Source organism: Ammospiza nelsoni, chromosome 24, assembly GCF_027579445.1.
Source record: "Ammospiza nelsoni isolate bAmmNel1 chromosome 24, bAmmNel1.pri, whole genome shotgun sequence".
Taxonomy (NCBI): domain Eukaryota; kingdom Metazoa; phylum Chordata; class Aves; order Passeriformes; family Passerellidae; genus Ammospiza; species Ammospiza nelsoni.
This window is the reverse complement of record NC_080656.1, coordinates 1,273,613-1,416,019: the sequence shown is the minus strand read 5'-3', so window position 1 is coordinate 1,416,019 and position 142,407 is coordinate 1,273,613. Positions and strand designations below refer to the sequence as shown.

The following is a 142,407-nucleotide window of genomic DNA, read 5'->3' as shown; positions in this document are numbered from 1 at the left end:
CCCCAAGCTCCATCTCTGCACCTAAGTGTTGGGAGACCATGGAATCACAGAATGCTGTGATGGTTTGGGTTGGAAGGGACCTCAAAGCTCAGCCAGTCCCACACCTGCCATGTCAGGGACACCTTCCACTGTCCTGGGTTGCTCCAAGCCCTGTCCTGGACACTGCCAGGGATGGGGCAGCCACAGTTGCTCTGGGAATTCCATCCCATCCCCTCCTCACCCTTACAGGGAAGAATTCCTTCCCAAAATCCCATCTACCCCTGTTCTCTGTCCATGGGCACCCATTCTCTGTCCTGTCCCCACCACTTTATGAGGTGGCCCAAGGAACCACGAGAGTTTGGGGGCTCCTGAGCCACCCCAGAGCATCTCAGGGCCTTGGAGCTGCAGGTTCTGGGCAGGGCCAGAGCTGCTGTGCCTGTGCACAGAAACATCCTGGAGTGATCCCAGATTTCCCCCTGTTGCCTTTTGGGGGTCTCAGCTTTGCCCCTCTCTCAATGTGAGGGGATGGGAGGCAGGACTGTGTGCTCTCAGCCCCATTATCTGCTCTTTAAACAATGTTAACCCTCCAAAAATAAATCCTCTGGAAGAGCTTGGTTTTGTTCAGTTCCTCACCTGGCAGCGCTCCTAAAACATCCAGGAGTTTTCACGGAGCTCTTTAGGATAAGATTTGACACTTCCATCACTCTCTCCTTCCATCCCAAAGTGCTTTTCCAACCTGAGATCACTGCTTCAGTCAAACTGTCCATGGAAGAGTGGTGATTTTCCCTAAAATCCAAATCCTTCATCATCCTGGGAGCCCTGCTCATCCTCCATCCCCATGGAAGCAGTGAGGGCTCAGCACACTGCTCATCCATGAGGGGATTATTGGGATGATGCCACTGCAGAGGGAGCACTGGGAAGTGGTCCTGCTTTGGGGAAAAGTGGTGGCCTTTGGGAAAAAAAAATTACAAATACATGTACAGACTATAGAGGACACTGAATTTGGCTCCAGTCCTCTGCTGGTGCTGGTGCTAACACCCAAGGCAGGACAAACACCTTCTAGATTAATTCCTACCCAGCTGTGCCTTCAGAACCACTTTGGATCCCGACAGAGTGATGCTGTCCAGGCTTTGGGAACAGTTTTAAGGGTGAAGGAGCTCCCAACCCTCAGAGTGCCCCAGCACACAATGCAGGAACAGGCTGAGGGCAGCACAGCATCTCCCTCACCACCTCCAGAGGACAAATTTACCCTGCACTGGGATTTTCCATCTGTCTGCCCTTGGCCAGACCCCAAACCGTCTTCCTGCCATACTGTGGGGAAGATGGAGATACTCACCCCATTCTAACAGGGTTAACTCTCCCTGTTTATTGCTAAACTGATAACAAACACCTGGGATAAATAAAATCCACCCCTGAACCCACAGCTAAACCCAGCAGTGGTGTGAAATACCCAGAACAGAGCTGGGGCACAGCAGCCACACCACAAGGGTTCAGTGCCAAAGGCCCCATTCAGAGGTTGTTGCCCTTGGACTTGATCCTTCCAGGCAGGAATTTAACATGCTGCTTTCCTTTAAATTGCCACAAAGAGGTGATGGGCCCCCAAATCCTTGTTCTTCTCAGTATTGCACTCCAGGAAGGTTTTGGGGAGGGAGGTGTGGGAGAAGATGCTTTTGGCCCCAGCAGACCAGGAGCTTGTGCTGATGTGGAGGATGCTCTGGAGCTTGCCTTTCCAGGAAGGCTCCAGAGGAGCATCCATGCAAATTGAGACAGGATTGCCAGGAAAAATGAAGCAAATTTGGAAAAAATTAGCCAGGAGCTTGTTACAGGAGCTCTCCTCCCTCTTCCAGACATGCAGGTGTTGCCTGGCCCTGGAAGATGTCAGGAGTGTGGCAGTGAGGTGTGGCTGATGTTAAACAGGACAGGACTGGTGGGTTTGATTGGAAAATGCAAATGGATTGAGATGGAGATGAGGGTGTGTGCCTGGGGGGGAGCAGGACAGGGTGGGCAGGCCCTGGCACAGAGAAGCTGTGGCTGCCTCATCCCTGGAAATGTCCAAGGCCAGGTTGGATGGGGCTTGGAGCAACCTGGGACAGCAGAAGGTGTCTCTGCCCATGGCAGGGACATGGAATGAGATGGGCATTAAGGATCCTTCAAATCCAAGCCATTCTGGGATTCTGTGGCTTTATTCCTCCATTACTGAGACCAGCAATCTCCCTGCTCCCCAAAATCTGCACCTACCTCGTCAGGTCAGGTGCTGGAAGGGGGAGCAGGGTCTTGCAAGGGTGGCCAGAGCTGGAAAGATGCTGGAGAAGGATGGATGGCATTTGGAGAAGGATGGCAGATGGAGACGGAGGGCACTTGGAGAAGGATGGGATGATGCAGAAGGATGGAACGATGGAGAAGGATGGAATGATGGAGAAGGATGGAATGATGGAGGAGGATGGAATGATGGAGAAAAAAGGCACTTGAAGAAGATGGAATGATGGAAAAGGATGGAATGATGGAGAGGGATGGAATGATGCAGAAGGATGGGATGATGGAGAAGGATGGGATGATGGAGAAGGATGAGATGATGCCGAAGGATGGGATGATAGAGTGGATGGGATGATGCAGAAGGATGCCACATAGAGAAGGATGGCGCAATGCAGAAGGATGGAATGATGGAGAGCGATGGCATCTCCCCTCTAATGAGGCTGGCAGGGAATGTGCAGTGCTGGATCTGCCTGGGCTGGAGATAAAGGGGCAGTAATTACCTGATTACTGCCTAATGAAGGACAATTGAAATGGATAAGCCGTGCTTAGTGCTCAGAAAAACCCAGGGAGTTTCTAGGGAGACCAAACTGCCAAGATTTCAGCTGAAAGGGGGAAAGGGAGGCTGCAGCTCCTTGCCAAGCCAGGCCAGGGAGGACGATCCCATTTCTGACTCACGATCCCCAAATCTGACCCATCCCGGAGCCATCCCACGGGATGAGCTCATCCCGCAGGCCCAGCTAAAGCACAGCAACAGCTTCGTGCAGCATGCTCAGAGCAGAGGGAAGACAAATGGCATTTGCTGCCCAGACCCCCGGTGGCTCCTTCTCCCCCGCGGCTCGGGGCGGTTTCCAGCCGCCGCCACTTCCAGCACATCTCGCGGGGCCTGGGCAGAGCTGGAAAATGATGTTTAATGTGTCTGCCTGGGCAGGAGGTGATTAATTTGTCTGGGAGCATGAAGTGCTGGTCACGTTTGTGGCCATGGAGTTGCTTTCATCCCAGGAGGTGCAGGAGAAGCTCTGAACACCCAGGAGTTGGGGCAGTTATTTATTTGCTTTATTGAATAAATATATTTAATTTTAAAGCCTTGGCTGACCTCCTGCATGAATGGGTGCCCTGTTGGGAGAACTCATCCCACCCAAAGCAGGGCAGCCAGGGATGCGGTGGGAACGCCGTGCCAAGGGGAAGGGCAGGGGCACATCCTGGCACAACAAGAAACACCGGGATGGGGGAAGGCCTGCGGAGATTATTCCCCAGCACAGCTGGGTTATTTCTGCCGCCGCCAGATAAAAGGCTGGAAGTTTATCCAGGCCGGGCGCAGCAGGGATTGGTTTCCTGCAGACAGGTGAAACGCTGAGCACGGGCTGACCCGAGAGCAGAGGCCCTGGGGGATGTCCCAGCCCTGCTCGGAGCCGCTGCAGCCCCCGGAGCCCCGCACGGGCAGACGGGAGGGGTTGATAACAGCCCCGGAAAGGCATCACAGACACCCGGGCGGGCTCTGCCTCTCGTCACAGCTCCCTGCCAAGGAGGCTCCTGCACCTTGTCAGCCTCCGGGTAATGGGAACCAGCTGCCTGTGGGGGATGGAGAGCGGGAGAAGGGACCGCTCGTAATTCCTGCTGCTCGTCCAGGGCTGCGGCGGGAGGGAGCCATGGGGATGGGATGGATGGGATGGGATGGGATGGGATGGGATGGGATGGGATGGGATGGGGATGGAAGAGGATGGAATGGGATGGGGATGAGGTGGTGATGGGGAGGGGATGGGAATGGAATGGGGATGGAATGGATGGGGATGGGGATGAAAATGGGAATGGGAATGGGAATGGGAATGGAATGGGGTAGGAATGGGGATAGAATGGGGATTGGAATGGGGATGGGGGATGGGGAGGAGGCCCCCAAAGAACCTGTCAGTGTGGATGCAGAGGATGCAGAGGATAGAGGATGCAGTCGATGCTGAGGATGCAGGGGATGCCGAGGATGCTGAGGATGCTGAGGATGCTCAGCCCCCAGACCAGCTCTTGGGACCAGCTTACCTGTGGGTGCAGCTGACACTGCACTGAACTGTTTTTCCAGCTCATGGGGGTTTCCCATTCCCCAGGGTGGGTGTGATGTTCCTGCCTGCCTTCCCCTGTCCCAGAGGAAATGTTTGTACAGAGGGAAATCCATAAGCCAGAGCTGCGCTCAAGGCTAAAGCTCATGCCCAAGAGACAAGCTGATATTTTATCCCAAATATCCATTTCACCCCCCAAACTGCAGCAGAACTCAAATCACTGCTCTGCACCAAGAACAGAGCTCCCAGGAGAAGTGGTTCCATGGAGAGGATTGTTCTGGTTGTGTGACAGCATCCTCTTTCCCTTTGGAGAGCTCCTGCTCCAACACCTCGAACTCTCCTCGTTCCTTGCAGCACTTTCACCCTCTGTAGCTGGGAATTGGAGCAGAGGGAGGATTTACACCCTTGTCCAGGCTGGGCTCTGGGAAGAGCAGCATCTCCAAGGAACCAGCTCCATAATTGGGTTAGCCACACTCATTTTCAGGAACAGGTTGCTGTTAACGAGTTTTAATTAAAACCATCTTCACAGTGTCAGCAAGTTGAAACCAAGGGCAGTGTTTCATATCCACAGTAATTTTCCCAGCCGGATCACAGGCAGGGTGTCTGCCAGCATCCCAGTTTTGGGGGCAAAAAAAGTCAAATTTGCCAACCCAAGTGGCTGGAGCTCTGCTTGGACCCCACACACAAAGCCCAAGGGCAGCTCAGCCTCTTCCAGCACTGTGGATGCTTCTCTCTCCCCCATCTCCCAGACTTTCTCCATGCTAATTTTAGCAATCAGCCCCTCCAGAAATTTTCTCTGGAGCTTAATCCCACTTGTGGAGGGGGAAAGGAAGAGTTTTCATGCAGTGGAATTACTCTCTGCTCTTTTCTTGCCATGAAATTCAGGTTTTGGCCCTTTGGAACCCCTGGAAGAGATTTTCCCCTGCTTTTTCCCAACCCTGGCTCTGTCCAGAGATTTCACAGCTCGTTGCAGCCACACTTTGAGTCCATCCTGAGTGCTTTAAAGGCTCTTCTGAGCTCTCTCCAGCTTTCAGTGCTCAGGGAGATGGGATCAGGGAGGGACACGGGATCAGGGCGCTTGTGGATGTGCTGCTGCAGTGAGGTGGGATCCAGGTTGGGTTTGGGCTCCTGAAATCCCAGGATGCAGCTCAGGATCCAGGAGTGCAGCCCTGGAACAGCTGCCTGCCTTTTGCAGCTCTGCCTGTTGGATCAGATTCCTGGGCTGATGAAAAAGGGATTTAACTCACCAAGAGACAAAATTCCACTTCAACCCATCAGTGGAAAATGAACACTGAATTCCAGGGGCTGCTTGGATCTATTTCCCTACTCAACCCCCAATACAAGAAGATCTAAAACTTTGTGCTTCTCATCACAGAAATGCAATATTTTCTCTTCTTTTCCCTCCCAAACCAAATCTGTGGCTGCTCTTGGCTTTTTCTCTCCCTCTTGTGCCAGGCCTGGAAAGGATTTCCAGGATTTCCAGGGAGGACGTGGGATGGTGCCTTTGCCACGTCAAGTCTCAGCTCCACACTGAGGATGGGATGAGCCCAAAGGGCTGTTGGGACTTGGGGCAGGAATTAAAGGCGTGCCTTTAATGTGGGATTGTCCCAAAGAATTCCAAATGCACAAATCCTGCATGGACACGAGAACCACTCACCCCTCACAGAGCCCAAGCACTGGAGAAAAGCTGAATACTTTGGGAATCCCATCTTTGCCTTTCTAACCTGGACTAAAAAGACTTGTCTTGCTGTTAAATAAAGGGAAACTTCTGCTGGAGGGAGAATTTTGAACCTGGCAGTCCCAGAGCGGGTGCAGGGTGGGTTTGGGCTGAGATCCCAGGGTCTACCAGCACTGCTGGGTGATGCAGGAGCGATGGGACACAGCTGGTGGAGGGGCAGGAGCAGCAGGGCTGGGGGATCCTCCTGGGGCATCCCAGAGCATCCCAGCAGGCGGGATCCTGACCCAAAGTCCTCTTACACCCAGGACCCCAGTGTAAAAGCTGAATGAGAGATGCGGGACTCCAGGCAGCTCTTGCAAATGCAGTTTATTACATCCAAGATGTTACAGCAGCCCAGGGTCATGGGCGACAGACCCTGTGCCCACAGCTGCCAGCTCCAGCTGCAGACAAACCTAGAGACCTGCATCCCTCCTTCAAGCTCTTACTAATGGTGCCCCACGTTGGGTGCCACTGTAAGAGCCTAAATGAGAGATGCGGGACTCCAGGCAGCTCTTCAAAATGCAGTTTATTGTATCCAAAATGCATTTATTGTATCCAAAATGCAGTTTATTGTATCCAAAATGCAGTTTATTCCATCCAAAACGTTACAGCAGTCCAGGCTGGTGGGTGACAGAGCTGTGCCCAAAGCTGTCAGCTCCAGCTGCAGGCAGGCCTGGAGACCCTTTGGTTTTGATTACAATGCATTCTATTCTTTTCTTGGTTACATTGCATTATATACTTTGCTGAGCATCTTAATACAGTAGAACCAATCTGTACCTAAATTCTTATCTATAGCCTATCACAGCTATGATAATTACATATTCATGTTACTGTTCTCCAATCATTAAAAGTTAGTACATTACAGTTTAAGCTAGAAGTTGCTTTTCAGTTTTCTTGCAGTGGAAAATTCTGAGACCTTTTTTCTACTTGCAACATTTGCTGACTTGTTTGCCTGTGCTCTCTTTCTGCTTGGTAAAAACATCTTGCTTGGGGTGGGTTTATCCTTTGCTCTAAGCCATAAAAACGCCTTCTAACTAACACACCCTTTGCCTCCTTGGTTATCCAGTGAGACTGGCTCAGCAATTCTTTTCTTCTATATCAAAACCTGCTTCCACCTCTATTCCTTCTTCAGATTTTACATTCAAAAATCTTTCTGCTAAGCACACATACCTGTGAGACTTTCTTGTCAAACTTTCATCCTTCCCAACACCCGGGGAGATAAAGGGATTAAATCCGACCATGTGCAGAAAGAGAGCAGAGATGCCCCAGGGTCAGGGGATAAAATTTGGGATTGAGCCTCCAGCGGGGCAGGGTTTGCTGCATTTCTCTGCAGGGATGCCCAGAACCGTGTCTGGGAGGCAGAGCTCACTGCAGCAGGAAAGCAGAGTTAATCCATTCCCTTCCCCAGCCCCAGCTCGTGGCAGTTTGACAGATCCCAGGGCTCCTTCCCGTGTTCTGCCCAACCCTCACTCGGCTCCTGCAGCAGGAGAGGGACACGGGCACAGCATCCCCCTCCTGCCTCTGCCAGCCTCAGGTTCCACAGGGAAAAATACCAGGAGAGGTCCTGGCTCCCTCAGTCCTGGGGAGAATTTGGGGATTTCTTTGGCTGGAATAGGAGGCAGTGCCCATGAGAACCCCACACCTCTGTTCAGACTCATGGGAAAGGATTTTGGGGTCGGTTTTGGGACTTTTCCAGGAATGCCAGGTCTCCATCTCTCTGGCTCCTACAGAACCCCCTTCCCATCCCATAAAGCACAGCAAAATTCCCTCTTTTTCCATCTGAGCTCAGAAAAAGCAGAGAAAATGGGGTGGATGTGGCATTGCAATGGGTGATCCCTGCTTACAGCACAGATTTCATAGACATTTGTGGGAAAAGCTGCTTTCCTTGGGGGAGGATGAGAGGCCAATCTGGCCTGTAGTGAAAATCCAGGGATAAAATACTTTATCCAGAGATTTTTGCTGACATTTCTCCCTGCAGAGTGTCCTAGGCAGACAAAAAGACCAATCCCAAAGTCCTTTTCTTTTGTCTCTGTGGGACTGGGACTCTGCTGTTCCCTTTCCAGCCCAGCCTTGGAGAAGAATAACCCCATTGAGTGGGCCAAGTTAATCAGGTGAGCTCCTGACACACCTCATTTATCTTCCTGAGCCCAGGAGACCCAAAAAATGGGATTAAAAGCAGTGATAAACAAAAGATCCCAGACGGCCAAGAGATTTGTGGATTTTCCCCTGATCTGAACTCTGGGCCCAACATTTGGTTTTTATTTGGGAATAATAGGAAGTGACAGAATTGGGCTTTTTCTGCCTCACTTTGTGATAAAAATATCCTGGAGGAGGTGGGAGGAAGGTCTGGGAAGGGGATGGACAGTGGGATTATTTAATTAATTAATTAAATTTCCTTTTTTTGGGGAGTTAGTAGAGGGTCTCCCCCACCTTGTTATTGCAGAGGGATGGCAGCTCCCATCTCCCCTCCCCTGGTGTTTCCCTGTCTCCCTGTCCAGAGGGGAAGAAGAGCTCATTCTTGGGTTATGGAGAGTGCAGGACTTGGGATGAAAACACTCCCAAAACATTCCCAGCCTCCAGAGCCACCCCCATCCATCACCCTGGATCTGGCCCCAAACATTCAGGAGCCCTCTCTGCACCCTCTGATGCCTTGCAGAGCCCCAGCAAATCCCCTTCCTCCCCTGCAATCCCTCAGCCTGCCCTGCTGTCCCTTGGATCCAACAGAAATCACATTTCCCATGGAAAAACTCCTCTCATGAACATTTCCAGCTCCCAGCTCTGTATTCAGGGAATTTTGGGTGCTACAGAGCTGCTGCTTCCACTGGGCATCAGGGGCTCCATGTTTGCAGGATGTGCCAGCACATAGAAATGCATCCCTGGTGGAACCCTGGATGCTGAGAATTTCAGACTTTCTGTGCTGACAGGCACTGACCCCCAGGAGAACACTGCATTGACCTGAGGCTGTGGAGAAGCTTCCAGAATGGAATGATAGCACTGGGATTGTGGGTGTGGGGTTTGGATAGAAGTGTGTGATACCACAGGGTGGAAAAGTTAGAGTTTAAGGGTTTAGAATATAGTCATATATATAAGGCAAGATGGAGGTTTTAGAGCAGAGGCTGGTCCTTCTTCTCCATCACCACCACCTCCTCCTCCTCTTCTTTTTCTCCTTCTCCTTCTCCTTCTCCTTCTCCTTCTCCTTCTCCTTCTCCTTCTCCTTCTCCTTCTCCTTCTCCTTCTCCTTCTCCTTCTCCTTCTCCTTCTCCTTCTCCTTCTCCTTCTCCTTCTCCTTCTCCTTCCTCTTCTTCTTTCTTCTTTCTTCTTTCTCCTTTCTCCTTTCTCCTTTCTTCTCCTTCTTCTCCATGGGTTTGGGTGGTTTTGTGCAATTAGATTAAAAAGTCCCTATTGTGGGCACAGGTGGTTGGTTATTGTGTTAAAAGTGAAAATCATTTAGGTGTCATTTTTTAATTGGACAGTTTAGCCCTAAAAAGGCCTCATAGAGAGAGAGAGACAGGGCTCCATTTTTAGTTTGTTAGAGTGAAGTGCTGTAGAACTCAGGGTTTGTGAGACTGTAACATGGATAAAAACTAATGAACATCTGAGACCCAACAAGAAATTACATCTCACACATTTAATCCTGACCATGGCAAAAAAGAAAATGAAGCCCAACACATCACTAAACATTTCTGGGTACAAATGGAAGTTCCTTCCTAGGATTTATAAGAAATGGACACAGGAGAGGTCCAAAGTCCTGGAAATCAAAATTTTTCCAGCAGTTTTCTCCTTTCACATTTGCTCTTTCTGCCCTGGATGAATTATGTTCCTTCATTTGGAATTTCCCAAGAGGAGCACAGAAATCCATCACCAGCCTCTGAAAAATCATCAGTGATCTCTTCAGTTCTGAACTTTTAGGGAAAACTGAGGTTTTTCTGAAAGATTTTAAAGGTTTCATTAAAATAAATGCAAAAGCCATCTTTTTATGTCACTTCTAAGAGCTGCAGCCTTGCTCCTCATTCTTGGGGCTCCTAAATCAGGATCATTAGCAAACTCTGGATCTAAGGGATGCATCTTTACAGGAGGGTGGTTGGGTTGTTCGAATTTAATAGAAAACAATCCTGGAAGGGAGAAGGGAAAGTAATCCAAACACACAGGATGGTGGAAATGGCCCCTTTTTTACTGCTTAGGATGCCCTAAAAGCAGCGAGGGCTGGCTGTGCAGGTGTTCAAGAGGGAATGTTCTGATCTGGACATAAAATTCAAGGGAAAATTCAGCCACCTCCTGATTTTAAGGAGTTATCCAAAGGGAATTTAGTTTCTTACAGAATTTGTCTGCAGGTTGGTGGAGCTGAGCAAGAACAATAGAGGTGCTTCCCAAAAACCAGTGTTCCGCAGCAGATTCCAGTGCACTGGGATTTAACCTCTTGGCTCACCTGGAAACACGTTCCTGGGACCCTGTGGTCCAGGAGAGCCAGAGTTTCCCTGTCCCTAAGGCCCTGCATCATTTGGGGTTGGGGTTTCCCACACTGAGCATCCCAGAGGGATGCAGCAGGGACAGAAGGAGGGCCCTGACCCCAAAAGGAAGAAGCAGCTCTGTCCCTGTTGCCCCTGGAGGGGAGGGAGGAATAGGGTGGGATCTGGGGGTGTCCCTGCCCCCAAACCCCTGGGGATGGGGGTGTGGGGCATTACTGCAGGTATCACAGCCCCCTGCAAATCTGGGGTGGGGAAGGGCTGGATTTGGGAAGCACCTCTTAGCTGGGATTCCAATCTAAGCAAAGCCCCTCGGGCTTCATTCCAGTGATGCTGGAAGCTGGGATGAGCTCTAAAAGCTGATGGAATTTTCTCCATATCTGTTCTCACCCATGTCAGGTCCCCTAAGCTCTTCCTGTGTTTCCCACTCTTCACATTTCTCCCAAAAAGCTCCAAATCCCGATTTTAGAGGTGAATCTGCACTTCTTTTCCTTTTACTTGAGGAGGTTTCCAGACCTTGTTCCATCCCAAAATCCTCACCTCGGGCACCTCAGGGGCTTGGAAAATCTCTGCCCATCCCCAGAGGATGCACAGAGAGAATTAGGAGCTTTGAGATGCTCCCCAAACCCCAAAAAGAGGGGTGGGATGAGCTTGACTCAGTGAACATGGAAAGTGGAGCAGGAAAAGTGCAGGAAAACCATCCAGGGCATTGTGTTTTCCATGGCTCAGCATCTCCTGTGCAGTGTTTAAGAGAATAATGAGGAATAAAGAGAATAAAGAGGAAATAATGCCATGGAGATGATAGGAGGCACACAGTCACACACGTTGCTTTCCTGGGGAAACTGAGGCCTGGAGGAACCCTGCCTGGAGCCCTGCCTGGAACCCTTCTGGAACACTTCCTGGAGACCTTTCTGGAACCCTTTCTGGCTGGCCTGGGAATGTGCAATGGCTGTGAAGGGGATGAGAACCTTTGATCCCGGTCTCCGTCCTGGCAGGTGAGGAACACTGCTTGAGTTATGGGATGTCCCTCATGCTGCAGCCACGAACAAAGCTGGGTCCCTGGCATGGGGATGTGCTCCAGGCCCTTTCCATGCCTCTCCTTCCCCTCTGGCCTCCCCAGGATTTGCTTTCTTCCCCTCAGGCCTGGAGCAGGGATGTAATCCCAGGTCCTCCATGCACAGCATTCCCACAGTTTGGCAGTTTTTCATCATTTTTCCCCTCCTTTATCCCACAATCCATATGGAGGGAAGAGCAATGTGTTTGGAGATTAAAACCCACCCAAACTCTCCCACCAAGCCAAGGGAAACCCTTTTTGGGTTATTTGATGTGGCTCAGCACAGAGCAGCCACCTCCCATCCCTGGTATTACCCAGGCAGCTGGGTCATTTAACACTGCAATTTGTAAATCTTCTGGTTTTTGCTAAGCCAAATCAAAATACTCTTTCTTTAAAGGTGTATAAATCACTGTAAAATCTTGGCCTGCCATGGTCAACAGCCTCTCTCTGGCCCTGATCTGAGCCAGCATCTCCATGGCCATGAATATTGTTTTTGGAGACATGTAAGGCAATAAGATCCATTCTATTATCAGCAAAAGATCTCTTTTGGAGCTTGCAGGAGCTTCCTCTCTTTTAAAATCCAAATTAAAAAGGAGCTTGAAAGCAGCTGGGAGAATCCCCCTCTTTTCCTGAGCAGAGCATCTCTGTGGCTGCAGCTCCATCCCAGGAAGCAGCTGTGCCTGTGGGAGCCCTGTCCCGCCGGTCCCGGCTGTGTTATTGTGAGTGTCACGTTACAAATCCCCTTTCCATGCCCAGATCCCGGCGGGAAAATAAACGATCGAGGTCAGGACCCTGCCAATAAACAGGAGCCAGCCCCGGCTGCAGTGGGGCCGAAGGGATTTGCTGGCCTGGCCCCGCAGGTCCTGGCTCTGAGGTGGTCATTGTCCATCCCCATCCTGCAGGACACACAAATCCCCTGGGAGAAGCAGCCCTGGGAGGGGCTGGAGTCACTCACAACCCCTGCAGGTCGATCTATAATCGATCATCTTGCAGAGACAAAGGGGAATTGTTGGATTTTCTCCAGAAATAATGTCTTTGGCAAAGCCCTTCCTTTTCCAGGGAATATTCCTTGGTGAATATTTGTAGGTATGGACCACACTCGGGGGGGTGAAAATTCCTTCAGTCAGAATAAAGCACAGCAGGAAACTCCAGGCTGGAGCTGTGGATCCATTCCTGACACTCCCCATTTGGAATTTGAGTTTTGGCATCTGCTGAGGCAAAGGGAATGTTGAGGGCATCCCAGTGGGAGCCAGGGATTTTGAGCAGTAGCAGGGAAAGGGTTAACATGTATATTCCCACAGGAGAATCCCATCCCATCCCCATCCCATCCCAGTCACAGGAGCCTATGAGGGAATTATCAGGAGCGGTGTCACCTTCAAGTGCCTCTTCTCCCCACCTTCCCCAGCCCTGGATGCCCCTCCTGAGGATTTTTCTCCCTGATTAAGGATGTTCCCTGTGAATTTGTGGATTTGTTTTGCTGTGCAGGGTGGGAAAAGGCCAGAAAAGCAAAAATCCCCCCAGAGGGCACCAAAACTGAAGCTCTCCTATTTCCATGTCCCTTTCCCACAGCTCCCTCCAGCACCTTCAGCCCTTCCATGGTTTGGAATGAGGGCCCTGGGTAAATATTTGCAGAATAAGGGAGAATTACAAAAAAATAATTTGTTCACCATAAAGACAGAAATAAAAAATAAACCACAGATATTAGAAAGACAATATGGTTCAAAGCATTGGGGTTTCCATGGGATGAGGGGGGAGCCCTGGCACAGGTTGGGTGCATCCCTGGAAGTGTCCCAGGCCAGGCTGGGTGGGGCTTGGAGCAACCTGTGACAGTGGGATTCTGCCCTGCCATAGGCAGTGTGGAACACAATGAGCTTAGGTCCCTTTGCAGCCCTGAGCACTCTGGGAGGCCATTGATGCCTTGGGAAGGCTGCCCTAGAACAGGGCAGGATGGAGTTACAGAATAAAGCAGGGATTTATTAAAAGGATCTCCTCCATGGATGCACCTTGGGCAGCACAAGAGCCCAGCCAGGGCTGCACCCAAGATGAACCAAAACGGCCCCAAAATGCACGGCCGGGCACGGGGTCTCTCCCTGGGATCAGTTCTGCTCCATTTGCACCTTGCAGTTCATTGTCCCATTCCAGCTTTAGCCCAGGCAGTCCCACCCTGCTTGTTTTTCTCTCTCCAGCCCACGGGGTTTGTGCTCCTGGGCTGAGATTTGGATCATTTGTCCTTGGTCCCCAGCTGGAGCAGGAATTGTTTTGTCTCCCTGCTCTGTGCACAGAGCTCACCATCCCCTCCTATGAAGCCCAGACCCACACACTAAAGCAGCACAGAATGTGAAATATAGAAAATCTAAACCTAAGACATCACCAGAATTCCATGGTTCCAGGAGATTTCAGAGCTTCCCCCTCACTCAGGTGCAGCTCCCACCTCAGACCCACCATGGGAGGAGGGCAGGGAAGGAGGGGAGGGTTCAGTGCCCAGCTCCAGCAGATTTTGGGTGGTGCCCCTGAATCCCCCAGGCCCAAAGAGCTGTTGGTGCCCTGGGACTGAAACTGGGACCTGCCACCCCAAAAGCACCTGGAGGGAGCTGGTAACAGGGAAAATTAGAGAAACAGAGAAAAAGAGAAAAAAGGGGCAAGGAAGGGCTCAGCTGCATGAAGCTGCTCAGGTCAAGGAGCATCTGGAGCTGGTTTTAGGTCCAGATTTTTAACAAACTTTTAACAAAGTCTCGTTAAACCCAGACTTGCATCACTGCAAACTGAAACTTTGCTGCACCTTCAGGAGTCAATAAAGGACCACATTTTGTGTTATATTCATATCATATTTCATATCTCCAGCAGCCAATAAAGGACACAAATTTCATATCATATTTATATCATATTTTGCATCTTCAGGAGTCAATAAAGGACTGACATTTCAGATCATATTTTTTATCTTCAAGAGTCAATAAAGGACCCATATATTTATATCATACTCATATCATATTTTTTGTCTTCAAGAGTCAATAAAGGTCCCACATTTCCTACCATATTTGTACCATATTTTTATTCTCAGGAGCCAACAAACGCCCCACATTTCATGTCATATTTGTATCACATTTTGTATCTTCAGGAGCCAGTAAAGGCCCCATATTTTAGATCATATTTGTATCATGTATTATATCTTCAGGAGCCAATAAAGGCCTCATATTTTATATCATATTTGTATCATATTTTGTATCTTCAGGGGTCAATAAAGACCCTGTATTTCATATCATATTTGTAGCATATTGATATTTTTAATAAATGATATTTCTAATAAATTCTATTTTGCATCTTCAGGAGTCAGTAAGGCCCCTCATTTTGAATCATATTTTGTATATTCAGGAGCCAAGAGAGGCCCAACATTTTGTGTCATATTTGTATCATGTTTCACATCTTCAGGAGCCAACAAAGGCCCCATATTTTGGGCCATATTTGGCTTCATTTTCAGAGAGGCCCGGGAGGTTTTGGGTGACACCCAGACGCGTGAGCAGCTCCAAACCTCTCTCTCTGTTGCACCTCTCCAAAAAGCAAACACTGCAGATGCAGAGGAGAGATTTCTCTGGGTCCTGCTGAGCTCTGAGCGTTGCCAGGGGCACCAAAACCCGAGCAAACAGCGGTGACATTGGTGACACCGGTTTGGGGTGGGTGACAAGAGCTCCCCTCTCACCTCTGCTGCAGGTCAGCTCAGTGACAGCTCCTGCTTTAAAGGCACAGAGGTGGTTTCTTTGAGTTTTTGGGGTTTGGTTTGCAGCTGCTTTGCCCAGGAGCTGAGTGAAACTCTCGAGATCAAGATAAAGGTTGCGTGGCAACCGAGCACCTGATGGGTGAAATATGCCACAAATGCAATCTGAAACGTGGGGCCTTTATTGGCTTCTGAAGATACAAAATATGATCTGAAATGTTGGTCATTATTGGCTCCTGAAGATACAAAATATGATCCAAAATGTGGAGCCTTTATTGACTGCTGAAGGTGAAAAATATGATCCAAGATACAGGGCCTTTATTGACTGCTGAATATACAAAATATGATACAAGTATGATCTGAAATGTCAGTCCTTTATTGACTCCTGAAGATGCAAAATATGATATAAATATGATATGAGATTTGTGTCCTTTATTGGCTGCTGGAGATATGAAATATGATATGAATATAACACAAAATGTGGGTCCTCTGTTGACTCCTGAAGATGCAGCAAAGTTTCAGTTTGCAGTGATGCAAGTCTGGGATTAACCAGACTTTGTCTGTTAAAAGTTTGCTCCAATCTGGACCTAAAACCAGCTCCAGATGCTCCTTGACCTGAGCAGCTTTGTGCTGCTAACCCTTTTCCTTCCCCTCTTTTTCTCTTTTCCTCCCATCCCAGGAGCTGGGACCACAGCAGTCAGTACAGGGGGAGGGGTTGGATTTGGGCTCCTGCTCCTGTTAAAGGTAGAAAAAATATTGTATTTGTGGGGTGCCCCAATGAAGGAAGGAATGATGAACCTGACTCCATGTTCTCAGAAGGCTAATTTATTACTTCATGATACTATATTATATTAAAGAATTCTGTACTAAACCATACTAAAGAATACAGAAAGGATACTTACACAAAGCTAAAAAGATAATAATGAAAACTTGTGACTCTTTCTTGAGTCCAGACACAGCTTGGCAATGAGTGAAAACAACTCACAGCAGAATCCAATGAAACAATCACCTGTGGTTAAACAATCTCCAAACACATTCCACATGTGAGCACAGCACAGGAGAAGCAAATGAGATAAGAATTGTTTTCCTTTTCTCTGAGGCTTCTCAGCTTCCCAGGAGAAAAATCCTGGGAGAAGGGATTTTTTCAGAGAATGTGAATGTCACTGAGAAACCTGGGCTGGTGCTCCTGCTCCAGCTCCTGAGGGTGGAGAAACCTCTGGCACGGAGGTTTAATTGATGAGATGGATGAGAAATTGATGAGATGGATGAGAAATTGATGATTGATGAGCTTCAAGTCCTTCCTCCAGGTCTGCTCCTTGATGAACTCTAATGGTTGGACTTGATGACCTTTGAGGCCTTTTCCAACACAAAGGATTCTGTGATTCCATGATCTTCCCATAAAAACCAGCAGATTGCTGCAAATCCACTGGAAGGGGCTGAGGTTGGAGATGAAAACTGCAAAACTCCTGGCTGAGAGTCTCAAATAAACTTTAATCTGGAGGATTTTGCTCTTTGCAGCTCAAAGCATGAATTGCATCATTTCTTTAGAGGAGGGTGGCAAAGAAAATCCCTGCTTGGAAAAATAGGGAAACTGCAGCACAGCACAGGACTTGAAAAATCCTGGCGAGATCAAATATTCCACATTTCTTGGAGGATTTTTGGAGCACATTTCTTGGTGGAATAAACCAGGGGCTGGTGATAAACCAGTAAGAAAATAATCCTGTGTCCAGGGAAACTTGGACTGCTGGATCAGGGGAGGGAATTGTGCTGGAAAGGTCAAGTTCAGCCCTAAAAATCATCCCCTTGTTTGGACAGATTCCCCCTTTTCTGGAGGCAAAGGAGATTTTCCCATGGAAAGTGTGTTTTGCTCATTAAGAGGAGAGGCTCTTCTGCCTGTTCAAATATCCAGATAAATGCTGGATAAATAAATCCTAAAGGATCTGTTTAATAAATGATATTTTTAGGCATCCTCAGCAGGTCCCTTCTGCCCCTCGGTGGAATTGAGATGATGGCCGGGAGCAGCAGGAGTTCCAGAGGAAAATAAATTCTCCCCCTCCTTCCCACTCCTTTTCCCTCCCAATCCAGGTGCTTCTTTAGGAACCTCCAGGATCAGAAATACTCAAATTTCCCAGATTTATTTTAAAGGGAAAGCTGGGAAGTGACATCCACCCCCTGTGATGATTTGTGCTTCCTGAAATCCCAATTTTCCCAAGATTTGTTCATTTTTATTGTGATCAGCCACAAATCCTTTCCCTCCACAAGGAAATGTTTTCATGGTCTTGGAAGGAGATTTTTGGCCCCAAATACCAGCACATCAGCAAAGAGCCCCCATCCCTCTCTCCTGTTTTCCAAGCAGGGAAGGGCTGGAGCATCCCAGGCTCGAGGATTTTACCTGATCCTCTCTTTGCCCATTTTCACCCAGAAAAGTGATTTATTAATGAGGCCTGGTGGAATCATTTCCCCTCCTCACGCTCCTGTAAAACCCCACAGGCTCCAAACGAACAGAATTGCTGCATTTGATCCCCATTTTCCCCCTCACTCCATCCCCCCGTTCCAAATTTCCTCTTCCCCACCTCATAAAAGGATTTTCTCCCCAAGAAATGCTGTTCCTGCTTTGCTGATGAGGTCAGGACCTTTCTTTTTTCGTTTTTTTTTTTTCCTTTTTTAATCCATTTTATTACCCCCGGGGAGGGAGGTTTTCCATCTGGGAGCTGTGTAATGCAATCCAAAAATAACAGCACGGCTGCTCCCTCCTGTGCCCCAGAGCCCTGGGAAGGGACCACCAGCATCTGAAATGATGGGGAGCTGGGGAAAACCCTGCCCAAATCCTCATTTATATAAATTAATTTATATTAAAATATAATATAGTCTGTATATTCTGTATATTGTGTTTAATAGTCTTTATATGTACTGTATATATTAAATAATTTAAATAATATACAATATAATGTATCAATATTATGAAATAATATTGAATAATTGTAAATTTTCTTTAATACAGGAGACCTTTATATATTTATTATATATATATTTCTTCCCCTCTGGAATGATGGAGAGATGGGAAAACCCTGCCCAAATCCTAATCTATATAAATATAGTCTGTGTATTATATATATTATGCTTATTAGTCATTAATATATTGTATATATTAAATAATTTAAATAATAGAAAATATAATGCATAGATATTATTTATGTATTGTATATCTTAAGTAATTTAAATAATAGAAAATATAATGTATAAATTTTTTTAAAATATGAAATAATTGTGAATTTTCTTTAATAGGGAGATCTTTATATAGTAACATTCCTCTGGAATGATGGAGAAATGGGAAAAACCCTGTCCAAATCCTAATTTATATAAATATACTCTGTATATTCTGTATATGATGTTTAATAATCATTATATATATTGTATATATTAAATACTTTAAACAATATATAATAAAATGTATAAATAATATAATTATATTTATATATTATAGATTATAAAATATTTAATTATTCTAATATTACTATAATATTGTAATTTCATTATATTATTATTATTATATTAAATAACTATTCATTTTATAATACAATTTTATATATTGATAATGATAAAGTTGTTATTATAATATTAAATAATTTTTAATTTTGTTTAATAGGGAGACCTTGATATAGATATCATCCCTCTGGAATGATGGAGAGATGGGGAAAACCCTGCCCGAATCCTAATTTATAGAATTATAGTCTGTATATTCTGTATATTGTGTTTAATAGTCTTTATATGTATGGTAAATATTAAATAACTTAAATAATAGAATAGATCGATATTATTATAAATAATGTTTATATATTATTAAAACATTATTGTAATAATTATAAATATATATTACTATTTTAATATTATTAATAGCAATTATTATTAATAATAACTGTGTTATATAATAATTGTGACAGTCATAACATATAATTTAATAATTATATTTTATATTGTAAGAAATAAACATTATAATATTATTAATCTATTATTATGTTTCTTTATTATAATACAATAGTATTAGAAAATAATATTAGATAACTGTAAATTTTCTTTAATAGGGAGACTTTTATATAGTTATCATCCCTCTGGAATGATGGAGAGATGGGGAAAACCCTGTCCAAATCCTAATTTATAGAAACATAGTCTGTATATTCTATCTATTATGTTTAATAGTCTTTAAACATATTGTATATATTAAATAATTTAAACAATATACAGTATAATGTATAAATATTATAAAATAATACTAAATAATTGTAAATTTTCTTTAATAAAGGAGACCTTTATATATATTTATATCTTCCCTCTGGAATGATGGAGAGATGGGGAAAACCATGCCCAAATCCTTATTTATATAAATATATTCTGCATATTATTTACATTATGTTGAACAGTCATTATTTGTGTTGTATATATTAAATTCCATAATAATATATAATGTAATGTATAAATATTATAAAATAATATTAAATAATTGTGAATTTTCTTTAACAAAGGAGACCTTTATATAAATATCATCCCTCCGGAGTGATGGAGAGATGGGGAAAAGCCTGCCCAAATCCTGATTTATATAAATATAGTATTTATATTGAGTATATTATGTTTAATAGTAATTATATGCATTGTATATATGAAATAATTGAAATAATATAAAACAGAAATATTATGATGTTTATATTTATTATTACATTATTATAATGAATAAATATCTATTAAATCTAATGTTATAATATAATATACATCATATCTATATTGTATATTATAATAAATAATTATCATACTATTAACATATTATATTTCTATATTAGGAATAATAGAATATTATTAGATACAAATATTTTATAGTTGTAAATTTTCTTTAATAAATGAGACCTTTATATGTATATATCATCCCTCTGGAATGATGCATGTATAATTGTATAAATATTATAAAATAATATTTAATAATGTAAATTTTCTTTAATAAAGGAGACCAGAACTTTTTGGGAAGTCCCTCTGAGGATGGACTGTGGATGTCCATGGGAGTTATTCCCTTGGATACCCAACAATGTATTTTTGGTGTCTATCCCTGCATCCTCTTCTGCCCTGCCCTCCCCAGGGCTGTGGAGAAGGCAGAGGGGACCAGGCACAGAGAGACACCCCAAATCCTTACATCCCACTGGAAATGCTGCCTCTGCTCTGCAGCCCCTGGGATCAGCTCTTTGAGTGGGAAATGGATTTGTAGGGAATTCTCCAAGCCTGACAGGAGGCTCACACAGTGTGCATCTGCATGTACACTTCAGAGAAACACAACCATGAAAGGTGCACTGCAGTGGGAGCCACGAGGGGTGGTTTCAGACTGACGAGGTCTCTGGTGTTGGGATGACCCTGAGGTGTTGGAAAGTCTCATTTTCCCAGCCCTGAGACCAAAGAAGACAGAATTTCTTGGCTCTCATTCTCAACGTTGTTTATTTGCTCTCATCTATAACATTCTCTCTCTGACCTGCTGAGATGTGTCCAGCACGTCAGTTCATGACACACTGACTGTCCTCAGGGTGGTGTTATCTTTTTATACTAAGAACTACCTGTACTTTATTTACAATAATTTTCCAATACCTATCACCTATGTTAGACAGTCTGTCTCTACTCTAAACCAACACAAAAGAGCCACCATCACAGCAGAAGTGTTGTCATCTTATCGCAGGGGGTTCCATGCCGTTGTCTCCTTATCACAAAGGTTTCACACCTTCTCAGTGTTTCTCACGGGCAGTTCTCAGAGCACTGACTCTTTCTTCTTCACAAAGTAACCAACTGACTCCAGTTCCCTTCTCAACCTGCCACCCCACTCTTTTATAGCACTCTTGTTCTCATTGCTTACAGCTGTGGCCTGTTAAAGTCAGGCCTATTCCTAATCTTTGATAATTGGCCCAGCTGCAACTCCTATGGGGTAAGATTACTTTCTACACTATCTTTATTTTCTTATATTCTATCCCCCTACACAGAAGATGGAGGCTACGAAGAAAAAAGAGAAAGACAGAACATGCCCAGATTCCTCCATCTTACCTCTTGAACCCCCATTCTAAAACCCCAAAATTCTACATTTTCACCCTGTGACAAATTCACTATCATTCTACTCAAACTCTTGTGGCTTGTAACTCCTCACACAAAGTTAGTAATTGTTTCCATGGGTTCAAATCAAAGGCACAGGTGTTTTTGACTCTGTGCCAAGGTCTCTGAGCCCCCTGCCAAGGTCTCAAGTTCTCCAGGGCAGCCAGAGGAATGTCCTGGGTTCCAACATTGGATGTTTGGCTTTAAGGCACTTACAGCATGGTGTGGTTAAAACTGATAAGCTAAAAAACCACATACAGTGTATTGCAATTAAGAAATATTTGGCTTCTGATTGTGATAGCATGAATTATAACATCTGTATTGTCTCACCCTTCTCATGAGACTGAAAATGGAATAAAAATTTTAAAAACACCTCTCAGTTGCCCCACCTCTGGGTCAGAAAAGGTCTTAATCTGACAATTTTTGGGGAAAATGCCATCCTTAACAAAACTGGGTGTTTCCTATGAAAAACTGGGATAGGATATAATGGCCAGAGTGGCAGACAGGGAATAATTTATTATCTATTTGCATCTCAGTTTTATATAGATATTTAATCTCTATCATATATTTTATATATCTCATAGATTTAATCTCTATCATATATTTTTTATATCTCATATATTTCGTCTCTATCATATATTTAACTCCAAAATCCCCAAGGAAGGCATTTTCCAAGTCACCTTTCCCCATTCTCCCCTTTGTTAAACCAGTTGCAGCTTCCAGGCAGGAAATAAAACTCAAATATTTTGCCCCTTGCAGCTGAACTCAACCTTTATTTATTTTTTAAACATGGCTTGGAAAGAAACTCATAAATCCCTCATCCCTCCGAGCTTCTGAAGCTCCTGGGAACATAATTTTCCTTTGAAGTGGAAAGTGGGAAAAGTAAAGGTTGGGAAAAGAGGTTGGTCCTGCATAGCCCAGTTTCCCCTCCCCCTTCAGGGTTTCCAAAGGGTTTCTTTTCAATTTTAAAATGAGTTTCACTCCCTGGTTTTGCTTCAAAAAGTGCAGGAGAAAGATCCGAACCCATTGGATTCACAGCTCTTCCCACACATGTGCTTTAAGAAAAGAAGGGAAAAGGAGACATTTGGCCTTTTCCTCCTTATTTGAGGGAAGATTGCAGGCAAAGTGTTCCAGCTGGGATTTTTGGTGTTATTTTGAGAAGCAGAGCTGACCCTCAGCACAACCAGCACCACTAGAGGGCCCAGAAAGTGCTTTAGTGATGCTGGTGCTTTCCTTGTGTTTATCATAATATCCAGTGCCTTAAAATTGCTTGTGCATCACTGGATCCCTTCCAAAATATTATAATTTAAAATAAATAAATAAAATAAAGTCCCAGCAGTTATTTGGGAGGGTTTTTATATAGAGGCTCCTCCAAGACTCCTGCAACAGCAATCTCTCACATTTCAGCCCCTGTTTGCAGCTGCCAATATCATTATTGTATTTATAATCCATATTTTGGGCACATTTGTACCTGTTTGAAGTTATTTGGGATCAATACAACTTTCATGGATGTCATTCCCATTCCCAGGCTGGAATTCAGCTCACAGTGACTCTCCTGCCGTGGATAACTCCCAGGACCTCCTGGAACTGGGGCTGAGCAGTGACAATCAGTTCTCCTGGGATTTTTAAACTCTTTTTCCATGAAATGAGGAAGGGAACAGTTTTTCTGCCATTCTTCTCTTGGATATTTGGGGTTCAGCTCAGCAAACAGGGAGGGGAAGGTCCCCGGGAGTGGGCTGGGGGTGTTCCAGGCCTAGGAATACATTCTGAACCCAAACCTTCCCACATCCTCAACTCTTAAATATCCCCCAGAACAAGACAAGGCTCCTCCAGCCTGGGATCTCAGCCCCACAGCCCTGTGCTAGGATTAGGGGCTGCCTTGAGCCCTTCCCAACCCACCCAGAGGGGGGATCAGGGAGGCTGGAATCACCCAGGGTTGGAGCTGGGATGTCAGAGATGTTATCCCAGCCTTTATCTGCCATTCCCCATTGGTATCTGTGTCTCCAGCAGCCTCCACCCTTCCAAATCCTCCCTGAGCACTCCCAGGGGACAGCACTAAGAGCTCCTGGGGACACCATGAGGGACTGGAGATGGGAAATGGGATATTGGTGGGAGCAGTGATGGGGGAGGGCCAATCCAGAGAGCAGAGCAGCCCCCAGCCCCACTCCTGACCTCAATTTGGGCACTCCCAGGGCCAAACTCATGAGGATCTCGGTGATGCTCCCAGCAGAGCTCCGACCATGTCACACCCAGGGGTTAAAGAGCCCTCCCAGCAGGAGTGCGAGTCCCAGGGGACGCTGTCATTCCTGGAGTGCCTCTCCAGAGTGGGAAATCCACTCACACACAGGAATTCCCATTCCCAAAGTGCCTCTCTGGGCTGGGAAATCCACGCAGGAATTCCCAGAGTGTCTCTCCAGAATGGAAATACACACACACACAGAAATTCCCATTCCCAAATCGTCTCTCCAAAGTGGGAAATCTGTGCACCCAAAGGAATTCCCATTCCTAGAGTGCCTCTCAGGAGTGGGAAATCCATGCAGGAATTCCCATTCCCAGAGTGCCTCTCAGGAGTGGGAAATCCATGCAGGAATTGCCATTCCCAAAGTGTCTCTCCAGAGTGAGAAATCTGTGCATCCACAGGAATTCCCATTCCCAAAGTGCCTTTCTGGAGTGGGAAATCCATGCAGGAATTCCCAGAGTGCCTCTCCAGAGTGGGAAATCCACACAGGAATTCCCATTCCCAGAATGCCTCTCTGGGTTGGGAAATCCATGCAGGAATTCCCAGAGTGCCTCTCCGGAATGGAAATCCATGCACACATAGAAATTCTCATTCCCAAAGTGTCTCTCCAGAGTAGGAAATCCATGCACCCGCAGGAATTCCCATTCCCAGAGTGCCTCCCTAGGCTGGGAAATCACACAGGAATTCCCAGAGTGCCTTTCTGGGCTGGGAAATCCACACATACACAGGAATTCCCATTCCCAGAGTGCCTCTCCAGGGTGGGAGATCCATGCAGGAATTCCCAGAGAAATCCATGCAGGAATTCCCATTCCCAGAGTGCCTCTCCAGGGTGGGAGATCCACATAGGAATTCCCAGAGAAATCCATGCAGGAATTCCCATTCCCAGAGTGCCTTTCTGGAGTGGGAAATCTGTGCACCCACAGGAGTTGCCATTCCCAAAGTGTCTTTCCAGGATGGAAAATCCACGCATACGCAGGAATTGCCATTCCCAAAGTGTCTCCAGAGTGGGAAATCTGTGCACCTACAGGAATTCCCATTCCCAAAGTTTCTCCCAGAGTGGGAAATCCAAATTCCCAGAGACATTTATGCAGGAATTTCTATTCCCAGAGTGCTCTCTGGGCTGGGAAATCTATGCACCCGCAGGAATTCCCATTCTCAGATGCCTTTCTGGAGTGGGAAATCTGTGCACCCACAAGAATTGCCATTTCCAGAGTGGGAAATCTGTGCACCCACAAGAATTGCCATTCCCAGAGTGGGAAATCCATGCACCCTCAGGAATTGCCATTCCCGGCATGCCTGGAGCAGCTCCTGAGCCATCCCGGTGCCGAAGCGCGGGGCCGGGCGCAGGAAGGGCCGGGCTCCCTGCAGAGCCATCCCGAGCCCCGGGACGTTTCCTGCCATTCTTGCTGGCCCTGACCCGCCTTTGGTTATCGAGGTGCCGCCGCTGACCCTCCCCAGCCCGGCTGCAGCATCCCCACTCCGGCTTTATCTCCGCGGGGTTTCGCTTCCTCTGACGTCTGTGGAGCAGTGGGAGCAGAAGAGGCACCGGGGCAGCATCGCAGCCTCCCGTGTGCTCGGGAACAGGCACAGAAAATCCCATGGGATGCTGAATGCTGCTGCCTCCTCTCAGCTTGGCAAGAGCAAATCCATTGTCCACATCATCCATGGCAGCTCCCAAATCCCTCTATTGATCTTGCATTGGTGTAAGGTCCTGAGGATCTTGGGATGGTTTGGGCTGGAAGGGACCTCAAAGCTCAGCCAGTTCCACCCCCTGCCATGGCAGGGACACCTTCCCCTCTCCCAGGGTGCTCCAAGCCCTGTCCAGCCTGGCCTTGGGCACTCCCAGGGTGGGGATCTTGGATAAATTCAGGTTGTCCCTGTGAAGTGCTGGGAGGCTCAGGGTGTCTTCATGCACACACTTTCCGCCAAGCTCTACTCGCTCTTTTGCCCTATTGGTTGTAACTTCAGGGCCATAACTTGCTTCAATCCCCCCTCCTTGCTCTTCACAGATACAAGTGGTTGGTTGAATACTCCTCCCTAACTTCATTATTTCAGCATACCGACCTTCTACACTTGTTTTTTTTTTGGTTTTTTTTTTTTTTGACGTCTCTTCAATAAGCCCTTCAAGTGCGTAGCAGGTGATATCTTCCTCTTGACATGTCCATCACATGACTGCTGAGCATTATGAATCCCCTAACACCCAGAATGTCATAGTTTCTGGGGACACCTTCCCCTCTCCCAGGGTGCTCCAAGCCTCATCCAACCTGGCCTTGGGCACTGCCGAGTGGGGATCCTGGGTAAATTCAGGGTGTCCTTGTGAAGTGCTGGGAAGCTCAGGGTGGAGCAGAGGTGTGTCTCTTCCTGCCCAGCCTGCCAGGAAGTTCAGAGTTAAACCTTGGTGGCGTTACAGATGGATAATGAGATGATCGGCTCTCACAATTAAGGAATAACTATTGTGTAAATATTAAGAAAAGCTTTAGTGATGTACAGTTATGTTATTGTGGTTTAGATGTCCTCTGTTCTCCCCACAGTTCCCTTTCCCCCTGTATTGTTGCCATCACACAGCCTGGGCTGTCCAGGACAGGTACAAAGAAGCTGCACAGGTGTCCTTTACCTGGGGCAGGTGGGAATGGAAAAGCTTGGGGGTGCTTAGGGGGTGGGCACGGCAACACCTGAGCTCCAATCCAGTTACAAAGTCTGCAGTGATAAATGGCAAAGAAGAGCTGACTGACAGACTTTGGGAAGGGCCAGGGCTGGCTGATGCAGCCCCAGGGGTATAAAAGACTGAGCATCCATCCTGAAGATGAACCGGCCACATGGTTCATGGTGCACGAGGGGCAGTTCCCAGCACTGCAGCTTTTTCCTTATGTACTCCTTTGTTGTATTTTTGTTAAGGTTTAATAAACCTCTTAAAATTTTCAGAGTGAGCAGTTGTCTCTCACAGTGGGAATTTAAACCCAGTCAGGCACTGGCTCCCCTGAGCCCCTTCCACAACCAGCCAGCATCCATGGGGGGATTTGCCCTTTTTGGGGAATGGGAACCCCAAATCTGTCTGCAATTGCCAAACCCAAAACCAAACGGCAGCTCCCACTGAATTACCACCCCTGCAGAGAGCCCAGTCTTTAACAGTCCTTTCCAACCCAAACAATTCCATTACTCCCCGACTTTGTGGGGGTTCACAGGTGCTTTGGGAGCCCCACCACCCCCAGCCCCATCACCCTGCAGGGAGGGAGCGGCTGCACCCCAGGCCCCGGGGCTGAGCTGCGGCACCGCCCGCCGGGCCGGCCTTGGCCCCGCTCGTCCCCTGCAGCCTTTTCCACCGTCTCGCTGCTGCCCATTGTTCCCGCAGCCCGGCCCTGACCCCGGGTATTTATAATCCCCCTTTCCGGGCCGGCATTGTGTGCTCGGCCCGGGATGAGCCGGGCTCCGCTCCCGCTTCCGCGCCTTCCTGTTTACACCAGGCCAGAGCCGGGCCGGGCCCTCCCCAGCACCTCCACAGCTCCGCTTCTCCTTCCAGCAGGGACGGGGTGATGGCTTTGCTCCCCAAAACACCCGGGGAAATGGGGATAAATCACCCCCTGTGCACTGCAGCAGGACCAGGCTGGGGACTGGCCACCCTTCTGCCCACCCTGCTGCTCACACCCTACTCAGAGCAAGCCCTGGGGTTGCTTTGCCTCCTTTTTGCAAGGAGGTTCCTTGGGATGGACCCAGCGATGCCATAAAGCCCCTGGAGTTTGGGTGGCACTCGTGCACCGGGGTCGGGGCAGGAACAGGCGAGAGGCAGGATGGTAGAAAAGGCAAAGAAGGCTTTATTCAGAAAAACCACGCTGTTTTTATATAGTGGTATGATAGATTCTATTCTATTGGCTAACAGAAACATCCTTCTCATGCAGCACTGTCCTTGAGAGGAACAGAAAAATAAAGTAGAAAAACAGCACCTGCAAATTGTTTATAGTCAACAACTTATCACATCTTTCCAGCTCTCTATAACTTCTCACAAACACTTGCCATTTCTCTCTCTCTGTCCCATGGCATCCACATTTGGGAATAGCTGGGTTAACCCAGGATGAACTCTAAGACACCCTATTGCTATTGCACCTTCAGCTTCAAACCCTGGAGAGTTTGCCCTGGGGCTGCTCAGGCAATAAAATCTGGGCTGTCTCAAGTTCTTCTACACTGAAACACTGTGACCCCAAAACAATGTCCAGGTTCAGATTTGGACCCAAATGGATTTTTTTTCTCCTAGAACAGGCAGTGTTGTACCTCAACAGGCATGGCCATGCTTTGACACAGACAAGCCTTGGATGTGTTTTGCATTTTAAAAAGTGGAAAAAAAATCTCCATTCTGTGCTGATCCTGTGTGTGGAACTGTTCATTCCAGCAGCAGAGACCTTTTTCCCAGATAGATTTTATTGTTGGGGGAGGTAAATCAGCGCTGGCAAGGGGCAGACCTGGGGCTGCCAAGAGCCCGTGGTGACCTCTGTGACAGAGCTGGGCCACAACAGGATGGGCTGTGGGCTCCTCTGCTGCAGAGCTGGAGCTCAGGCTGACAAAAAAGAGATCAGTGTTTAATGGGAAAAGGTGTGGCAAGAAAATCAGGCCTGACCTGGTTCCAGTTGCTCCTGCTCGGACAGGATGAGCATGAGGGATCCCCAGGCCTTACCACGGTGCTGACCCAGCACAGGGAGAGCCAAGGCAGAGGGAAAAGGTGTTTTTCTTGTGCTAGAAAGAGGAAAAATTGCAAAAAGGAGGCAAAGCAACACCAGGGCTTGCTCTGAATAGGATGTGACCAACAGGGTGGCCAGTCCCCAGCCTGGTCCCTCTGCACTGCACAGGGGATGATTTATCCCCGTTTCCCCAGGAGTTTTGGGGAGCAGAGCCATCATTAACCCCACAGCTGTCAGAGGTTACTCCATGGCCAAACCCCAGCCTGTACCACCCCTGGGCAGCCCCTGGAGGCCAGAAGGGTCCCTGCCCCAGGAGTGGAACAAAGGCCAGCCCCAAACACAGCCAGGGCAGCGTTAATGTGCCCTGGCAGAGCCGGGTGGAGCCAGCGCTGCAGGAAACCCTCGCTGCAGCCACTCATCCATCCAGCCTGGAGAAATCATTATCTGCACTCCCGTCCCCTCAGCCCGGCTGGGGACGTCACTGGTGGCCGCCATCCATCCCTGGAGGAGCTCCAGGCGTGTTTCCCCTCAGACAAACAATGGCCCTGACTCACAGAGCGCAGGCTTTGGGGGGGTTTTTGGGGGGGTTTTCCTGCTCCCAGCCCATCCAGGGAGAATTCCCCCCCAAATCCCACCTGCAGCCCTGGCAGATGTGCAGAGCCCACGGCTGTCACTGCACATTTATCCGTTATCAGCCCCTGACAGGCCAGCCAAACAGAATTCCAGATGTTTCCTACCCCGGAGCCCAGCCCAAGGTTTTGGGGTTTTTCAGTGTTGTTTTGGGTTGTTCAGTGTTTGCTTGGTTTGCCGGGCACTGGGACATCTGGAGATGTCCCCAATGTTTGCCTGCAAACATTGATTTATTTTTTTCCCCAAAATAGGAAAAAAATTATAATTTCCATGCAGCTCCTGTTATCCAATATTTAATACAAAAATAAAATCCTGGGATTTGTCCTGGGATTGCTCAGGCAATAAAATCTGGGCTATCTCAATTTCTTCTATGTCCCTGAAACACTTTGTGACCCCAGAACAACATCCAGGCTCAGATTTGGGCCCCAAACGGATTTTTGGGAAAAAAATTTATTATTTCCATGCAGGTCCTGTTGGCCAGTATTTAATACCAAAATAAAATCCTGGGGTTTGTTCTGGGACTGCTCAGGCAATAAAATTTGGACTATCTCAAGTTCTTCTATGTCCCTCAAGCACTTTGTGAACCTAAAACATCGTCCAGGCTCAGATTTGGGGCCCAAATGAATTTTTGGAAAAAAAATTAAAATTTCCATGCAGCTACTGTTAGCCAGTACTTAATATAAAAATAAAATGTGCTGTCTAATTTGTTAGGTCATTGGCATCATTATTTATGGGGAGAGGGATGGATAATAAGAATAATCCCACATACAGGAGGCAGTGGGATCACACCAGCCTTCATGTAAGGATCTGAATTCCCTTTGCTGGGAATGGCAGCAGGGTAGAAGCCCAGCTGAAGGCTGGGGCAGGCACTCCACAGGTTTCCCTGATCCCTGGGAGGGATGGGATCAAACAGCTCCTGGAATGGTTTTGGGTGCGTTGGTTTTGGCAGAATGAGAACTCCTAAGTAAAACAAATATTTAAAAAAAACAAAAAAAAACCAACAGATTTTATTTTTTAATTTCTAATTTTATTTTAACTCTGAAGCAAAATATTTTCCATGGGAAGCCCCTGTCTGGCTGTCAGTGTCTGTGCAGTGGAGCTGATGGACCCAACCCAAGCATCCCACCCACAGCCTGTGCCAGCCTGGGCTGCAGCTCCTCGGGGCTGGGGCTCTGCCCTCCTCTGCCAGACCTGCTCCAGGCACTGCGAACTGAGCACAAATCCTGTCAGAACCCAGGACATTCCTCTGGCTGCCCTGGGTGACTCCAGACCCTGGCAGGGGCTCAGAGACCTTGGCACAGAGTCAGAAACACCTGTGCCTTGGATTTTAGCCCATGGAAACAATTACCAACTTTGTGTGAAGAGTTACAAGCCACAAGAGTGTGAGTAGAATGATAGTTAAGTTGTCACAGTATGAAAAAGGGGATTTAGAATGGGAGTTCAAGAGGCAAGATGGAGGAATCTGGGTGTTTCTTCTTCTTCTTCTTTATTTCTTCTTCTTCTTCTTCTTCTTCTTCTTCTCCTCCTCCTTCTTTCTTCTTTCTTCTTCACCTTCTTCTCCCTGGGTTTGAGTGGTTTTGTGTAATTGGACAGAAAAGTCCACATTGCAGGCATCGGTGGTTGGTTATTGGGTTGAAAGTGAGAATAATTTAGGTGCCATTTCTTAATTAGATAGTTTAGTCTTAAAAGACCCTGTGGAGAAAGACAGTGAGCCATTTTGTGCCTTGTTAGTGAAGAACTGCAGAGCTCACTGCTGTGAGACTGTGACATTGATAAGGAATAACAAACACCTGAGTCTGAACACAAAATATCATCTCGAGCGTTTCAATCTCGACCTTGACTGAGGAAGGAGGAAGCCAAAAACCAACACTTTTCCACCCAGGAAAAGTGAATACCTGTACAGCACAATGGATGCATCTCATTAATACAAATTTTAATAGATCTCCTGCTTTTTAGAGCTTAATCCTCACAAGAGGGGGCCAGCAGGGGGGGTCTGCACTGGGAGCCATCAGAAATCCAGCACAAAGCTCTTTTTAGGGAACAGTCATGGAGAGAAGGGGGTTTTGGGTTATTTCCCAGTGTTTCCTTGTGTTTTCCACTCTGGTGGATATACAGATCTCCATGATTTTTCCCTGGTGCTGTTATTCCCTTTCCATCTATGCACTGAGCAGAAAAGGGTGGGGAAGGACCAAAATCAATCAGAGCCATTGGCAGGGAGGGGACAGGAGCTGCCAGCATTGATACACCATAAATAATAGCCAGAGGAGCTTTGGAAAAGGAAAAAAATCCAGAGGAAATCCAGAATAAAGCAGGAGAGAGCTGGGATAAAGCCTGGTGGGTTCAACATCCTCGGCAGTCCTCGGGGCAGGAGCAGGGGCTCTCTGTGCTGAGCCCAGACACAAAGAACAGGATAATTTGGGAAGTGCAGGATGGATTTCCTCCCCAGGACCCTTTGGATTGTCTCACCAGTGCATTACATCCTCTAAAGCTTATAAATCAATTAACTCAGGCCTGCTTAGCTAATTAGAGCTGCTTACACTTGCAGCTAATAAAGTATTTGTCATTTCTAAGGCACGTGGGAGTTTTTCTTCAGCTTAACCCAATCACCCTGACAATTCCTGCAGCTGAAGACATTCCCAGAAGCACTTTTTGCCAGAGGTAAGAAAGATGTGATTAGGTAAGATGACAAAACCTTGCATTCCTGTAGTTTTCCCTGCTGGAGTGTGGATGGATGGAAATGATGATCCAGGAGCACTCCCATTGGCAATCCAGCAGTGGGGATGAAATTTGGAGGAAATTTTGGGATTAAGGGTATAGAGGTCTGTTGGACACTTGGGTTCAATGGATTTCAACATTTTGGCTTCATCCTTAAGCCAAGCTTTGCTGATATTGAGAGGATTCAAGATCACCTGGTGGGTTTTTGGTGTTTATTCATCTCCACATGTTTAATTCAACAAAGGAAAAAGAAACTCTTTGAATGTGCTGCTGCATCCAAATGGTTTTTTCCCCCCTTCTATCTTCCCTTATTTTTAATGGACTTAATAAAGAAGGAAATGTATCAGCCAAGTCCAGCCCATGTGGCTTTAACAACTCAATTTAATTAACATCTCCCAAACTGTCTTATTAAAACTAAATTAAATCCTGATTTGAGAGGTTTAATAGATCACCCAGACCTTGTGCAGAGACAACTGCAGCTGTGGGAGTGGCAGCAGAAGGAGCTGAGCCTTTCCCTGCTCACCTTTGGGGGGCCAGAGCTGCTCCCTCCCCCATTCCCAGGCTGCTGTCCAGGTCTCCTGCCAGGTTAAATCAGTGTTCACTCTCTGGGGCTGCAGACAGCCAGCAGCTCCCTGAGTCCTGAGTTTATCCTGGAAGACAGGAAAAACTGCCAAACCAGAAAATTATACAGAATATACAAGCTTTTCCCTGGCTTTTTAAAATCCGTTTGCCTAAGCCATATTTTTGTAAGGTTATTTTTTGACTTATAAAAAAAAAGGAAGATGCTCAGGTTAAATAAGAATTATCATAAAAATGGCCCTGTTTGTCATGGAATTTTGGCTTTGGGGGTAGGTGGAAGCTCATCAGTTTTGGAAGAGCAACAGGGAAGAGCAAGAAAACACCAATTTATTTTGGAAATTTTTGCTCCCAACAAGGCAAGTGCTGCTCCATCAGCCCCTTCTGTGGAGGAGCTGGTGCCTTCCCCATCCTTCTGTGCCCTTTTCTCCCTATTTCCCTTTCCCCCTTTGCTTCCCTCTTGCTCCCAGGGATGCTCTCGCACCAGAAAACTTCCAGGAGCTGCTCCTGCCTTTCCCAGCAGGCCCTCAGGACCTGAGAGCTGATGGGGGCAGCATCTGCTTTCCATCATCCTGCCAGGCCAGGCTTAGCCCTGCTCCAGTCTAATCCCTGCCAGCTTAAACCCTGCTCCCACAGCCCTGCCCCGTGCTCCAGAGGGCTGGAGATCAAGGGAGCTCCTCAGGGTGGGGCTGAGCAGCCCAGAGCTGCTCCTGGGGACACCTCAGAGCACCTGGGGACACCTGGAAGCTCTTGGATGGGCCAGCGCAGCTGGAGCTGCTCCTGGGACACCTGGGAGCTCCTGAAGGGGCTGATGAGGCTGGAGCTGCTCTTGAGAACATCTCAGGGCTCCTGGATGGGCTGGAGCTGCTCTTGGGGACATCTCAGACCTTCTGGGGACACCTCAGAACTCCAGGAGGGGCCGGCAGGGCTGGAGTTGCTCCTGGGGCTGTTCCAAGGTGGGGTTGAAGCCACAGATGAGTTTTGGGGACAGGGTTGCTAGCAGGGCTCAGCTGCTGATTTTGGGGGACCTGCCCATTCCTGGGGAACTGGCCTGGTGGGAAGGGCCATGCCCAGAGACAGTGCCAGCCTGGGAAAGGGCTCTGCTGAGCCCAGGAGGGCACAGGCAGGGGCTGTGGGGCTGGAGGGAGATAGGCAAGTGCTCAAATCCCCCAAACCCAGCTGGCCTCGGGGCCAGCACTCTGAGCAGTGGACAGCCTGATGCTGTAGGATCCTGTTTCTCTGGTGTCCTGGTTTAGAGCAAATTTGGGAGAAAACCTCCCAAGGGGCCCCTCCAGAAAGCAAACCCACACGGCCCCTGTGCCCAACTGGGTCAGGAAGGATTCCTCAGAGAGAAGTGGAAAGAACCTGTTCATTTAACAGGCACAGCACCCCCCAGCACACAGCATGAACAATACCAGGTCACACCACTCTGAAAAAGATGACAAATTCAGAAAGTCTCTCTTGGGGGTGCTCGCTCTGTTCTCAGTCCCTCCAGAGAAAGGCTGTGGCCCAGAGCAGGCCCTGGTAGGCCACAAGGTGCAAACTCTCAGTGCTCCCAGACCAGAACAGGTTTGAACAGTTCCAAGAAAGGGGGAAAAAAAAACAGTCCAGGGAAAAATTTGCTTAGGTGAACTAACTAATGAGCACGAGCAAAAAGCAAGAGCAAAGCAGGAGCAAAGCAGAAGAAAGAGCAAACAAAAAGCAAAAGCAGCACCATGTACTGCCTTGTCTCTGTGTCCCACCAGCCATGGGGGAGTGGCTGATAGCAAAACCAGAACAAAATTCACTCCTTGTTGGGGAAGATGAAACAGGAAAGCCTTATAAATATGACTGTCTGGCAAAAGATTTTGAGAATATAGAAACTATAAGTGAGATTGAAATGAAAGCAAGCTTTGAGATCCCTCAGTTACTGAACAACTAACTGGAAAACAAAGGTGTGGCCAGCTGAAGGTGATCCCCTTTTGATGGAACAACACCCTCTGCTTGCAGACAGGCCCAAGGGTCAGAGCAGACCCTACAGCTTGGCAGAAGGGGCCCAAAGAGGAGTTTATAGGGTTTAAAATGTAACACAGGATGGTAATGTAATGATTCTTATAGGCTGTATGGAAATGCTATAGGATTTATATGTTGGACTAGATTGGTTAGTGAGAATCAGAATATTCAGCAAGAGAAGAGGATTTATTCTATTGTAACGGGAACTTCGCCCTCTTACCCCTTTTACACTTTTACCCCTTTTACTCTCTTATGCTTTTGCTCTCTTACCCTCTTACTCTCTCACCCTCTCATCCTCTCTCCCCCTCTCTTCTCTCAGGCCTGCTCTGAGCTGTGGCTGCAGCTCCCAGCAGGGCCCTGCACCCAGGCCCTTTGCAATAAACCACAAGTTCCATGACCTGGTTTCAGAAATCTCTCATCGGCGTCCGTCCCCACCATCCTATCCCCTGACATTCCTACAGCTCTTCAGAGCCAGTCTTGGAGGCACAAAACATGATATCCAGCGTAAACAGAACACAGGGATGGGGAGACAAGCATCATAATGTCACCCTAGGACATCTGGGAAGTTTGGGATTCATTCATTGCAAGCCCTAAAGTTGCCCCTGCCCACCCAAACCAGCAGCAGAGAGGGCAGCCAGGATGGCTCAGACAAAATAAGGATTTAAAACCAGATTTAAACCACACTAATTAGTTAAAAAGCCATTGTTTCGTCATTTGGTACTAAACCAGTGACTTTAAACCAGCAGCTGCTCATTTTGCAATTCTCTTGACAAGGATTTTCCATCCCTGCTGACGTTGGTGGAGTTATATCACCTGGAAATCTTCTCCCAGAGTGTGTGGAGCAGCATTGTTTACTGGAGAGTTTTAATCCTCCATTTACAGCCCCTCTGCTGAGAATCTGCGCTGAAATCAGGAAAGGCATCTGCAAAAAAAAAAAAAAAAAAAAAAAAAAAAAACGCCTTTGTAAGCAGAAGGGAAGGAGATTTGAATCATCCAGTGCTGGAAAACTTCTCTCATCTATTTATTCCTGGGCCTGACATCTCCGAGAAAAAAATGCCCAAGCACTTTCCAAACTCCAAGAGGGGTCTGGAAAGGTTAATCCTGGCACAATTTTGCCATCAGCCGTTCTGGAAGCTGTTTCCCCACGGAAAATGTTATCTTGGGTTGGGCTGGGTGTCCCTGGGTGCTGCAGGGCAGGAGGAGGATTAGCCCCAGCCGTGTTTGTAACTCCTTAATGGGAGATAAGGATCGTGTGATAATTGCTGGCAGCAGGGAAAGAGAAATATTCCCCAGCTCCAGCCTTGGGGGACAACTCCCTTTTCCCTGAAAAGCACTGGGGGAAAACTCCCTTTCCCTAAAAAGCACTGGGGGAAAACTCCCTTTCCCTAAAAAGCACTGGGGGGAAATTCCCTTTTCCCTAAAAAGTATTGAGGGGAAAAGGCCTCCTTTCCCTAAAAAGCACTGGAGGAAAACTCCATTTCTCCTAAAAAGCACTGGGGAGAAATATTCCTTTGCCCTAAAAAGCATTTAGGGGAAAACTCTTTGTCCTAAAAAGCATTGGGGGAAGATGTTCCTTTCCCTAAAAAGCATGAAAAAGTTGGCAGAAAACCATCAATCAGCTTTTTTCTGGCACGACACTTTCCTGGGGTCGCTGGGACTTTTCCCACAGAGGGTTTTCAGGAGTTTTGTCCCCACCCATGGGTTGGGTTTGTGTTCTGGCGGAAGGTGGCATCTCCCCAGGTTTGTCCTGGTGACCCTGAGCATTTTGGGGGGAATTGGGTGGTGTTTCAAAGCCAAAGCTCAAGTTAGAAATGTCACTAAAACCTGAGTTCTGTGTGGTTTGAAGTTGTTGTTTTCTTTTTGCAAAGGGTCCTTAGAGGCTTTTACTTTTTGGTATAAATAATCTGCTTTTCCCTCTCCTGGGAATTCACTTCAACAGCTGCTTGGAAAAGCCAGGTGTTGCCTTCCAGCCTCCCAAAGAAGCTGGGTGCTGTAATGAAGGGAACAGAAATTCAGGTAAAAGAGGAATGAACAAAACCATAGAAATTATTTTCTTCACTTTTTCAAAACCCTTTTCCCCTCTCTGCCTTCCCCACCTCTCCCTGTCCTCTCCTGAAGCAGTTGGTTGTGAGTGGGGTTCAACTTTCCATTGGCAAATTAAGCTTTTCTTTTAGAACTAAAAAGCTTTCTGTTTAAAAAAATACTGGGAAAACATCTCCGTTATAATTATAAATTTTGTTTCAAGTGAAAATTAATTCTAAACCCCAAAGTTATGGACAGAGTTATTGACCTACTTCTGTGCAATGATGTTGTGGAATCAGCTTCCTTGGGTTTATTTTTTTATATATTTTGCTTTATTTGTAATTCCAAAGCTGCTTTGCTTCTACCCAGAGACCCTTTTAGTAGTGTGAGGTGGGGTCCCCTCCTGGGGGCTCCTGGAGCTTCTCCCTCTCCCCCACAGCACTGAGATACCCTGAACTTCCCAGGGCAACCCTCCAAGCCAGGGGGAGTCCTGCTGCTCCAGAGGGGGCTCATTTTGGGATTTCAGGCAGAAAAACCACCCCAGTGAATCCCCAGTGTGGAGCAGAGAGGTTTCTGTGGCCCTTTGGAGGTGGAGCAGCGATCAGACACGTGGAGAGGGGAGAGGAGGAGGGACCCAGGGCTGCTTTGATCCCTCTCGGCATTCCCCCAAGGCCCCCATGTGCCCAGCACCTGAGAAAGGCTATTTATAAACCTGCAGGAAGAACAGGGAGCCCATAAATCTCCTGGGTTTCCTTTTCTCTCTGGAGCAGGAGGAGAATTAAAACCACGTGCTGGATTTCCCAGGGATGCTCCATCCTCCTGCCCCAGCCTGGAGGTGCCCACAGGGACCTGACTGTCCTCACCTGGGGGTGCTCAGTAAGGCAGGAGGTGAAATCCACACAATGGATGGGAGGGAAAACATTTTCCTGATATTTTGGGGTGGTTTCATGTGAAAACCCCAAAGCTCCCAGGCCATGAACTTTGCTGCTGCTGAATCTCCAGCCCAAATCCCTTTGGGCTTTACGTCTTTACATCTTTGAGGAACAGATTCCATCACCTCTCAGCCATTTTATTGGAATGAGGAGAGCTGATCACTTTGACTGGGAACCAAACCCTCCATTTAGCAGGGAAGAGTCAGAGGGTTTCCTACAGGCTTCTGGAAGCTGCTGTGGAGACTCTCTGGAGGCTTCTACAGAGTAGAGCTTGTGCTGCAGCCCAGCATCTCCACACTCGGCATAAATTTGGCTGCTGGACCCCAAATTCCTGGAGGAAGGGTGGATTCCATGAGGCTCAGCCATGCACTGGAGTGGTGATCCCTCCCTGATGGGCAGAGCTGCTCTTTTTAGGATCAAAGGGTCAGAAAGGGCACCAAATGTGTGACCTCCCGTGAGGGCTGGAGCCCATCCTGACCCCAGAGCTCCTCGTGGGGAATGGAGGGGAGGCTGCTGCTGTCCCCGCTCCTGGGTGAAAGGGGAGCAGTGCTGCTGACCCCGAGGGCACAGAGAGCAGGAGCAGATGGCAAACAGAGCTCCCAGTGTGGCCCTGCCCTCAGGAGGTGACCCCGGGCACGGGGCATTGTCACCAGTGTCCTCACCAGGACACAGGGCCCAGTGACTGCAGAGAGCTGCTAAAAACACTGGCAGGGACAAAAAACTGCTGGCACAATACTGGCTTCTCCTGACCCTGCAAAAATTGGGAATTTGCTGTGCTGTGTGCATGGCCATGAAAAAAATCTGTCGCCACCTTTTTTTGCTATTATTTTCCCCATCCTTCCATTCTTTCCATGGTGCTGTTCAGCTCCGAGCCCTGGATCTAAACATGGAGATCCCTTCTGCCAAAAAAAAAAAACCCCAAAAAACATTGAGAAGTTATTATTGGTATCATTTTTAAGGTGGCGGAACAGAGCAGTGTTGGATTTTGCCCTCCCCTTCATGTCCTGGGAACGAGACAGGGAATTTCATGCAAGTTTTCGCACAACCCTGGCCAAAATCAAAGCTGCTGCCCATGGACACGTGGGATGCTCTCCACATGGAGCAAGGCTGCCCCACTCACTTTGCATCCACTGAAGGAAAATAAATCAAATAAACCAGTCAAAAACTGCCTCCTGAAAGCCCCAGTTCTCACGGCCAGCAGTGACCAGAGCCTCCCTGTGGTGCTTTCCTTGCAAAAACTTGGCATTTTTTATCCATGTAGGATAACTGGGGCAAAAAAAAGGCTTATTTCAAAGTTATGAGGGGAGAGAGGTGCCAGAGAAAGGAATTCAGGGTAGTGAGGGAGGTGCTTGGCTGCACATCTGGGATCAAACCTGTGAAAACTGAGGGGAATCTAAGAAAACCTTTTGGGGAGGGAGCTGGGCATAAAATTGGGAAAAGCAGCAGAAGAGAGAAGGGGAAAAAAGATAAAAATCTCCTCCAGCACCATCCAAGTGTTTCCTAAACCCCCAGGCTGGGTTGCACACATGGGAAAACAGCCATAATTCAGGACATTGGGATGGGGAGCTCTGGGAAAAGCAGCGTCTGAAGTTTCCATGAAGGTCCCACAGCACCTGTGGAATATTTTCTCTGCTGCCTGCCCCTAATTGCATCCATCTGGGATGGAGGAGCCTTTCAGCACTGCCATGCGTGGGCAGAAGCTGCTGGGCTTTGCCCCACATTTCTGTCAGATCCCAGATAAACACAGCCCCGACCCTGGGGAGGCTCTGGGTGCTGGGATAAGGCAAACATACCAAATTCTGCTTTCAGGGCAGCTTCAAGAATGAAGCTCTGATTAAACAGAAGATTTCCAGCTTCTTTTTGTTGTATTCTTGGGAAAGAGAGGGTGACAACAAAAATAAAAAGGAGGGGCAATCCCTCTTCCCTTTTTCCCAGGAGCATCACTGGGAATACAGCACTGTGTGCCTCAGTTTCCCTGTTTATCTTTGGGACATGCTAAAACTTGCTGCCCAGATGAGTTTAACAAAAATTCCAGTGTTTAAAGTGACATTTCCATGTGCCACCCTCACGTGTGATGTCCCAGCAGCAAGAATGTAAAGAAAAAGGGAAAATTCCCCCTCTCCTCTATGGAAAACTCTACTGGAGGGAAATCTCCTCCAGGAGGAAGGACCAGGGTTTTTGGAGCTGGTTGGAGCTCAGAATCCCCCAGGGATCAGCCTGAGGCTGCAGCAGGGGCTGGGATTGTCATCACATTATTAAACAGTTCTATAAAACATCCAAGTTTCTTCTGGTGGGAAAAAGCTGCAGGAGGGAGGATGGGGGAGCTGGAGTGGATTTTTTCCCTGATTGCAATTTTCTTTGTTTGGATGTCATGCCCTGATGCTCCAAAACATCCCAGTGACTCCAAATGATTCTGGACACTGATTTGAAAAAAATTCTTTCACATTTTGGCATCACCCAATAAAATTCTGGAGAGATTTCTCTCCCCATCGTCTTCCAACCAATTCCTAGAGAGTGGGGAGAGGAGATAATTAAGTCAAGGCTCATTAAGTGTTTCAAGGATCCTTCTCTCCTAAGTTTTCCTGTGATCCATTCACTCGCAGCAATCTTTACCTGAGCTCATCCCACCTGACATCCCACCTGAGAAGTGGAAAAATCCAAATGTGAGGTGCCCAGGGACAGAGAAGGGTCAGAAGGCAGGGTTTAGAAACAATCCTGTCACCCTGGGTGACATCTCTGCTTCTCCTGACCAAGGGGTTGGGATGAGATGTTTATTGCCCAGCAGCAGCGCCTGAAATCACAGAATCATGGAATTACTTTCGTTGGAAAAGACCTCTAAGGTGACCACGCCCAGCCAAAAATCCCAGTGTGAGTCACTGAGGGCTTGTAGGATGCTGTGGTTCTCACACCACCCATGCCCCTTGGTCCCCAGGGCATGAAACCCCTCCTCAGGTGGATCAGAAGAGGCTTTTCATGGAATCATGGAATTCCAGAATGATTTGGGTGGGAAGGGACCTTAAAGCTTCTCCAGTCCCATGGGCAGGGACACCTTTCCCTGTCCCAGTTGCTCCCAGCCCTGTCCCTCCTGTCCTTTTCTCTTCCCCATGGTCCTTCCTCCCTGCTCCCACCATCCCAGCTGAACTTTGTGCAGGGAGTGGGAATTGGAATCCAGGGAGGTGAAGAGGGTGGGAGAGGAGGAAGAGGAGGGAGTTGCAGGCCCAGCAGCTCGCTGACGATTTTGCTGTTGCTGTTTTTGTTTTTTACTCCCTTTATGTTTATCCAGTTTTGAAATTCCACTTAATTTATAAAAAAAAAAATCAAAGCCCTGCCTGGAATTTCTTCTGCTGCCCATTCTCGGCCTGTGAATTTCCCAATGCCTCGGCAGGGGCTGCCTGGACTGCGTGGGCCCAGAGCCAGCTCTGGTTTCCATTACAGTGATTAATGCCAGGGACCACGCTCACATCCCAGGCCTTCCACGCTGCTCAGGGATTTGGGGAATTTTGGTACCAGCTCTGGTGAACCCCTTCATTCTTGCGGGGCAGCCAGGGTCACCTTTCCAGCAGGAGCTTGGGAGCTGCTCTGCAGGAGGGTGGGAGCAGGGCAGGGCACCCCCAGAGCTGCTGGGGCACCCCTGCTTTCCCTTCTCTCTGCTGAGGATTTCTCCCTGCTCAGATCCCAGTTTTCCCTGCTCTCTGCTGAGGATTTCTCCATGCTCAGATTCTCATTTTCCCTGCTCTCTGCCAAGGATTTCTGCCAGCTCAGATCCCAGTTTTCCCTGCTCTCTGCTGAGGAATTCTCCCTGCTCAGATCCCAGTTTTCCCTGCTCTCTGCTGAGGAATTCTCCCTGCTCAGATCTCAGTTTTCCCTGCTCTCTGCTGAGGAATTCTCCCTGCTCAGATCTCAGTTTTCCCTGCTCTCTGCTGAGGATTTCTCCCTGCTCAGATCCCAGTTTCCCTGCTCTCTGCTGAGGATTTCTCCATGCTCAGATCCCAGTTTTGCCTGCTCTCTGCTGAGGATTTCTCCATGCTCAGATTCTCATTTTCCCTGCTCTCTGCCAAGGATTTCTGCCAGCTCAGATCCCAGTTTTCTTGCTCTCTGCTGAGGATTTTTCCCTGCTTTCTGCTGAGGATTTCTCCATGCTCAGATCCTGGGTTCTTCTGTGGGAAAGCCACTGCTGAGATATGAGAAGGGCTGGTGGTGGGAGGGTTGTGATGGCAAAGTGGATCAGAGCATTCTCCTTCTTCCCTGTATGCCCATAAATACTGGAAATAACCAGGAAGCCTCCACCAGGACCAGCCTCTTTCTCACCCAACTTTTCCCAGCAATTCCCAGCTAACTTCAATCCCATCCTGGGAAAAGCATCACTAATACAACTTTATTCCTTGTACTTTCATTTGCTTTCCTTCGTTCCCACAGACCACAGCTGGCTGCTCCCACATCCTGGGGGATGGGGGATTTCAGGAGGAATCAGGAAAGCTGGGGTGAAAGCAATGCTGGACAATCCTTGCCAAATCTCCCCTGGGAAGGCTGAACTCTCCACCACCCTTGCTAAAGGCACCTTAGAGGCACTCCCACAGTTACCCTGCTTGTGCTCATGGTTTTCCCAATGCTGAATTCATTGGGTCAACCCCAGGAGGAAATGCCCATGCTCCCCAAACTCCTTCTCCAGCAGATGTTCCAATAACAGCACATTAAAAAGGAAGTTTTCTCTTCCAGGTAGCTCCAGCTGTCAGCAATCCAGAGGTGAAATTTATCCTTTGCTCTTGTCCCTATAAATCCTTTCCTGGGCTCCAGGCCAAGGCAGCTGCAGCTGAGGAGCCAAGGGGTGCTCAGGGAGTTCATTCCTGCTACCCACATCCCAGCCAGCCTGGACCTGTGGGGAAAACCCCAAAATGCCTTCAAATCCCATGGAATTGGCCTTTGCAGCTCCTGGAAACAGGATTGCTCCTTGTCCAGAAAAACAAGGTGGCCATGGAAGTGCATGGATTATTTGGGATGTGTTGATGGCCTTGCCCTGCCCCAGCAAGGCCTGGTCAGGTTTTTTGAATCTCCTCTCCCTACCCAGACAGATGGATCCATCTCTCCCAGGCGTCTCCAAAGCCTTGGTATACATCACTGGCAATGCCCTGCACCACAAAACCTTGTCAGGTTGGCTGGGTCACCTCCCTCTTCCCAGAGAGATGAACCCATCATCCATCCATCCATCATCCATCCCTCATCCATCCATCCATCCATCCATCCATCCATCCATCCATCCCTCATCCATCCATCTCTCAGCTATCCATCCATCCATCCATCCATCCATCCATCCATCCATCCATCCCTCATCCATCCATCCATCCATCATCCATCCATCCATCCATCCATCCATCCATCCATCCCTCATCCATCCATCATCCATCCCTCATCCATCCATCCATCCATCCATCCATCCATCCATCCATCCATCCATCCATCTATCCATCCATCCATCCATCCCCACATCCATCCATCCATCCCCACATCCATCCATCCATCCATCCCTCATCCATCCATCCATCCATCCCTCATCCATCCATCCATCCATCCATCCATCCATCCATCCATCCATCCATCCATCCATCCATCCATTTTTCCATCCATTCTTCCCTCCCTCTGGGTGCCTCTTCCCACACTCCTAAAGTTTCTTGGGTTACAGACTCCTTTGGGAAAAAAAAGATCCTGGAATTTTTTTGAGAGCTGATCAAAACATGTTTTGATTTTATTTGATGTCTCTCCACTCCCAGAAAATTGATTTTTTCAGCTCAAAGCCAAACTCTTCCCCTCTACTCCCACACAATTTGTGTTTCTGTGCTGATTCCTTCCCCTCTTTTGTAATGCCAGTTCCAGAATTTCTATGGAAGGCAGATATTTTTACAAAGAGTTTATCAGGAATCCCTGATTTACCTGTCTTGAGGGATTACTGCCTTTTCCAGGAAGATTTTTTTCAGGCTTTCCTTTTGTGTGTCAGCTCAATTCTCCAAGGAGCTGCCAGAGCCGTGGCACTCCGGGGCACACATTCCACGGCTCCCAGCATCCGGCTGGCAACAGGAGAACAAGCTGGGGCTGCCTTGGTCTGTTCAGTCCTGCTGGAGGTCACAGTCCCTCATGTTCCTCCTCGTTCCTGGAATGCACATGGATATTGGCTCTCCCAAGCCAGGCTTTGGCTTCCCAGCACAGCCCACACTTCTGTGTGCAGAGCTGAGCAACCAACAGGATCCCAGCTTTGTCCCTCTGCTGATGGGGATGAGGAGCTGGCATTCCCTCCTCAGAACCACATTCCTGAATATCCCCGCACCCCCGTGTGCTTCCCGCTGCCTTCGGCGAGACCTCTGTCTGCTTCCCGCCGTGTCCTTCCCGGGACAGGGAAAGTGCTGGGAAAGTTCTCTCCCAGGGCACTCTGCTGGCTGCGGCCTTGAACAATGCTTGGAAGGGAGGATGGGGAAAAAATAGCTCGGCTGACGAAGCGGGGACTCATCCAAGCAGCAGCAGCAGTGCATAGTTTGTGGTGGAAGTGTCCTGGAGTTATTTCCTATGGAAATCTGGATTGGGTTAGCCCTGCTTGCAGGCTGGGATCTTCCCAGCTCAGAGGCCCTGTGCTGGAGTCCCACTCATTGGGCCCCAGCTTTCCTACTCCAGACTTTGCTTTTCCCAAGGTGATCTCTTGGTCTCTTCCCTGGCTGGTTTTCCAAGGAATGTTGCCAAAATGGCATCTGCTGGAGGCTGCAATTCCATCCCCAGGAAGACACCACGGGACTTCTCATCTGGAGTGCCCCAGGATCCATCCCATCCCATCCCATCCCATCCCATCCCATCCCATCCCATCCCATCCCATCCCAGTGCTGGGGCTTCAGGATCCAGTCAGAGACCATGCTGGTGGTTTTGGTGGCTGCACATGGGTGAGATGGAGCTCCTGGACAGGGTTTGTCCAGCACAGACCAGGACATGCCAGGGTTGGGCCTGTCTGTGTCACTAGAGCATGACAAGGAAAGAACCAGGAACTGAGCTGTCTCCAACAACTCCCAGTGTTTTGTTAGGAAAACAGGGAAGACAAACTGAGCTTATGTTTGTCAGCACTTCTGGTCTCCTCAGGATGTGACACAGTCTCAAGCTACATCAGGGAAGGATATTAGAAAAAAAATTTTCACCAAAAGAATAATAAAGTACTAGAACACTCTTCCCAGGGAGATGGTAGAATCACCATCTCTGGATGTGTTTAAAACAGACTGGACATGGCACTTGGTGCTACAGTCTAGTGGAGGTGTTAGGGCACAGGTTAGACCCGATGATCTTAGAGGGCTCTTCCAACCTCATTATTCTGTGATTCTGTAATTCTGTGATTCTGTGATCCTGATTTGGTGCTTTTGGAACAAATCCACTTTTGCAGAAAAATCTTCATCATCCACAAGGAAAGCACATGGAACACGAGAATTCTTTCCCATTGCACCTTCACTTTGCCAAGCCCACTCTCCCTCTCCACAGCTCCATCAGCTCCTGCTCCTAACATCAGGCATGGAACTCTGGGACCCCACTGGCTGACTTTAACCATGCTTTTCCCAGGCTGTGTCCCTACTGCTGTCCCAGCGCCGACCCTTCTGGAGCATCTGGAAGCTGAGCACACAAAAGTCGAGCAGGGAAAACCACACAGCATTTTTATCCCCCAGCAGAACCTCCTGTGTTTATTTCTGGAGTCACAGCAACCCCAGATGAGGAGTGGCCAGGCTGAGAAGGAATGTCTGAGAAAATTGTCAGCAGGGCTGGGACACTGGGTGGGATGGGCTCTCCAGAGGGAGATGGGTAGTCCAGAGGGAGGGATGGGCTCTCCAGAGGGTGGGATGGGCTCTCCAGAGGGAGGGATGTGGCTCATCCCAACACACAGCTCTGGAGGACAATTTGGGGTGAGATCCTTCAAATTCTTCTTGCAGGCAGATCCCTGAGCTAATCCAGCCCCTGTCTCCAAGGGATCATCTCCATCTCCACACCAGGGAGGGATGCCCACCTGCAGATCTGTGCAAACCCTGGGCAGGCACAAACCACCCCCAAGTGATTCCTCTCAGCTTTTCTTGTGTAATTAAACAAGTTTGAATCACAACCCAAATTGTTTATTAAACCAATTTCAATAAATGTGCCACTCCTGGGAGCAGCCTGTGCTCGTTTCCCCCTCTCCCACAATCCCAAAGCTCACAGAGGGGGAATCCAGAGCTGCAGCTGCTGGGATTTCTAAATCCACACACCAAACCTGGATTTGTCCTGTTTCTGTTTGTCATTTCCATAAACCATCCCAGTAAGAATTGTACATTCCTGGTTGCTAATTTTCTCAAGAGGGGCTGCACAGATCCCTGGGCTGATACCAGGAATGCTCCTACAGAAAGAGCGTCGTGTTTTCCTGTGTGTACAGAGTGGCTCTTCCTGAGAGGAACTGCAGACAGATTTTTGTTGAGTTGTTGTGTTTGTCTGGAGTTTTTCTCTCCTTGCTGGTGGCTGAGCAAGCAGCTGGCACAGCCCCACCATGGATGATTCACCATGACCAGGCAAAGGCAGATCCAGCTCTTCCTGGCCTGGCTGCTTGTGACGGGAATTCTGGGTTCAGGTTGGGACGTTTTGGGGATGGGCACTAGCTTTGGGTTGGGTTGGGGCAGCACGAGGTGCTTGGAAAGGGGAATGTGCAAAATCCCACTTTGCTACTGCTACAAGGTGGTAATCCTGGGATTAGGGAGGGATTGTGGGATCAGAGTGTTTTGGGTTGGAAGGGAATTTAAAGTTCAGCTTGTTCCAGTGGGACCTTCCACCATCCCAGGCTGCTCCAAAACCCATCCAGCCTGGCCTTGGGCACTGCCAGGGATCCAGGGGCAGCCCCAGCTGCTCTGGGCACCCTGTGCCAGGGCCTGCCCACCCTCACAGGGAACAATTCCCAATTCCCAATATCCCATCCAGCCCTGCCCTCTGGCAGTGGGAGCCATTCCCTGTGTCCTGTCCTTGCATCCCTTGTCCCCAGTCCCTCTGCAGCTCTCCTGGAGCCCCCTCAGGCCCTGGCAGGGGCTCTGAGCTCTCCTGGAGCCTTCTCCTCTCCAGGTGAGCACCCCCAGCTCTCCCAGCCTGGCTCCAGCCCTGAGCAGCTCTGGGGCCTCTTTGGACTCACCCCAGCAGCTCCACTTCTGATGTTGGACTCCCAAGCTCACACAGCACTCCAGGATGGATTTGCCATTGGCCCTGATGTACATTTCCTGCTCAAAATAAGGTTCAGTTGCAGAAACTCTCCCAAAACCTGTGTGAAAATCCCAGGTTTGTTGTCAGCACCTCAGCCTTGGCATCCAGATGGGGTCCCTGCAAGGAGCTGCTGTGTCCTGCTGCAAGGAATGATTTCTTTGAGCTCCAGAACAGGTTTGGGGGGTGAGGAGCAAAAACGAGCCCCAGACTCTAAATAAGCCACATCATTCCTGAGCAAACCCTTCCAGAGCTTAATGAACCTCACCAGTTAACACCTTCCTCATTGCCACTCTCTGTCTGTTCCTCGTTGCACTCTCTGCTTGTTCACTGATCAGGTTTTGCCTCCCAAACCATCATGGCCAAATTTCTTTTCTCCATGGACAAAGGGAGCCTGTGAGTTGGATAAATCCTTCCCAACACACAGGGAGAGAAGTGGAGCTCCCAGAGCCTCATTCCAATAATTTTCCTCATTCTCTCCTGAACTGCTGCCAATTTTGCAGCTCTTCCACTTGGGCTGTAAATATTGGTGCTGTTGGAGCCCAAAAGCTCTCCCAGCTCTGGGATGCTCCTGCTGCTCCCGGTTCACATCCCCTGATTTTCACCCCAAAATCACAATTGTATTGGCAGAGCTGTGAGACCAGGCACCATTTTTTTTGTTATTATTCCTGTTTTACTGGGGAGATAAGGATGTGTACACATTAAACCCCTGGAAGTGAGCAAGGCTGGGCTGGAGGGGGTTGGAGAACCTGGGATAATGGGATAAATAATTACATCATCATCATCATCATCATCATCATCACTATTATTATTATTATTATTATTATTATTATTATTTACATTTACATTTACATTTACATTTACATTTACATTTACATTTACATATTAAAATTATGTCTATGTGATAAATCACATACTTTAATGTACACATTAAACCCCTGGAAGTGACAAAGGCCAGGCTGGAGGGGGTTGGAGAACCTGGGATAATGGGATAGATAATTGTATCATTAATATTAAATCAATAAATTAATAATAAAAATTATTATTTTTATTTTTTTAATTTACATTTAAATAATTAAAATGTATTTATGTGGTAAATTACATGATTTAATGACACATTAAACCCCTGGAAGTGACCTGGGCTGGGCTGGAGGGGGTTGGAGAACCTGGGATAATGGGATAAATAATTCATAATTAATAATAAATAAATAAATAAATAATTTTAAAATTTAAATTTAAATATTTAAATTATATTTATGTAATAAATCACATAATTTAATGTACACATTAAACCCTGGGAAGTGACCAAGGCTGGGCTGGAGGGGGTTAGAGAACCTGGGATAATGGGATAAATAACAATAATAATAATGATAATGATAATTATAACAATAATGATAATAATAATAACTTAATTTTAATTTAAATATTTAAATTATACTTATGTAATAAATTACACAATTTTATGTACACGTTAAACCCCTGGAAGTTCCTGCCCATGGCAGGGGGACGAATGGGATGAGTTTTAAGGTCCCCTCCAACCCAGCCTCTCAAGGATTCCATGACAGATCTTCCCAAACCCAGCAAACCCCAGGGCAGCCCCAAACAGGGGCTCCCACCTCTCATCCAGCCCTCGGAAAGGCACCCCTGGGTTCCGGGGGTCCCAGGGGCCCTGGGGGAGCCTCTGGCACCCCACAGAACCCACAGCAGGCTGGGCGGGCACTGAGGGATCCACACCCTTTGGCACATCCCAGACCAACACTTGGCACAGCCCTTGAAGAGGTCAGCAGGGCAGAGATTTCCAACTGCAGCTGGGAAAGGAGCTGGATTCACTCTGAAGGGAATAAATCCATTGCTGCACACCAGCAAAGGGGTTTTCCCCTGTGTGGTGACACAAAAGGATGGTGACAAAATCTCTCCATTTGATCCCTTTTCCTGTGTTGATCCCACCCAGCCAGAAGTTTCTTGGATCCTCGAATCCTCCTGCAGCTCTGTGAGCGCCACTCTATCACGTTTATTCATTTATTTGGCATTTCTTCCCCTTTCTCCTCCTTCCCTTGCTGGCAGGAAGCCTCTGCCTTCTATTTTTATCATCACGAATTGGCTCTGCCATGAAAGTGGGACCTCACAGGAACAACCCCTGGATCCAGAAAAGGGGAAAGAGAAAAATAAACACCCATCTCACCCTGTGCCAGCACTGGGACAGGGCTGGGTTTCATGGGGAGGGAGAAGCCAAACCAGGGCTGTGCCAGCTGCGTGCTGAGAGTGAGATTTCCCCCATTTGCTATTTTTTGGGGGGATTTTGTGATGAAAATCCAGCATGGTGATGCAGATCCCAGTGATTTATGGGGAGTTCTCCTCCAAGGAGGAATTTCCACTTGGCCAGAGTGGGCAGTGCTGAAGGGAAGAGCTTGGAGGGGCTTGGAAAGAGGAGCTGTGAGGGAGCTGGGAGCAGGTGCTGCAAACACCTTCAGTCAGGCCCCAAAGGGTCACCTTATCCCAGGTTTGGGGCACAGGATGGGGACATGGGGCCTCCTTTACTGTCCCCAAGGTGCTGCCACTGTCACCAACCCCATTGCCAGAGTCCTGACCCAGAGGAGCAGGAGGGATCCAGCTGGATGGGGCTCTGCAGAGCTTTTGCACATCATTAAAGTCCAAAATGTCCCAGGTTCACTTTAGATCCTCTGTGTTGATGTTGCTTATGTTCCTAGGGAAGCTTTGGGAGGTGTTTGGGAGCACAGAACCCCCTGCAAGGGCTGCTCACAGCTCAAACCCTGAGCTCTCTGGGCAGGGCATCCCACCAGGCTTCCCACAGGATCCTGATGGTCCCAGCTCCCAGGTTTGGGGTGTGGTGTCTCCAGGGAAACCCCAAATAACATCCCCCAGTGTCCCCCATCCCAGTTTCCTGGGAAATGTCTGGGATAGAGGTGGGGAAAGGCGGCAGCAATGGGGCAATGGGTTTGTTCTGCTGTGCTGGGTTGGTCCTGGCTGAGGATTCAGGGGATTGGAAAATGAAACATCACAGTGGTGGTGGGGCTGGAAGGAGCAGCTATTCCATCCCGTCCCATCCCATCCCATCCCATCCCATCCCATCCCATCCCATCCCATCCCATCCCACCCCATCCCATCCCAAACAATGTTCACCCCAGTGTTTCAGGCAGGCTGGGAAGGTTTGGGATCTGGGATTGCACTTGGGGAAACTGAGGCAAAGATGGTGAAAGAGGCCAAACTTGCCAAGAGCTCCCCAGGTCACAGATCCTGAATCCCAGACCTGCACTGGGGGATCCCTGCCAGCTCCTCGTGCCCCTCAGACAGGGAGCAAAGCCTTTTCCTGCTGCCAGATCCCCTGTTTGGTTTCCTGGGTTCATTCAGCCAAGGATTCCTCCCCTGGAGCAGAGCCCCCAGCAGGAGGACAGAGATGGGAATTTTGCAGGAACAACCAGGACAGGGAAAAGGAAAAACATAAAAACCCCAAAGAAAAATCTCCATGTGGGGAAATTTAGTTTTATTTTTTTCTTGCAGAGGATGATTCCCTGCTCCAAAACAAACCCTCCTCTGGCAGGGCTGGGGCTGAGCAGGCTCTGCTCTCCCCTCCAGCCTTCCCAGCCTGTCCCACCAGCTCCCTCCCAGCCCTGAGGGCTCATGGAGGTCTGCGCTGGGCACCTCGGTGGTCTGCCCCAAGCCAAGCCAATGGCTCTGCCTTCTCCTCGAGCTTTCCAGCTGGGAAATGTCATCAATGGGGGCTGAAATCCACGGCACCGCTCCTGCCGGGCCTTTCCCACCGTGCCGGGGCTGGAGCGGCAGGAGGGGGCGGAGGATGCCGGGGAGGAGCCCGGGAGGAGGGAGGGGATGGAGGAGGGATGGAGGAGAGGGGATGTGGGGAGGCAGTCAAGGAATGAGCATGGAGGAGGAGGGAAAGGCTCTGCTGGGTCCATCAAGGGCGAGACAAGCTCAGGGAATGGGAAATTGGGAAATGTACCTCTTGGAAAGATAGCCCTGCCTGAAGGAAGGGATCAGCGTTCAGCGTGATCAGGCTGGGAGTGTCTTCCTGCCTTCCCAAAATGATGCTGAAGGCACGAGGCGGATGCAGCATCTGGGGAGCATCCTCACCTCAGGGATGCAGAATTCTGGGGAGTATTCTCACCCAGGGGTGCAACATCTCAGGAAGCAACCCTACCCCAGGGATGCAGAATTTTGGGGAGTACCCTCACTCCAGGGATGAAGTTTTTAGGGAGCATCCTTCTCTGATGGGTGCAGGATTTTGGGGAGTATCCCAACCCCAGAGATGCAGGATTTTGGGAGTGTCCTTGCCCAGGGATACATCAGCTGTGGGAATATCCTAACCCCAGGGACAAAGACCTTTGGGGAGCATTCTCACCCCAAGGATGCAGAATTTTAGGAAGCATCCATCGTTCTTTGATGGATGGGGAACTCTGGGGAACAGCCCTGTGCAGGGATCCTTGGTGAGCACTTTGGGGACCATCCTTTGTGCAGGGATGCAGCATCCTGGGGAGCATCCCAGGGACTCGGGAACCATTCTCTTTCCAGGGATGCCACACTTTGGGGAGCACCCAGGGGTGCAGAATTCTGGGGACCATTCCACCAACTCTTGGGTTCCCAGGGATGCCACGCTTTGGGGATCATCCCTACCCCAAAAATGCCACACTTTGGGAATCATCCCTCCTCCAGGGATGCAGAATTCTGGGGAGCATCCCATGAACTCGGGAACCATTCTCTTTCCAGGGTTGCCACATCCTGGGGAGCATCCCATTGATTCTTGGGTTTCCAGGGATGCCACAGTTTGGGGAGCATCCCTTCCCCAGGGGTGCAAAATTCTGGGGAGCAGCCCAGGGACTCTTGGGAAAAATCCTCTTTCCAGGGATGCCACATTTTGGGAATCATCCCTACTCCAAGGATGCAGAATTTTAGGAAGCAGTTTAGTAAAAATTTTACTAAAATTTTTGATGGATCCATCGTTCTTTGATGGATGGGGAACTCTGGGGAACAGCCCTGTGCAGGGATTCTTGGTGAGCACTTTGGGGACCATCCTTTGTGCAGGGATGCAGCATCCTGGGGAGCATCCCTACCCCAGGGGTGCAGAATTCTGGGGAGCAGCCCAGGGACTCGGGAACCATCCTCTTTCCAAGGATGCCACACTTTGGGGATCATCCCTACCCCAAAAATGCCACACTTTGGGAATCATCCCTACTCCAGGGATGCAGAATTCTAGGGAGCATCCCCGGGACTCTTGGGAACCATCCTCTTTCCAGGGATGCCACATTTTGGGGAGCATCCCTACCCCAGGGGTGCAGCATCCTGGGGAGCATCCCATGAACCCGGGAACAATTTTCTATCCAGGAATGCCACATTTTGGGGAGTATCCCTTCCCCCGGGATGCAGAATTCAGGGCAGCAGTCCTGGCCCGGGCTGCCCACGGTGCCCTCCGGCTCAGGCTGTTTGTCTGTGTCCCTCAGTCCCCAACTGCTGCCCTCGGGAGCAGCCTGGCACAAAGGCTCATTGTGCGAGCGCCTTTCAAGCCGGGCCAGGGGGCAGCCGCGCTGCCGGCAGCGGGGAAAGGCGCTGGAAGAGCCCGAAGTTGCTGTTGGACGAGGTTCAGAGGCCGGGGCTCGGCGGGAGGGAGCCGGGGGAGGAAAGCAAACAGCGGAAAGTGCTGACTGCGACAGGCAACCCTGGCATCCCACGGCAGCACGGCCAGCCCGGCAGGGGATGGGCACCAAAGGTGTCTCAGTGCCTCCCAGCAGCCCCAAATCTCAGTTCTGGACAGAGAATGGGCACCAAAGGTGTCCCAGTGCCTCCAAGCAGCCCCAAATCTCCATTTGGGAGGGGAAATGGGCACCAAAAGTGTCCCAGTACATCCCAGCAGCCCTAAATCTCCATTATGGACAAGGAGTGGGTGCCAAAGGTGTCCCAGTGCCTCCCAGAAGTCCTGAATCTCCATTTGAGAGGGGGAATGGGTACCTAAAGTGTCCCAGTGCCTCTCAGCAGCCCCAAATCTCAGTTCTAGAGGGGGAATAGGAACTAAAGGTGTCCCAGTGCCTCCCAGTGCCTTCCAGTGCCTCCTAGCAGCCCTAAATCTCCATTCAGCAGGGGGAATGGGCACTAGAGGTGTTCCAGTGCCTCCCAGCAGCCCAAATCTCTGTTTGGGAGGGGGAATGGGCTCCAAAGCTGTCCCAGTGCCTCCTGGCAGCCCAAATCTCATTGCCTGCTGTGATGTGCTCTCTGTGCCCAGATCCAGCAGCAGGATGTGTCCAAGGGTGTGCTCACCCCACAGGGAATCACAGGATGGTTTGGCTTGGGAGGGATCATGAACATCATCCAGAAACCCTCACCCAGGAGGAGCCAAGCTCATCCCCTGCTGCTCAGCACCCCATCCTTCTCCTTCCCCCTTCCCTCTGCATCCCTCTGCTTGGTCTCCCTAAATTCATCCTTCTCCTCTTCCACCACTTCCTTGCACCTCCCCAGGATCTCAGGGATTTCCAGAGCCCTTCCCTCACTTCAGCCTTCAGCAATTCCTGTTCCTGTTTCCATATCAGTGTCCTTCAAGCACCAGTTTCAATGTCTCATTTCAAGACACCAACCTGAAGATGTCCCTTTTCCTCACTGGTCTTCCCCTGGAGCAGCAGCTCAGGATTCCAGCCCAGAAATCCCCTCCATCCCACAGGGATCCCTCAGGAGACACTGCCTCCTGCTCCCCTGCACTGCTGCATGTGTGCATCCCTGGATTATCACATGCTGGAGTCTGGGAAAACCCTTCTGCCTGCTCTGACTCTGTTCAATCCCACATCTGAGCAGCCTCACAGCAGCCAACAGACCTGAAAAATCCTCCTCCAGGTGCAGTTCCCCACATGTCTTTCCCAGTCTGTGTTGATGGCCTTGCCCTGCCCCAGCAAGGCCTGGTCAGGTTTTTTGAATCTCCTCTCCCTACCCAGACAGATGGATCCATCTCTCCCAGGCGTCTCCAAAGCCTTGGTATACATCACTGGCAATGCCCTGCACCACAAAACCTTGTCAGGTTGGCTGGGTCACCTCCCTCTTCCCAGAGAGATGAACCCATCATCCATCCATCCATCATCCATCCCTCATCCATCCATCCATCCATCCCTCATCCATCCATCCATCCATCCATCCATCCATCCATCCATCCCTCATCCATCCATCCATCCATCCATCCATCCATCCATCCATCATCCATCCATCCATCCATCCATCCATCCATCCATCCATCCCTCATCCATCCATCCATCCATCATCCATCCATCCATCCATCCATCCATCCATCCCTCATCCATCCATCCATCCATCCATCCATCCATCCATCCATCATCCATCCATCCATCCATCCATCCATCCATCCATCCATCCCTCATCCATCCATCCATCCATCATCCATCCATCCATCCATCATCCATCCATCCATCCATCCATCCATCCATCCATCCATCCCCACATCCATCCATCCATCCATCCATCCATCCATCCATCCATCCATCCATCCATCCCTCATCCATCCATCCATCCATCATCCATCCATCCATCCATCCATCCATCCCTCATCCATCCATCCATCCATCCATCCATCCATCCATCCATCATCCATCCATCCATCCATCCATCCATCCATCCATCCATCATCCATCCATCCATCCATCCATCCATCCTTCCATCCATCCATCCATCATCCATCCATCCATCCATCCATCCATCCATCCATCCATCCATCCATCCATCCCCACATCCATCCATCCATCCATCCATCCATCCATCCATCCATCCATCCATCCATCCATCATCCATCCATCCATCCATCCATCCATCCATCCATCCATCCCTCCATCCATCCATCCATCCATCCATCCATCCATCCATCATCCATCCATCCATCCATCCATCCATCCATCATCCATGGATGTCTTTGCTGGGAAAGACATCACTCCCAGCAAACCCCTTCCTCCAGCTCAATTCTATCATGAAGCTCAATCATTGCATGATTCCACAAAATGATTGGACTCAAAGGTCTTGGAGCAGCCTGAATTGCAACCTGAATAATTCTATTCTACTCTATTCTATTCTATTCTATTCTATATTCTATATTCTATATTCTGTAATTATATTCTATTTATAATTATATCTTGAAGGTCTCTTCCAACCTTGTGATTCTGTGATATGCTGTAACATTATAGGATATAATATTATAAGATATCACAGAATCACATATCATCATTATATTCTATGATTCCAAATTCCCATGTTTTTTTATTATATAATTTATATAATATTTATCTATAATATTATTTTCTATGATTTCAAATTCCCGTGTTTTTATTATATAATATTTATCTATAATATTATATTCTATGATTCCAAATTCCCATTTTTATTATATAATTTATACAATGTTTATCTATAATATTATATTCTATGATTCCAAATACCCGTTTTTTTATTATATAACTTATATAATGTTTTTCTATAATATTATATTCCCATTATCCCACATTCCCATGATTTTTATTATATTTTTGTTATATAATTTATTTAATATTTATCTATAATATTATATTCCCATGATTTCAAATTCCCAGTATTAGAAGCCTGGTTGCAGGATGCTGCAAAGGAGAGGGATTTTGGGGGAGCAGAGCTGTGGCTGTGATGGTTTTTCCATGGGAAAATTACGGCTCCCTCCCCAAACTCCCCATCCCCATCCCAAATCTCACTGCAGCCGCTGGAGACCTTGGGAAAAGGAGAGGTGGGGACAGGGCAGGGACATCAGGGGGGGACATTTTGTCCGTGTGCCCCCCCGGGCTTCCTCTGGGGGAGCAGGGCACGGTTAATGGGGTTAATAATTAACGCGGGGCCGTTAATTGGCGCTTTTAATGCGTGTTTTTAGCAGGAGCGCTCCACAGGCTGCAATCCCTGCGGAATGCGGGATTCGGGCTGCGGGGAGAGGAACCTGCGGCATCCCCGGGTTCTGCGAGGAGGGAAAATCCCCGAGAGCTGCGGCACCTTCACCCCTCTGGGGCTTGGCTGCTCCCCCAGCAGAGCCTCCGGAGAGGAAAGGAGCGGAAAGGAGACGAAAGGAGCCCCTGGGTGTTGATTTTCCCGGCACAGCCGAGCAGGAGCCCCGGCGCTCCGGCTGCGATGCAGAAGCCGAGCCGGGAGCGAGTCCCGCCCGGAGCTCCGCGCTGCGGGGATGGATGGATGATGGATGGATGGATGGATGGATGGATGGATGGATGGATGATGGATGGATGGATGGATGGATGATGGATGGATGAATGGATGGATGGATGGATGGATGGATGATGGATGGATGGATGGATGATGGATGGATGGATGGATGGATGGATGGATGGATGGATGGATGATGGATGGATGGATGGATGGATGGATGATGGATGGATGGATGGATGGATGGATGGATGGATGGATGATGGATGGATGGATGGATGGATGGATGGATGGATGGATGGAGCGGGCTGGGCGCTGGCCCGGGGCTGTCTCTCCTTCGTTTCCATCCCCTCCGAGCTCGGGGATCGGCTCGGGAGTGCCCCGGCTGCCGTGAGGACCACCAGGATTCCCCATCCTTGCGTACCGCAGGGTGTCGTTCCCTGTTGTTATAAACGGAGAGAGTTCCTTATCCTGCATCCGCATCCCCCGTGCCATGTCCGCTGTTCCTCTGGTTGTGGTGACTGTTCCAGTGTCACATTCCTGAGCGATGCTCTGACCTGAGCCCTGCTGACTCAGCCAATCCAGCGTCACTGCTGTCCCTTGGGAACTTCCCTTCACGCAGAATTTTATGGATCAGCATCAGCTCCTGGCCCACAGATGTCCCCAGGTGCTGGATTCATTAATCACCACTTCCAGAGGCTCAGGCTCCAATCCAGCTGGGCACAGCACCGTTTTCCTCCTGCCTTGATGAGGACAAGGAAACACCAGAGCCAGCACAAAATTCCCTGGAAAATCATCCCAACTCCTGTGCAGACTTGGGAGTTGGAGTCTTTATGACTCCTTCCTGATGCCTTAGGGAGCTGGAACAGAGGCTGGATGGAGTTCAGAGGAATAAAGTGGATTTTTATTGAGGTGCCTTCAGAGACCATCCAGGCACCACCAGAGCCACAGTTCTGGCTCTGCCCAGATGGCTCCAAGATGGGAGCAAGAGAGTTCTTGGTCACAAGATCTCCCATTTTTATATATTTTAGTCCATTTGCATACAGGAATTTACTGCCCAATTAACAGCTTCAGATGATGAAGTTTCCTCTTCCTTGCTTGCTTGCCCACCTTCCTCTTCTCATGTTGTTTGTGTTTTGGGTCTGAAGTTTGAAGGGATTGTCCTCGAGTCTCCAGCTGGAATGGGATTGTTTTGTCTCCACCACCTTGTGAGAAGATCCCAGTAACACTGAATATAAAGCTAAAAGCTGCACACCAAAACAGAACAGGAAAACTCCAAACCCAAGATACCATTCCAACCCAGGATATTCCATAATGGATCCAAAGGTGCTTTTTTTACCAGGATCTGAAGCACAGTGGTGAAGGACATGGAGAGGACCAAGGTGGATTTCTCCTCCCCATGAGCCCCAGCCTGAGGTCCCCAGAAGGAAAGAGAATTCCCAGCACAAATTCCTGCTGGTGGCATGGGACCTTGTCTTGGTTTGGAAAGACAAGAGTCTGCTAAGGCAGGCAGGAGCCTCCCCTGAAATGCAGAATGCAAACCCTCCACACCCCTCTGAATTGCTATAAATTTGAAATTAAGGGGCTCTCAGGCAAAAAATATGGGAGCAGGAAATAACAGTTCTTTACTAGGGAAGAAAATAAAAGGATAAAATAAACAATGCAGTACACTAGAACAACACTGACAGAGTCAGAACCCAACCTGACACCCTGTGGGTCAGGGTGTTGGCAGCAGTGCCATTGGAATTGTGGCTCAGCCCTCCTGCAGTGTCAGGGCTGGTTCTGCTGGAGCAGGGATCCTGTAGAAAGGTGCAGTCTCTGCCTCTGAAGGTCCAGTGGAAGAGGCAGCTGCTGTTCCTCTGGGGAATCCCGTGGAGAAGCCGTGCTGGTGTCTCAAAACCTCTGGATTGTATCTGGGTAGGAATGCTTGGCTCCTCCCTCTGGGCTCACATCTCCCAATGGGATGCTGCAGTTCTTATCAACCATGCAGTGACATTCAATGGCTGTTATCAGCAATGTCCCCTCCCCAGGGAGGTGTGATTGTGGTCACTCAAAGAGAGAGATAAGGCAACTGCCCACTTGACAAAGGTAATTTGCCATACAGATGGTAATTGAAAACATCTTGCATTGCAGTCTGGAACAGACCTGCAGACGTGGCCATACCCATCACCCAAGATCCTACTGAGGAAAATTCCCCTCTCAAAGCTCATTTGGACTGGTGAACCACAGATACCCCACAGTCCCAGTGAGGGCTTAGGATCAAAGAGGGTTTGGGAAGCCTGGGATGTGGATCCATGATCCCAAAGTGAGAGGGAGCGTGGGGAGCATCACCCCACCACGATGTCAGCCAGGCCCTTCTTTCCCATAAAACCCCAACTTCAATAATGGGGAAAACAGAGAAATTGCTGGATTTTCTACATTTTTTGTTTTCCCACTTTCTGCCCCAAATCTAAAGAGGAAAGGCAAGGAATAATCACACAGACACCTAGGGTTAGGAATTATTCTTCTTTTAATTTCACATGGTTTAAAATACGATATGAAATAAGGCTACAGTATATAAAAACCTCTCCAGCAAAATGATGTGCCAGCATCAGCAATTAAAACAAAACCAATCCCCTCCTTCTCTAGGAATTCAATGGAGGAGGGATTTTATTTTTTTTTTTTTTGAATCCTTTAAAAAAACCAAACAGGACCAGACACAACACACAGACACACACACACATCGCTACATCTCTAAGCTACCTCAGCTCAGGTTTTTTAAAAAAGCACCTGCTTTTTCCTTGTTTTTTTTATTTTTTTTTTAATCTCGCTTTTAAACTTTTTTTTCCCACTTTTAAAAAATATAAATTATATGAAAATACACGTTGGAAAATAGTCAAACAGCACAATATAACAATCTCTTTTTTTTTTTTTTAACTTCTTCCAAGTTTATCAGCTTAAAAAAATGTGTAAAACCAAAAGAAAACAAAAAAGACTTCCTTATTTTTGGATTTTTTTGTTGGTTTTTTTTTTTTTTCACTGAGGCAGTTAATTCCTGGAGATATTCCATTATAACATATATGTATACATAGATTTATCCTTTATTTAAACCTCTTTGGAATGTAGACAACAGCTCCTGGGTGTTACACAGACCCTACCAGGGAGCAGAGCACACCAAGGCATCCCAGCTTTCACAAGGACCCAGCAATTGAATCCTAAAACCTTGGAGAAAACCCCTCCAAAAACTCAAAACTCAGAAAGTGGAGATGTTTCCTGCAGCACCTGGATTTACTGCTGCTTTCTGGGACCATTTTTTGGAGGAGGTGTTGCTTTGGGAAGACAGGAGAAAGTGAAATTTTACATTACTCTTTATTTGTTGCCCTGTTCTGTTAATTCTCCCCCTGAAGGATCCCATCTGGATGGGCATGGTGGGAGTGTGGGAATGGCATGGATCTCCACTTGGACACACCCCAGAGTCCAAGGGTTACCACATGGAGATGGAGAGGGACTGGCAGCAGGAAAGTGCTTGTGGGTTTTGTCATTATTGGGGTGGGATTATCATTATTGGGTGGTTTTATCATTATTGGGGTTTTTGCCATTATTTTTGAGTTCTCAAATATCAGCTGTCAAGGCCCCCAAAGTTGTTTGCAAGGCTCAGGCTCTGCCAGAGGGGCCAAGGCAATACCAACCCACATGGAAACAGCAGAGAATGAGCAGGACACAGAAAATATCCCAAAATCTCACCCAAAGCACCTGAGACATTCCAAACCAAGACAAAATGACCCCGTTTCCAACAGTGTCTGCAAGGGGGAAATCCACTCCTGTGTGGAGGAAAAGCACAGGGGGAGTCCCAGCCCTGGCAGATCTCCATCATCCCTCTCAGATCCATCCTTCTGGGCCAGCAGATGGGAATTAACCAAATTTTCACGGACTTGAAGGAGTTCAGAGGGTTTGGGTTGAGCTTGTCCTGCTCAGCACAGCCCTCACCAAAGGCCAGCAGTGAAAACCAGAAGGAAAAAGGAACCAAAGCAAAAGAAACAAAAGAGAAATCTGCACATTTCCAGTGTATAAACAGCACCCATCTCTGGGATGGCCTCTAGAACAGGAATAAAGCAAAGGAAAATAGGAAATGATGGAGCTGATGTGTCTGGGACTGTTCACAGGCTGTGAGCTGGGAGGGCAAAGGACTGGAGAAATGATGGGGAAACTCCAGCCAGAGGCTTCTTCCAAAAATCCAGAGGTGCTTCCCCTGGCTCACCCTTCCCTACCTTTGACCACCTCCCCAAAATCACTGGGAACACCCAGGCCCAGCTTGGAAACATCTAAATAAGCACAGTGGGGGAGGGATTTAGCCTGGCAGGGGTGTGGGGCTGTAGCCAAACCTGCAATTCCTCCTCTTGGAGGGAAATTTTATCCCATTCCTTTTCTTTTTCAGCTGGAGCATCCAAGCAAAGCAGGAGGGATGTCCTGGGGCATGGCCCATGCCAGGGGCAGGAGCTGGGATGTCTGGGAGTCCCTTTCTAAGGCTGCAAGGGGCGTTGAAGTGACCCATGATGGGTCAGCTCAGGGCACTTTGCAGCAGCCCTGAACATCCCAAGCCCCTCTGGTTGCTGCTGGGATGCTCTTTGCCAGCTCCTCCCTGTGCCCTCACAGCTCTCCTGCTCCCTGTCCAGCTGCCCAGCTGTGGCTCAGGCTGGACCTGTCCCACAGCCTCACCTCTGGGGTCTCATCCGTGATATTCCACTGTTCCTTTCCTCCCTCCAGCTTGGCCAGGCTGCCTCCATCCTCCTCCTCCTCCTCCCTGCCTGCCCAAGGAGATGAGCCCGAGTTCCATTCTCAGTGGGCAGAGTCCCTTTCCTCCTTCGGGGCTCCCTTCACCTTCCTCCATCCCCTCTTCCCTCCTTTCCCTCCATCCCATCAGTCCTTCAGACAACCCACAGCACCTGAGTGTGACACCCTCCCTTCCTGGGCCCCCTCTGCTTCCACCCCCTGGCAGGAGCTCCCTCCTGGCCTCCCCATTTCCCTCCAACTCCACCTTTTGTGAGGACACAGCAATTCTGGGGCTGATTTTCCCTAAAATGCTCAGTTTTAGGATACAGAGGTGCTGGGTCCCCCCTGCTCCAGAGGCCAAGGAGAGCCCAGCACCTCTGGGCATCACTTTGGGGTTGGGCTCCCCTCCAGCTCTGCCCCTGTGAGGGGGAGGTTGTGCTTGTGCCTGAATATTCTGGGTATTTTACACAGATTCCTGTCCTGCCACCCTATCCTTTAGGATCAGGCAGGAATCCCTCCTCAGCAGCTATGGAAAGGCTCTGACCCCGACTCCCAGAGCTGTCCCAGTGCCTCTGGAATGAGCTCTGTGCCCCAAGACACTCAGAGAAGGGATTTTGGTAAAGTCCAAAATGCTGCCTTTAAATGCAAACACCAGGGGGATGAAAGATTCCCTTGGGAGGCCAAATCTGCAGGGATCTGGCTTTGGGATTGTACTGGGATATGGAAACAGCCTCTGACCCTCCAGGTCCCACCATTGCCCTCAGGGTGGTGGGACCTTGTCCTCAGCCTGCCCAGAGCATCCCAGGGAGCACAGGGAGCAGCAGGAGTGACCCCTCCAGAGAGAACCAGCTGCAGGAAGGGTCTGGGGGCCAGAGGGAGCAGCTGCCCTGGCCTGGTCCCACAGCCACCCCTGGTGACACCAGTGCCACTGAGCCAGTGCTCCGTGCCACCCTCACCCTGACAGCCCAGGAGCCACAACGAGCCCATTTGCAGGGACAATTTCCTTTCTGCTGTGCCCACACATGGCCATAAAGACAGAGCTGCTTGAAACAGGAAGGAAAAAGCATTTCCCCTTGGGTTTTGAACTTTTTCCTGATTTTTCCCCTCAATTAACTTGCATATTTTCCATTTACCACATTGAAAACATGGGAATTTCTCTCCTTTCCCCCTCCCAAAAAAAAAAAATGTCTGTAAGCACCAAAGTGTTCATTTAGCAAAAGAAGTGATTTGGAAAATGCCAAAAGACATTTTCCATGGAAATTCTGAGAGGATTTGTGCAGCCAGACATTAAAAAAAGCAAGGATTTCAACCAGCATTATCAGCACAGCGTGTGGGGCTGGAAACAGGAGTGGCACCCCCAGCCAGCATCAACAGGAGCCACTCTGGAGTTCATTTTCCTTCCCATCCCAGTCCCAGCATTTCAATTTCTCCAGTGGGGTCTACATAAACTAATTCCTCTTTTTCTCTTTTTCATCCCTGGGATAAAACTCTCTGCTGGCAGAACAGAAACAAACACACACAATATTGCAATACTGAGACCATCTTAGAGCTTAAGACTATTTAGAAAAAAAAAAAATACTGGCACAAAATTTAATAAAATAAAACTTTAAAAAAAAATAAAAAAGTCTTGATCCCTCCTAGGAAAAATTCTCTCTTGTAGAAAAGAGGACAATGGACAGAAAGGTGATGGAACAAGAACAACAGTTCTTGGTCTTTTCCTATATTGCCCGTCCCCAAAGCAAGAATATTCACCCATTTTGGTTTTCCAAAAGAAAAAAAGTTTAAAATTCCTCAAATCCTCAGGAATATTGTCATTCCTGACCTGTCAGTTTGTGTATGAGCAACCAAAGGGATCCATTCCATTGCAATTTTTTTCTAAACAGCCAAGGGTGGGGAGGATTGTTGGTTTTTTTAAGTGAGCTACATTTTCCTGGCTTTCTCAAAACTCAGAATTTTCCCCCAGAAAAGCCTGTCTTGAAACTTTCAGGAAATCAACAAAAAGCCCATCCTTCCCTAAAGTTTTCCTCTTCCTCCCCCCTCTCCCCCGACATCCTCAAAGCCTCGAATCTGAGCGGCCCTCGGAAAAAAACGAGCAGAAGAACAGCGAAAATCAATAAAAAACAGAACCGCCAAACAAGTCCCACGGGCCGTCCCTGTGGGGACAGCGCCGTCCCCGTGTCCCTGTCACTCATCAGCGTCGGGTTTGACGTCGAGCATGGCGTGCAGCTCCTCGGGGGTGTAGCCCAGCAGGCTCTGCAGGTCGCACACGAAGCGGTACACGTAGCGCTTCCCCGCCGTCTTGTGGATGATGTTCTTGTCGTAGTAATAGCGCAGCCCGCGGCTCAGCTTCTCGTAGTTCATCTTGGGCTTGTTTTTCCTCTTGCCCCATCGCCGGGCCACCTGCAGGCAGCAGGGATGGGGAGGAAAGGTCAGCCTGGCTGTGGGGATGTTCCCTTCCCAGCAGGAAGGGGGAGGATTTTCACAGAATTCACAGGATTCCTCATCGTTAAGAATTGATGCTTGGGAAAACCAACCTCTGTGCAGTGGCAGAACATGGCAGAGCACCCCACGAGGATTTATCTGGGTAATTTCGTGTGCTACCTCAGATAGATCCTCGTATCCACCTCAGATATCCCAAGTCCTTCACCCCTTTCCCTAGGTTCCTCCTTTGCCTTCTTATAGGGGATAGAACATAAGTAAATAAAGGTAGTATAGAAAGTAATCTTACCCCCTAAAGAGTTGCAGCTGGGTTAATTATTAAGGATTAGGAGCAGGCCTGATGTTAACAGGCCACAGCTGTAGCCAATAAGAAGAGTGTTATAAAAGAATGGATTGGTTGGTTGAGGGGAACTGGAGTCAGTTGGGAACTGTGAGGACAAGGAAGAGTCAGTGCCTAGAGGAGTTGCCTCCAAGAAACATCAAGGAGGTACAAAACTCTGGCAATATGGAACCCTTGCAATGTAAAGACAATATAAACTCTTGCACTGTAATGACAACACCTTCTGCCAGTTCTAAACCAGATGACACCAACACCCAATGGCCCAGTGCCAGTCACTTCTGCACTTAGGCAGGCTCCAGTCACTCATGGAATTATTTAGGTTGGAAAAGGCCTCTAAGATCATGGAGTCCAACTTTTGCCCAGCACTGATCCACCTACCCAAGTGCCACATCCACAGAGCTTTTAAATCCCTCCAGGGTGGGGACCCCATGGGCAGCTATGCAAGGGCTGGACAGCCCTTTCCATGAAGAAATGTTCCCTAATATCCAACCTGAAACCCCCCCCAGTGCAACTTGAGGCCACTTCCTCTTGTTCTGTCACTGGTACTTGGCAGGAGAAACCAACCCCCAGCTTCCAGTCATGGCAAAGGACGAAGGTCCCACCTGCTCCCCAAAGCAGGGGACAGTCACCCTCACCTGTACCCAGCCTATCTGAAGAGCTTTGCCACTGCTCCTCTTCCTAAGGTGTTCCATTTACTTCCCACCAACTTTGGGCACAAACCCCTGCTTCCAAAGGGTGACTGCATCCTAATTTTCAACAAACTTTCAGTTGGACTCTGATTCCTTGGTTCTCCATGACATACCCAAGACCAGAACAAAGTGGCTGCCCAAAGGGAGGAGGAGAGGCTTATCCACCCCAATATTTCTGAGGAATTGGGTTGTGCACTTAATTCCAGGGCACTTTACCTCATCTGGGTCTGAAAGTTTGAATTCCCAGCCATCGCCCGTCCAGCTGATGAAGGATTGACAGGACTTGTCAGTGAGCAGCTCCAGCAGGAATTGCCACAGCTGGATGGGTCCACTGCCTAGAAAGACAAAGGAAACATGGGATATTAATGTCAGGAAAAGCACAGTTTGTTCTATCACAGAGGGGAAAAATTCCCATACAAAAGGTGCTCACTGAGTAAAATAAAGCCTTCTCCTGTCAAAAAGAGCCACCAGCAGCCACAGGGCAGGAGCTGAGCTGAGAGTTAAACCCTGCAGGTAACAGAGCTTCCTATTTGCAGGAAGAGCTGAATATTCATGCCCTGGAATGCTTCACGTGGAGTTACATAAATAGGATTATTTTTCTGGCACACAAACAGGAGGAGTCACTGCCCTGGCACGGCAGCAGCGCCAATCCCTGTGCCAAGGAGCTGCCGGGCACGGCTGAACTCTGGCAGACTCCGCTTCCCGGCCGTGACTCTGTGCTCTCTGCTGCTGATCCAGATAAAGGGACCCAGGTACAGAATTCCTTGGCCTCTTTCCAGGGCGTGTTGCTGCAGGAATGGGCTCTGCAGGCTCGTGGGGAGGGCGGGGGCACACAGAGCTCCCCAGCCCAGGATGTCCTCATTGGCACAGAGAACCCACACGGAACCTCCCTGCGGCTGCTGCTCCCCTGGCCCTGCTGGAGAGGCACGAGGTGATGCAGAGCATCCCATGCATGGGCATTCCACCTCTCCTTCCACACCTGGTCTCCACCTCCCCTCCAATCTCCCCCTTGGGCCATCACCAATTTGTCCCAGCGCCCCCAGTGAGAGCTTGTGGTGAGGTTTCACTGGAGTCAGGGAGAAGTTTTGAAATATTTACCACTCCCTTGGGCTTGTGTCCCAATCCAGGGTAGAGGAGAAGCCCTGGAGCTAAAGTCTCTGTGATGAGCAACCTCCATATGTGGCCACACCCCAAGAATTGCACTTTGCTGTGGGTAAGGTGTTTTGGGGAGACCCTGCCATGTTTTAAACCCAGCTTGGAATAGATAATTAATTATGACAATAATTATAACAAGACAGCCAGAGGAGAGAGGAAATTATTTATCCCACAGGGAGTTGCACAGGCTGGATTAGCTGGGGTAATCCCAGTGCTGACAGCACTGAGCAAAGCTTCAAGCAGGGAAAAAATGAGTTATGGGCTCAGAAAAAGGGATGGAGCCCAGCCTGTTTCCAGGAATGACAATGGATGCTGTCTGAGCTGTGGCTGTGGGATAACCCATGGAGGGAAGGGAGGGCTCCCCTTCCCCACAAAGTTTGAAATTACTCCAAAGCTGCTGGGGAGGAGGAAATGAGGGAGCTGGCTCCAGGACATGGGAATGGCCGTGCCCCATCCAGCCCTTCCCAAATTGTTTCCCTCCTGTTATCCCTGTGGAACCTCTCCAGGGCATTGTCAGCGCCAGCCCTGGGGTTATCACAGCCCGAGGCAGGGCAGGGCAGGGCAGGGCAGGGAGCTCATCCTGCTGGAAAGGAGAAGGGACTCGGTGGGGAAAGGCTCCAGCCTGCTGCTCCCTGGAGCTTGCCAAGGTGTTGACTCCACAGCCACGCTCCCCAGCAGGGATGGAGCTGGATTAACCATGCCAAAATGAGGGAGGAAATGCAGATGACACCTTTGCCTCTCATTGAAAGGGAGGAGTGAAAAGCCTGGCCTGAAGTGCCACCACATCTCCAGGCCTAGTCCTATTTATAGCAGTGAGCTCCAAATGCAGAGAAAACACTGGGAAAAGGCTTTAGTGACTGCCTGAGGTCCTCCACAGGTGAACTCCCAAGGGGATGAGTTCTCTTGGCCCATCTGGCCTCACACCAACTCCCCACACACAGCCAGGAAGCGTCCAACACCCAAACTGAGTTAACAGAGACACAGCCCAAGTGTCCAAGGCCAGGTCCATCCCCTCCCATTGATTTCTCTCCTGCCCAGCTGAACAATAAGGATTTTTAGTTGATTCCTTCCCCAGAATAAGAGGGATGGAAATTTATCACCTGGGTGCCAGGTTCTTGGGTGAGGAACTGCCCTCAAAACACCCCTGGCCCATCCTGGCCCTGCAGGATCTTTGGAGGCTCCAGCCAATGGCCAGTGCCATTCCTGTTTGGCTGCCAGCTGGCAGAAGAGGTGCTGGGAAACCCAGGAATTCCTGCCCTCTCTGCAGCAAGCAAGGTAGGGCTCCTGCCACCGCCCCCAGTGCCACCCTGCTGGGTATTTTGGGATTTCCAAGGAAGTGCTGTCATCCCTGGAACAGGGATTCCCAAGGTCTATTCTGAGCTGCCTGCAGGACACGCGTAAAGCCCCAGATTCCTCTCCTGGACAGGCAATTATGTGAGGAATGTGTTTGTGCCGGGCTCCAGGCATGTCCCAGGCCTGCAAACACCCCCTCCCTGCCCGAGGGGGAGGCAGTGGAGCCTGGCAGATGTGGCACTGCTCGAGATGGCAGCGAGGTGGCAGGAGCCAAACCCAGCACATGCCCAGGCCTGTGCCCCAGTCAGCCCTGGCAGGGAGGAGACAGAGCAGGGAGCAGAGCTGGAGGTCAGGGCATCGCCTGCTGCAGCTGTAATTAGTGCTGGGAGGGGGGCTCCACAAATGAGCCACTCTGCAGCCAGCAGGAGCAGGGAATATCTTCCCATAGGGTCTCAAGGTGGCTCATGCAGCAATGGCACTCCCCTCAATGTCACACGGCAAGCTCCAGGCTTGTCCCTGCACCCAAACCTCCTCATCCACAGGAGCTGGGAGCAGTGCCCATTTTCCATCTCTTGTGCTCCAACCCTTCCCCTCACCCCAGCCAGGGCTGGAAATCCCCATCAGGATGCCAGGTTGGGATCACTCCATGGGATCCCATGGACTGGGATCACTCCACACAACCAGGCTGTCCCAAGGCCAGTGGGTGCCTGTCACCCCAGGATCTGCTGCCTTGGTTATCCCAAAACAACGCCCTGCTCCCACAGTCTGGATTGGGGTGCAGCTCCAAGCATGAGTGGATGGGCACAAGGCAGCTTTTATGGCACTGCTCCCTCCACACACGTCCAGGGGCTTCCCAGAGCAGACCCAGCTCTGGCTGGGGGCTGGGGGCAGCCCCTGCTCCACAAAAGACAAGGGGAGGACTCAGAGGGGTGGGGGTGTCCTCCCACCCCACCACGACCTCCTGCACCCTCGAGGCTGCTAAAAATAGCACCCACAATGGGGGCCCTGTCTGGCCTTGGTGGCACTGAACAGCAGCACTGTCACACCACAGGAATTCTGCGGCATCAGGGGGAAAATATTCCCTGGGCTGGGTGTCAGTGGGACTGTGGGAACTGGGAAACGCTGCCCGAGTGGGGCTTCCTCAGCACCAGGCCCTGGGGGTGTCCCAGAGCCAAGGCTTTGGTGCCACACCATCCCTGAGCCACCCTCCATGGCAAGACAGGTCCCCACCTCCTTCCCAGCCACGGGGACACCAGACTGTCCCAGGTGGGGCCGTTCCAGTGGCACACTGATGGTGGCACCGCCCGGCTGGGGCAGACAGGGAGGGCACAACCCCAGCCCTGCCATCTCTCTCGGCACGGTTTTACACACCCACCCCTCCCAACGGCCTCTGTTTTGTTTCCCTTGGTTCAAACAAGACAAGAAGACAAAAAAAACCCACCTACCAACCCCCAGCGAGGCACCTTTGCCTGGCGCTCTGCGGTTTGTGGTTCCAGCCCCACAAAACAAGCAGCCCTGGCAACGGCTCCAAAACAGCCCCTGCCCCATCACCTGCCAGCCTGCCCACCCCCTGGATGGCACCATGGTCCCCAAATACCCCAGAAAGCTGGTCCCTATCACTCCCTTGTCAGAGCAGCTCCCACAGCTCCTGCCCAGGCTGGTGCAGGCAGCAGTCACTGCACTGGTGGAGCTTGGATGGAGCATCTCCAAAGAACAGCTGTGAAAAAGCAGGAGAGGACCCAGGAAGCCCTTCCTCCTTCCTTAGGGAGCAGCATGGCCATGACTGCAGGCAGGAGAGCAGCCAGGGCTGTCCAGGCCAGAGCTGCTCCCCTGTGCAGCCCCTCTGCTCTCAGAATGGGGCGTTGAGAGGACTGATCTCATAGAATGTCACGAGTGGGAAGAGACCACACAGATCAACCCCAGCTCCTGGCCCTGCATGGGACAGCCCCAAGAGTCCCACCCTGTCCCTGAACTCAAGGCTGACTCCAGGGGCACCTGGCAGAGCTCCAGGGGCTTTGTGAGCTCCACATGCCCCTGACAGTGTCCTGGGCACTGGGTGTCTGCAGGAGACCCAGGCAGAGCTGCTGCCCCCAGCACCCCTGAGCTGTGCCACGCTTGGGCAGCAGCGCGTGGGGCTGGGTCTGCTCTCATTTGCATGGCTGGCAGCTGGGGCAGGAGCCACTGAACCGCCCTGGTGCCACCCTGCAGTCCCCACCCTGGGGAGGCCACAAGGGCACAGAGCCCATCGGGCCCTGCCTGAGGCAGGAGGGGACAGGAGTGCTGGGTGGTCACCCTGAGGGCACCTGTGAGGGCAGGACATGAAGGACATGAACCAAGAGGAGCAGGACATGAAGGACAAGAGCCAGGAGGAGCAGGACATGAAGGACAGGAGGCAGGAGGAGCAGGACATGAAGGACAGGAGGCAGGAGGAGCAGGACATGAAGGACAAGAGCCAGGAGGAGCAGGACATGAAGGACAGGAGGCAGGAGGAGCAGGACATGAAGGACAGGAGGCAGGAGGGGCAGGACATGAAGGACAGGAGCCAGGAGGAGCAGGGTGACCCCATCCCCTGCACCCCAGCAGGGCCAGAGGAGCTGTTGTGCTGCTGGGCACAGGAGGGGGTGCCTGCATTCCCGAGCCCCTGTGCCCTGCTGTGCCCACATGGACTCTGTGCCCCAGCAGGGCGGGCAGGGAAGGAGCTGGAGCCCAGGAGTGCTGCAGCACAGGCTGCGGAAGGGGAGGCAGGGACAGGCAGGGCACTGGAGTGAGGCAGGAGAGGGGACAGGGAGGCAGCTGCTGGTAGAGCATTGGGTGCTGTGGTCACAGCACAGGGGGGATCTCGCCTGTGGAGGCTGCAGAGCAGCAGCACAGCACAGGGGAGGGGCAGAAGCACCTGAGCTGGCCTGGAAGGGACCCACTTTCCTGGCACCACCTCGGCTTTCTTGCAAAACAGCAGCTGTGCTCTCAGTGCTGGCACAGATAACATCGCTCACCAACAAGCCGGGGAGGCTCAGGCCCTGCTCACAGCAGCTCACACTCTGCAGGGCTGGGGCACAGCTGGGCACAGCCCTGTGGGTGCTGCCAGCCAGGCTCAGCAAGGCCTGGCCTGGGCAGGTCCAGCTGTCCAGCTCAGCAGAGAGCTGGGCTGGGACAACATCTGCGAGGGAGGCAGCTCCTGCAGGGCTCCTCAATTCCCACTGCCCAGCAGGACCACAGGGATGCTCTGAGAGGGACACTCAGGGCATGGGTGACAGCAGCTGGAGGGGCATTAACTCTTGGAGTGCTGGGACTGGCTTTAAAGGATCAGCCCCTCCCTGACCAGCCCAGAGCAGAGGACAGGAGCAGCAGCCATACAACCCCAGCCTGCATCTGTGGGTTCAGGGCTTGCTGTGCACTCAGCTCAGCTCGCCCATCCCTCTCCCCTCCCCTCTGGAACACGAGGGATGGCCCTGCTGGGTGCTCAGTGATGTGGAGCAGCAGTTCTGGGCCGCGGCCGCACTGACACCGTGCATGGAAAGCCCCGGGTGTCAGTCCTGCCCACCACAGAGCAAACAAACCCCTCAGCTTGGCTGCCAAACCACACAGCTGCTCGAGGGAACCCAAACCCAGCTCAGTGCTGAATGGCCACAGTGAAGCAGCAAGGTCTGAGCCTCCTGTGGCCCTGCAGGGAGCAGCAGCACGGGCTGCAAACACCAGCCCAGGGCACAAAGACGCAGCTGAGCTTATCCACCTGGTGCAGGGCTCCTGCAGGATGCTGGTGGCCATGGGAATCACCAGAGGCTGCAGGATCCAGCTGTGGCACAGCCCCAGGCATGTGGAGGCAGAGCTGAGCTCACTTTTGCCCAGCTGGGCTCAGACACTGATCTCTGCCCACTCACACCAAACTTGGCTCTGCTGCTGAACCACAGAACTCAGACTGAGCTCAGCTGAGCCAGAGTGAGGTTTAGCAGTGAACACATCCCAGGCCACCCCTTGCCTGGATTTCATTGTTGCACTCTGTGTCATGGCAAAGAAAATAAAATCTGGCTTAATGTAGAATCTCAGAATCAGAGAACCTCCTGAGCTGGGAGAGACCACCAGCACCATCCAGTCCACCCCTGTCCCTGCCCAGACCCCAAACAATCCCACCCTGTCCATCCCTGGCAGCGCTGCCCAAACCCTCCTGGAGCTCTGGCAGCCTCGGGGCCGTGCCCATCCCTGGGCAGCCTGGGCAGTGCCAGCACCCTCTGGGGGCAGAACCTTTCCCTGATCTCAGCCTGCCCTGCCCTGGTCCAGCCCCAGCTGTGCCCTCAGGTAAAATCCAAGCTGTCCAAGCTCCAAACCCAGGTGTCCAGGGCTGGCCCTCCCTGCAGCAATGGAAACTGAAGTTCACCAACTCCTGAGCAATTACATTTCTCCTCCGAAAAAAAGATAAGAAAATTGCATCAACCTCTCCATGAGCAACCATGGCAACTTGTTAAAATAGGTCAAGATGTGGGGGCAGATAAGGCAGCTCTGAAAGGCCGCTCAGAGCTGGGTGAAGAACACATCAAACGCAACAGAGCTTCCGTCAAAATGCACCTTCTCACCCCACAGGCGCCTCTGGGGCAGATAGCATCAGAGATCTGCTGGGGCCACCTCCCTGGGCACACAGAAACAGCCTGCCAACACAGCCTGAACAAGTGTTGGGTCCTTAAAGCCAGGACAGAGAGCTCTGGGGATGAGGGATGTGATGTGCTCCTCATCCTGCAGGGCCAGCACGAGCAGGGGGCTGGGGCTGTAGCTGGGGCAGGGGCTGGGTGTGTCCCCAGGGGGAAATGGAACCCCAGGGTCTCAGTGTTGGGGCTCCTGGGCTGGCAGAGCCCTGCTCTGCTCTTTGGGAGGTTCCACCTCCTCAGCAGACTCTGAGTTCCTCTGCTCTGGCTGCCAGACAGCACTTCCTCCCCTGAGTAAAGTAAGAGTAAAGCATAGCAATGCACAAAGAGACCTGAGCCCTGCCTCAGTCACCACCCTGAGCTCTGCCCAAGTCCCCACTCAGCTCCTCCTAAATCCCCACTCTGAGCCCTGCCTGAGTCCCCACTCTGAGCCCTGCTCAAATCCCCACCCTGAGCTCTGCCTCAGTCCCAACTATGAGCTCTCCCTGAGTCCCCACTCTGGGCTCAGCTGGCCCAGGCCAGACCTCCAGCCCCTCTCAGGGCAGCCTGAGCAGGGTTTTCCTCACTGACAGACCCAGAGAGTGGGGAGTGCCCATTTCTCCTTCAGTTTGAAACCCAGCATGTTGTACCCGCTCTCCCCAGGCTCTGCTCTCACAGTGACCCAGCTGTGGCTCCCTTTGCTTGGAAAACCCAGAGCTGAAGGTCTGGGAGCTTTAAAATGGCTCAGAGGGCATCTCTGGAGTCACTGCCTGCCAGGATCACCCATCCAGGGCCCTTTCCCAATGGCAAAAGCTGGCTCTGCTGGCCTGAGCCCTGCCTGAATATTGCTCAGCAGCCTTTGGAGCAGGCAAACAGCTCCAGCTCGAGCATTTCCCAGTGATTCCAGATTTTCCTCCCCACATTTAAAGCCTGTCAAGTGAAGCAATGCAAAAATAAATAAAGAAATCAGGCCTTCCCACTTATTGATTCTACCAAAGTGCCTGGGCCAAGGGATTCTCTTCCCAGCTCCAAGAGGGGTTGGAAATGAGGTGAGGGAAAATGCTACACAGAGGAAAGTGTTTGGAATTGTGCTCTGGCATTGCATGAACCCAAGTCTCCCCTTCCTGAAGGCACAGCTCCAAGGACAGCCTTTGGGGTGCTAAAATTCCTTGGAAAAACACAGGGCCCAGCCACTGACTTCAGCTCCTCGCCTCTCTCCAGGGGTGGCTCTTCTGCACTCTGTTCCATGAGCAACAGCAAACGTGGAGGGAAATATCCAGCTTGGAAAAGAATGTTCCTGATTTTGCCAGCACCTCAGTGCCTCGGTTTCCCCAGCTGTTCAAACTCATCCCCAAAGCACCTCCAGGTGCCACAGGGAAAGGCATTGCCAGGAGAAAATAGGAGTAAAAATAGGAATGAAAAGAGCAATTTGTGCTCAGTGGTCTCTTTTCTCAGGATCATGGATTTCCATGGCACAGCAGAGAACGAGCCCCAGGGCACAGTTCCTGCTCTCCCTCCCCATCCCATTCAGGAATGCAGAACACTCTCATATTTGGTAGAGTCTCATTCAGCAGGCAGGGCTGAGCTCTCTTTCTAACTAAAGCTATAGCAACAAACCACTTCCTTTTTTACACTCCTAAAATGATCTGCCCACCTTTCCTCCCCTGCAGCTCTCCCACCCCCAGGCTCGGTGTCAGCCCCGCGCGTGGGAGGCACGCGGGGACAGCCGCACCCAGGAGCTGCTCTGAACCTGGCCACGATCTTTATCACCACCAACTCTTTCCACCAGCTGCTCCCAGCTGGGCCAGGACACATCTGAAGGTGCAGAGCCAGGGGAACTGGCAGGAGGCTGCCCCAGAGCTTTCCTCAGAGCACAGGGAAAAGCCATGGGACACAAGGGCTGGAAAGGATGAGCTCAGCTTTAGCTGGAAGTCCCATCCCACCAAGTTCCTCTCCTTGGAGATGCCAGATTGCTGAAGGGCTGTCATAAAGAGCCAGAGTTTCCATGGCCTATCACCTTCTCATCTCTCCCAGCCCAGGGAATGGAAAATGTTTGGGATGGCTCTGGCAGTGCCCCATCCCTGCCTCACACCAAGGTACAGCAGAGCCTCTGTGCCAGAGGGAGAGGAACCATCCCCACACACAGAGCAGTGCTGGAGCTGCAGCTGAGCCTGCTCCTGCCCCAGGGGGAAAGCACACCCAAGAGCCCACCAGTCACCAGCACAGGGCTGCAGGCTCTGTTCAGGGACCAAACCAGCCCCAGCTCCTCCACAGCCAGCCAGGGGCAAAGGGAGAACAGGGCATTGAGTGCCCTGTGCCCAGCCAGGTGCCACATCCCCCATGAGCTGTGGGATGGATGGGAAAGAGATGCAGACACCCCAAAACCCTCCCTGCACCAGCCACCCCGAGCTGGGGCAGCCCAGAGTGCCCCAAGACCGTGCCCCTGGGCACAGGGAGGTGCTGCCCCAGGGGCTGGGGGCACACGGGGGTCCCTGCCCTACCTGTGTAGCCAGCCAGGGCAGCAGCAGGGATGACAGGCTTGTCCTTGTTCATGTCGGCCCGGTCCCGCACATAGTCCTTGAAGGTGCCCTTGGGCTTGTGGCTGGGCAGGGTGGCAGGGTAGTCCTCAGAGTCGAAGCTGTCGTAGGAGGGGACGCGCTGCAGGCTCTGGAAGGAGGACTGGCTGCTCCAGGACTGCGTCAGGCGGTCACAGCTGTCGTAGCTCTCTATGCTCTCGAAGGAGTCCTGGCCCCCCAGCTTACCTGGGGGAGGCACAGCAGGTGAGACAGGCCTGGCCAGTATAGGGTACCTCACCTGGCAGCACAGAGTGCTTCACCTGGCCAGTATAGGGTACCTCACCTGGCCAGCACAGAGTGCTTCACCTGGTCAGTATAGGGTACCTCACCTGGCAGCACAGAGTGCTTCACCTGGCCAGTATAGGGTGCTTCACCTGGCCAGTATAGGGTACCTCACCTGGCAGCACAGAGTGCTTCACCTGGCCAGCACAGAGTGCTTCACCTGGCCAGTATAGGGCCAGTATAGGGTACCTCACCTGGCCAGCACAGAGTGCTTCATCTGTGCACTATGCAGGCACAGAGCAACTGATGCTGTTCCTTTCCATCCCTTCTCCAAAGTGAGCACAGCCCAGAGCTGCAATATTTTCACCTTTGCCATCCAGAGCAGGGCTGAGCCCTGGAAAACTTCAGGCAGAGAGAGACAGGGGAAAACCCAAATCTGGCCTCTCTACCCAAGACTGGGTCCTGGGGCTGGCTGGAAATGGTCCCTCACTTCCAAAATTTCCCTCACTCCAATTTCAGAGATAAAATTCACTTTAGATACTCAAGGCTGAGCTCAGGAGCCTAAACATGGGCACTCCAGGGCCTCTTCATTCAGAGGGTGCTGAGGCCCTGGCACAGGGTGCCCAGAGCAGCTGTGGCTGCCCCTGGATCCCTGGCAGTGCCCAAGGCCAGGGACAGGGCTGGGAGCAGTCTGGGACAGTGGAAGGTGTCCCTGCCATGGCAGGGGTAGAACCAACTTTAAGGTCCCTCCCAAGTCAAACCTTTCCATGATTCTCTGATTTCTGTGATTCTTTTGCTGCTGAGGGATATTGGAGGTCTCCAATAAATCCCCACATCTGCCAGCCCAATTCAAACACTGCTCAGGCACACCCAGCTTCTGGAATTTGGATGTTTCTCCCCAGATTACACAGCAGCCTTTTGCTGCCATCTGTTCCAGCCAGCCCCAAATCCCCAGCCAGCAGCAGGTTTGCTGCAGGAGCAGAGCCAATGGCTGAGAGCTCCAACAGCTTTTTCCAGCTCTGGTAAGGTGAGCACAGCTGGTTTGTGTCAAAGTCGCTCTCTGGGGTATTTTTAGTCAAAGCCAGAACATGAGAGGCCAGATCCTCAGCAGTGCTGATTTACACCCCCCAGAGCCAGCCCTGTACTGAAACAGAGCTGAAAAAGGCCCCAAAGAACAAACTGAAATTGCAGCCTCTGATCTCCCCACTCTACTGATTGCTCAACATCTTCCCTGACAAGCTAACAGGATCATTCAAGTTCACTAATTTCCCAAACCCAGCTAAAAACAGCTGCTGGGATTGTGCAAGAGCTCCTGGAGAAATTTCCACTGGCAGAGCTACCCACAGCCTGGGCCCAGAGAGCAAATCCCAGCGGACAGGGAACGTGGAAGGGCGCTGGCACATGCCCCCAAATATTTGTTGTGTTGTAGTTTGAAGAGCACTTGCTGTGAAAAGACTCAACTACTGCAGGGCCTGCCCTGATTGCTGGCCTGGAGTCACTGGGAACTGGGATCCATTGGCTTCACTCTGCTGGGACAGCCCTGTTCCAAACTCTTTTCTATTTGCTTTTTGTTTTTTGAGGATTTTCACGCTTCAATCCTTCTCTGAATCCTGCTAAGGAGAACACAACGCTGCTCTGTGTGTGTACATTAATTGCCATAACCAATTCCCTGAGCAGTCCTGCAGCACAGGCTCATTTAGAAAAGGAACTAAAACCTGACAGAGATGTGATTTGTGTCAATCCATTGAAAATTCACCTAAATTCCACCTAGCTGGAACAATCACGCCCTGCACTTACTCAGGACCAGCTTAAATGAGTTTGGCAGCTCCACTTCTCAACCAGCCGCCCTCACTGACAGAGCAGAGAGAAACAACCCCCATGGGACCCCAAAACTTCCTCCTAAAGGCCCCACAGAAGGCCTGGAAAAGGCCCCACAGTGTCTGGAAAACCTTCACCCTGAGGTGATGCTGAAGGGCTTGACTTTGTGTCAGACTAACCTTGTAAGACAGTGCAGGGTAAAGAGGGACATAAATATAAATTAACTGGGCTCTGCTTTATATTAAGGCTTTCCCCCAGCCCTGGGAGTATTTGTGTCCCCCAAAGGCCCTTCCATGGCTGAAATGCAGCACTGGTGTGAGCACAGCCTCTTGCAACCACTGTTCAAGTCTTTGCTAACAGCAGCAGCCAGGGCTCTCTGTTCCCTCCCCCAAAACCATTTTTAGGTTTGAGAACAGCTCGAGGTTCAGTTGCAAAAGCCTTCCTGAACCATTGCACTGTGAGAATGATGAAATCACCTGTGTGAAAGAAAAGGTCAAGAAAAGGCAAAGACATTGCTGAAATTCAGGCAGAAAAACAACTCCGAAAAGAGAAGTTTCCCCAAAATTAAAACCCTGCTGCCCTTCTGGCTCGAGTCACCTCTCTCAGAAGGAGAGGCACAAATAACAAGTTCCCTGTAATTGGCTCTTCCAGCCTGGAAAAGAGTGAGGAACTTCAAATGAGCTGCACGTGCCTGGAAAGCAGCTCTGGCCTTGCTGGGAGGGCAGCTCATCCTCAGCTCTCTGGATAAAGGGGTTTAACTGCTGCACATCAAACCTGGCTCACAGCACCACGTCCCTCTAATGAGTTCTGGGGCTGAGGACACCTGGATTCCATTTTAGGGGATGGCAGGCAGGTCACAGCTCTTCCCTGTGCCCCAGGTTCCCTACCTGGAATCTGGAGATAATGATCCCACTTGTGAGGGGCTTTGAGCTCCATGGATTCAGCTTTTTGCTTTGAAGGAGGCAGAGCCCCATCCCCAGCCTGGCATCACTGATGTGATCACAAAGCAATCAGACACGTGGGCCCCACATGTTCCCAGCCTCACAGCATTAACTGGGAGGGAGTTTGGGCTCAGATCCTCCAAAGCGTTCAGGTGTTCAAATCCCACCACCTCAAACAGCAATCACGTCCCTGTAACTCTTTGGGGGGCAGCATTTGGGGGTCCTTGGCTCTGCTGCTGCCCCAGCCCCTGACACCTGCACCTCCTAACCAAGCTCAGGAATTGGCTGCAGCAGAGTATTTCAAACAAGCAGCCATCAAATCCTGGACATAATGGACAAAGAGTTTGGATCACAGAGTGCAAAACCTTCAGAGCCTTCAACAGCAATCCCCACTTGTAAAGAATTTGTGGGGCTTTGCCTGGGCTCCTAAAAATGGGATTTCTACCAGCACCCAGCAGTTTGTCCTCCCTGATAACATGAAAGCTCAGTTCTATTTCTCTCAGTTTGGACATCCAAAGCAGAGCACCAGAAACGTGCCCTTTCTGCAGAGGATGTAAAACAGGCAGCAGAGGAGAGGAAAGAAAGACCTTCCTCGAGGTTTCCCTGGGGAGGGAGAAGGGCAGGGAGGGCTCAGAGCCACCAGGGAAGCCAGCAGTGCTGGAGAGGGCTGTGTCAGCACTGCTCAGCTCCCTCGGTGCTCCCAGGGCCATTCCCTGGGGAGGGAGGTGAGAACAGCAGGAACCCAAGCCAGCCCCTGTCACACAATCCCCTTTTCTAGAACTTTCATTGTTCTATTGCTCCAAAGTATCTAGTCTTATTTACAATCTATCCTTTAAAACTCTTTTTCTAGCTCCATTTTATAGGAGTGTGCCCTTTGTTGACAGAGTGACAAAACCATCCTTTGTCCCCTCCAAAAGGAAAGAAGCCCAGAAGTTTCTCTCCTGGATTAGGTGAGGCCATGGGGACTTCACCTCAAACTCAAGGATGGCCAATTGGACAGGAGCCAAAAAGTTCTTCCTGGGCAATTAACTAGAAAAAGGAGTGAACAAAGAAACTAATGGCTTTTGGGAGGTGTTTTACCAGGAGCAAGAACATCTAGCACCTGACTTGGTTTTCCTCTGTTTGTTATTTTGCCTTTTATTAAACCTTTTTGTTTCCAACACCACAACAGAAGCCATCCTGCTGATTTTTATGCCTCCAAAGGTAGCTGAGCTATCTTGGGTGTGATATAGACCTCTAAGAACTTATTAGACCTGGCTCAAAGAAGTTACTACATCACAGTTTCTCTCTCAACAATATCAGTCCTGTTCCACAGCATTTTTAACTCAGCATTTCTCATCTCCCGGTTTCCCTACAAACACATCCTGTGTAAACCTTCTGTAAAGCCCTGAAAACCCTCTCCAAGTTGATTTCCCAGTTTGATCCCAGCCTTACCTCGGCTGGCACGGCCCATGCACATGTTGTCTGGGGTCACCACCTCCTGCTTGATGGAGAAGAAGTCGTTGTGCAGCGGGTCCTGGGCGGGCTCGCGCAGCAGCACCGAGGGGTACTCGCTCTCGTACTTGAGGGACAGCAGCTCCTCCGAGCTGATGGGGTGCAGGGTCTGGTAGGACTCGGTGATGAAGCTGGGCTCTGAGAACTCAGAGGGGGGCACGCACTGCGCGTGCTCGATGCCATAACCTGGGGACACAGCAGGGTCAGAGCCCGCCCAAAGCAGCCCTGAGGGCACAGAGCATCCCACAGCCCTCCCTTGGGCACTGCTTTGGGCCCCAGAGCATCCCACAGCCCCTCCCTGCTTGGGGTGAGGGCTCAGAGCATCCCACCCCCCACTTTGGGCACTGCTTTGGGCCCCAGAGCATCCCACAGCCCCTCCCTGCTTGGGATGAGGGCTCAGAGCATCCCAAACCCCCTCAGTGCTTTGGGTGAGGGCTCCAGACATCCCACACCCCCTCCCTTGGGCACTGCTTTGGGCTCCAGACAACCCACAGCATCTCGATTGGTCACTGCTTGGGGTGAGGGCCCCAGACAACCCACACCCCTCCCCTGGGCACTGCTTTGTGCCCCAGAGCATCCCACACCCCCTCTCATAATGCTTTGGGTAAGGGCTCCAGAAGCTACAGACATGGGGTCTGAAAATGTGGCAATTTGGCAAAATTAGACACTCCAGACCATCCTTAATGTGCTTTGCACCAAACTCCTGCCAGGACAGCTGCCAGAAGGAAAAAGCTGGAAAATTCTGGGGAGTGGATTTTAATCCCTTGTGCAGACACTCCTCCCCATGCCAGAGCCTGGAATCCCAATCCACAGAATCCCCAGACTGTCCTCAATGTGCTTTGCACCAAACTCCTGCCAACGCAGGTGCCACAAGGAAAAAGCTGGAAAATCCTGGGGAGTGGAGTCTCAGCAAAGGAGTAACAGGGTAAAAATGTTTCATTGCTGATTGGGAAAGGTGAGTCCTTGCACAGGAAGGACTCATGCCAGAGCCTGGAATCCCAATCCACAGAATCATTGAATCCCAGAATCCCAGAAGGTTTTGGATTAGAAGGGAGCTTAAAGCTTATCCCATTCCACCCCTGCCGTGGCAGGGACACCTCCCACTGTCCCAGGTTGCTCCAAGCCTTGTCCAGCCTGGCCTGGGACAATTCCAGGGATGGAGAGTCCACAACATCTCTGGGCACCCTGTACCAGGGCCTCCCCACCCTCACAGTGAAGGATTTCTCCCTCACACCTCATCCAAATCTCTCCTCCTCAGGTCAGTTGGGCTTTTTGCTGGCTCATGAAATATCTCCCAGATTTCCAATGCCCTTGAAGAACATCTCCAAAGCAATGGCAATGGGAAGTGCAGGAGTGCAGGTGGAGACTCATCCCTTTCCTTGCTAGGCTCCTCCCTGGCAATCCAGAGTTCAGCCTTTCCCCCATTCTCTCCCTTTTTTAACAGACTTTTTACAATTCCCAATACTCAGGTGTGCTGAGGCTGCTTTTAAAATCTGCTGAGTTACAGCTTCAAACAAACAGTGCTTGAAGAAATCAGATGTTGGCACACAAGGCAGCCACCAAAAAGTCCAGGAGGCTTCCAAACCACCCCTAAACCCTTGGAAACACAAGATCCCCTTTGCAGGGTGCAGTCCTGTTGTGGTGAGGACAAACCTCTGCTCAAAGGTGCCTCCAGGCATGGTGCTGGTGATAATTGACACTGCTAATTGAGACTTACTAATGAAGTAGTCTGAGGTGTAGCGGGACTCGGGGTACGTGGTGTTCACTCCGTTGGCTGGGTACGGTTTCGCCTCCTCTGCAAAGAGGAAAGGAAGGAAATGTCACCAGTGGAAGGCACACGGAGCTGTGCAACACTTGCTGTGACACACAGAGCCCTGAACTTCCCAAAATCTCCCCCCCAGGTCAAACTGGGACGTTCTGAGCAACAGAAATGGATCCAGAGCTGAAATCCCACAGGAACCTGGGGCACGTGGGGCCCTTTGGGAATTCCTGCTGAGCTTAAACAAAACCAGCCCAACCCAAACAGCAACAACGCCCTCAGCCAGGGCCCCAGGAGGCTCTGAGCTCCCAGCTGCAGCATTTCCTTGCTTGCCTCAGGCTTTGTCACCTCTCCTTCTCCTGGGGGTTGCTGAGCACACTTCCATGTGTGAGCTCCTGGAAAAACTCCCCCCACAAGGACAGTTGTTTTCCTGGAAGAGCCTTATTTTTAGACCAGCAGTAGGTGTGTATGAGGGAGTGAGTGACCCATCCCAAAGCCAGCTCCTCCAACCCCAAATCCATGTGCATTCCCAGCCTGTGCAGCACCTGATGCTGGCAGAATATTCCATGTCCCAAACGGCTTTGTCCCACTCCTGACACAGACTCCTCCATGTATATATGGTCAAAATGCCAAATTTCAGCTTTCCATAGGCATAACTCACTGGGACAGAGCATGGAGCATGTCAAAGCATAGATTCCCTGCTTCCTGTGGCTTTTTCCAAGCACTTCGCTCCTCCTGGGCTGTGCTGGATTTGCTTTCCCATGTAAAAGCCACCCTGCCCCTACTCTGGGCAGTTTTTCCATGAACACCTGACTCATTCCAGCGTGGCATGCTGAGCAGGGACATTGGGATGGGAATTTTCTTTCCTTTAACCAAAGCAAGGGCAGCTCTGGGCTGGATTTGTTCTGCCCCGGCTCTGGAGAGGCGAGCACAGATAACGCACGTTCCCTGTGAGGAGCCTAAATTTGGCCCTCTCCCCTGGGGACTGCAGGCTGGAAAATATTCCCTAACAAAAGGAGGGGTTGTGCAAACACAGAGGGCTAATGAGAAATGCTCTGTTCCTCTCTCCACAGTGTCTGCCAAGGGGCAGGGGGTGACCACAGAGCAGGGGAGAACCTTCGGCTGAGCTCAGAGTCAAGTGCAGGGCACTGCTGACTGCTGGTAACTGAGGAGGTTATTTTAGGAAGAATTATGGAAAAGTGAGCCTGAAAATACCCAAATCCATGCAGGGAAAAGGCACCCATGTGCTGTTTTTAAAGCCTGAGCAGGCTGTGGTAGGTGAGTCAGGCAGTGCTCACAGGGGACAGCGGGGTCACAGCCTGTCCCAGCACAACCCCGGGCCAGCAGAACAGGTAAAGCCAGGCATTTCGGGGTTAACAACCACTCCCAGCACCAACACCCCCAGTGATGATGGTGGGGAGGATGGAGAGACAAGCTGGAGCCCTGGCTGAGCCTGGAGACTCCTGGATCTCTTCCCATGCCACATCCAGGTGCAGAGGGAGAGCCCCAGCTCCTCCTGTGTGGGCAGAGACATGGACAGGGACAGGGACAGGGACAGGGACAGGGACAGGGACAGGGACAGGGACAGGGACAGGGACAGGGACAGCTCTGTTCTGTCTGTACAGCTCTAGCCCAGCTCTGGTCAGGGCTGGAATGAGCCCCAGCACCTACAGGGAACAGAAACCAGTCCTGGGGGGAGTCTGGTTATTTTTTGGGAGCTCTTTGTCTCCCACAAATACCTCACTGGAAATGTGCTCAGAGCCCACCAGAGGAGCAAGGGCCCTGCTTGTGCCAGAGTGACAAAGTCACCAGTGAAACCAAACAGGCAATGGAGATTTCTGGGTTCCTGGGGCAACACCAACAGTGTGAAGACACAGAAATTCAGCTTTATTCACTTTCAGCCTTTCAGAAGAAGAGTTGCAGCAGGCACAAAGATTTTTTAGCTTCTTTAAAAAAACTCCTCTCTGTCCCAGGCCTTTGTACCACCAGTATCTGAATAGCCACGTGTGTCAGTGCTGTCTGAAACTATGGTTCCCCTGCCAATTCAATGTCTGAATACCCATGTGTGTCAGTGCTGTCTGAAGTTATGATTCCCCTCTGCCATAAATGTACAGCATCAAGTCCATCTCTGTGTGGGGAATCTGCAGGAAGGAGGTGCAAACCCAGCCCTGGTGCCTCAATCAGCACCTCCAGCACATCCCACCCTCTCCAATGGGCACAGCCCCAAAAAATCACAGAATTACAGAATCCTAGGAGGGTTGGGTTGGAAAGGACCTTGAAGACCTCCCAACCATGGGCAGGGACAGCAGAGAAGAAGGGCTGTGGGAAGGTGCAAGCAATGGCTCAATGCAAGGAGAAATTGGGCTGACACAAGGTTTGGCTTTGTTTGGTTAAACTGCTCAGTGTTGATCCAAGCACTCCATGAAAAATATGCAAAACAAAAGGGACAGAGCAGATTTAGAGCCCAAGAGCAGGAAAACAGCCAGGCCTGCCCAGAGCCCAGGAAGGGCCATGTTTACCTTCTGCAAACCACAGGTAGCAGTAAAATTAGTAATGGGCAATTAACATCCATTTGTCAATGGTTTCCTGGAAGGAATAACTGTGCTCCCCCTCCCCTTCCTGCCACCAGGGTCAGTGGGACAGCACAGGGGACGTTCCAGGAAAGCAGAGCTCTGCAGAGAAGAGAGCTGGAAAAAGAGCCCAGGTGTGCTGCAGCTCCTGCTTGTGGCTCAGGTTGAGGTGCTCAGCTCCTCACCTGCTCCTCAGAACCCATCCCAGTGCTCCTGGGCATCCAGACATGGAAAATCAACACCCTAAATCAAAGTGTGTGTCCCCAGTCACTGAAAGTTAATGCCCTTGGATGCTGTCATGCAGGGAATGGCACAAATGGCTTCTCCTCCCAGAAATGCTGGTTTTAGGGACATGGAACACCCTTTTTTGGGACAGGGAACAAAGCAAAGCAGCTTCCAATCGCCACTGGGAAATTGGGCAGGATTTTGGCTGTATTCCTGTACCCAGTTCCAGTGGAGGAAATAGTAAAATTCACAACAGGAGCTGAACAGGCTGAGGAAAAATGCTTTGGAAAATCCCACCATGGATTCCATGCAGTCACAGTGTCCCTGCCCACTGAGGATCCCTGCCAAGCAGCTGGCACAAACACTCTGCCTCTTTGAGGCGCTGCCAGGATTCGCCTTGCCCGCTGCCGTTGGGATGCCCATTTGGAATCCTGCTGAAAAGCTGGGCTTTGGAAGATGTTTTTCCTGGGATTAAAGCTCAAGGTGAACACCTCCTGGTCTGTGGAAAGCCCCAGAACCCGGCTGGCAGGGATGCTGTGAATTGTTCACCCCAGGACTGACCTTTCTGCAGGATCTCCAGATGTTCCCAAAGGATGTCTCCCACAAAGTCAGGCGCCAGCTCCAGGAAGCACTCCTTGCCCAGGGCACAGAGGGCAGCTCCATTCATGCAGAACTTCTGGAAATCCACCTCCTTCAGGCTGAACTCGTTCACTGCCCACATCACCCAGTCCCGCACGTGCGTCTCCGTCCACTGCTGCGGGTCTGCAGAGGGATCCAGCCGTGAGCACCCTCAGGCAGTGCTCCCAGGACAGCAGGACACAGACAGTGCTGTGGCTGCCCTGCACTGCCACAGCCTCACCCCTGGCAGCCCACTGGCACCAAGGTGTGAGGAACACCATGCCCAGTCTGGATCAGCCTTAATGTGGACACGTTTCATCCAAGGAACAAGCTTTGGATTTGTTTGGGACTTCTAAAAGTCCCATCACTTCTTTGACCCCCTCCTCCCACCCATTTCTCCAATTTTCTTGGTTTCTCCCACCAGCCTCTGTCAAAGAGTTCATCTGCTTCTCTATTTAGTGGAGAAGACTTGTCCACATTTTTCCAAGAAGCTTCAGGTGGTATTTGAAAGGCAACACCACCTGAGGAAAACCAGCAGGGGAGATGGCAGACAGGGAATTCTGGGCAGCCTGGAAGGAGGACACAACCCCTGTGGGTACTGTGGTTGTTCATGGGAAGCCAAGTCTTACCTTTGGGAATTCCCAGCCGTTGCTGCTCCTTGGCAAAGCCGCTGAACGTGGCTTTCAGTGCCTGGGACATCATTTCTTTGCTACTGGGCGTTAATAAAGGCACATCTGCACATTCCATGTCTGAAAGAGGCAGGAGAAAAACACAGCCATGAGGACATGGGGCTGGGAAAGACGTCAGGGAATGCCAGCCAGGTGTACATGGTGTACCTACACTTCTGGAATGTGCTATTGGATGATGACATCAAGGCCTTTCCAGATATCAGCCTGCTGGGCTTCAGCATTCCAGGTGTGTCTGGAGCTTGGGAAATGGTTCAGCAGCTCCAGGCACCAAGGAAGGCAGAGTCCCACACCAGGGTGAGCAAGAAAGAGGGAGAAAAGCATCCCTGAATTACCAGTCTGTCATCCCAGTGCAAAGAAAAGCAAAGAGAAAATTAAAGAATCTTATAAAATTCTTTATTCTAGGAAATTCTTCCCTGTGGGGGTGGGAAGGCCCTGGAACAGAGAAGCTGTGGCTGTCCCTTCCCTGGAAGGGTCCAAGGCCAGGTTGGAACAACCTGGGATAGTGGAAGGTGTCTCTGCCCAAGGCAGGAGGTGGGATGGGATGGGCTTTAAGGTCCCTTCCATCCCAAACCATTCCATGATTCTAGGAGTCCATGAAAAAGCGAGCTGACAGCAGGCTGAGACAGGATGGAGGAGTGGCAGAATACCCATTTGAGGGGGGAAGGGAAACAAAGAGCTGGAAAATCCCACATTAGTCCAGAGTTACGTCAGGCACATCCATAGCAGGAGTCAGGGTGAGTCATGGCCAACGCTGCCATCCCATGGGACAGCGGGGCCAAGCCGAGAGCCAGGCCTGGAGTCAGTCCTGACAAGGACCAAACCTCTTCCTTTCCTTTTTTAAATCCCTTTTTCTAATTTATTTGGAAGGAGATGAAGCTTTGTAGCCAAAGAGTCTCACAATAAAAGCAACCATTTGAGGCAAAATATCTGAATAGAGGTTTGGCTCTTTTCCCCGTACTTTCGGTGTTCCTGAAAAACATCTTTGATGGAGAAGGAAAGTCTTGAACAACCACCACCCCAAAAACTGCCCTTGGTCAGCAGAAATGAAAATCTTCCACCTGAGGTTGGTTTAGCTCTGCAGCCTAGTGGAAATTTTCCATGAAAACTCAGTGGAAAAATGACACCATGGGCAAAGAAAGTCTTTGGTGTTCTCATGAATATCTGGACGCCAACATTGAAAATCAAAAATTCTGAGTCTTGTGGAAACTCAACCACCAGTTTTCCATCGCTCCAAGTTTGTTAAATTCCTGATTTAATAAACTTTTAGACCTGCTGAGGGCCTGTTGCAGGCAGTGTTGGTGTTTTCCTGATAAAACACAGAGTCAGGGATGGAAGCAGTGCTGCAGCCACTGGGAAGAGCCAGCCCAGCTGCCCAGTCTGGAACTCCTGCTCCACTCAAGTCCTCTCCAGCCAAACTCATGGGCATCATTTGAAGGCCAAACAACCCAACACTGGGTTTTGTTCCAAGTGGGAATCTGGGGGTTGGGTCAACAGAATTCCAGGGCAGTGGTGCAGTCATCACCCCTGGAAATGTTTAAAAAACCTGTGGATGTGGCTCTTGGGGACATGGGTTGGTGATCACATGGCAGTGCTGGGGAGTGGTTGGACCTCATGATCTTGGAAGGCTTTTCCAACCTAAACAATCCTGGTTTTTCCATGGATAAACCTGCACATGCACCTCTGTAGCACAGGGTGAGGGTAACAATGCTGAAAGTAATCCCAGATCATCCGCTGGATGCTCCCAACACAATTCCACTGCCAAGCCACACAGAGCAACTTCTCTGTCCCCACTTCTGCACCTTCCACCTCTCAGCCCCAACACAAAAATTCCCCCTTCCCTTTGCACATCCTCCATCCAAGTCCCCAAGGCTCTCAAGAAATGATTGCAGACTCTTGGCTCAGGTGGGAGCAGTGAAATTCCTGGCATGGAGTCTCTCAGGACACAATTCCTGCCCTCAGCCCAACACACAATGCAGGATTGCCTCCACAGTGGCAGGATCAGGACCTTTGAAAGCAAATCCCACATCCAAAGGCTATTTGGCAAATTACACTTCATTATTTACTGGATTTGGCTGGAGAGGGCACGGAAAATGAGCAGCCACCATCGCTATCTCTGTTCCCCATCTGCTGCCTGAGATAACACTGGGAGAAAGTGGCTCGGTGCCCCTTTCCCTTCATCCTCAAGTTACACTTGAATGCTCTGCTCTCCCTGCTCCGTGGCCACAGGGACCACCCAGGAATCTGCTCCCTCTGCTGCCTCAACAGCAGCTCCTGCCTGCCCTGGGAAAATGACTCAGAGCCAGGCTGAGAAAACGGTTCTAACCCCAATTTAACACTGAATCACCATGAAAACCTGTGTGGAGGTGAGCTCCTCAGGCCAGGCACCGAGAGCAGGGTGAAAAATGGTATTTTTGTCTCTGCAACAGCAAGGGCCCATCCCTGATCCTGCTGTTTGGTCGTGCAGGATCCACGGGCTGGCTTTGCACAAACCCAGCAAATCAATTTTTCAGTAGCGGGAGGATAAGATTTTGGTTTAGGAAGGTGAATGCTGAGCTCTGCACAAACAACCTGTCAAAACAGGGGAGACTTAAAAGTGATTCCCAGGGAGAGGTCACAGGGAAGCAAACAATCTGTTCCCAAATAAAAAAAAAACAAGCCAGAGGATGGTTGCTATTTAAACACCCAAATCAACCCAAATGTGCATTTCAAGGCTTCTGCAAAATCTGTTTTTCTCAGCAGATTTAGGACTAAAACATCATCTGCTTTTTCCTGCAAGGTCGCAGCCACTTGTTTGAATTTCTTCTGAGGACAGAGCAGCCCCAAAGCCCTGAGCCTGCAGAAGCCTTGGTTGGCTCAGCAGTGTCCCAGAGCTGGGGAAAACTCACCCAGGGAAACCAAACGTGTGTGTGAAACTCTGCAGATGTGTTTGAGGACAAGGCTTGGCTGGTGGCTTGAGAAAGATGGGGTGGATGGACAGTTTCTACCCTAAATTCTGCTTCTGCTGCTCTGAGGGTACTGAATTGATTTAAATAATTCAGTATTTATTTTAGAACTGGGTGGTTTATGTGCAGGAAGCATGGTGGGCTTCACCCAGCTCTGTGCAGGGCCAGGACTCGGACTCAGTGATCCCTGTGAATCCCTGCCAACCTGGAATGTCCTATAATAATCCTATAACTCCAGGAACATTGCTGCTGCCTGTGGAGGCAAACCCAGCCCTGGCAATGTCCTCCAGCCCTTCACCTCCAGTCTGGGCTGCCTAAAGGTCAGAGTTGAGCAGAATTTCAGGAACAAAAGCAACAAGCCCCGCTTTGCTGCCCCGGTATCAGCTTTCAGTGCCATCTGAAACCTGTTTGCAAGATTTTAATCAAACCTTGCACCAATAAAACCTCTCCTTTCACGCTGCCCACAGAGCTCAGGGCTGTGTGCAGGGGCTGGGGCGGGAGCCAGCACCAGGCCCAGCTGTTCCACCTAAACCCAGTTTAGGAATGCCAGGGCTTTAATCCCAAAAGCAAGCTCAGCAGCAGGGGCCAGACTGGGATTTCTGGAGGTTTTTATGAGCCCATCAAAGCCCCTGACACGGCTGCCACGTGCACCCAGCTGTGGGGATGCCGTGTCCTCGTCCCGTGCTGACAGAGCCGCCTTTGATTTCCCTCCTGGGACAGCGGGCAGGGAGCTCTGGGTTGATTTTTAAACTGTGCCAGGAGTTGCAGTCACCCTGTTGAGTTATGTCTGCAGCATCTGCAGAGCAGAGATGCAGGATTTGCCTCTCATGGGGACAGCTTTTATCTGGCTGCAGCTTTCCAAGGCAAAGAGGGATCTGGAGGCTCCGTGGCTTCTCCAAACCAGGCCCCTTCAGCTCTCTGACATCCCTGGGGATGGGACTGAGAGAGACAGGAGGATAAAACACTCTGACATTGCCCTGGATGGGTTCTGTGCCAAGGGGGACCTGCCCAGACCCCCCAACCAGGGGCATGTGAGCCTGAGAGAAAACCAGGAGCAAAGAGGCCAAGATCACCAAGTTCATCTCCCAGCCAAATTCCCGCTCTGCTCCCACCAGGCCCGGCATGTATAAACTATTTCCACACATCTGATCTTTTTAAAGGACTTGGATTTACAAACTTCAGGGATTTTGACCTTCAAATGCACAGAACTCCTCTGCACGCCAAAGCCATTTGCAGCTGATTGCAGAGGGAAAATAAATGGCAGAGAGGGCAAAAATAGGATGGGCTGAGCAGGGGGATGGGAGCAAAGCCATTTTTCAGCCCAGTTTCCACTCAGGGTCAGTGACTCCTCCAAGCTCCCCTCGGCCACTCACTTTTTGTTCCATCAGAGCCCCAGTGAGTCCCTGTGTGGGGTTTCACCCAGTAACTGCTGGAAATGGATGTGGGGAGGGTCAGAGCAGAGCCACCTGACCCCACAGCACCTCCTGTCCTGGAGGGATGGATGGATGGATGGATGGATGGATGGATGGATGGATGGATGGATGGATGGATGGATGGATGATGGATGGATGATGGATGGATGGATGGATGGATGGATGGATGGATGGATGGATGGATGGATGATGGATAGATGGACACCAAGGGCAGGAACCCAAGGTCTCCTCAGCCTCCCCTGCCCAGGCCTGGAGCACAGGATGCCATGGAGATGCCAGGCCTTGGGTGGCTTGGCAGAGGCACGGGGACAAGGGGGAAAGGCTTGAAAATGAAACAGGGTAGATTTAGATTTAGGTTTAGATTTAGATTAGATTAGATTAGATTAGATTAGATTAGATTAGATTTCAGGAGGAAATTCTTCCCTGTGAGGGTGGGCAGGCCCTGGCACAGGTGCCCAGTGAAGCTGTGGCTGCCCCTGGATCCCTGGCAGTGCCCAAGGCCAGGATGGACAGGGCTTAGAGCAGCCTGGGACAGTGGAAGGTGTCCCTGCCCATGGCAGGGGATGGTGTGAGATGGCCTTTAAGGTTCCTTCCAACCCAAACCATTCCAGGATTCCATGATTAAATTAGGGGAGAAAATTCAGGTTAGTTTTAAACAAGATGCTTTGCATCCTAGGGCTCCATGAATTCGTGCCTGTGTCCCTCAGAAACCTCAATCCTTGAGCCCTGAGGCAGCTGAGGTCCCCCTGGAGCCCCCATCCCATCCTGGAGCTGCCCACGCTCCAGGATGTCCCCCCACTGCTGGGTGAGGATGGAGCAGGAGTTTCCCAGAGGGTGCCAGGAGTTCACTCTCCCCCATGCCCACAGTGAGCCTGTGCCCACCAAGGCCATGGTTCCCCCCCAGCCCATCCCAGCTCATCTCCCTGAGCCCCTCTGTCCCAGCTTTCCCCAGGATCCAGAGCAGGGCAGAGCTGGAGCTGGGGGAAGCCGCAGCACACATTTCCCAACGTGCCCCAGCTGGGAGGGTTCAGCAGCACAGAACCTTTCTCAGAATCAGAGCAGGCTGGGGAGAGGGGGGCTGGGAGCTGAGACCCTTCCCACGCTCCCCAGCAGGGCTGCCAGGCACCGTGGAGCCACCACGTCCCCACCACGTCCCCACCACGTCCCCACCACGTCCCCACCACGTCCCCACCACGTCCCCACCATGTCCCCAGCTCGGGTTTCCAGCACCCCCAGGCTCCTCCAGCCCCTGGGGCAGCGCTGCCTTTCCCAGGTGCCCCCAGCCCTGGAGCTGGGACACCCGGGCAAACAACCCTGGCTGAGCCCCCTGTTATTTAGGCAGGATTAGGCAAAAATTTGTGTGCACTTTTGAACTGTTTTCACAAGCGTTGCCTCTCACTCCCACGCAGGAAGCAGGAGAGGAGCCGGCCTGTTCCAATTAGGGCTCCTCGGACCCAAAGGGCAGCGAGATTCCAGGGGGGGAAAGGGAAAGTGGGACAGAAAGCTGGAAAAAAAGGGACCAGAAGGAAATCTGGATGGGGAGAAGGGATAAGCACAGCAAGGGGTTTTTGCTGGGGATGGGATGGGAGCAGATGGGGGAGATTTGGGTCCCCTTCCTGCAGCAACATGCCAGAGACCGGCCCTGCTTCCCTCTGCAAGGATGGCACAAAAGGTGCAGACATTTGCTATTTTAATTTAAAATAAATATATTTCTTCAACAAAAAAATAAAAAAGAGAAGAAAAATAAGTCTTTTTTTCCCCTCCTTCAAGCAGTGAAAAATAAATACTGTGAGATGAAAGCTGGACTTCAAGAGAAAAACAAGAGAGGAAACCGAAAGCCCACAGTGCTTAGCACTGCAGAAAGCCCAACAAAGCCGGCTTTTTTCAGCAGTTTTCTTAGGGAGATGTGGTGTGCCATGGGGGCCAGCTCTTCCCCTCAAAACGGGCCTGAGCACTGTCCTCCCTAAATGCAAATAAAAGCATTTTGTCCCAGGTTTGGGCTCTCAGCACTGGGAGCACCAGGGGGGGAGGTTTGGCTGTGGGTGAGGTGTTGGGATGCTCTGCTCAGCCTCGGGTTTGGGGTTCAGCCCTGCGAGCCATGAGGAAAACTGGCCACAGAGCAGCACCAGGTGAGGGAGGGCTGGTTTGGCTCTGGGTTTGGCAGCTGTGAGGAACCAAGCCCAGGGAAAGGATTCTGCAGCCACCATCAGTCACAGCCTGCCCTGCTCAGGCTGCAGCTCCTTCTCCTCCCTCGCTCTCCCTGCTGTGTAACGTGGGTGTTGGATGGCAATCCTGGGAAAGCAGCATCCTTGAGAGTCCCAGGAGCTCGCAGGGGAGCAGCCTGGTGGGCAGCTCGCTCTGTCCTTGGCTTTTGTGGGGAGAATGAAGTGCTAGAGAAAGGCCAGGGCTGAAGCTGAGCTTAACCACAGCCCCTGAGTCAACACTCACTGTGACTATGGGAAAGCTCCCCCAGCTCAGCGGGGCCAGGGCCCACAGCTCCTCTTCCTTCAGCAGCTCAGGGGCTTCCCTCAGCTGAGGATTCATCCCATCCTCCCTATTTCAGCTGCTGGAAGGAGCACAGATGGATAAAGCAAACCCTGGGGAGATTCAGGCACCTCTGAGGTTGGGGAACATGGCCATGGCTTAACAGCACTTGTTGGAGCCATGAAAGAAATCAGAAACAAGATTGGTCATCAATCAAGTTCCACCAGCATTGCCCAGAGCAGCTCTGGCTGCCCCTGGATCCCTGGAAGTGTCCAAGGCCAGGCTGGACAGGGATAGGGAAGGTGCCTGTGAGATGGGATGGGCTGATCTGGGATGGGATGGGATGGGATGGGATGGGATGGGATGGGATGGGATGGGCTTTAAGGTCCCTCCCCACCCAATCCACCCGAGAGCTCCAGGATAAGATGCTACAAGGCTGGAGTGGCTCAGCTCCAGCAGCAGCTCAGCACCAGACCCTGCCACTCTTGAATCAGCTCTCAATGGCCTCTGCAGCCCCTTCAGATTTAACAGCATCACAACCTACAACTTCCACCAGGCTCTTCCGAGCCCGCTGGCCTGAGGGCACAGTCCAGGCCCTTTAAACCCCTGTGGAGGCTCCAGGCTGCAGCCAGCCAGGAGGAACCTCCACCTGCCCAAACCCCTCCTGCTCAGGAGGCAAAGCCATCGCTTCCCTGCCTCTTTCCCAATGGAATATCCCAGCAGCAGCGTCCCTCTGCAGGCAGGATTAGCGCCTCACCTCCAGGCTGGGATCGCCTGTGAGCCAGGCTTCCCCTAATCACCCTAATCCCTGCTAACCGCGCCTCTAAACGCTCTAATCCCCGGGCAGGGCAGGGCACACGCGCTGCTGAGCCTGGAAAAGCCTGTCAGGAACACCCAGCCCTGGACAAGCCTGTCAGGAACACCCAGCCCTGGACAAGCCTGTCAGGGATACCCAGCCTGTCAGGGACACCCAGCCCTGGACAAGCCTCTCAGGGATACCCAGCCCTGGAAAAGCCTGCCAGGGACACCCAGCCTGCCATGGACACCCAGCCCTGGAAAAGCCTGTCAGGGACACCCAGCACACTGGAGGCAGCTCAGGTGGAACCAGCCAGCCCAGGTCATGCCCCACCTCCGGGAGATGCTCCTTTCAACCCAGCCCTGCTGCTCACACCCCACAGAGCTCGGGTTGCTCAACAGCAATGGGGAAAAAGGGAAAAACCCCTGCCAAGCCCCAGCACTCAGCACTGAGCACAGATGAGCACAGATGAGCACAGACAGTGCCCTGCTGCTGGCACAGAGCCCAGCTGCTCACGGGCTCACAACCAGAAGCTGCTTGAAGCTACTCACTGTCCCCAGGCTGAGGAGCCCTCAGTGCCAGCCGTGCCCCCAGAGCCTTGCAGGGCTGCAGGAGCCCAGCCTGAGCCCACCAGAGCAATCCCACCTGGGCTCCAGCACTCAGGGCATGGTGCTCAGGGTCACACACATCCACCTGAGAGCTCCCATTCCCTTACAGCCTGGTCACACCCAGGAGTTCTGCTGCTCTCTCCTCAACTCTTTGGCTGATGTTGCCATTTCTGGCATCTTTGCTGAGGGAGGGATGGGACTGGAGGGTTTATCCCAAGAGAAGAATGAGCCCATCCCAGAACCCTGCCATGGGTTTTCCCTGGGTTGCAGAGACACCCTTGGGATGCTCCCAAGGTACTCCCCAGGCAGTTCAGATGGAACATTTCTCCATCCATCCAAACAAACCCTCAGACTCTTCTGCAGATATTCATCTCCCTGTCCTTCATCATCACCGAGGAATAGGAACAGACACAAAGGCGATTCAGCTCCAGCACCTCCAGCTGCTGCTGCAGGCTGGGGCTGCCAAGCCATGCACCAGAGTCTCCCAGCAAGGGAGAGCAGGGATGTAGCAAGTCCAGGTTGAGGATAATTGGCAGAACATCGTGTGGGGAAGATGCTGTCAGGATGGGAAGTGTGAAAAGGGAAGGCTGAGATCTCTTGGCAGGGCTGTCCCCTCGCAGCAGGAGGAAGGCCAAGGAACCTTCACTCAAGCTGAGCTCTTTCATCACTCACAAAGGATCCCAACCCTCCTAGCTGGCTCAGACACTCCTGAAGAACAAACTGTGCCAGCACACTTTGTGAGCAGCCACGCATGACCTCACAGCTCGGGATGTTTTCATCCCACAATCCCGGTGATCCGTGTGCAATGACTCCATGCCCTGGATAAAACCCCATCATTTGTGCTGCCCATCAGCAGGACACGAGACATTTCTGAGGCTGATGGACTCCAGAGCTGTCCCTGCTGCTGGGGGATCCTAACAGAAGCCTCAATTCCCTTGCCTTGGGAAGGGATTAGACAGGGAGATGCTCAGCCAAGCACCTCCAATGTCTGTCCCGAGGAATTCCCAACCTTGCCCTGATTTCCCTGCTCAGACTGATCCCTCTGTGTCCAGGCCCAGCCCCTGCCCCCGGGCCGAGTCACGCCAGACACGAGGCAGCACATGGCAGGGCAGTGGCAGTGCCCGGGGCTGGGGGGATGTTCAACCCCCGATCCGTCCGACCACATCAAAGCCTCTGCTGCGCTCACCAGCTCCATTCATCCCCCGGGAATGCGTGTGAGAGCCGGACCTGCCGCGGCACCAATGGGGAAGGTCCCTGGGGATGTTCCTGACGGCCAGACCGTCCCGCAGGACGCTGGCAGCACGGAGGAAGGCGGCGATGCGGGAGGATCAGAGGATGACGAGGAGGAGCGAGGGAGCTCCGGGTCACCTCCGCTCGCTGCCGCGGGCGACGGGCGCTGGGCGAGCCCTGCACGGCTCGGCAGCTGCAGATTCCCGCCTGTCCCAGCCCTCCTCCGCAGCCTCGCCGGGCACCCCTTCCCCGCAGGGCAGCACCAGCAGACAGCCGGCATTGCTCAATGCAGCGCCAGTCACATCCCCGGCGTCCCTGGCTGCTGCGGGGACCCCGGCCAGCCCCACTGCGACAGCTGCGACAGCTCCTCATCCTGCACATCGGGACTGCTGCGCCCACAGAATCACAGAATTTCTAGGCTGGAAGAGACCTTTAAGATCATCGAGTCCAACCCATGTTCTAACACCTCAACTAGATCATGGCACCAAGTGCCACATCCAGTCTTTTTTTAAACTCTTCGAGAGATGGTGACTCCACCACCTCACTGGGTAGATGATTCCAGTATTTGACCACTCTTTCTGTGAAAAACTTCCTCCTTTATTCTAGCCTGTATCTCCCTTGGTGCAGCTTGAGACTGTGTCCTCTTGTTCTGTCTGTTGTTGCCCGGAGAAAGAGACCGACCCCCAGCTCACCACAGCCACCCTTCAGGAAGTTGAAGAGAGTGATAAGGTCACCCCTGAGTCTCCTTTTCTCCAGGCTGAACAACCCCAGCTCCCTCAGTCGTTCTTCATATGGCTTGTGCTCCAAGCCCCTCACCAGCCTCATTGCTCTCCTTTGGACTCGCACAAGCATCTCAATGTCCCTCCAAACTGAGGGGCCCAGAACTGGATGCAATACTCCAGGTGAGGCCTCACCAGTGCCGAGCGTGTGCAGGGCACAGGGAGGAGGAAGAGGAGGAGGAGCAGCCCGAGAGCTCCTTCACAGGAGCCCTGTCCTCCCCATGTCCCCCTCACCCCTCTGTGCCCATGTCCCCCTCCCCTCTCTGCACACCAGGACTCCAGGGCTGCCCTCCCTTATCAGCCCAGTTGCAGCTTCCAAAGGCGGAGAGGGAAGATTAGGATATTTAGCTTTGAAATCAAACAAATAATTGCACAGGCTTTCTGCAAACACATCAGGGTTGGGAGGTCAGAGAGCAGCTGGTAAATCTCAGCACTGTTTGCTCTGCCTAAATAATATTAGACCAAGAATAATCAATCATTTTTAATCAACAAAATTATTTATAACTCTTTAGAGCAAACAGTCAACTCCAAAAGATGGCAGGTAATGATCCACACGTCTCCAATTCCCCTCTGTGCTTATGGATTGGCTCCTTTGCATCCCTGCATTTACTGCCCTGGAGATTTGCCCTCACAAGTACCATGACCCCCTCTGAGGGTGCCCTGGCCAGGCTCACAAGCACACACTCAAACACACACAAATACACCCAGCAGCCCCCTGCAGCTGAAACCCCTCCAGGGCAGCTCACAGCAGCCCCTGCATGCTCCAGCACCTTCCCAAGCTGCATCTCCCAGGGAGGGAGGGAGGGAGGGAGAACCTGCTGGACAGCAGAGGAGAAGATGCTCCTTCTGCCCTGCCACCTGAGCCAGTGACACCTCCTGGGGTTGTGGCTGTGCTGATGGCACCACTGACCCCTCCATGGGGAACAATTCATGTCCCACACCCTGCACATCCCCCCAGCCCCAGGCAGGCCCTGCACAGCAGCAGATGATCCCAGCAGCCACAACGACAGGAGCCTTTTCCTGGCTGGGCTGGAAGCCATGAAAGCCAAGGGATTGCTGAGAGGAGAACGAGAGCCAGCTTCCCATTTGGGACCAGGAGGGAACCAGGACAAGGCCAACCCTGGGTGCTCCTGCCAGCCCTGCACCATTTCACCTCCCTGTCCCCTGCCCAAGCTCAGCTCCCCCAGTGGTGGAGGCCAGGAAGGGCCTGGGAAAAACCTGGGAACCAAAGCTCTGCAGCCCACGCCAGCCTCAGGAGCAGCGGTGCCAAAGTCATTTCATTTCACAACTTCCCAAGAACAATTCTCCTGGGTTTATTAATTTTTAAGCAGACAAGAAAACCAACAAAGGGATTTTCCAGGAGAGCTCCTGGATTAATCATCTCCATCCCAGGCTGAGCACAGGGCTCCTGGGCTTTGCCCAGGTGTGTCACACCACGCAGCATCCGGGTTTCCAGTATCCTCAGGCACAGGAGTGAGGGTTTTCCCAATCCTCAAGTTCTTCTTTTCCAGCTCCTACTTCTAGGAAACTTCCCACCAGGGAAGGGACCAGTGCAGGGATTGGGCCAGAGCAAGCCCTGGGAAGATGAAGGTGGGAGTGAGCTGGGAGAAGCTGCCAAAGAGGAGCTGGGCTGCCCCATCAGGCTCAGCCCTCCCATCCCAGAGCCAAGCGCTGTCCAGGATGGATTATGTCAGCTCCTGGCCTCACTGGGAAGAGAGAAGGGCAGGCAGGGATAAATGTGAGGTGCTGGGATCTGCCCAGAGGAAGCCTGAGCTTGGAAACCTCGCTGAGGGCTGGGGGAGAGGCTGAGACGCTCCCAGGCCTCGCATCCACCCCGCGGAGCATCCGGAAGCCATTAAGGAATTACAGCCTCGCTGGCCCCGAGCCCTCCCCGGCAGAAGTGCCTGGAGCAGATGGTGAAAGGGCTGATTGAATTCGGCTGCTCACGCCAAGAGGCTCTTTAGGAGACACTCAATGGAGGAGGGGGTGGAGGGGGCGGCATTTGGGACTCGGGAGCTGGGAGCCCTTGCCAGGAACTCCAGGAATCCTCTGTCAACCCTAAGGAGGCTGGAGGAGCTCTGGCAGTGATGTGGATGTGTGGTTTGAGGGGTGTGAGATTCCCTTGGGAGCTTGGCCCCGAGCTCCTGGTGCTCCAGGAGTGACTTCTCAGTGATCCAAGGCTGGTTCCTCTCCCTTCATCTCCAATGGCACCGTGCATTGGACCAGCTCCCTTCCAGGGACCTGGCATGGCCCCAGGAGCTGAGTGATCCCAAGCCTTGGTCCCAGCTGAGGAGGAGGCACAGGAGCTGTCAGCCCAACAGCCCTGCCCACCCCCGGGGCTTTCCTTCCAGAAAAAATGCCAGAAAATGTTTGTAAAGATCCTTATTTCCCAATTTGGTGTAATCCCACACTGGGTATGGGACCAGACCTCCCAAAGAGCCCTCAGAGTGGGATGGAAATCCAGTTACTCTGGATGAAGAGGAGGTGGGAAAAAAGACCAGGATGAGAGAAATGTAGGATGAAAAAGAACCAACAGGAGGGGGAAAAAAGCCTAAGGAAAAATGTGCTTGGAAAGTCATCCTCAGTGCCAGCCCTCCCGGGGGTGATGCAAGTGCCTGGGCAAAAACACAGATGGAGGAACCCAAATTGCCTGGGGATGAAGGAAGGGCTTAAACCCTCCCAGGAAAGTGGAGGGGAAGAAAAGGAGGAATGCCCCAAAAACCAACACAGCCCCAAGCTCTGGGCCCCCTGCCCTGGCCAGCCAGCCCCAGCTCCCCATTCCCTGTGTCCCGGGGGGACAGACATCAGCTCCAAGGCCCCTGTGCCATCCCCTATGTCTGAGTCCATCCCTGTTTTTCCAAGGGAGAAAGCTGCAGTGAGTCCCCCCGGGATCCCTGGCCGGCCGCCCGAGGTTGGGAAATCGGGAGCCTGGTCAGGCTCTGCCGGAGGGGCCGGCACGGAGCGCTCCGTGGCCGTCAGGGGATCTTTGCGGAGCAATCTTTTCCGAGACAAATCATGAGATTATTTCTTGCCTGGAATTTGCTCCCGCAGCTCCCATCGGCCCCGGACTGCTGAGTCAAGAGACCGCCGGGGCTGTGCCCTCCAGATGAGTAAACAAATTGCCATGGGGAGCGCGGGGGGCCGGGGGGGCTGGCGCCCGGCGGGGCGCGGGATGGGGCAGGGAGGGACCCGATGACTCCCGAGCCTTGGGCTGGGGATGGATCCCGGCTTGGCAGCCGCGCACGGAGTTAGTCACCAGATTAGCCAGCACTTACACACGCGGCTTAAAGGCACACCATCCTCCCTCCCCTTCCCTCTCCTCCTTTTCCTCCGGGGTCTTATCCCCCTTTTCCCTTTTATTTTTGAGATTTCTTTCAGCCGTACTTTGGCTCTTAGTGAGTGCCAGGGACGGGCAGCCCGACAGCCACGCAAGGCAGAAGCTCTTGAAGACACCGAAGGGGGGAAAGGGTCCGGCACGGGGGTGACAGAGCACGGACAGCCCCTCCTGATCCCCCCGCTCCCATCCCCGTCCCGCTGTGCCGCTCGCCGGGCGCTCGGGTCACTCTATAGGATCCATATGGCCCCGGCTGCTCCGCGCTCGGCTGCTTGGAAGCAGGAATGGTGCGAGTCATCCCGCTCGAAGGCAAACAGGCTCACGGCCGGGGCCTTTCATGTTCCGGCCTTTGGAGCCAAATTCAAATCTGGAGCCGCTTAAAGGGATGGAAAGAGCCCGAGAGAGGAGCGGCCTCGCCGGGCCACGGCTACCGGGACAGCTCCGCATCCCAAAACCCGCGGCTGCCGCTGGAAAGGAAAACTGCCCCAACCTTCCCAAATCCTGCTGCTGCCATGGGAAACTGCCCCAACCTTCCCAAATCCTGCTGCTGCCATGGGAAACTGCCCCAACCTTCCCAAATCCTGCTGCTGCCCCTGGAAACTGCCCCAGCCTTCCCAAATCCTGCTGCTGCCCCGGGAAACTGCCCCAACCTTCCCAAATCCTGCTGCTGCCCCTGGAAACTGCCCCAGCCTTCCCAAATCCTGCTGCTGCCATGGGAAACTGCCCCAGCCTTCCCAAATCCTGCTGCTGCCATGGGAAACTGCCCCAACCTTCCCAAATCCTGCTGCTGCCATGGGAAACTGCCCCAGCCTTCCCAAATCCTGCTGCTGCCCCTGGAAACTGCCCCAGCCTTCCCAAATCCTGCTGCTGCCATGGGAAACTGCCCCAGCCTTCCCAAATCCTGCTGCTGCCATGGGAAACTGCCCCAGCCTTCCCAAATCCTGCTGCTGCCATGGGAAACTGCCCCAACCTTCCCAAATCCTGCTGCTGCCATGGGAAACTGCCCCAGCCTTCCCAAATCCTGCTGCTGCCCCTGGAAACTGCCCCAGCCTTCCCAAATCCTGCTGCTGCCATGGGAAACTGCCCCAGCCTTCCCAAATCCTGCTGCTGCCATGGGAAACTGCCCCAGCCTTCCCAAATCCTGCTGCTGCCATGGGAAACTGCCCCAACCTTCCCAAATCCTGCTGCTGCCATGGGAAACTGCCCCAGCCTTCCCAAATCCTGCTGCTGCCCCTGGAAACTGCCCCAGCCTTCCCAAACCCCACAGATACCACTGGAAACTGCCCCAGCCTTCCCAAACCCTGCTGCTGGAAAGGGAAACTGTCCCAGCCTTCCCAAACCCCACTGGAAAGGTAAACTGCCCCAACTTTCCCAAACCCCACTGCTGCCCCTGGAAACTGCCCCAGCCTTCCCAAACCCCGCTGGAAAGCTAAACTGTCCCAGCTTTCCCAGACCCCACTGCTGCTGCTGGAAACTGTTCCAGCTTTCCCAGACCCCATCACAGCCCCAGACCCCAAGCCCGAAGTTCCTGGCAGCCCTTGACAAGGATGGGCTTGGGAAATGCCACCGGTGCTGCTCCCAAGCTCCTCTGCAGCCTGGAGCTGATGGCAGGGCTTGAGCAGAGGAGCTTTTCCTCACCTCCAGCTGCAGAGCAGGAGGAATTGCGTTTGCTGACCTCATGGAGCAGTCTGAGGCACGGAGCAGTTGGGTAACGTGCCTCGAGCACTTGAAAAGAGAAAGCTCTTGGCATTGCATTTTCAAACCGCTTCTAACAATAATGGGTAAAAAAAGAAGGGAAAAAAAAAGACCCAAATTTCACGTGTCCCACTCCATCTTTTTTTAATTTTCCAGTGGAAAAAGCCAGGACTACTCAGCTTTTGCAAGTTGTTTCTTCAGAGGGTTCAGGTTTCGGTAAACAATTGCTCAAAACTAAAAGGTAAGAAAGCAAAAATCCCCTTTTCTGCTCCCAGAGCAGTGACCAAAATTCAGTGGCTTTGCACAAACACATGCAGGCACCTCTGAAAAAAACTTTCATGTGGGTCAAAAAGCCACAGTTTGATTATTGTGATAAAAACTGCTGACAACGGGGGGTAAACAACACAAAACAACCCCAAAGCACTGCCCAGTGTCCAGCTTCAGCTTTTGGGGTCTGCTGCTGGCAGGGGCAGATTCCCTGAGTGAGCAGGGTTACCCTGCAAGGCCGTGCCAGGAGAGGCAGCATCCCAGGGGATGGCAGCCAGCCCCATCCTGCCGTGCCTGACTTGGTTCCCGAGGGATGCTGAGCCTGCCCCAGTATCCCAGCACCCCCAAACTGGGAATTCTGGGGGGTGGATGGCTCCAGGCCTGCCTGCTGCTGGGGAGGAGCCGGGCAGTGGAACACAGAGCGTGGAGAGCAGGAATCCTGCAAGCAGAGGGAGACCTGGAGCACCCAGCTGAGGATGCTCCCTCCTCCCTGAAAGCGTGGAATGGGAGTGCTGTGCCTCAGTTTCCCTAAAAACAAGCTCTCATCAAACCTTTTCTCAACATCTTTTGGGGTGCAAGGCCCCAAAGCTTTAGAAAGAAACTTCTAAAGAAAAGCTCAGTCCCTGGGCTGGCTTCTCCTGCACTCCCCACCAGCCATGAGAAGAATGCCTTGGAATCACGTCAAATATTTGAGATGAGATGGGGGGAGAGAGAGGGGGCAAGCGAGGGGAGAGGGGGAGCTTTTGACTCAGTGTCTGGCTTCTTTCATCAATCCCACATTCCTGCTCATGCCATCACCCTCCGGGAAAGTGCCACAACCTACAGAACCCATGTGGAGCCAATTTAGAATCCACTCCGTGTAAGAAAATGCATTTTGTTCATTAGCAAGCTCTGGATGCTCAGCTGGGGTGAGGAGGCAGCCCCACAGCCATCCCAGAAGGGGATTCAGTGGGAAGATATCCTACACACAGCCACAGCCCAGAGCACGGCAGTGCTCCCTGCACTCTCCCAGGATGTTGTTCCAGCCCAAATATCCCCGGGGTTCCTGCCCCAGCCACCTGAGCTGGAGGTCTCTGCTCTTCTGGCTGTATAGGAAAGGTTTAAACACAAGGAAAAAAGGTGGAGAGCAGGGAATTGCTGGAGCAGGTATTGCTGTTGTGCCCAGCAGCAACTGGGAGCTGAATGAATGGGAATTCCAGCCTCAGAGCCCAGTTCAGAGCCAGACAGAGCCCTGGGACTTTGCACATCCCAATCCACAACCAGGGCTGTCACAATGACTCCAATCCTCATTCCCAGAGCAGAGGGAGCCACAGAAAGGAGGGGATTTTCCTCTCTGGGCAAGCAAGCTGCTGTTTCTCGGTGTGTTTGTGATATTTCTCTGGCAGGTTATATTTATCCACGAGCTCCAGGAACCAGATGTGGGATGGAGGGGCTGTGCTGCAGCAGCTTCCTGCCTCCCTGCAAACACCAGCCCCACCTGCCCTGCCCAGAGCAGGACACAGCCTGCAGGGCCAGGAAACTCTGCAAGGTCAGGGGAGGGGACAGGGACAAACGTGTCACCTGCCTGGTCCTGCACAGGGGGCATTGCTGCCATGAGCTGCTGATGTTCATGGGACAGAGCAGCAAATCTGGGAGTTTTGGCAGTTGACTGAAAAAAAAAAAAAAAAACAAACCAAAACCTCAACATAAAAATGCAGAGTTTCAGTTCAGAAAGAGATGGTAGTGAGAGAGCAGTGACCCATCCAGAGCTACTCTGAGCCAGCCACCTCAGGAGGAGGATGGAACACCTCAGAGCAGCTCTGCCTCCCCCTCAGCCCTGCAGGGCTCAGGCAGCCTTTGAAAGGTTCCAGAGCCAGGGTGAGACACTGAGACACCACAGCTGAGCCCCCACACCAAACTGCAAACTGAAACCACCCTGGCAGTGCCCAAGGCCAGCCTGGCCAGGGCCCTGAGCCACCTGGTGCAGTGTGAGCTGTCCCTGCCATGGCAGGGGTGGAACTGGATGAGCTTTAAGGTCCCTTCCAGCCCAAACCATTCTGGGATTGAAGGATTTATTTCTTTTTTTGCCAACTCTGTGCACTTGGCCTCCAGCTCAGTGTTCATCCCAGACTATCCCTCCCTGTTCCAGGCGATATTCAGGCACATGAAGCCACTTTAGATTTCCACATTTTCCCATCACTGCCAGGGAAGCCTGCAGGCACAAATCCCCAAAGCTGGGGAAGCTGGGCTGGGGAGATGAGAGCAGCTCTGCAGGGCTTGTACAGCACCCAGCCCAGCTTTCCAAAGTCACCTCTGCAGGAGCAGATCCCACTCCAGGCCCATTATCTGCAGAGCCATCTCCCAGCTCTGCCATGGGCAGCACTCAAGTGCTGCCCCCCCTCAAATTCCACTGCACCTGGGAAAAATGTAGGAGCTCGTAGGAGAATCAATAAATATTTATTGTTTAACCAGCAGTATTTTGACTGGAGATGTAAGCATGGCCCTGTGCCAGGGAAACAAGAGCCTTCTTGGCCAGCGCTGCAAACAAATTTTTGTCTGTATCTCGTTGGAAGATTATAAACTACACAAAGAAAGGAAAAAAAAAAAGAAACACAGGCAGCGAGCAGCTTAGTCACGGAAGAGGAACAAAAGAGCTGAGATGGATAACTGTGGCATGGGGTTACAAGGAAAGGGCTGCAGGCCTGAATTTTGGCTGTGAGACAGCTGTGCTGCTCAGATCAGCTGCAGATTGTGCCACTGGCTCCTGCTGGGATGGGGCTTGGAGCTGCACCAGGAGGCTCTGCAGAGATCCAGCAGGAGCTCCCAGCCAAAAGCAAACTGGGGAGTCAGGGCTGAGCCTGCAGAGGCACAGCCTCGCCCCTATGGAACACCCCAATTCCCACAGGGATCCCGGGATCAATGAACAGCCAGGCCCTGGCTCCAGGGCAGTTTTAGTGCTCCAATACAGCAGATCATCCCTCCTTGTGCACCTCCTCAGCGCCCTGGCACGCTCCTACCCAGCACGGGTGCTCCACCAAGCCAGCCTTGCCAGCCTGGAGGGTGCCAGAGCTGCATCCTTTGGATCAGGGACAGCAGTGACACTTGCTGTCCTACATCCTGCCATTCCCTCACCGTGTGCCATGCAAGGACCAGCTGACAGTGCAAAATGGAAAAGACTCTCCTGCCTTATCTGGGACAGATTTACTTGGATTCATTCCCCAAAATCCCAGCAGATCCTGGTGCCACAACTGACAGGAGCCATTTAGGGTGGCAGCTCTGCCAGTTCACATCCCTGATGTGTTTCACACAGTCTGGTCCTACTCACACCCACCTGAGGCTTTAATCTCTGGGACAACCTGTGCACCCTCAGCCTGATGCAGCTGCCCCAGCTCCTCACACAGCAGGATCCATTCCAGAGGAACGTGACTGTGGATTTCCACTTTTTCCCATCATTGCCACGGCAGCCTGCAGCTCCACAGCAGCAAATCCAGAGCTGGCTCCCAGAAAAGATGGGGCTGGCCCATTCCTAGATGTGCCCAAGGCCAGGTTGGATGGAACTTGGGGTAATGGGAGATCTCCCAGGTGAGATCTTTAAGGATTTCAACCCAAACCATTCTACCATTCTGGGATTCTGTGATAATCCCGTGGCAAAACTCAGCGTGCCCCAGTCCTGCTGGAGTCCCAGCCCCTCGCTGCCTGCCTGCAATCTGCTCAGGATTTGGGAGTGCAGGAAGCCCTAGGATGTCTCAGCAGCTCCTTTGGAGAGCAGGAGCACAGCATTCCAGCATGAGCCTGTGTTATCCCTGCGTTCTGTAAGGCCCATCAAAGCATGGCACGCTGTAATTACATGGCAAATTAGGGGCCACTTCATGGAACCACACTGTAATTACACACTTGGTGCGTGCTTTGGGGAGCTCGGGATGGAAACGTGAAAGGAACGGGGTTTGCTCCTGTTCCCTGGAAATCTCCCTCCCTGTACCAGGTTAAAAACCAGGGATGTGTGCTCTGTGGATGTGTCCCTGAAGGACATCTCCGTGAGCTGCCCTCTTTCCACCCCTTTTCAGAGCTTCGATGGGAAGCCGACACTAAAAAACTTGAAGCTGGTGGCAGCCAAGTGCAGCCAGTCCCCCCTCCTGGGCACCTCTCATGGCCGCATCCCGGCTGGATACCACAGTAATGGGCATTTTGGCAGCGCATACAGAGGTAATTGCTCTTCTTCAGCCGAGTTCTCACCTCCTCCGCAGGCAATCAGCACCGAAAACGCGAGAGCGGCCCCAAGCCCTGCACTGCTGAGCCTCAGCCCCGCTGCTGATCATTGCTGCCCACACAGAGCATCCCCAGACGTACCCAGCGCTCACCTCGGCTCACTGCAGAGCAAAGCGTTCCAAAAGATGCAGATGCCATTCCCTGCATCCCTGGAAACACCAATCCCTGCCTTCCTTCCCCAGGCTCTGGCATCCCGGGTGTCCCTGGCAGGACAGGTGAGCTCTCCCGGCGCCACTGAGGCAGAGGGGGACACAGAAGGTGCCGGAGCAGGGAGGGAAATGCTGGGACTCAGAGGGAAATGCTGGGGCTCGGAGGGGAATGCTGGGGCTCAGAGGGAAATGCTGGGGCTCTCCGCTGTGTTTTATCCTGCATGGAAACAAAACGTGGCCATGCAGGAGCCAGCGCCGGTCAGCAGCAGGGAAACTGAGTCACACAGCAGCTGACACAGCTGGAGGGCTCAGCCCTGCGAGGATAAGGCAGGATCAAACCTGTCTTTTTGAGAATAATGTCCCAAGTCCCGGGGCACTTTCACCCCGAGCAGCTCAGCAAACTGCCCCCGTTGGTCGGGCTGCTCCAGCTGTGACCCCATTCCGTGCACACCTGGAGCCAGGGATGGCTGCAAACTTGCCCTCCCTAGACAAGGCAGAGACCAGAATGAAGGATTTCCTCCTAAACGCAAAGAAAAGGGATTTTCTCTGCCCCTTGCCCGCGGCCAGGCTCTGTGGAGGAGCTCTGCGTTTCCCAGGCTCGCTGTAAATGCGAACTCCCTTATTTGTCTGCGCTGAAAGTGAAAGCAAAGCCTGACCTGGCTGTGGGAAGGGGGACAAGCACGGTTCAGGCAGGTCCTGCATCCCTGAGCAGCATGGGAGCTGTGTAGGAGCTCCCCCGTACCCAGAACCAGAACCTTACAGAGCTTTGGGCTGCAAGGGAAAATCTTGCTTCAGCCCTAAGTGACGTTGTCCCAAATCCTTAACAGAGGGAAAAGCTGTTGCCAGATAAAAGCACACCCCTGGGATGCCACCCACGCACAGGCCAATGGAAACAACGTGTCCATGTCCCAGCTGTCCTCGGGGTAGGCATGGGAAGGGCCAAAGAGCCCGGATTGCTGTGCTGTGTGTGCACAGAGCAAACCCTTTTCCAGGAACCAATCCCCCCCTCCTGCTCCCATAATCCCATAACTCACCTCAGGGAAAGGAGGCAGGAGCAGGGCTGGATGCAGGATGGGGAGTTTGGCATCCCTGCCCCACTTGGGATGGCCAGCAATGACAGCTGGGATTACAGCCCTGCTCTGGTACCTCGGGGAGGCAAAGCTGCAGCTTCCTGAGCAAGAAATGAGCACTGGGAGCCCCAGCTACAGCCCAGAGCTCCCAGCAGGGCTGGAGCTGCTGCCCACAGCCAGCAAATGCAGCTTGGCCGAGCTGCAGGAAACAAAGTGATTTGTGGAGGGCAGCCTTCATCAGCCCCCAGGTGAAGTTCCCTTGGGGTTGAATTTTGTGTGGTTTGGGGTTTTACTGTCTCAGAAAAGCCCCACCAAGCCTTTGGTGGATCAGCCATGTATGCACAACCACAAGTGATGTTACCACCCTTCCATCACATCCTGCTAAGAATATCCACGCACAGAATTGTGTCCTGAAGAAGAACCCACCCCATGGGGCTCTGGCTCTGACCTGCTCATCTCACTCACACATTCCTGCTGCTAATAGTGGGGGTGGAGGGGGAGGATTTGGCTTTGGAAGCTTTCTGGAGCTTTACATCTCCACATCCCTTCCAGGTTATTTTTAAACCCTTTGGACAGCACAAATCTCCCCAGAGTTTTGCAGGCAGAGGTGTGGGGTGGAGCAGGGTTTGTTTTGGGGGGTGAGGGGGGACAGAGTTCCACGGGACATCACCTGGCACATCAAACATCCTGCACAGCTGAAACCCTCAGGCTGCAGGGCCCTCCCTGCCCAGGGTTAACCCCACGGATCACATCAGCACGGCTGCTGTGAGAAGGGATGAGGGGCTGCAGTCCTTCTCGGCCCATTTTGGAATTAAGGACGATGGGAACATTTGGTGGTGGATTCAGGGCTGCAGGAGCCATCAGGGAGCAGATGAGCCCCCCAGGAGCAGAGAGAAGTGATGTTCCCTCTTCCCCTGGCCGGATCCCAGGAACACGACCCAGCAGCATCCACACTCCTTCCCTCACCATCAATCCCACCAAACCAGAGAGCTGCAGCTTTTTTCTCTCAGAGTTGGAGGGGAAATGAGGTTAAGCCAGCTAATTGACAGCGCTGACCTTTGTGGCTCCCAGCGAGCGCAGCCACCAGCACAGGAGCGGCTGCAGCTGAGCCGATGGGAGGCAGAGCATTTCTACCTCTGGGTTTGTGTTTTTCAGAGCTCTTCCTGCCCAAGTTTCAACTTTGGGTCAGCTCTGAGAGCAGTTTGCTGACATCAGCTGCAGAAGAGCTTTCAGGACAGAAGAAAATGAACTCAAGGCAGGGCGAAACTCCGAGTCCTCCCTTCAGGCACCAGGGAATTCCACTGCTCCCGACACCCCGAGCCTGTGTGAGAGCGCTCACCCACACCAGGAGAGTGCAAATTTTAACAGATACTTTACTCTGGAGTGAAAAGCAAACTTCACCCCACCCTGACTGCCCAGGTGTTTATTCCTATCCCGTTTTCCTCCCCTCCGAACAAACAGGCTGAAGGACAGCAATGAGTCTTCACCAGAGTTTTAGGAAAGAGGCATAAACGGGTCCTCAGCTCCCCTCCAGCCTCTCACTTCAGCTTTGTAGGCGCATTTTTAGCATCCCTCAGGCATTTGGAAGCCTGGTGCTCCCCAGCCCACCCCGGGGCCAGGCTCAGCCCTGCTGCCAGGGCAGGGAGCGCTGGCACCTCTGCCCAGCACAGGGAGCTCCCTGCGGCCGGGGAGGGATCCCAGGGGGGACATTCCTGTGCTGGGCACTCCGGAGCCCACGGACGGCTGAAGCCAAGGTGATGCTGCCTTTGGAGCTCTCTGCAGCCCCGCTGATGCTGCACCAGCATCTGTTGAAGTGGAAGCACCAACCCCTGTGCGGCTCCAGCACTCAGCTGTCATTTCATTTCCACACGCAGCCCAAAATCCCAATGCCTGCGGGAGCTGTGGCTCCCTTCTGGCTTTCCTAGAAACTTTCTAGCCGGCAGAGAAACAACTCAATCTTTAATTTGATTTTCTTTGCCGCACCGGTGCTGCACAAAACCCAGCAAACTTCCAGTTTGTCGCAGTGGGAATTGCAGCAGGGAGAGATGAAGCAACAGGACTGGTTTAATGCAGAAAAAAGGGTTGTTTTTTGTTTTTCCTGCGGGTCCTCCAAGCTCCATCCTCCAGCTCGCCTGGGCAGGGCAGAGAGGAGTTGGGCGCCCGGGCTCAGCGAGCAGCCAGACGCCAGCAGTGTGTGAACAGCAGCCCTTATTCTGGTCAGCCTCGGCTCGGAGCAGCAACCACAGCCAGCAGCAGCTGAACTCACCCCGCTACAACACACAAAAAACCCTTCTCGCCTCCCTCCAGTAACGTGTTGCTCTCTGCACCCTCTCCCCACCCATTTCTTCAGCTCCAGAAGGGCGAAAAAAAAATCAAAGCGGCGGGTTTTCCTGGATTAAACGTGCTAAATCCAGAGTATTTAGCACTGGAGTTGTGTTTCCCAAATACCACGAGTGCCTGGACCCCACAAGGCATTTCCAGCCAGGGATGGGGAAACGCACATCCATCCAGGCTAGCGATGGGAACGGGCGGGAGCTCTGGGAGCGCATCTCTCCTGCCTGCCCGCCGGACGGGCTTCCCAAATCCCGGCAAGGATGCCAGGAGCCTGAGGGAAGGAGGCTGGAGGGGCGGCGGGGTGGATTTTAAGAGAAGGAGGGGGATGGAAAGTCATAAAAGCGCTCGGAAAGTCAACTCGCCTTCGGCAGCGGGCACAGCCCGGGCGGCGCCGCTGCGCTGCGACTTGGGGCGCGCTCCGTGTTCCCTTCCAAAGGACACCCCCAAAAAACCCCACACCGACCTTTCTGCCCACCCCTCCCCAGCGGTCCGGCCTCTCCCCCCGCCAAAGCTCCCCCGCCGCCGGGGACGGGGCTGCGCGGAGCGGGGCGCGGAGGGGACGCGGCGCTCACCGGGGGACGGGAAGAGCTCGATGTCCACCTTCTCCGTCTTGATGATGGTGAGATCCACGGCCGCCTTCATGGCTGGGGCAGCGCCGCGGGGGCGTCGCGCCGGGAGCGGGGGGCGGCGGCTGAGCCCCGCCGAGCGCGGAGCGGGGCGCCCGGGGCAGCGCGGCCGGCGCTGCCTCCCTCCTCCCGCTGCTCTTCCTCCTTCTCCTCCTCCTCCTGCTTCTTCTCCTCCTCCTCCTCCTCCTTCCTTCCTTCCTTCCTTCCTTCCTTCCTCCCGCGCTCCTCGCTCCGCTCCCGCCTGCGCTGCGCTCCCCGCTCCGCTCCGCTTCGCCCGTCCCCGCCGCCGCCGCCCCGGCCGGGCTGAGCCGAGGGGAGGGCGCTGGGCCGGCCCCGAGCGGTGACAGCGGCCGAGGAACCGCCCCGCCCCGCCCCGGAGGCGGCACTGCCCGGCCCGGCGCTCCGGGGAGCGGAGCCGGCGCTGCCCGGCCGGGGGAACGGGGGAACAGGGACAGCGCACCCATGGGGGAACGGGGGAACAGGGACAGCGCACCCATGGGGGAACGGGGGTCCGGGGACAGCGCATCCAGCGGGGAACGCGGGAAAGGGGGCAGCGCATCCAGGGGAAACGGGGGAAGAGGGCAGCGCATCCAGGGGGCCTTCGCCCCGACCTCTGCTCGCACCCCGGCCCCAAACACCACGGGATAAGAGTTTGAGCACGCTGGCTGCAGGCAGCCCTGGCTGGAGCCGCTGTCTGAAACCGATGGTTCTTGAAACCGGGCCAGTTGTGTTCACCGTGCCTGTCTCGACATGAACCGCTGCCTTTCACACTCACCCCTTCGGCTCCCATCACCCCTTCATGCTCACATAATCTCCTCACATTTCCATCTCCCCTTCACACTCCCATCATCCCGCCTGGAGCAGCCTGGTCCTCTCCCACCCACGAGCACATCCAAAGTCAGGGGCACAGCCAGGGCAGAGCAGTGCACACCGTGCTGAAGTGGGTGACAGCCAGGGGGGCTGTTCCTGGCCTGCTTGGCAGAGGTGGAAGGCCAAAGAGAGTTGGGAACTGACTGGATAAAAAGCATCTTGAAGGTGCAAGATGAGTGTCATGCCAGCACAGCATGCAGTTAACAGAAGAATATCGGTTTTCACATGAAGTCTGCTTGATTGTGTTTAGGTAGCACAAACTTGAGACCGCAAACGGCACAGCAGAAGGAGAGTATGACTCACAGATGTCAGCTTACCGGTACGGAGAAAAAAAGTCATTAGCAACCAACTCTTGTGGTTCTGTCACTCCGAAAGTCTTTAACAGCTTCCGACCCGACACAAATCAGGCTGCTCTCATCAAAGATGGGCTCTCACCAAGTGAACACAGGCCTGCAGGAGCAGCTGCCCGGGGTCACAGTCACTGCCCAGCCCTTTGGATGGAGCAGGGTCCCGCTTGCAAACACCCCGAAACCTCCCGAGGCCCCAAAAGATGAGCTGCAGATGCAAACGCTGCAGCTCCCATCATTTCATTTCTGCAGCAGGGCCTTGCTCAGCAGCACGGGCGTATTTATAGCAGGAGTTTGTGCAACTGAAAGAGCTGCGAGGCTGCCGGGGCCAGACAAGGAGAGGCGGCTCTGGCTGCACACACGGCTTTGCCAAGGCAGGCAGATCGAGCAGCAGGAGGGCTGAAAGCTGGCAAAGCTGGGCTGGGAGCTCCAGCCCCAAGTTCCTCTTCCTCACCCAGTGACAGCCTCTCACATTCCCAGTTTTTAAAGCAACGTTGTTTCCAATTTACTGGCAAGCTCAGTTCTGGACAACCCATTCCTGCAGCAGTGGAGTGGGACCAGAGATTTGCTGTGATGAAAACCCTCCCTCCACTGATTCCCAAGGGCTCGGGAGAACCTGAGCTCAGGCAGAGCACAGGGCTGGAAACCTCAGCTGGTGGTTTGAAACCTACCACAGGAATGAACCTGGAAATCCGAAGGTGGAAAGAGGATTGCTGCAAGGATAGAATGTGGTCCCTCCCTGGGACAGGATCATGTGCTTGCACCTGCCCTGGGTTTGGGTTTCTTTCTTCCCCATACAGCAACGATTGAAGGAAGAAACTACAGAGAGGCGATTTAGCAGAACGTTTCTAGTTGAAAATCAGAAGGGGATTCAGGAGAAACAGCTGCCTTTCTATCTGACCTGTGATCCCTCAAGAGCAGGCTTGGGCAGAGAAACCTGATGCAGTTATCAGAGCCCCCAGCCCTTCCCTTTGCTCCCCTTCCCTTCCTGCGCTCCCGGGCTGGGATCCGGGCAGGGAGGAGAGGGGAGGGGGCTGCCTGGGGGTGCAGCTGCCTGCCGGAGCCATGAGAAAGCACCTGCGGTCCTGTGTATGGAAATGACCCCGGCGGATCGCCCGCCCGCTCAGCGCGGCTGCAGCAAACCGCAAGCCCCGGAGCGAAACGGAGCAGGAGGCGCGCCGGGGTCACCGGGACCTGCCCAAACACGGCCCGGGACAGGCTGCTGGTGGCACACGGCACACGCCTCTCCTGGCAGAGAGGCCCTGCAGGGAGCTGCCGCAGACTGCGATGCAGCAAGAGGAGGCAGCGGGTGCCCTGAGGTGTCTCTGCTTTAGCTTGGCCCCTGGGCTCCCCTTTTGGGTCAGCCGCTCCTGCAGTGTTACAGTCTGGAGGACTGGCTGAACTCCAGGGCACCTGTACTGGAGACCCTTCTCTTCTGGACCAGGACAGAGGCTCTAATAAAGACCTTTCTCACAGCTTGTGGGGTTTTTATTAGGAGAGATCCACACCCTCCTGGCATCCCGGTTGAGCCCTGATCCTACAAAGACGATGACACTGAGCCCAGCTTGGTGCAGGATGGCTGCAGAGGAGCTCTGAGCGGTGTCTTACCCTTTGTGCCTCCCCAAACCTGTGCTCCATTTTGCTGGTGCAATGCATGGCAACTCCTACACGCAGGGAAACTGGAAATGCTTCCAAAAGTAACACCAGGGCAAAAATCCCCAAAGGGGAGGAAGAGAAGAGAGTGGCTGTGGACAGGGCAGCTGAATCTCTCCTTCGAACTCCATCCCAGCAGCCGCCTTAATTTGTGTTCACTTCAGAGCTGCAACATGAAAGCCCTGGCTCTGAGCTCCAGCTGAGCCGCTCAATGGCTCAGTGTTCGCAGAAGGCATGGAAGGAATCCATTGATTAGTTTCTTCAGCTGGGATGTGACCATTCCGAGTCCAAGACCTGCCAAACATGACTTCTCCTCAGCAACTGGTTCCTATTTGCTGCTCACAGGCTTTAGGAAAATCTTTCCTCTTGCCCATCCAAGTCTCACCCTCGTTTTCCACTGTGTCGTTAGGAACGTGAATATCCATTCAGGCTCCGTCGGGGAGGGAGGGAGGATGCCGGGCTGGAGAACGGCCCCGCAGCCCAAGGATGGGCGATAACCATCTGCCCTCCCACTGTTTGCAGCCGCTGCGAACAAAGAGAGGATGGGCAGTAATGCCCCATTGTTCCCAGGGCCGCTGACTAACCTTGGGGTAACAGAACAAGAATAATGATTATTCATTCAGCTCTGAGGAAAGGTGTTAGGAGAGCGGAGCCTTTGCTGTGATTTCCGAAGGAGAGGACGGCTCTTCCATGACCTCTCTCCTGGCTGGGATGGCTCTTTCACTTCTCCACGGCCAAATTCACTCCTGTCCCAGCCCAGGGCAGCTGCTGGCTCTCCTTCAGAGAGAGCTGGGCCAGCTTCTCCTTTCCCTCACATTTCCCCATTCTCATTGCAGCAGGAATTAGGTGTAACTTCTGGTCTGGAGAGGGAGCTTTTCCAAGCACTGCTGCTACCAAAACATGGGGTGAAATACAAGGGCCACGTAATAACGTGGAGCATCCACCCAGCTGTAATGGCCAGGAAATGAAGAACACCATATCCAATTAAAACTGCAGGGGGATATTTATGGCAGAACGTAATTAGCCAAATTGGAGCCTTCCCAAAACCTGCCATGGGATTTTTAATGACCGCGAGCGCTCAGGGATTGGGTTTGATGTTTTGTCAAGTAAACAATACCCAGAGGGCATGAGACAAAAATCAGGAGCAAAGGGGAAAGGAAAAAAAAAAAAGAAAAAAAAAAGAAAAAAAAAAAAACTGTCCTGCAATTCCAGGGAGAAACGGAGACATGAAAGGATTTATCGTAACGGGGACATTGTTGGAAGGAGCAGCAGCCACCAGTCCAAGAAAGGAAAGAGCAGGGAGGTGGCCCTGGGTGTGGAGGTGGCCCTGTGCAATGAGAGGAAAGAGCAGGCAGCTGCCGCGGCCGTTCCCCTGGGAGATACCTTTCCTGGAATTTAAAATGATACGAGAATTTCTTTCAAGCGCCGTAATAGCTGGGAAGTATTGGAGTATTTTGGTAAGAGGAGGCTGGGTTAGCCCCGCTGACTCCATCCAGCTCCCGTTTTAGGCTCGGGCATGAAGCAGAGCTCGTTGGTGGCACGGACTGTGGGACCCGCTCCAGAGCCAGCTCAGGGGCCCGGGGGGGTGACCGGACCCCAGTGCGGCCCCTGGGGTCCCGAGGCACGGGCAGTGCCCCAGGCTGGGCGCTGGGGGCAGGAGAGCAGGGCAGCGCTCCCGCTGGGATGCCCAGCCTGGCCCATCAATGCCCTCCTGTCAGCGCCTGTCCCCGGGCTGCGAGCCTCCGCGGCTCCTGCTCTCATTAACTCCCGCCGGGGAGGGCTCACAAAAGCCGCTTTGTGGCCAGCGGGGGTCAGGGCCCGGCACACAGAGCCCCGTGGCTGCCACAGCCCTGTCATACACCCGGGACCCGAGAGCCTCTCAGGCATCTCCAACGCCTCCTGCTCCTGCCTTCCCAGAGTGCTGATCCCGCACCTGAGGAGCTGCTCCGGGCTCTGGCAGTGCCATCCTGGCAGGGCTGCTGGCACTCCCTCGTGTCCCTGCCAGGAGCAGGGGCTGCATGGAAAATCCTCCTAAGCTGCTCTGCAGCCCTGTTTGCTCTCAGGACATCTTCCCCCTCCCCTCAAGTCACAGCTCCGGGCTCTGGGCAAACACATCCTGAAGGGTTTTGCTGCTGAACTCCCGATATTCCCAATTAAAACAGACACGTGCAGCCAATACCCATCAAATCCCACCTGCAGGACACCTCTCTGCCTTTGCTCACATCTCCTGGCTCGGATGTCTCTCCTTCAGAGCACAAAAAAATCAGCCAGCTCAGGTTTAAGCAGCACAGCTCTGCTTGTGGCTGTGCTCTTGGCATTCACCAGTCTCTCCTTACTGAACTGATCCCTTGAAATTCCCTCCCCTGGGATACATGGGGGGATTACAAAGGAGAGCCAAAGGAATCATTGCTCATAAATGGTCTCCTGACAGCCAGACTGGGATCACTGACGCTTATCTGCCCGTTCCATCTTTCAAAAACCCATCACCACCAAAACACTGCCCACTGCTTCACCAAACACCGAGGGACAGCCATGTTTCATTTTACTGGAGGTCAGTCCAGCTCCAAGCTCTGGTGTAGAACCCACAGCCTGAGAAGTGGCAGCCACCAGGATAATGCCATGCTGGCAGCCAGCTGGAAGTGATCAGCCCAGGAAGATAAACCACAGGCCTGCAGTGACCCCCGGGTTAACACCGGGGCCAGGACAGAGGGGTTCAAGTGATGGAAGTTTAATTCCTGGCCAATACTTCCACCTTTGTGCCTCCATCCCTTTTTTTAATGACGTTTTCTCCCTTCCCAAGGAGCTGGGGGTTCAGCAGCCACAAAGGAAAAGCTCAGGGGCTGGGGACGGTGATGGGATCTCTCTGGAGAGAGATTTAGGAGAGAAAACTGGGATTTCCATCCCCTGTTCCACAGGACCCTGGAAGGCACAACCAACCAAGATCCAGCAGCCAAGGAAGGTCCCTCCATCCCCAAGCACTGTCCTGCCAAGACCACGAGGTGACAGGTGCACACCAGAGAGATAATTCAGGGGTGGGCACCATTATCCCACGTACATCGTGCCCAGAGCACGGAAATTCCAGAAGGAGATGGAGCTGCCATTCCCAGACAGGCTCTGCCAGCAGAGGCACCCCCAGCACCGCTCCTGGCTGAGGATCCTCAAAGAGGAAAAACCCTCTCCCGGCGCTGGAAACCTCCTCTCCCGCAATTGTCCGCGCTTGGCAACCTGGCCTGGCAGTGAATAAGCGCCGGGGAAATATTCCTCCCTACACGTGTTTGGGTTTTTCGGGGTGGTTTTCTTGGCCACAGCTCCTGGCTCTACAACAATGCCCGGCTTGTTCGGGCCCGCGCTGCAGGGCAGCCTTGAATAGATCTGTCTAAAATTATAAGCGGGCAGCCCCTGGGCTCTGCGAGATCACAGAGCCCACGCTGGGGCTGAACAAAGCCCCCGCTATTTCCCAACAATTAGGCCGGCTAAAAGGACATCTATCTCCTGCCATCAGAGCCACCACGTGCCTCCCAGCCAGCCCATTGTGCCGCTAATTAAATAACACGCCTCTCTCCCCGGGAGCGTCTCCTGATTAGCCCGCCGAGGTCCTAAATCCTTGCGGGTGTGAATGGGAGCAGACAGCTGCTGGCCTGGCAGGGAACTGCGGCTCCCGAGGGGACACGGTCACCCCGGGACAGCCACGGCAGCGGCACCGAGGATTTCTGGGGTTTTAGGGACCTTAGAGCTCATCCAGTGCCAGCCCTGCCATGGGTTCTGTGAGATGCAAAGCTGTGTTTCGTGTCAGGTACAAACAGGTGACGTGTGTACTTGTGAATGCAAATGTGTGGACACTAACAATGGGACAGTTGCAAATTCTAATAATAACTGAAGAAAGTAAAGCATGGAAAAAGGCCTTTGAGCCTATCTTTTGTTTGCAATTAACCCTGGTTGATTTAGAAGCATTGGAATTAAGGTGTTAAAGGTGTTGCTTTTTGCTTGCATTTAATCCATAAAAAGCTCTTCAATAATAACCTTTTGAAGTATAATTTTAGAATATTACTTGTATCCTTGAAACTATAGCTTTGGAATATATATAAAGGAAATATGCTTATCTCATGTCGTATTGAAGCAGAGAAAAACAGTTTGAAAAAGAAAGATGAACATCACCTCAAGGGTTTATGGTTTCCACCAAAGGGAAGCTGGACATCACTGTTATGAGATTTAGATTCTCTGCAATTAACAGGTGGACACACATCTGGGGAGTTGGACCCCACCAGATGGGATTCGTCTTCTTCTTTCGGAAACTGGACCGTCACCATCTGGGGATACTCCTTTGAGATACATCCTGAGAAACTAAAATCACAACAGTGTATAGAATTGTGATGTAATAATTTGGAATAAAAATTGCTGATGAGTAAAAGATTGGAATAGAAACTGCTGAAAAAGCTGATGAGTACCCCTATGAATACCTGTAACCATCAACTATCGGTGTGCAGTTGGAGGGAAAACTTCCCCCACTGTACCCTGCGCTGTATTGCTCATACTTTACCATATTAAATAATAAATTGATTGCTGCTTGAATATTGGCCTAGTCAAGCTTCTTATTCATAACAGTTCCACTGTCCCAGGCTGCTCCAAGCCTGGCCTTGGACATTGCCAGGGAACCAGGGGCAGCCACAGCTTCTTTGTGCCAGGGTCTGCCCACCCTCCCAGGGGTGAACTCCTTCCCCACATCCCATCTAACCCAGCCTGCTCCAGGCTGAAGCCTCATCCCATCCTCAGGAAGCTGCTGGGATCCAGGAGGGCTCAGCTCACTCTGCTTCCCTATCCACCTCCCAGCTGCCGTGAAAATGGATGATTTATTTATTATTTTTCATGCTTTGCTGGTGGCTGGAAGAAAATATCAGATGCAAATATTTTTTCTAAATATGTTCCTGGCTGATACAGAGCAGTTTGTTGTAGGGTTTTGTTTTTTTTTCTTTTCCCACACTTCTCATTGGGTTAAAGCAGTGGAAAGAGAATAAACAAGGAAAATGTTGTGTCATTCAACCAGAGCTAAAGCTTTCTATTTTTGCACTTTTAATATGGGAAGGAATTGCAAAATGGAAAAAAAAAAGGCCTATTAAAAGTAATTTGTTAACAAGCTCTTTTCACCCAGTTAGTTCACCTCCTCAAGGAGGATTCTGTGGGAGGGGAAGGTCTTGGATAAGGATGAGGCCAAAGGGAAGCTGGGAAGCTGATTTGTGTTCTGTGAGATGAAACAGAATAACCTCTGGGGCTTGGAGTTTCCTTCCAATCCCAAAAGGAGTTCTGGGAAGTGAAAAAAAATCCACTCAGATGATGCATCAAACACCCCAGGGCTGCCTCAAATGTCCTGGGCCACCACAGCCATCCCTGGGGAGGTGGACATGGACCTGAACACCCAACCTGCAGCAGCTGGAGCCAAAAGCCACAGCAGGATTTTCTCCCCATCCCAGCCCTGCTCCTCAGGCTGAGCTCCAGCACAACAGCCCAGAGCTCCTAAATCACTCCAGATGTTCAGCACCTTTCCTCACACGCTCCCGAGACCCGGAAGAAATTCAGTTCCCTTCTGTCAAGGCCCCAGTCAGCAATAGTTGCAAATATCCCTTTTACCCCCTTTAAATCATCATTTCCCCCCTCTGGCTATTTCAATCATCATTTTCACACTGGGAGAGCCTGGCTGGAGGACTGGGATTAATGAGCTGATTTCCTGTGGACCTGCAGCTCCAAGCTGGAAGCAGCTAGACCTGCTGCTCCATCCACTCAAGGAAAACACAAAATCCCCATTCCTCATCCCTTGTGGAGAGGAGGCAGCAGGAGGAAGGACACAGAGGAGGCAGAGCTTGGTTTTGTTCTAATGGCAACCAAAGCTGGCTCCTGTTTTCCAAACCCAACCTGGGGAGAGGTTCCTGGTGGAGCTTGGGTGGGCAAAAGCTCCTGGTAAGCTTTAGGAATGCATCAGGGAATTATTAATCAGTGTATGTGCACACCCACAGGGGTTCACTGCAAAAGCACAGGGATCAACTTGATGCACGCTGCTGTTGAAATCATATTTGCCCTGCACTCAGGAAATGCAAAGGTTTTACACCAAATAAGCAAATTTTACAGGGATGCATCCACAGGGCCAGGAAAAACATCATTAAAAGAGAAGGGGCTACACAGGTGCCCAGCCCCAAAGCCAGTTTAACATAACCCAGGGGCAGCCTCCTGAGCCCTCCAGCAGCTTCAAACCCCACAGGCAGCTCTGAGAGCTCCATTCATCCCAAACTCCCAAATAAAGAGCAGGAGCCAAGAAAAAGCTGCCTCCCCTCTCCCAGCCAGTGCCCTGCATCCCAAAGCTCTGGGAATGGCTCCACAGCCACTTGATTAATAAGGGCCCAGGGGGGGAAAACCGTTTATATAACCTCGTCTTCTCTAAACTTCCTAAGTGCTTCAGAAAGTGGCTGCCCTGGAAACCCAAACTGGAAACGAAAAATATTATCCTGCCATTTATAAACATCCCTGGTGCTAATGAAGTGAGGAGCAGCAGCGATGGCCAGCGAGGGTGAGGTGCTCTTGGCAGGCGTGGGAGAGCCCCAAAACCCCTGACTTCAGGTGGCTGTGGACGGGAGAGTGCTCCCACCATGATCCAGAGCCACTGGAGCAGGGATTTGGGAAGAGGGGTGGCTGTGGAAGTGTGGCTGTGCTAAATGCAGGGGCAAATGTGGGGGGAGAAGGGCAGGGTGGTCACAGCCAGGCAGCAGCAGGTGGGTGAGAGCTCTCAAATCATTCCCTGAGCAGCACATCCTGCTCCTGGAAAGCAGGGAAGGAATTTCGGTGCTTGCTGCACTCCAGACTCTGTGGGATGAACTGCCCAGACCAGGCTGCTCGTTTATGGCTGTTTACACCACTGTGCTCTGAATAAACACAGATCAACCCAAATTTAGCTCCTGGGTTCAACCATCCTGCTCCTCACAGCCCCTCAGCCACACATCCCAAGCAGAGCCAGGACAGCAGAGCACTGCAGCCATTGCTCCATCTGCTTTCCCTGCTGGGATTTCCCACAGAGATTTGTTTGTGCATCAGCACCAGAAAATGCTGAGGTTTGGCTGGAAATATTTGGATTTGGTTTTGACAAAATATTGATGATTTCCGCCCAACAATCTGTCAGTTTTGGCAGCAAGAAGGAGAAAAGAGGAAAAAAAAGAGAGGTTTTTTCTCAAGATATGGGGACTGAGCTGACACCCAGCCTGGGACTCGGCACAAGGAGGAGGCAAAGCAAAGCTACTGGGCTGCCTCATTATCCTGTCAGTCTGATTACTGCTCCTGCTTGCACAGAGTGGCTCCTTGCCTGCATGGAAACACAGCCAGAGCTGCCAGACACACGAGGCCTCTGCTCTCCTGGGGTCAGGCAGGGGCTGGATGCAAAGCAGGGCAAGAGCAGGTCTGGTCCCTCTGGAGATGTCACAGAGACCCCAGGGGAGGTGGTGTGAGGAGCTGGTCCAGGGAGGAGAGATGCCAGCTTTGTTTCCATCACTGCCTTCCAGAATTAGCCCTGTCTCTGGAGTCTGGAAAACTGGGTTGAAATCTCCCAAGTGCAGACTCTTCTGCAAGATGCCTGGAACTGACCAAATTAGAATTTTTCCATGAACAGGCTCCCTTGGGGTATCTCTTCCTTTTTTCCTTTTCTACCTCAGTGCTGACATCAGTTTGAGCAAGCAAGAGCTCCCTGGCCCAACTTGAACCTCAGATGTGGAGAGTGAATCACACAGACCTGGGAGAAAGGCATTCCTGACTTCTGAAATGGAACTGCTGCTGACTTAAGGAGAATTTAACAGTTCTCCTTAACTGTTTGACCTGGATCTCCTTAGAAATCAAATCTCCCCTTTGGTGGAGCAGTTTATTTTCTGTTTTTTTCTAAAACCCAAACTCTGGTACAACTTCAGGCTGTTTTCCCTTTTTCAGTCCCTTGTCACCCCTAAGAAAAGACCAATCCCCACTGGGCTCCACCCTCCTGACAGGGATTTGTGGAGATCCCGGCTTTGCAACCCAACCTGTCCTTGCAGCATCACAGGGGAAGGAAAAACATCAAAAGAGAAGCCCTGTCTGACCTTTGGGGATCAGAGGTCTCCAAAGGCAGCTCCCAGGGCACAGAGAAGCTCCTTTCATGAGCCTAAAGCTGGAAGTAAGCCCACATGCAGTCCACCCTCCATGCCAAGCTGTTCCCACCCCTCCTTGAAGGCATTTTGGGGTGTCCCATGGCTGTCCCCAGAGGTGCCATCACCCCAGCACACCAGGGCCTCGTTATCCCTGCCTGCTTCCACGGGGCCCATCCCTCCCAGGACCAGCTGCACAGAGAGGAACCACGTTCCAGCTCTGGCCAAACAGCCAAACTGACCCAGTGCAGCTTTTCCAAAGCCTATTGATCCCAAATCTCACGGGGGAAGGTCCATCTGGAGGGCTGGGAAACTCCAGCACGTGCTGGGGAGGCTGCATAGAGCTCCAGGGCCAGCCAGAGCTCACTTCAGAGTCTCTTTTTGTGTGTAATCCGAAGCACTTGCACAGCCCCGCTCTCCAGGGACCCTCAGCCACTCTCCTGACCTCACTGAATTAAATATGGCAATAAAATGTGCACTGAATTAATCATCTGCATCTCCAACGTGAGAAACTGCTGTGCAGGGGCTCACAGGAGCGGCTGCAGGGATTTGGGGATCTCACTCCAAGCGGAGGCAGTGGGGTTTAGATGCCTAAAGACTTTCTGGTAAGTGACACAGCCAAGGTTTTCCAAACCCCAGCTGTAAGATCAGTCTGGTGTCCTAAATATTATCCCTGAGAACCCTTCTGCCATAAAAAGCCAGGCTGGTAGGACTTGGAGCAGCCTTCCCCTGAGCAGGGCACAAGAGGAGCTTTAAGGGCCCCCAGCCCAAACCATTCTGGAGAGTGAATCACACAGACCTGGCAGAAAGGCATTTCTCTGTTTCCATGACCATGGACACTGGGAAGGGTCCCCAGGACTGGGAGTTTGGGTGAATGATCCCCCCACCCTCTGGGGAGAGGAGGTTCCACTGCAGGGTCCTTGCAGTCCAACACTCATTGCTGCAAAGTTGGGATGAAGAGGGGTCTGGGAAAGTACAAGAGATCAGGGACCCCTTATTTCCACCAGAGGCTCCAGGTAAGGTGAGAAACATCACAGGCACAAAGCAGGCTCTGGAAAAGGAGGTGCAGAGAGCTCCTTTGGAAAGCCCAGCCCTGGCTCTGCTCAGAAAAGGAGGAATCACTTCCATTCCCAGCTGGCAGCAGGAGCAGCTTGGGCTGATTTCTGTCTCATTTTAGAAGTAGAGCAGAGAGATGCAATCCTTTACAGGGCTTTCAAGGAATATCCCTCCAAATGCTCTCTTTGCTGCTCTAAGCCTGGCACTTCCTCCTGCTCTTCCCCTCTCCAGCCTGGACCAGCTCCCAGAGCTGGGCTGGGCACAAGACAGTCCCATCCTCCTGGAAGTGTCTTGGAAATAACAATTAAAAGAACCGAAAGACTATCCTAATTGCCCCCCTCCCTCCCCCAAACGTCTGACAGCAGTTTCTCAGGCTGAAGTGATGCAAATAGCTCAGATAAGGCTCAGATAAAGTATCTGTGCTCTCGAGGGCTTATCTGTGCTGAACACCAACTCCAAAAATCCTGAAATTTGCCCCGTGGGACTGTCTCTGGAGCCTGATTTCCATCTGAAGCCCCGACCTCCAGAGGCTGCAGAAACAGCTCCTGTTCAAATGCATTCTTGAGATAGCAGGGTGGGACCCGGCAGGTCTGCAGCTCCCCTGCTGCGGCTATCTGGGATTTGCCTCCTGGTGGGAATGTTGCAAGAGGGAGCTGATGGCTCAAGGAACCGGTGACGGCACCTTTCACCACCCAGGGCTGAGGGCAAACCTTCTCAGCTCTGATGGAAAGATCACTTTCCCTTGGCTAGAGATTGTTCCAGGCTGGCTTTTGCTTTCAGGCCCTGCTTGGTGACTTCAGGCAGAGGGAAGGCTTGGGGGACAGCTCAGGGTGCTGGGAATTCCCTCAGGAATGGCAGTGTGGGCATTGGGGTGAGATTTGAGCTCCTGGGGGCAGCAGGGGTCTGGGTGCAAAGTCTCCCTGGGTTCTGGCAGGATGCAAAGGGAGTCAGCAATCCCTGGGACAAGGTCTGATGGAACACACCTGGCTCCCAGCAATGGCGGGTCTCTAATATTCATTTATAAATGCTCTGCTTAGTGAGCCAGCCTTTCCCAAAACACACAGAGCTGCAAAAGGTGTGAAAGCTGGGAGTGACACCCATTGCTATTCCCATTCCCATTCCCAAGCTGCCAAAGGTGTGAGAGCTGGGAATGAGACCCATTGCTATTCCCATCCCCATTCCCATCCCCAATCCCATCCCTATTCCCATTCCGCTCCCCATTCCCATGTCCATTCCCATTCCCATTCCCATTCCCATCCCCATCCCCATTCCTATTCCCATGCCCATGCCCAGAGCACAGCTCAGGATGGGAAAGGAGCTGGGAAATCCAAGGCCAGGCTCTGAGAAGGATAATTGGGATCTCTTTAGGTACAAATGCCCCTGGGCTCTCACCTGGACTGAGACCATTCCTTGTGCTGTGGGAGCACCCAGGGTCTCCCATCTCCTGACCAATCCCACATTCCATGTGCTCTTCATGGAGTAAAAGAGAGCAAGAGGGATCCCCCCATGGAAGGTTTGTGACCAAAGAATCCATGGTTTAATCATTTATATACCTCCTGCAAATCTGGCAGGGATGGGAAAATGGAGCTTTCTGAAAACCTTTCAAAGCTCTGCAGAAATTGCCCAAATCCCGCTGATCCAAGCAGAGAGAGATTTCCTCTCTGCAGAGGTTTGCAGCCGACAGGCAGAGTTCTCAGGCAAGAAAAATGATGAAATTTTATAGGATGGCTCATAAACCAGGGAAAAAACTTCATTTCCTACTAAAAATTCCCAACAGCCCATTCCCAAAGGGCCACAGGGCTGCTGTAGAGTGCTGACTCCCCTTCCACCCCAAAACTAGGATTGAGGGAAAACTTTCCGTGGCACTGGCAGCCCCTGGGCAAACTATGAGCCCCCAAAACCCCACGGATTGATGGAAAACGAGTGGGAAAAGTGAAGTTCCCAGCTCTGCTAGCCCAGAATGAACCACAAGGCACCAAATCCCAGGGATTGAGGGAAAATGACTGGGCAGATCCGGGCTCCCAGCACTGGGAGCAGCAGAGTGAATCACAAGGCACCAGATCTCAGGGACTGAGGGAAAACTTTCCGTGGCACTGGCAGCCCCTGGGTTAACCATGAGCCCCAAAATCCCAGGGATTGATGGAAAAATGAGTGGGCAGGGTCCAGCTCCGAGCACTGAACCACAGTGCACAGTTCACTCCCAGAGTGAGCCACAAGGCACCAAATCCCAGGGATTGATGGAAAACACTCCATGGATGGCACTGGCAGCCCCTGGTTAACCATGAGCCCTCAGATCCCAGGAATGAGAGAAAATGAGTGGGCAGAGCTGGGCTCCCAGCACTGGAAGCAGCAGAGCGAACCACAAGGCACCAAATCCCAGGGATTGAGGGGAAACTTTCCATGGATAGCACTGGCAGCCCCTGGGTTAACCATGAGCCCCAAAATCTCAGGGATTGAGGACAATGAGTGGGCAGGGTTCAGCTCCCAGCACTGCTAGCCCAGAGTGAACCACAAGGCACCAAATCCCAGGGATTGAGGGAAAACTTTCCATGATGGCCCTGGCAGCCCCTGGGTTAACCATGAGCCCCAAAATCCCAGGACTGAGGGAAAATGAGTGGGCAGAGTGGGGCTCCCAGAACTAGGAGCAGCAGAGTGAACCACAAGGCACCAAATCCCAGGGATTGAGGGAAGACTTTCCATGGCACTGGCAGCCCCAGGGTTAACCACAGCGGCGCCCTGTGAGGCAGCGATTTCTGCTTTATTTCAGCAGGGGAAGTGTGTCCCGGCCTGATTAGCCCAATGGTTTCCTCTTTTCCCATAACCTCCAGACCCCCATGGCCTAAGTGTTTACTTTCTGAAATAAAAAATCTGCCAGTGTTTTTCTTTTTGCGGGGCATGTGTATTTTGGGAGGGCTGGGGGGAGGAGGCGCAGGGGGAGTGAATGGGCCGCGAGGCTGGCGCACACCTCCCTCCCCTTCCCACCCCTCACCCCAGCTCCTTCCCAGCTGCAGCCTCGGAGCTGAGACTTCTGGCTTCGATGTGAGGAAGAGAGAGAGAGAAATGCATTAATGAGAGAGTTCAGGCTCTCTGCAGCAGCCATAAACACGAGGAACATCTGGAGGGAGAGAGGTGCTCCGAGCTGCCAGCAGCTGAAGGGATCAGGCTGTTTGCAGGGTCCTGGATTCCCCACTCCTCAGAGCCCCTCTGTCTGCCCTGCTCTGCTCTCCTGGCATCCCATTGTCTATCCAGGGAGAAAACACAATCAGACAATCCTAAAGGCTGGAGAAACCCTGAGGCCCACCACTAAACTGTGGTGGACATGTGGTGTCCCCCAGTGCCACATTTACACATTTTTGGAACATTTCAAGGGACAGGAATTCCACCACTTCTCTGGGAAAGCTGTTCCAAATATCTCTCCTCGCTTCTCTACCCTCCCTGCTCCTCAGCAGCCCAGCAAAGCCCCCCTAAGTGCTGCCACCAGGGCTGGCCACAGGCAACCAAACCCTCTGGAGAGGGTGCTCTGCTGCCCAGTGTCCCCACAGGTCACAGTTCTGAGGAATTTTCTTGGGAAAGCTCAAACACCACACACACACACACCCCCTCCCCCCCCCCCAGTTGTGCATTGTGTACTCTGTCTGAAGTGTTTGGTGCTGCAGGATGGTTTCCTCCCCTGGAAAACCCAGCAGGTACATCCAGCTCACTCCATCCCTAAAGAGGAGTCAGTCCTGCTCCAAGGGCACCCCAAAATGAGACTGTTCTGCAGGCAGCCTCACAGCATCCCAGAAACCCTGGCCAGGCTGTGGCTCAGATCCCTTCCTCCTGGACATCCCATTGTCCCTTCCCCAAGGCACACTGGAGTTCTCCGTGCTGTTGCTCATTTTTGCAGCTCCCAAACTTGAGTTCTGCCTCTTGCTGAGCTCCCATCCCCTGTTAAACCCGAGAATCCCAACAAATCTCCAGGCTTCTCCCAAAACCAACACTCCAGCTTTGCCCCAGCCTCATCCCAGGGCTGAGCACAATCCCTCATCCCCAGCTGACTCTGCAGCTCAAGTGGGAAAAGAGCTCTGAGCTCATTCTCTGCTGATGACCAAGGCACAGGGAGCTCCCTGGGGTTTTGTCTTGGACAGGCAGCACAGGGAATTTTCCAGAGTCAGGCAGGAAACAAATGTAAAACTGAAAGCCTGGATTTTTGTCATTCTGTCGCCTCAGTGCAAATAATCCTCTGCAGCAGGTCCCAGCATCACTGAGTGTCACACTGTTAAAAATAGGTTAGAGACTGTTGTAAAATAGTTGATCATTGTTAAGCGTGTACTGTTAGTTTGGTTGTTATATTGTAAAAGGGGTTAAAGGGTAGTTATAGGAAATCAGGTACTCAAGGTACCATAACACACCTCAGCAAAGTGCACCACGAGCCAGCCTGGACAGAACTGTAATGGCCAATCAAGGCCTAAAACCTTAATACAAAGGAAGGATCCAAAGAGAAACCAATCCAGAGGGACATAAAACAGGATAAAAAGGGGCTCCTGACCCACTGAATCTGTACAGGGATCATGACCATTGCTGCTGAGCAGCCCCAGCGCTGCTCCATCCTTGACAGGAACGTTCCTGCTCAGCCTGGGGCCCCTGCTTCAGGCCTTTCTTTTTCTTATAATAAATGCTGAAATCACTCTAGTACCAGGAGTCTGGTCCCATTTTCAACAACAGGAACCCCTGGGAGTGTTTTGCCCACCAGGGAAACAACAGGATTCACAGGAGCCAGGCACTCCAGCTCCCACCGACCTGAGAGCAGAGCAGGGGCTGCTCGTGCCTCCCAGCAGAGTCACACACACCACAGGCATCCCACAGGCATCCACAGCCCTGCAACCCATTCCCAAGGCATGGAGGGATCTCCTCTCTCCACCAACATATTGGGAAGTGCCCCTAACAGAGAAAATGATGTGTGTCCTTCAGCAGCCCAGAGTGTCACAGAATCACAGAATCATGAGGTTGGAAGAGACTGCTAAAATTATAAAGTCCAACCTATCAAGTTCCCCAGCAGCTGGGACTGGCCTTCAGCTGGAGCCCATGGAATACCCAAAGATCCACAAGGGAAAAGTGAAAAACCCCAAAAACCCCCATTCCAGCCAGGCCCTAAACAGCCCCAGAGCCAGAGAGGCTGTGTCACCTCAGCGGCCAGAGGTGACACCAGAGCCCTGAGCCTCGCTCAGCCCCTGGGCCTGGCAGAGCTGAGGGTCAGGGAATGCTCAGCAGGTTGGGAAGGGCAGGAGTTTGTGCAGGGCTTTCTCTGAGCCATGCAATGATTTCCCATCCAGTGCATCCCTCCCTGTGGGACTCACCCTGATTTCCCCCCATCCTGCTGCCCTTCACCTTCCTGCACATCCTCCTTTGCCTGTTCTGTTAGCTAAAGAGGGTGAGGAGAGCCTGGCTGGCCCAGGGATGAGCCTGACTGACTCAGGGTGATCCTGGCTGGCCCAGGGAAGGCCTGGCTGGCCTGGGGGTGAGCCTGGCTGGCTGAGGAGTGAGCCTGGCTGGCCCAGGGAAGGAGTGGCTGGCCCAGGGAAGGCCTGGCTGGCCCAGGGAAGGCCTGGCTGTCCTGCAGGCAGGAGCAGCAGCTGTGCGTGCCCTGTGAGAAGGCTCCCATTCATCTCAGCGAGAGTGTGCGGGGGAGGCAGTGCAGCACAGGGGAGGGGGAAGTGTTGGAGGAGGCTGAGAAAAGGAAGGAGGCCACAGTTAAAAATAGGATAAAAGGACATGAAAAAAAAAAAAAGGCAGATTTAGAAAAAAAAAAAGCTTTGCTCAGAAAATGCTCTGCAGCTGGAGAAGCCATCGGGCTGAGCCTGGTCAGCTTTACCTTCCCCCCTTCTCCTCCTCCTCCTCCCCAAGCCCCCTTCCTCCGAGCGTGGGCCTGGAAGCCGGCCCAGAAAGCGCTCACAGAAAACGTTTTCCTGCGGGTTCTCCACCGGGAGAAGGGCAGGCAAAAGAGGGGACACGTGGGGAAAAGCAGGGAGGCTTGGCCACGGATGTGGGTGGCCCCGTGGGACCCCGGCCCGTGGCCCTGGCTGGGCTGGGAGCCGGGCTGGCAGGAGGATCACAGGGTCCAGCCCTGCTTGGTGTGGGCACAGAGCACACTGAGGTGTTTCTGCAGCTGCAGGGCCTTGGCTCTCCTGGCCGAAGCAGCTCCACACCAGGGCAGCCCAGGCTGTGAGGAGTTGATGCCCATGAAGCACCAGCTCTGCTTTTTGCTCTCCAAAAGATCCCTGAGATAGTTCAAGGGCAGCCTGGACATGGCTTAGAGCAGCCTGCTCTGGTGGAAGGTGGTCCTGCCACCTTTGGGATGAGATGATCCTGAAGGTTCCTTCCAACCCTAGCCATTCTGGGATTCTGTGATCCATTTCTTAGTGAAGCCAGGAACACTCCCCCAGCTCCTTCAGGAGTATCCAAAAAGCTGGGAATACCTTCAGTCCAAGGATGCTAATTCAGCACAGCAGCTGTAGAAAGCTCTTCCGCTGGAGTCAGAGTGGTTCCATCCCTCACTTGCCATTAACAACAGTTTTATCTCCCCTATCAGTAAGGAAAACAAACCCACTCTGGGTGGAAGGGGCTGTTAAAGTGGCCTTGGCTCCTAAAGGCAGCACAGCCAGCCCTGAGTCTGTGCTGAAATTGCCATGGAATCACAGAATCCCAGAGTGGTTTGGGCAGGAAGGGACCTAAAAGATCATCTCATTCCAACCCTTGCACCACAGGCAGGATGCTACCCCTAGATCAGGTTGTTCAGGTTGATCAGAGCCCCACAATACTTTGATAATTCCACTAGCAAATATTTTCTTCCACTCCAATTTTACACCCAATGTTGTATAATCCAAAAAAATATTCCCAGGGAGGATTGTTAGGATCCTATTCCCTTATGAGTTCACCATAAGGTGCTAAGTGTGGCTTTCAGAAACCTTTCAGCAGCACTTTGGGCAGCACCTGCAGCTGGGTGGCAGATGGAGCAGTCAGGGTGCCTTTACAGACCTGATGCCAAGGAGCAGAGCTGCATGTCCTTGTGTAGCTCATCTTCCTCCTCCTGGCAGGCTGCCTTCAGATACTGGAGGGCTGCTCTAACAATTTGCCCAGAGTCTGCTCTTCTCCAGGCTAAGAAAACACCTGCAGGACTTTGGCTTGATGTCAGAATCCATGTGCTGCACTGGGGGCTCAGACCATTCTTGTTCTTGGAATTGTTGTGGCATGCTAGCCACTGTTGATTGTTCTTCATTGTGGTACAGGTAATAAATAGTTGATTGTTTTAATAAAGACACACTTAAAACAATAAGAGCTAAATCTTAAAGCAGAATTATTTGAGAAAAACTCCTAAACCTGTGACCAGTTACCCCAGCCCAGCAGAGCAGCCAGCAGCTCCCCTCTGGATGTCTTGTTCTGTCACCTCTGGGCTGGGCCTTTGCCTCCTGTGGTCATCCCTGGGCACTGACACTCCCAACATGTGCACCACACATTGTGGTACAAGCTGACAAATAAAACTGACTGCAGTCCATTTTCAAATGTTGGCCTTTCAGGACAAAAAACTCCACCCCTTCGCGCTTTATCTAAGAGCTAAATCCACATCAGGCTTTCCTTTATCCATATCACAGAATAATCTTACCAGCTTCAAGCACAGTGTAAATAAACTTGCTCAAGCTTCAAAGGCAAAGCATCTTCCCTAAACGCAAGCAGCCCTCAAACTCTTAGAAATGTTGTGGGTTTCTATTGCAGGAGGATATATTCACACTTGCATTTTCCTTGTTGACTTGTTTCTTTCACCAACATCAAGACCATGAAAACCAAAATAGCCTCTGGTGCAGCAGAAGAATAGATGACAAATGGTTTTCATGTGCAGCTGAGACACAAAGGAGAAATGAAAGGCTGTTCCTGGCCCCATATACAAATAAGAGTTTCCTCTCATTTAAAATTAGAAACTGCTCTAGACTGAAGAACCAGCAACATGAAAAAACAAATCAGAGAAAGAGCACCTTGCATTGCAACAGCAAGAACTGAAAATTCTTAGGTATTGAAAGACACCCAGGGGCCTGTCCTGCTCATCCCAACTCTCCAAAAGCTGTGGATCAAAACCTGTGGAAGACAGCAACAGCTTGGATTTCTTTCCCTGGCTTCACTAATGTTTGAGGCAGGCTCCAGCCTCTGCAACAAGAAAGTTCACAGAGCCATGGTGGAGTAAGGAAGATCTGAGCTGCAGATATGTTGGTCCCTGGAGAGAGCACTTTCACAGAAAACAGGAGAGGGTTGGGAAAAAAACCCTAAAAAAACTTTCCGGGCACAGATTTGCAAAATGTTTGAGCAAATCCAAATGCTGCCAGGGCAGATTTCATCAGAGCAGAGCTGACATCATGCTGAGAGAGGTCACTCACAGGAGTTGAGCAAATAGCTGGAATAAGGATGCCTGGGAATAGCAGAGGGGCTTTGCTCCAGCCACAGGCACAGCTCTCTGTGTCCACCTTCTGCTCACACTCAAGTGCTCACCAAAAAAAAAAAGAACCAAATGCCTGAGCATTTGCCAAGGACAGATTTCAAACTGTACATTTGACCCAGCAGTCACTGTTCTGCTGAACTCTCAGCTGCAGAGAGTCTCTGAACATCAGGGCTTGCCCTCCCCAGGGGCCAGAGAGCACCACCAAGGAGCAGGAACGCTCACAGGAGAGCAGCACATGGCCAGGGGAGCTTACACGGGGTTTAAGTGCTTCAGGACAGGCTTCTGTGGGACTGAGGGGAAACATAAACTTCATCTTGGCCCTTGGAAAGGTCACCTTGTGCAACTTGAGCTCTTTCTCTTGGTTCTGTGGCTGGGCTGTGCTGGGGGTACCTGAGCTCTGGGCTGCTCCCTCCTCACCCAGCCCAGGCCAGAGAACATCTGCCCTGCCAGATGCTCCTCCAGGAGTCCTGGAGTCCCAGCCTGGGCTGGCTTGCACGGCACCTTAAAGCTCATCTCATTCCACACCACAAGAAGCAGCCCAAAGTACAAGCTCAGCATGAAAATTCATCTGCTGGGGCAAGAATCAGATCCTGGAGCTTTTCTAACAACTTCCAAACTACAGAGTGTAGCAGGAGACATCAGGCAGGGAAGGCATTCCCTGGGCCCTGGCAGGGAAAGCATGAACACATTCTCTGGGCCCTGGCAGGAAAAGAATTCCCTAGGCCCTGGCAGGGAAGGCATGAACCCATTCCCTAGGCCCTGGCAGGGAGCTCCTTAAGCTCATGGCCCAGTGTGGCCTCTCCTCTCCAGCTCTGGTGATCACCAACCTCCCAAGAAATCAAAAACTCCCAGAACTGGGTTGGAATAGACCTTAAAGCCCACCCAGTGCCATGGGCAGTAACGCCTTCCACTATCCCAGGTTGCTCCAAGTGTCCCAGCCTTGGACACCTCCAGGGCTGGGGCAGCCCCAGCTGCTCTGGGCACCCTGTGCCAGTGCAAAGCATTGAGTTACAAGAGACCCTAAAATGCCAGCAGAGTGGAGTGGGAATTTTGGAATCCCTGTTTCCTTGCAAGCCTCCATGGATGCCACTTTGCAAAGCCACTAAGCAGGAGCCATGACACCAGTCCTGCAGATGGCAGGAGAAGTGCAGAGGGTGCAGCCAGGCAGGTGCACCCTGCCCACGGGATCCTCCCAGAGACCCCAGGAGCAGCAAGCAGGGCTGCTGCCCCACATGCAAGGGAGGTGCACACAGAACTCCAACATTCCAAAAACCAGTAAAAAACCAGCTGAAATGGGGGAGGAGCACTCCCACACCATGACAGGGAAGAAGGAAGCTCCCACCCTTCAGCATCACTTCAATAGGTGGACAATAGATACAAATCTCCCATATTTAAGGGGTTTTTCTGCTTTCTGGGACAATCCTCACTAAGGGAGCCCTTTGACACCATCAAGCCAGGTGCCAACCCGGTGGTGCTGTGCTTGGGGGTGGCACTAAGGGCAAAAACCCCAATAAATGATGGCAGGACTCAAACCTTAAAGCAGAAAGCAAATCTGGAATGACACTTGGGGGGGACAAAACAACAGAGCCTGGCAGGGATTTGGGCTTCTTTTTCCTGCTGAGGCTGCTCCGAGCCCCCCAGCACAGGGAAGGTGCCACCCTTGTGTCCTACCCATGCCACCACAAATATCCTACTTGTGCCACCACAAATATCATACCCATGCCACCACAAATGTTCTACCCATGCCACTCCCATGTCCTACTCATGTCACCCTCTGTCCCACCCATGCCACCGCCGTGTCCTACCCATGCCACCCCCATGTCTTACTCGTGCCACTCTGTGTCCAACTTGTGCCACCACAAATGTCCTACTCATGCCACCCCATGTCCTACCCATGCCACCACAAATGTCCTACTTGTGCCACCCTGTATCCTACTCATGCCACCACCATGTCCTACGTGTGCCACCACAAATGTCCTAGCCACGCCACCCTCATGTCCTACCCATGTCCTACCAGTGCCACTGCCATGTCCTACTTGAGACACTCCATGTCCTACCCATGTCCTACCTATGCCACTCCTGTGTCCAACGTCACCCTGTGTCCCGCCCATGCCAATGCCGTGTCCTACCTGTGCCACCACAAATGTCCTACCCATGACACTCCATGTCCTATCCAGGACATCACAAATGTCCTACCAGTGCTACCCTGTGTTTTATCCGTGCCACTCCATGAGTATCCTACTCATGCCATCTCCATGTCCTACCCGAGCCATTGCCGTGTCCTACCAGTGCCATCCCCATGTCCTACCCTGGCCACCATAAATGTCATACCACTTCCATTCCCATGTCCTACCCATGCCACCACAAATGTCCCACCCATGCCATCCCATGCCCTGCCTGTGCCCCTCCCTGTCCCACCCGTGCCACTGCCGTGTCCCACCCGTGCCATCCTGTGTCCTACCCGTGCCGTAGTGCTCCAGCCCGGTGGGCACCTCCTGCGTGGCGGGCTCGTCCCAGAGCGGGCAGCAGGGCCGGGGCTGGCAGCAGGAGGCCTGGAAGGCACAGGTCACCCAGGGATCCTCGCAGGGAACGGGCACTCCCTGTTTCTGGAAGGAGCACAGGGAACTGTCACGGGAGGGGGACCCCAAAATGTGAGGGGGGCAGTGGGGCTGCCCCAGGATCAGGCAGCGGGTCCTGCTCTGGCAGATCCCAGCTCAGCTGGCTCAGGGGTGTTGGGACAAAAAGGGGTTTTTTTTAAACCAAGATGAGGAGAAAAGTGAAGGTCAGAGTGAGGCTGAGCTTGGCAAGATTGCAGCTTGGGGTCTCCCATGGGGACACCCTCTGTGGCAGGTCTTTGTTCCACTCCCCATAACTGGGAATGTCACTTTGAGGCAGCAGGAGGCCCCAAAACCCTCCAAACTGTGGGGAGTCACCAGGGAGTGAAGAACAACAGCCCTGCCCAGGCACTGAGGGGGAGCCTGGTCCCAGCTCTCATATTTATGTTCCTCTTCCTATTTATAGGGATATTATTTGGGATTATTTTCTTTATATTTGGGTTGTTTATGTTGGTTTTATTGGTGTGTCCACAGAGATGTTTATACATGTGGTATGCACACATGGATATATGAGTTATACACCTCATATGAAATGTACAGATGCATCTATAATTTATATAACATAATGTGTCATTACCCAAACATTGCATAATAAACATATTATTATGTGTTAACACACAATACATTATAGATGTTCTGATTATATAGGTGACATAAGAATTTATACACCCACACCTATGTAATCCTAGCTTATAACTCTATATAAATTGCACATTTATTTTTATTGTATATGAAGCTAAATTTATACTTTATAAAGAAAATACATTTACTATACATAGATATAGAGGTATTTAAAAACATGGATTTGTTTAGATTGGGAACAAAGCTTTAATAAATGATCCCAGGATTTAATTTTCCTTTTACTTCATACACACCTATTTTATACATATATATTTATGTATATATATGTACACACCACATTTATTATGTGCATCTGTGTGTATATTTTATATATATTTACCATGAACACACACACATATACATATATACCACACAATAAATACATTGCATTTAAATGTTTGTCTCCCTAGAAGAGGACAATACCATGCACATACCTATAAATAAATGCAGGATGTTTGAATTTTTTATCATTGTTACCATTTCCCTGTGGGGGAATGGATTTCCTTGATGGCAAATCAATATTTAAAAGCCAAATGCTTGCTCGGAACCATTTAAAGGAAAGCTGTGAAGCTGCCTTGGGAATATTCCATGGCTCAGGATGGGCTTTTCTTCCCAGTTTGGGGAAGATGTTGGGTTTTAGCACCAGTTCTGTGCAGCCTGAGGTGTCAGCCCAGAGCTTATCTGACCTCTCATGCTCAGCAGTTCTTTGGACAAATGGTTAGAAATGCCATTTCTCTAAGTAAGATCTGATTTCTCTGAATATTTTTCTCTGATTTATTGAAATATAGATCAGATTTCCCTAAATATGGATCTGATTTTCCTAAAAAAGGCTCAAATCCCTGCTCAACCTGTCCCAGGATGACACTCCAACCTTTATTACACACAACCCCCCATCAGCTGCAAACAGACCAGAGCTGGCTCGGGACAGGGAGCACCAGAGTGGTCCCAAAACTCCAGAAAACCACGGGAGCCTTTCCCAGTCACTGCCCTGCTCTGGGCTGGTCCCACTGGTCCCAGGTGAAGGAGGCAGCAGGACAAAGCTTCCCCTGACACTCCTCCCAACACCAGCACAGGAAATCCCACCCAGGATCCCATTTCCAGGGGAGCTTTGCAGCCTCCAGAGGGTCAGAGGAGCTCTTGGGTAAACACTTGGAATTCAGGGCTGCCCTGAACTACCTCAAACCTTGGATCCTCAGGAGATAGCACTGAGCTGGGCCAGGGCTGGAGAAATCACAGCAACCTGAGAGAAAACTGCTGGGGGAGGAAACCAGGCCCAATTCCTGTTTTTGATAGAGGCATGGAAAGGTTTGGGTGGGAAGGGACTTTAAAGACTGTCTCACTCCACCCCCTGCCATGGTCAGGGACACCTTCCACTATCTCAGGTGGCTCCAAGCCCCATCCAGCCTGGCCTTGGCACTACCAGGGATCCAGGGGCAGCCTCAGCTGCTCTGGGCACCCTGTGCCAGGGCTGCCCACCCTCACAGGGGTGAATTCCCTACAAAAATCTCATCTGTGGCCACCCTCATTCAGTGCAAGGTCATTCCCTTGCCCTGTCTGTTCCTTACCATCATTCCAGGCCAAGCCAAAGCATAAGGAGCTGCACTGCTGATGGCTGTGTCCATATAATAACTCATCATCTTGGAGGTGCCTGCAGGAACAGAGAGGGGCATTAGAGTCCATGCCATACAAACTGACAGCACCAGCTAAATCCATGCTTTCCACAGCTGTATAAAGCTTGGAGCACTGTCACCTTAATGAGTTTAGGCTGGAAAAGTTAAGAGGAAAAATACCTGGAATAATAGGAAACATTGTGATTAGAGGGGTCGTGTCAACAATGCAGCACCCAGATGCAGGAGTGGGACCAGGGGAGAGCCTGACAATGGGGAATGAATTAATGAATGATCACCTGCAAGTTGAGGGAGCTGCTCTGAGGGAAGAAGATGAGATCATATTTCCTTTGCTGGAGAATTGGTGGGAAATTGTTGCCAATGTTTTTCTTTTCAGAGGAAAAAAAAAAAAAAAAGGCAGTTTGTTGAGATCAACACCTTTCCTGTGAAAGCTTTGTCAGGCTCTGTCTGCCTCACAAAGAATTTGCTGCTTTCAGGACACATCCTCTGGTTTTGCTTAGGTTTCCCTGGCTGAATCTCTGCCTTGCAGTCCCACATGGCATTCCTCACTCGGGATTCACTCTCCTGAGCAAGTCCTCCTGCCAGAGCTGCTCATTAGCTGGATTTTTAATCATCCCTGAAGCCATTTGTGTGGCTGGGGTGGAGGAGCTGCACTGTGGCTCTGTTAGCAGAGCTGTGGGGTTTCTCCCTCTCTCCTTGCAATGCCAATGGGAACACAGGGCCAAGGCAAGGTCTGTGTTTTGGGGATGTGACTCCAAGGTGCTGGAGGACAGAGGGAAGGGGAATAGCCTGGGCTGGGCAGGGCTGGCTCGGGCAGGATGGGCCCTGGAGCCGTGGGAATGGCTGTTCCCAGCCTGGTGGTGCAGAGGAGCTGCTCTAAGCTCCCTGAGGACACAGCCCTGGCTGCTGGGGACCCCTCTGCACTCCTGCAGAGCCTGGGCTGTGGCCACTGCAGCTGCAAACACCTGGCTGAGTTATCTTCCAGCAAAATCCCAGAACCATCCAGTCCAACCCTTAACCTGGCACTGCCAGGCTACCCCAAGTGCCACTTTACACTTTTGGAACACTTCCAGGGAAGGGGACTGCACCATGCCCTGGGCAGCTGTACCAGTGCCTGGCAAACCTTTGAGTGAAGAAGTGCTCCTGATATCCAACCTAAACCTCCCCTGGTGCTACCTGAGGCTGTTTCCTTTACTCCTGCCACTTGTTTCCTGGGAGAACAGGGAACTCCCCATGGATGCCCTCTCCTTACAGGGAATTGTGCAGAGCCAGAATTCACAGAATCCCTGGGTGGGAAGGGACCTTCAAGATCATCAAGTCCAGCCCAGCCCCAACACCTCAACTAAACCCTGGCACACAGTGCCACATCCAGGCTTGTTTTAAAGAGGGCCCCCCAAGCCTCCTTTTCCTCAGCTGAGCCCCTTTCCCAGCTCCCTCATCAGACTTGCACTCCACATATTTTGTGCTCAGCTCTTCTCAGCAGAACCAGCACACCCACATCACCCCCGGCCTCCACTCCCACCCTGGACCCCTGAACATCTCCTGGAGGCCCTGGGACCCTCTCCCAGCCTTCCCTCTGGTCCTTGCCCAGGGGCTTTGCTGCTGCCGGAGCTCTCTGCAGTTCTCCACCCCCAGGGCAGGGCAGAGCTGCTTTGGCTCTCACTCAGCACCTCAGCAAACAGGGACCCCCAGAGCATCTCCCCCGTGCCCTGTGAGTAATGGCCCAACACAAAACACCTGCATGTGCACAGTATTAAATTATCATCATCATTTCCTGCTGGTTATTACTAACTCTGCCTCGAACACCAGCAGAATATTTTTTTCAAACTTCTCTTTTTTTTAATTCACAAGACTGAAAACTACCCCTGCGTGGTGGAAGAACAACCAACCTGTTTCTCTTTGTGCTGTACCCAAAACCACACCGAGTGCGAGTTAGTGTGGCTGAGAAGCCTTAACTAATCTCAGCATCTGTGCACGCCCTGCCAGCCCGCCCTAACGAGGCGTTAAAACGCCTTGGCTTCAATCTCCTGCAGCTGGGGCAGCTGCAGCTGGGCCAGACAAAGTGTGTGCAGCCCTTTGCTGCAGCCTGGCTGAGCACAGAACGTTTGGGTTCCAAGGGACCTTAAAGCTCATCCCGTGCCGTGGGCAGAGACGAGTTTAGGCTGGAAAAGTTCTCTCTTCCACGAGACCAGGGTGCTTTAAGCCCTGATCGACCCGGCCTTGAGCACTTCCAGGGGGGAGCATCCCTGGCATGAAGGGCATCCCCTAACGCAGGGCAAGGTGCTCCATCCCAGCCCATCACACCCCTGACCCCGATCTTCAGCACATGGAAACCATCTCAGGTAAACACGGGCTGGCCTTGCCCTAAAGCAAAGGCTGATGCTGCCAAACAAAGCAGGACAGACAGGGTGGAACAGGCAGAGAGAGTCGGGGTTGTTCAGCTGCCACAGTGACAGCCACGTGTGCGAGGGTGAGGGCTGTCAGCCCCAGGAGCAGTCACGGAGCAGGCACAGAGCAGTCCAACCCCTGCTCTCTGCTCTGCAGCTCGTGCAGCAGCAGCTGGGCTTGCTTTGGGGTTTTCTCCCCTTTTGGAGGAGGCAGCTCACTCACAGCAGCTCTCGAGAGTGCTTCACGCCTCGCTGCTCTCCTTTGCATCTTTCTCAGGCTGAACCTTCCAGCAAGGCACCGCACGCTGCTGCTCGAGGCCGTGGGTGTGCCTGAGCTCAGCAGCACCAAAGCCATCCTGACACCCAGGACAGGCTTCGTGCAGCAAGGAACAGCAACAGGATTCAAGCAGAGCTGCAAAGCAGCCCCAGCAGCTCCCCGCAAAAGGTGAATTAGCATTTCTAGACAGCAGCTCCAAGACATTCAGAGCCAGTTTGCTTTCTGGTTTCTCTTCCCCTCCAAACTGAGCTGTTAAAAAGCACAAGAGAGGGGCAGGAGCACAACACAAAACTCAGCAACAATTTGCATCCCCATCTCTGTGGGTTCAAGAGAAGTTCTGGTTAAACACAAATTAAACCAGTTCCCCAACCTGATGCAGGTTTTGTGGGTGACAATGGTTAAAGGGCAGAGAAACACAGGCTGGAGGCTGGGAAAAGGATCTAGAATCATGGAATTCCTGGAGAAGGAACTCAAAAAGGACCATTCCAAGCCCACACTATGGAGGGCAGGAATGGCACCCAGTAGGTGACACACCCTGCTGGAAAAGGCAGGTGAGCAGATCCTGGGCATGGAATAATTGTGCTCTGGAAAAGGAGGCAGGGACAGCACAGAGAGAGCTCTGCTCTGCTTTGTCCAGGCTAATTTTAACAGAACTTCCACCACTTCCCAGAGGAAACTACTTCACAGCCCAAAACATCTCTCACTGTCAGCAAGTTTCCCTGATGGCTGAGCGATATTTTGCTTCTCTTCAGCTTCCTCTAATAAGAGCCCAAAGAGTTCCTCTCCTCCCCTGGATGCTGTCAGGGAGCTCAGCTGAGCTCTGTTCCAGGCTGGAGCTCTCCGGGCAGGTAATTTGGCTGATACTGAGGAAATCACTGCAGATTTGCATCAAGATAATCCAGAGCCACAGCTTGCTGAGAGCTGCTAGTAAATAGAGGGGAATCTGAACCATTTGGTAAAATCCTTAATGATTTAACAGCTTGACTTCAGCCTCATTGTTTGCTCTTTTTATTCCTGTCCTATTGTGAAAACGTGTAGGGGAAACAGCATTTATTTTGGGACTTGATCAAGTACCAGCCAAAGCTATTACACTCTTGGGTCATTTCTAAACTAAATTAAAATTTTAATTTCATTTCAACATCCATCCCTCCTCTTTTACAAGGTTGGGTTTTTTTTTTAATTTTAAGTCAATTACCGAGCTTGGTTTAAAAAGGGAAAAGCTATTTGTGCTCATGATTAACACATAACCCCTTGCAGAAGTTGGGAAGGAATTAAAAATGAATAGAATAAAGTGAGCTTTGCCTGTTGGATATATGAAGACACTTGACAGTATTTTCATGTTTGTTGTTTGTTGTTCAGCTTTATGCTTGCTTAAGGATGGGCAGAGGGAAGTGGAGCGATGCCACAGTGATGTCCCAGTGGCAGAGTGAAGTCCCATCCCTGTTTCCCAGTTTAATGCTCCATCTGTGGCTCTGCTGCAAAGTCCTGAGGCTCAGCCTGTTCCCCAGTTTCTGAGCTGCAGCACCACACAGCTCTGTCCCACATCCCTCAGCCCAGCTGGGCAGCAGGGAAGGTGTCACTGCAGGGTGGCACACCTGGGACAGCCACCAAACATGTCTCGAGTTCTGTCCTCCATCCCAATAAACCAAGAAAATTCCTTTTCCGTGGGGTCTGATGAAAAGCCAGGAGGATGGGGCAGCATCAGCAGCCCCACCAAAATATTTCTGGCTTGAAGAAGGCGAATCAAGGCTTTAAGAACCTGCAGCAGCCCCTGCCACACCCCCACCCTCCCCGGGCTGCCTGGCTGACCCAGAGCTGCTCAGTGATAACCACTTCATTTTTGCATCCAGCAATAATTTATCATCTTTGAGGGAGTGGAGCAAAGAGCCGCTGGAAATGACATCCTTCCGCCAGCCTTTAACCCTTGCGTTGCGGGCACTTTCCAGGCCGCCTGCCAGCCCATTCCTAGGGGAAGGAGGGCTTGTTGATCTGTTGGCATCTTAGAAACCACCTCCCATTCATCAGCCCCCGCCTAGCACAAAAGGAGCATCCTTAAGGACAGCAGCGGGCAGGAGAGCACTTTCTACACTTACAGCCGTGGTTTGAACAGATTGGCCGCACTAAATCCCACCTTTCTTATGATTTTATAACTTTGGAGTGTTCGCACTCGGTTTCCTGCGGGGCAAGCGGGCGGGGCAGCAGGAGTGCTGCGGTGAACAATAGAGCAGCAATGGCCCTGCTGCAATGGCCCTGCTGCAATGGCCCTGCTGCAGCCGCTGGAAACACCCCGGGAGGCTGAAGGGCCGGGACAAGGTCACCCGGGGAAAGTGAGGGGGCGACGCCGAGGCCACTGCCCAGGTGCTGTGAGCCCCGGGCTGCTGGCCGGGTGCTGCTTGCCGGGGCTCGGCCTCTGGAAAGGACGGGGCAGGGGCCGCCCGGCAGCGCATCCCTGGCACCGCATCCTCGGCACCGCATCCTCGGCAGTGCATTCCTGGCAGCGCATCCCCGGCACCGCATCCCTGGCACCGCATCCCTGGCACCGCATCCCTGGCACCGCATCCTCGGCACCGCATCCTCGGCAGTGCATCCCTGGCACCGCATCCTTGGCAGTGCATCCCTGGCACCGCATCCCTGGCACCGCATCCCTGGCACCGCATCCCCAGCTGCCCCGCTGCTCCCGGGGCTCCTCCCTCCCTCGGGGCCTGTCAGATACGAGGGCACCTCTAGAGCCCTCCCGTTTGGCTGGACAGGCTCTGCCTGGGATGGGTGACAGCAGCCGTGGGACAGCGCCAGGGGGGTTAAAGTTTGGCCCACAAAGCCCTGACTCTCTGTGCTCAGAGTAAACTGCTTTTTCTCTACGTTTCTCCTGCTCTCTGCTCATCCATCGATTACTCAGCTGCTAATCAAGCTACAATAATGTCCCCATCAGCAGCCCCAGCAGATGCACAGCGAGCTGACAGCACGGGTCAGGCAGGAGAGGGTTTAGGTGGGATGCCAGAGCTGCTGCCATTAAATCAACCTGCTCTGCCCCGGCTCACAGCGGCCACTGGCAACTGCAGGAGGATGTGAAGGGAGGGTTAATTAGGTCAGCTGTTGTTTCACTCACGAATTTGCCTCCATGAAGCAGTAGACTCACCCAATGCCACGGGCCAGGCCCTCAGCTGGGGCAGAGCACAAGGGGAATGAAGGGGATCAGTGTCCCACTGTTCAGAGAGGGATCCCTGCCCTCTCACACCTGGCCCATCTCACAGAGCCCAGCCTCTCCCTGGCACAGGGCCTTGGGCTCAGCTGGGAGTCCCCCAGGATCACTGTGGCACCTCCAGCAGGGCACCTGGAGCAGCCTCCCCCAGCCTGCTCCGAAATTCCCACCAAACCCTGCTCTTCCACAGGGCCTCAGACCACTGGGGAACGTGGGGTTACCTTCTGTTTCTTTGTGCCTCAGCTTGGGAAAGAGGTTTGTGATCTGGAGGGGCACACAGTCCCCTCCTTCCAAGCTCTGTGGTGAACCTGAGGACAAGGGGACACACACACACATCCCAGTGCTGGGGTACAAAAAACACCTCGGGCTTCCACGCATCCCCAACCCTGGGCAAGCAGAAAATGCCCAAAAAATCAGAACATTATTTACATGGCAGGCAGGGGAAAGTTGCACACACAGCAGAGCACGGGGCAGCAGGACCGGGCTGAGGCAGGACCGGGCTGAGGCAGGACCGGGCTGAGGCAGGACCGGGCTGAGGCAGGAACGGGCTGAGGCAGGAACGGGCTGAGGCAGGAACGGGCTGAGGTCAGGAACGGGCTGAGGCAGGAATGGGCTGAGGCGGGAACGGGCTGAAGCAGGAACGGGTTGAGGCAGGACGGGGCTGAGGCAGGACGGGGCTGAGGTAGGAATGGGCTGAGGCGGGACCGGGCTGAGGCAGGAACGGGCTGAGGCAGGAACGGGTTGAGGCAGGACGGGGCTGAGGCGGGACCGGGCTGAAGCAGGAATGGGCTGAGGCAGGAATGGGTTGAGGCAGGACGGGGCTGAGGCGGGAATGGGTTCCAGCAAGACCGGGCTGAGGCAGGACCGGGCTGCAGCAGGAAGGGGCTACAGCAGGAAGGCATCCCGGCCCAGCCCGGCCCCGGCCTCAGTCCAGCCCCAACCCGGCCCAGCTCGGCCCCGGCCCGGCCCCAGCCCGCAGCCCGCAGCCCCAGGGGTGGCAGCTGGCAGCGCAGCTGGGGAAGCTGGCGGTGCCTCTAACACCGAGAGAGAGAGTGGCCACATGCACAGCAGTGATTTACAGACTAACGGGAAGGGGAAGGCCTTGCTGGGCTCCTCAGGGACTCACAATTCCCACTGCCTGGGCCGGGGGCAGGATTCTGCTCTTCCCAAGGAATGGCAGCACATCCCTGCAGTTGTCACACTCCAGCTTCCCCTGAGGCAAATGCTGACACCTGTGGGACTCTGGGCCCTTAGGGGATGGCATCACCATGGAAAACCCCTGGAGGGGTCATAGCAAATCCTTCCAATCATCCCTGCAAAGCAGGAATCAGCCTCAGGTCTGTCTGTCTCACCCTGGGCACTTAGGAGCTTCCCTCCCTCACAGCAAAACCAAACCAAATTACACCAAAACCAAATTACAATGTAGAACAGCAAAGGAACTGCAAATTTAATTCACTGTACTAATGCCAGTGCATAGCCTTCCACCTCTATGAGGAAAATAATAATATTCTCCTAAATCTCCATATAAAATTTAAGTACCATATATATACATATACGCACACATTTTTAAAGGGAGTCATCATCTGAGATATTTACAGAAGGTCCTGCAGTAGCAAATACAAAAATCAGTTACTGGGGGAAACTGGAAATTGAGAGAGGAAAAGTAAATCACCACAAACCAAATCTGAGGTGTCCTGAAAATGTCCACAGGTACCTCCAGCCCCCGACAGAGTTCAAAGAGCCTCTCCCCTCACCACTTACGGTTCAGCTGAAGGACCCGGGGAAAAGCTCGATATCCTCCACGGCTTCCCACACTTGTGTCCGCTCTCCTCCCAGCTACCTGGTGCTCTCCGCGCTGGAGCCGGGGAGGATGGAAATACCATAGTGTTCGAGGCAGGGCTGCTATTCAAAGGGAGGGGGAGTGGTCAGCCCCGCACCCAGGGCGCTGCGAACGCCGCCAGCCAGGAAAGAGCCACCTCTGGCCGCTGTCACGGCGCTGGGGAAACAAAACAGCCGCTGCCTGGAGCCGGGGATGGGTACAGCCCTGCCAGCCCCGCCGTGGGGTGACCTTCGGGTCCGTGCCCTGTGAGTGCACCCGGGGCTCCAGCCTGCCCAGGGCTGCTGCAAGTCCTGTGAGCGGAGTTTGTTCCTGCCCAGGGACCAAGCCAAGGCTGGCAGAGCACGGCCAGGTGGGGCTGTGGCAGCCCTGGCCCCAAAGCCCAGCCCAGCAGCTGCCGAGGTGCCCCATGGCAGAATCCCCTTCCCCTGAAGGGCCCTGGCACCGCTCCTGTCCCTGCCCTGTGCCGTCCCGGGCTCTGCTCCCTGCCTTACCCCAGCCCTGGAAGGCTCCAGCCTGCTGCCAACCCTGCCAGCTCTCGGCACGTACCCCTGGAACCAACAGCGTGCCCTGGGGGCCGCTCCTTGCTTTTAAACCCCCAAAGGCTGAGGGAAACTCCCTCCTTTGCTCCCTGGGCAGCGCTGGGAGCCACCGGAGCAGCTCTGCCAGGGCTGCATGGTCCCGACCCGCGTCTCCCCAAAGCCCCAAGGCAGGTGCTCAGGGTGTGCGGGATCTCTCCAGGCAGGAGAAGGGCAGGAGAGCATATTCCCGGCTGGCTAGGACCGGCAGAGGGACAGAAACACAGCGTGCAGTGATCTCAGTCCTTTAATGCCCCGGGGATTATCCAGAGGCTCTGGAAGAGCAGGATCTGGGGTTGCCTTTGCCGAACACTCCTGTCTTCCTCTTCACAGCCTGGCCAAGGAGCTCCAAACACCAGTGGCCCCCCAAATCCCGGGTGCAGGAGGACATGCCCATCCCGCCTCTCCATCTTGCTCTCCGGGCAGCAGAATCGCCTTTTCCTCCAGGAGAGGGCTCCAGGCTGGAATTCCTGCCCAGCTCCAGGCTGGAACTCCTGCCCAGCTCCAGGCTGGAGCTCCTGCCCTGCTCCAGGATGGAAATCCTGCCCAGCTCAAGGCTGGAACTCCTGCCCTGCTCCAGGCTGGAATTCCTGCCCAGCTCCAGGCTGGAATCCCTGCCCAGCTCCAGGCTGGAAATCCTGCCCAGCTCCAGGCTGGAAATCCTGCCCTGCTCCAGGATGGAAATCCTGCCCAGCTCAAGGCTGGAACTCCTGCCCTGCTCCAGGCTGGAATTCCTGCCCAGCTCCAGGCTGGAATCCCTGCCCAGCTCCAGGCTGGAAATCCTGCCCTGCTCTGGGCTGGAAATCCTGCCCAGCTCCAGGATGGGATTCTTACCCTGCTCTGGGCTGGAAATCCTGCCCAGATCTGGGCTGGAAATTCTGCCCAGCTCCAGGCTGGAAATCCTGCCCAGCTCCAGGCTGGAATTCCTACCCTGCTCCATGCTGGAACTCCTGCCCTGCTCCAGGCTGGAACTCCTGCCCAGCTCCAGCACGGATCCCACCCCACTGTGTCCATGAGCAGCCCAGGACCAGCCCCTG

The 142,407-nt window shown here is 52.0% G+C and overlaps 1 protein-coding gene across 2 annotated transcripts; it reads right to left on the bottom strand.

The window, feature by feature from the left end:
- Positions 1-58,003: 58,003 nt before the first annotated feature.
- Positions 58,004-140,758, bottom strand: ETS1 (ETS proto-oncogene 1, transcription factor). 2 transcript variants are annotated; one of them, XM_059488180.1, is made up of 10 exons: positions 140,717-140,758; positions 133,030-133,112; positions 130,690-130,834; positions 83,643-83,762; positions 82,957-83,157; positions 79,559-79,636; positions 77,782-78,027; positions 73,292-73,552; positions 63,946-64,064; positions 58,004-62,661 (listed from the first exon to the last, which is right to left on the bottom strand). In XM_059488180.1, the coding sequence occupies exons 2-10, from the start codon at positions 133,099-133,101 to the stop codon at positions 62,446-62,448; spliced, it is 1,458 nt and encodes a 485-aa protein (XP_059344163.1). In that variant the 5' UTR covers positions 133,102-133,112; positions 140,717-140,758; the 3' UTR covers positions 58,004-62,445. The 2 variants fall into 2 exon arrangements, with proteins under 2 accessions (XP_059344163.1, XP_059344164.1); XM_059488181.1 differs by lacking the exons at positions 130,690-130,834; positions 133,030-133,112; positions 140,717-140,758 and adding an exon at positions 107,641-107,897.
- Positions 140,759-142,407: the final 1,649 nt, after the last annotated feature.

Bases quoted from the DNA above. Each gene is read 5' to 3' on its own strand.
- ETS1 (XM_059488180.1), bottom strand. From the start codon at position 133,101: ATGATGAGTTATTATATGGACACAGCCATCAGCAGTGCAGCTCCTTAT. The intron at 79,637-82,956 runs GTCAGTCCTGGG...TCCTCTTTGCAG, and splicing joins TCTGGAGATCCTGCAGAAAG to AGGAGGCGAAACCGTACCCA. The intron at 73,553-77,781 runs GTAAGGCTGGGA...TGCCTCCCCCAG, and splicing joins CATGGGCCGTGCCAGCCGAG to GTAAGCTGGGGGGCCAGGAC.